Raw genomic sequence first — 109,394 nt, 5'->3', positions numbered from 1 at the left:
CTATACGGAAGTGGGAGGCAAATTTCTATGAAAGAAGATCCAAGGAAGCTTTCCAAATATTTATCCAGGCCTTTCTTTATAATTTGAAAATGTCCAGACATCTCAGCTGCTTTTCTTTCGTTTTGCTCAGAAGACATGCACTCCATAGACATGCACGAAGATGTGGCACCAGACCATACCAAGCAGAATATTAACACGGATAAAATCCAGCTATCTTATTCATATTTGTATTCCTGTTGGTGATGTATTTTGCCCTATTCAATTTCACATGTGTAGGTCTGCATACCCACCACCGCAGGCAGGATGCTGAATACTTCATTCACCACAAGGATCCCTCTCTTGGGCTTTTATAACCGCACCCATATCTCTCCCCAACCTCCCAGCCCCTAAATCCTAGTAACCCATTCATCTGTCTTCCTTTTCTCAAATGTTGTCATTTCAAAACATTATATAAATATATGATACCTAACTTTTGGGGATTGATTTTTTTTTTCTTCCTCGGAGGAACTCTGGAAAGTCATCCAAGTTGTATCAATAATTTGTTCTTTTATTGCTGGGTAGTTTTCCATGGTATGGATATGCCAGTTTAACAATTTACCCATTGAAAGACTTCTGGGCTGTTTCCAGTTTGGGGATATTATGAATAAAGCTGATACAAACATTTATGTAGTTTTTTTGCATGTGTGAACCTAAGTTCTCATTTCTCTGGGATAAATGCCCAAGAGTGCAGTTGTATGGCAACTGCATGTTTAGTTCTGTAAGAAATAGCCAACCTGTTTTCTAGAGTGGCTGTACCATTTTACATTCCCATTAGCAACTGTACCTTGAGTGATCCAGTTTCTCCACATACTTGCCAGTATTTGATGCCGTTACTATTTTGTGTTAGTCATTCTAGTAGGTCTGTGGTGATAACTTATTGTGATTCTAATATGCATGATAGGTAAGGATATAGTACATTTTTTTCATGTGCTTATTTGCTGTCTATCTTTTGGTATTTATGTCTTTTGCCCCGTATCTGTTGAGTTTTGAGAATTCTTTGTATATTCTAGATACCAGTCCTTTGTTGGATATGCGGCCTGTAAATATTGCCTTCCAATCTGTAGCTTGTCTTTTAATTTTCTTCATGTGGGCTTTCACAGAACAGAGGTTTTTGGTTTTGATGAAGTTCAGTTTATCAATCTTTTTTGGATCATGCTTTTATAAGAACTCTTTGCCTACCCCTGGATCCCAAAGATTTTCCCTCTGATTTTCTAAAAGTGTTAAGAGTTTTATGTCATGATTGGACATTATCTTTGTATGATTGAGGTTTTCCCCCAACCTCCTCCTTAGCTTATGGATGTCCAGTTGCTCCAGCACCATTGTTGAAAGGTATCCTTCCTCCACTGAATTGCTTTTGAACCTTTGAAAAATCAGTTGAGCCAACTCAACAACAAATGAAGCAACCTAATTTGAAAATAGGTTAAGGACTGGAATGGATTCCTCCTCTGTAAAAAGATATACAGATGACCAGTAAGCATATGGGGAGGTGCCCAACATCACTTATATTGCATCCCATTAAGGTAATGCAAATCAAAATCACAATAAGATACCACTCCATACTCATTAAGATGATTATCAAAAAATGGAAAATAACAAGTGTTGATCAGGATGTGGAAAAACTGTAACCTACGTATTGCTGGTAGGAATATAAAATGGTACAGGCACTATAGAAAAGTGGCAGTTCCTCAAGAAGTTAAACGTAGGATTACCATATGATCCAGGAATTTTACTTCTGGGTATAGACTCCAAATATGAAAGTAAAATATGAACTTGTAAACCAATGTTCATAGCAGCACTATTCACATAGCTCAGAGGTGGAAACAACTCAAGTGTCTATCAAGAGAAGAATGGATAAACAAAATGTGCTTTATCCACACAGTGGAATTATTATTCGGCCATAAAAAGGAAGGAGATTCTGACCCATGCTACATGCAATATGGATGTACCTTGAAAACATTATGCTAAAGTGAAAATGGCCACACATAAAAGGACAAATATTGTCTAATTTCACTTACATCAGGTACCTAGAAGAGGCGAATTTGTAGAAAGTAGAAGAGAGGTGGTCAGGGGAAGAGGGAAATGGATTAGAGAGTATTAAGTTTCTCTTTGGGATGATGACAAAGTTCTGGAGGCAGATGGTGGTAACTGTTAAGTGTACTTAGTACCACTGAATTGTTAATGTATGTTTTATAATAAAATTTTAAAAATCCGTTGCAGATTTGTGTGGACCTAACTGCTCTTTTTTCTAATCCCTAAATTAGGTTCTTCCCATGGCTCCAACTTTAAATTAGGACTTTTATGTATGCCTATTTACTTTTTAAATTATCATAAGGTCACCAAATAGGTTTTCCCACACTGAAATTATATGCTCTCCCACAAATAAATAAATATAACACAAGCAGTGATCCTACTCTTACTACTATGAGAAAGTTGAATAGAATAAATGATCAGAAGAGTATCTGGGTTTTAACTCTGACATAAGTTACAAACCTCAACTTTCTTCCTAAAATAATAGTACTCTTATTACCATGATAATCAAATCATGAAAGTGCTTTGTAAACTGTGAAATACTCTTTAGGTGTACTATCACATATTTAGCTGTTTTGCCTCACAATGGAAGTAAGCTTTGCTGCAGCTTAAAACTAAGGCTTCATTTGGCTCTACACATTTCAGACCTCTCCACTTAATGGATTTTGTTTTTTTAGGTCCAAAATCTGATTTGGTCATTATACTATAAATGTCTCTCGGGGCTAGTCTTGACAGCAGTCATGCTATTAAGTGATTGACATGTAAACCAGAACACTAAGCCACTAGTTTACATTAGGGAATACCCAGAGTCCCTCCCTTCCTAGAATCAGACACCCACCAAGCCAAAAGAGTCACCAGAAAGATATTGAGCATGGACTTAGAGCAAACAGAGGGAAACTGCCTTGAGATATTTTTGACCTAATATTAAGTCTTATAAAAATATTTCTCATCACAATCAGGAGTCCCTCTCTTCCCCCACCCCCAGTAAAAAATCACTCATTTTCTCTAGGTGCAAGATCCTTCTTGCTGAAAGGTGCTGAATATACCGTCAGTTCTGCCTCTTCAACTCACCATGGACTTGGGCTTTGTTTGTTGCCTATCAGCCTCTCATACACTCCTCCCAGTACATTGTGTTTAGCCTAACACCATTTTGGCTACAATCCTTATTTTATCCGTGGGCCTCTTTCATCTAAGATGTGTTTGTACATATGGTGATCTCACTCATCATACGTTGATTTTTATTAGAAAACTCAACGTTCTGCTAAGATTCACTAGTCCTCAGTGCCAAAGACCTCTCTGGAGAATGAGACCTACCCTGGCTCTCCTCCGAGCCTTCAGCACAATTGACTGTAATAATATATTTTACCCCAAATTTCTCACTCTTAGCTTCTATTATGGTCTTTCAAAAACACTTGGATGAATCACCTGGTCTCAGTAATTATTGGTTTCTCCCTGTTGACTAGGTCCCTAATGCCTCGTGTACTAGTTTTTGATTTACCTCCCTCACAGTAAAGGCTATGACTGTGAGAGAATTTTTTCATCTTTCTTCTCATAAAGGCCAAAGCAAATACTGAGAATTTGCATAAATGAAGAAATCTGAGGACAAAGCAGCTATGGTATATTGGAAAAAAACATGGGACTTGGGACCTGAATGGGGAATGAATATATGTATGTGTGTGGTGGAAGGTGGAAGTGAAGGTAAGAACAAGTATTTCTTGAACAGTTATTACATTATGTACCTGCCTTCCCTTCCATCATGAAGTCTCCCCGTGTGATCAAGGCTCTAGGTTTGTGCTCTGCCACTTTTTCAATTGTACAGCCTTGAGTAAATTATAGATATCCTTGTTGATCAAGTCAGGGTAATACATACCTCAGCATTTCTGTGAAGAACTACATACTCTTAAATACCGTGAAGAGAGTATTTAAGCATTTACTATACAGCAAAGCAGTGTACCAAAGTATTATCATAATGGATCATACATTTCCAACTCATTATAGGAAGATGTGAGAAAAGGGAAAGTTCACTGTGGCCTATAAGAGTTCAGAGAAGCTTTACCAGAAGTAGAATTTGGGGTATGTCTTTACAGCGTGCACTTGACTTGTCTGGGAATGGGGAAAGGGAATATTCAGGAAACCAGTGCAGCATAAGCAAAGGTGTTGGAGGCAGTGGTGAGTACAGGTTTTTGGCATCGCTATACTAGGTCACAGAATAGATCAAAGGCCTATGTTTAAAGTGGTAGCAACAGATGGAAAAAGACTAATCTGAAAGACTCTGTTTATGAAAAACTGGCCAGACTGGGTTAAGTGGTTCAACAGTGATAATAATAGAGGAGGAAGGGAAGACATTTCTAAGAGTCTGAGGCCAGAGCATGACAGAAGGAAATGGAGGGTGTTACTGACAGAGATGGGTGAACCTGGAAGGGGCACCAGTGGGGAAGACAGTAAGTACAGTCATGTGTGGGCTGAGTTTAGTTAACAGGTATGAAAGGCCTCTAGCTGTCACTCTAGCTGAAAGGCAGATGGCATTTCCTCCTCACATTATAAAATTTTAGTCTGTGCCACTTCAGTTTACACTGGGGACAAGAAAAAAACCAAATGCCATTATAAGAAGCTCAGAATACAGGGATCCCTGGGTGGCTCAGCGGTTTCGTGCCTGCCTTTGGCCCAGGGTGCGATCCTGGAGTCCAGGGATCCAGTCCCGCGTCGGGTTCCTGGCATGGAGCCTGCTTCTCCTTCTGCCTGTGTCTCTGCCTCTCTCTATGTCTATCATAAATAAATAAAAATAAATCTTTAAAAAAAGATTGTTGGTGTTAAAAACCAGGTAATCTCTGATAGGTTGTATGTCTAGCCAGGTGGGACATAAATTAAAAAAAAAAAAAAAAAAAAAGAAGCAGCTCAGAATACTAGAGAGGACCTGTTGCTGGGTTCCTCTGAGGGAACTGACCTCCAACCTAGAACCATTTATCACTGCTGAATTCAGGAATAATTTTCTAACTTTTCCCTTGCTTAAAGCAAATTCTTTATTTCAAACAGGATCAAGTATATAATAACTGGCCATTTTATTTGACACAGGAGAGCTTTAAAATCCTTATATTCATTAAGCTTTGTTCTAGCCTAGTAAGTATGTTACAATGGGCTGTCGATTTACATGGAGACAGAGCCTAAATTTCAAGTTCCTGAAACTCTCTGAGTAGCATTTCCTTATCTGTGAGGGAAGAGGCTTGCCCTACCTGACCCATCCTCTCCAAAATCCTGACAGAGAAACTGTACTTTGAAGATTTCGGTTCCAACTCTTACCACCAGATGTCACCATTGCTACTTAGAAAAAGGTAACTTAAAAAAAAAAAAAAAAAAAAAAGAAAAAGGTAACTTGAGAGACAGCAGAATCATGAATAAACAAAAAACCTCTACTTATTCCAATTAATTAAATATTTATTGAACACTTAAATTGCCCAGACCACTAATAACAGGTGCTTTGGATGAAAAAGACTACCATGCCCTCAAAGAGATTAAAGGAGACATGGAAGCAATCATACATCAATGCCCTTAAAACATACAACATAAAGCCAAGAAATCAAATGCTCAGTGAAAAATCAACATACCATCTCCTTAAGGTACAACATCACTTCCAGGAATACTTTCTCTGACTACAACCCTGGGGTTAGGTCCCCCAGCTGGAAGTTACTGGTGCAACCTATGCCTAGTATTCATCATGCTTTTTGTAATCACTTAATGGCAGCCTACCTTGCTAGACTGTCATTTGTGAGGGCAGGGCCCATGCATCCACCCTGTTGTTTTCCCAAGCTTACCACAGTACTAAGGGTAGTAGCAGTCATTTGCTGAATTTACTTATGCATCAGGTGCTATGCTAGACTCCTTATAGTCACCACTGCATTTAATCTTCCCAATGACCCTAGGCCACTGATACTGTGGATCTTACAGATGAGGGACCCATGGCTACCTGGCTAGGAGGTGGCAGAACCATGAACCCAGAACTGATTCAGTAACATGTACTATCACATCAACCTGAGCCACTTTTAAGAACTTCCATTATTTGATGCCAACCTGTTTATCCAGCTAACTTACCACTCTTTTCCTTGGATAAGCAACCCCACCCTTAATTACATAACGCTCACTACCCTTTCAACACTTCACTCCTGTTTGCCCTGTCCTCTGGCATTGGCCAAGATCAACTTCTTTCAAATGATTAGTTTAATAAAATCAATAAGGTACTCATCTATTAGAACAATTTTCTGAAATTTGTTCCCAAATTTGTTCTTCTACAGAAGGTTTATCCTTCATGAAACAATGGTTAGAACTGCCTACCAAGACCTCCTATGAGGGCTATTAGAACCTGAGAAAATAGTTCCTAGTAACAGCTTTTACTTTTAAAGCACTTTTCAGACTCATATAATGACCTATAAACTTTATAGGACTGTAGAAATTACCTAGCTCAAACTTCTCATTTTATAGCTAAGACTGAGAAAACTCTGATTTGATCCAAGGTTTAGTCAGGAGAGTCAAGACCATGCTGTAACCTCTTGCCTAATTGTATTAATGTATGAAAACTGCTGCCACTCTAGCATTAACTTCACAAAGGCCAACATTTCTAGTACCTGTTGGCATCTACCACTTGACTGCCCAGATTCCAGTACCAAACCTGCCACCCTTTCTAGCTCTGAGACCCTGGGTTAGAGATTTACACTGTTTATGCCTCAGTCTCCTCCTCTGCTAAATAAGGATCATAGTTCTTACCTCTTAGGATTGTTAGGAAATCTGACATTATAAATGAAAAGCACTTAGAACAGTGTGTGGCATACAGTAAATACTCAATAAACATTAACCATTGTTCCTACTTGATAAATATTCTTTCACCGTCATTCCTACTAAAAATACAAAACATTCTCTCTTTTCTTGGAACTTAATCCTTGTGTTACACTTTGAGGAATGATTTATTTTTTCCAAACTGAAATAAATACAAGGCAATTGATGTGTTCACTTACTTTACTAACACTACATTTACCATGTTATCACCATGGAATGTAAATTCAGGTTAGACGAGAAAATTTCACGTATAATAAAGCATTCTGGAGTACGCCAAAGTTTGTGTATAAATGTCTGACCGAACCACCTTGCTGATAAATCATTAATCACTTCAAATATAGGTAATTTGTTAACATTTATGATTCTTACAGAGAAAATAAACAAACTTCAAACATTTAAAAAGTATTTTTCATTTACCTTTGCATTAGTACTTAAAATACACATTTCTATTTCAAGATGACATTTAAAAATTCTAATACAACAGCAGCATAAATATAACTGCAATTACAAAAAAAGCTAAACTGGGATCCACAGTTAAGTTATTCTCATGTTTACAAGTATGATTCTGAAATAAATACTACTTCTAAGCAGCTGTTATCGGCTTTTTGGGTTTGGTTTAAATACACATATTTTCAGTTGTGGGGAAGCTTATATTCTTTGCACTGTTCTGAAAGGATTAAGAGCCCTAAAAACTGAAGTACTCAGTCTGCAAAACAGGCAGAAAAAAGTTAAATAGGATTCCTATATGACATCAAAAGCATGTGATATTCTGCAGCAATTGGGAGTACTTCAGAATTGGCAAACTGTCCTCTTTACAACTAATTTTAACAGAAGAGTTTAAGAAGGAGCATATTTTATCACTACATTTAAAAGTGACATGTTTCTTTTGTGCTAATTTGACTCCCGTGAATGACCTAGCTAGTTAATTGGTCACAAGTAATTTGGTTACCAGGCAAATCAAACCTGCAAGAAAAAAAGCCAATATTTAAATTACCATATTATTGTCTGACCCATTCAAATGATTTATTTTCAACATAAACAAAAACTCACTATGAGATACCTAACTAAAAAGCAAGCACCACCAACAAAACCGAGACAGCTTCTCTTCTTCTAAGGTTTAGGCTTTGCCCAGAATTCCTTATACATGGAATAGCCCATACCTAAAGGAAAAAGAAATATTAGTTAAGCATTTAAATATTTCCCACAATATTAAGGAGATTAAAAACAGTTCATAAGACAGTTAAAAGTAGCATCTTACTAACATGCAATATTTACAAGGTGAAGATGACCCAAGGCTGCTTATTCTTGCCTTCTTAAACTATTCAAGTTTCTGAAATTCTTTTTATATGGGTTCCTAACTAGCTCAAGGCTAGTATGACTAGTTCAGACTACTGAAATATTTGTTTTAAAGAACAATCAGTACTTACATTACGACTTTAAAAGGAGTCACTCTTGACTTTATTTGGTATTATTTGATATCACACAGCAACGAAATATAAAGCCAATAAAAGAATGTAATACCTACATTAAAAAAATCTTTTCAGGGGTGCCTGCATAGCTCAGTTGGTTAAACATCTGACTCTTGATTTTGGCTGTCATGATCTCAGGGCTGTGAGATCAAGCCCCATGTTGGGCTCCACACTGAGCATGGAGGCTGCTTAAGATTCTCTCTCCCTCTCTCCCTGTCCCACCCCTTTGGGTTCTTTAAAACCCAAACTCTCCCACTTTCAAAAATTCAGTAAAACAGCAACCAACCATATGTCTCCCAGATAATGAATCTTACTACCAACCCTATTTACATAACTGGACTCCAGTGAAATTATAAACTCTGTAATGAACAGAATTGCCTTTTCTTTCTTTAAAACTAGTAGGATGTATCACAGACTAAAACTATGTCACTATTTGAACTATTTTATTAATGCAATTTTTATGTGAGAATAAATATGTGACATTACAAACTACTTCAAAGTCAGCTAAAAGAATCTACTTTGTTTTATTTACAAAGAAATCTATTAATGGGAATTACAAACTTGAAAGTTTCCTGCAAAAACCTACCAAGAGTCATTGCTCCCACAACAAAGCCTTGGGCTGCCACACGCATGTGGATCAGGTGAACAGACATTTTAGTATTTCCCCTGCTCTTTAATTTATATAATCCATATGCGACGATTGCTGCAAACCCCGCCATTCCTGTAAAACAAATCGTCACATATGTCATATGCATGGGGTCGGAGAACCAAAATGACTTTACAATCAATGTACTTTCTACTATTTTTATGAGGATGTTTTATAAGACTATTAATCAACTAACATACAAATTGAGTCTTTAGTTTTCTCCCTCAAAACCAAAAAACCATAATCGGCAGCAAACAGTAGCAGATTCGGAACGTTAAGATCATCTTCAAAATGTGGGCTGTGGGGCCTGTAGGTGCTTTAAGAGTGCCAAAGGAATGCTTCCTCTAAGTCCTACTTCCTTCCCTGAAGGGAATCAGTTAATATAGCACAGACTGTAATAAACCCTGTGAGTGTAAGCTTTTTTTGAGTCTTTTGAGTCCTTCTAGCAAATCATTGAGACTGAGGGTAGTTGAGATCACACACATTTAATGAAATAAGAGTCAATAAAAGAAGGCTGCACACAGAAATTTGTAAAAAGAGGTATATCTAGCCAATCTCAGATATTTCAAGAATATATGAAGACAATGAAACAAATGCTTTCAGGATGCAGCTGATGAACAAGTTGACCACACTTCCCCTGTATTAAAACTTACAACAGACTCATTAGAATATTAAAGTCAAACTTACCGATGGGAACAAATGGTGCCTCTCTAGCTTTTCGGATAAGTTTAGATCCCTGATCTTCATCATATGAAGAAAGAGAAACATCTGTGCCAGTTGACATTGTGACTGAAGAATCCTCCTGAAAGAGAATTTCCAGGAGGTTCTGCTGTTAGAAACATCTAGAACACTAAATAGCTGGATGTAATTATTTTTTTTTAGATTTTTTATTATTTATTTAAATACACAGAGAGGAGAGAGAGAGAGAGAGGCAGAGACACAGGCAGAGGGAGAAGCAGACTCCATGCAGGGAGCCTGATGTGGGACTTGATCCTGGGTCTCCAGGATCACACCCTGAGGGGCTGAAGGCGGCGCTAAACCGCTGAGCCACCTGGGCTGCCCAGCTGGATGTAATTAAAACATTCTGGTTTCCACATAAAAATCTGGTAGGTTATCCTTGAAGTTTAAAAAGAATTTTTTAGAAACTAAATGTATTTTTAACGCTCAGCTACCTTTAGGAAGAGTTGTATTTATCCCTATTGTTTTGATGTTTATCCCATACAACCAATTCCTATTTGTTTATGTTTAAGTAGGCTTCACACCCAGCATGGACCCCAGTGTGGGGCTTGAACTCACAATCCTGAGATCAAGATCTGAGCTGACATCAAGAGTCATATGCTTAATAGAGTGAGCTACTGGGGGAACCCCAATCAATTCCTTTTTAACACCACATCACTGATAACAGGGAAAGTTTTTTTTTTTTTTAATTGAAATAACTTTTGTCAATTAAAATAGTAACCATTGATTTTCTGGCTATTTTCACCCTAAATTCAACTTAACATCTTCACTCAAACCAAACCAATAAATATTCCTTACTGTCTCTTCAAACCATGCTGAATATCCTAAATGCCTCTAAGTGTAGTTTTTATTGGTTACAACTGAGACTGACTCCAACATGGCATCTGGCTTCCATTCTCACCTCTGATATGGTGCCTAACCTATTACACTAATCTCTATTATTAATGGTGGTTGTTTTGGGGAAAAGATTATAGCCTTTCTAAACAACCAAAACTTCTACTGAGTTCATTATTTACTTCTTCTCTCTCTCTTTTTTTTAAAGATTTTATTTATTCATAGACACAGAGAGAGAGGCAGAGACACAGACAGAGAGAGAAGCAGGCTCCATGCAGGGAGCCTGATGTGGGACTCGATCCCGGGTCTCCAGGATCACACCCCAGGCTGCAGGTGGCGCCAAACTGCTGCGCCACCGGGGCTGCCCTCATTATTTACTTCTTTTAAGGACAAAGCTTTTATATTAAATACTATTGCTAGAAACGCCTCTTTTTAAGTATAATTTATATTCAATTGAACATAATATAGCCTTTTAATTTTTTTTACTTAGGGTTACTATTTTTAACATCACTGCAGAGAAAGAAAGAAAGAAAGAAAGAAAGAAAGAAAGAAAGAAGAAAGAAAGAAAGAAAGAAAGGAAAGAAAGAAAGAAAAAAGAAAAGAAAGAAAGAAAAGAAAGAAAGAAAGAAAGAAAAGAAAGAAAGAAAGAAAAGAAAAGAAAAAAAAGAAAAGAAAAGAAAAGAAAAGAAAAGAAAAGAAAAGAAAAGAAAACGACCCTAAGGGTCTTCTCAATGAATGAATACCTCCTAAATTTCAGCTCTCCTTTCCTTTACATACCCTGTATTCCCTGGGCCTCCCTCTTGAAATTCTCTACCTTCTTTTATATTACTCCTTTAAGCAGTACCAAAAAAAGGCAAGATATTAGCCTGATCATTATATGGATAAGGGGGCCGGAAAAAAAAAAAAAAAGATTCATTTCCATGACCACAGAGACCAAAAAAGGCTCCATTCTCCTTTTACATAGGAAGCTATTTAATAGGTGTCTCATAATAACGAGAAGACAAATTCAGTTTCAACCTTGGTCACAATAAATATGTATATACTTCCTTCTTCACTGAGCTGATTTAAACTGCCTGTAAACGTTACCCACAGATAAAAGGGAGTCAAGCATAGTATGTTAAGTATACAAGTCTGATTAGTGTCAGTTACAATAAACTCAAAAGTCAACTGCCCATCCCACTACCCACATAACATCCTACCTTCACTTCTGGGTTTTTCATGTACATCATGAATCATACTCCCTTCAATAAAAACTCTCATTCAACACTTTGCTATTCCAGGGTTTTAAGTAGAGGTAGGACCCTCAAAGAAAATCCAACTTTAAGGGAGGCATAGTGCTTAGTCTGAAAAGTGAAATCATCCTTCCAAGCCCCCATCCCTATTGGGAAGAATACCACTGATCTGAAAAGGAAACCTTATACCAGGGGAGTTGTACAGCATCACACATCTAAAGTAAGAGGAAACTCTTTTTTTTTTTTTTTTTTTTTAAAGTAAGAGGAAACTCTAACTAGAACTAGCCTTTCTCTTTTTTTAAAAAATATTTATTTATTTATTATTTATGATAGACATAGAGAGAGAGGCAGAGACACAGGAGGAGGGAGAAGCAGGCTCCATGCCGGGAGCCCGACGCGGGACTCGATCCCGGGACTCCAGGATCGCGCCCTGGGCCAAAGGCAGGCGCCAAACCACTGAGCCACCCAGGGATCCCCTCTCTTTTTTAGTACTGATACCTGCTAACTGACTAAAGCCCTACTTGCTGAGCTTTTATCATATATAAGGGTTAGCAAGTTCTAGGTTTAAAACACTATGTATGTGAGGAGTTAGAACAAAAAAACCACTGAAATAATTAATGTGATGTTAAACATTAGATATATTTTTTTAAAGGGACAGGATAGAGTATGATTACTTGCAAGAGCATAACAGAGAATGAGGAACTGAATTCAGAGTGTGGTTCTTTTAGCTAAAGTACGTTTGGGAACTTTCACAAAGAAATATTTAAGACTGGCCCTCAAGAAAGAAGAGATTGGACTAGATGGAGAGATTAAACATTATATTTTAGGCTAGTGTATGCTTATTTGTTGCTTTCAAAACTAACCATTAGTTTCCGAAGGTCATAACAATTTATAACAACTCCTCCTTCCACCTTTCTTGCCAATGAACCCCACAATCAAATCATATTAAATTTCTTAAAAATGGGGGATCCCCGGGTGGCTCAGCCTTCGGCCCAGGGTGTGGTCCTGGAGACCTGGGATAGAGTCCCACATCAAGCTCCTGCATGGAGCCTGCTTCTCTCTCTGCCTCTCTCTGTGTCTGTCATGAATAAATAAATAAAATCTTAAAAAATAATAATAATAAAGTTCTAAAAAAAGGTTCTCTATACTCCAGTGCCTCTGCACAATCTGATTTCTCTGCCTAACACTGTTGCTCCCTTTTCTTCATCTCCTTCAGATATTCTTTTTCCTAGCTAACTCCTCCCATTTTTCAGGTTCTTACCTTAACTGACTTCCACTCGAAGTCTCCCTGGACTTTCTAAGTTTATGATCATTGCTTTGACTATGCAGTCCTATAGGATCCCATGCTTTCCCTAAAAAAAAAAAAAACTCTTATAAAACTTGCTTAACTGTTTCTCTTGCTAGAATCCTTGAAGCAAGCAGGCTATACCTGCCCTGCTTGTATCTATCTCCACTACCTGCCATGATGCTTTGCATGTAGTAAGCATACCACAGAATATTTGAATAAATTTAAAAATAATATATTTCAACAATTAAAATTATTCTCAGTTAATTCATTTAGTAAGATTTAGTGAAAACAGTAACAAGTATGCACATTTGTAGAGTTTAAGTGTTCAGTAAGAAAAATGCCAAACTAGATGTCCCTAAGTGCTTATTTAATTCTAATTCATAAAGGAAGAAATGATAACTTGAGCAGGTCTTGGTTCCTTGCAACCACAAGAGACAAAACTATTATATAACATAATCCACTTTTAAAAACTAGCACCTTTTGTAGATATATGCATTCTTTCTTCCTTTGCTTAATTATTCTTAAACTAAGAAGTTATTTGGGAATTATCTGGATCAGTATAACTGTTCAACAGGTCAACAGAATTTTTTTCCCTCCCTCCTGCAGGAAGGTGGGGATGGCAGTCTCTCTCCTATATATAAAAGAAAATCCACTCATCTCCATTCCTCACCTATGATACAGACTGAAGTTTGTACGGGTAGGATATTTGATCTGGTTTTCTGATCAGAGTAAGAATAAGGGTGTGGGGAAACCATGTGGTCATTATTTGCTTTCAGTGATTAATGATAACCTGTCTCTGATTGAGACCATCTTATAGCACATTTGAAGATAAAATTAATAAAGAGGAATATAAAAAGTCCAACATACACCATAGATTACACTAGACTTCAAGTTTTATTTTTATACCATCTCATGAATTCTAATATACCATATATTCCTAACACTCCTGGCACGTAAGATTTGGTAATTCTCTAATTACCAGCTGAAAGTTTCCCAAGTATTTATGATTTACAGCCAGACCAGTTGAAAATGGCTAACTTTTAAAGTAACAGGATCAATAACTATGAATCATATAATTTGAGAGTAACAACCCAGATGATTAATCCATGCCAACAGCCTAATTTTACAGATGGAAAAAGGGTTTTGAAGGGTTATATGAACTGCTCAACCGGAGAGGGGAGGATTAGAACTCAGATCTCGGGATCCCTGGGTGGCGCAGCGGTTTGGCGCCTGCCTTTGGCCCAGGGCGTGATCCTGGAGACCGGGGATCGAATCCCACATCGGGCTCCCGGTGCATGGAGCCTGCTTCTCCCTCTGCCTGTGTCTCTGTGCCTCTCTCTCTCTGTGACTATCATAAATAAATAAAAATTAAAAAAAAAAAAAAAGAACTCAGATCTCCCCAAACAGTCCAGAGTTCTTTTGACAATATATTGCCAAGCATCAATCTTATAATGCTGGTAAAATATTTGATCTGAGAAATATTAAAATCTATTCCTTAACAGGAATTTTTTTCTGCATTTTTTTTCTTCGAATTGTAAAAAAAAGATGCAAATCATTCCTAAAATTAAATGAAACTTTCTTCTCCAGTGACTTAACTCATCCACCAATTTCAACTGTGCTTTGAATAGATCTTTTTTCACTAGCACCACTTCCAGATTTTCCTTTAATTTTCTCATCCACCCATAGCAATTGACCCAGATCTCTGTCAAAAAGTTGAACAGGTACAAAAAGGGGCACCAACGACCGGGTGATATTCAAAGCCAGTTTGAAAATACTAATTATTCTCTAAACTTAGTAAGATACCACTGCAGACCTTTCCAAACGCATGGGAACCTAGAAATGACATCAGCGAAGATGAGCTGCCCAGCTTGAGGTGCTGTAACAGACTGACTGAAGGATCTTCACACCCTGTCATTTTGGTCACAGGAACAAGGGCTTCAAGCTTTGATTTTCCATCAGTTACCTGTCAGCTGGTTTAAAAGGACTAAAAGGCCTCAGTCTGGAGATTCCGATTCAGAGGGTCTCGGGCAGGGCCCGAGGAATCTGTATTTTATTTAAGAAGCCCCCTTCAACTGACTCTGGGACACAAGGAAGTTAAGAGATTCCCCGATACAGAGTATTCAAATACATGTGTCATGCTGGGGCCTGGTGCCACTTCAATTGTCTGGACTTTTCAATCCAAACCGGTTAAACTCGAAAGCGCCTGGGTACTTCTGGAAGCCTGAGTCGTGAGGTGGCGATGACCCCCGAGCCGGAACTAGCTGCTGCCCACACTCGTGATGAGCGTGAAAAGCGAGTAGCACTGTCGAAATTATTTCAGCTGCTCCCAAATTCTAGACCCGCGCTTTGCTTTCTAACCCTCACCGGCGGGTCTAGCTTTCAGGAAGAAATGTAAATCCCGTCACGGTTGCCCTACACAGGGCCCGAGGCCTTCTTACCTTCCCAGGGTAGGAGGGGGTCGACCAGGGTGGGAGGAACCACGGGGTCGTGGGGAAGTTACAAGGCCGTGCGGTTTCCGCCCTCAGCCTTTCGAGCCTCTTGCCCTCTCTGCTCCTGTGACCTTGTCGGGACTCCACCGCCGGAGCGCTCGGCCCCCCCCGCCCATCCTTCCTCACCCACCGCGCGGGCCCGCTCTCCGGGAGGCTCCCTGCTCCGGGGCTCCCGGTACTTGCCGCGCGACCTGCTGCCCGAGGTCGGCCCCAACCCCGTTCGCGGGTCTTCCCTCTCCTCGGCCACGACTCATCCACGAGCCTTTGCTTCATCCCCTCAGCCGACAGGCCGTTAGGCCTGGTCTCTGGACCGCCCCCACTCCCCCCCCCCCCCCATCCGGCAACTTTCCCTCATCCTCGAGGTCGGGCCGAGACCGCCAAGCCCACCTCGCCCCCCTTCAACTCGGGCATCGCTCCCCTCCTCCCAGTCCCGCGGCCCCCACCACTCCCAAGGCCCTCTCGGCCCAACCAAGCGCGGCCGCACTTCTTCCCGCCTCACCGTCGGGCGTCCTCGGCTCCCAAGGCTCCCTCACGCTTCACTCACCAAAGACGACGCTCGGCCCACACTCCAACCGGCTTCTGGCTCTCACCCACGCCCGCAGTGCAGCCGGCTTCTCCTCGTCCCGCCCACACCCGGCACCAGCCAATCACAGGCCAGCGAGTGGCTGGCGGGGGTCCCGGGGGGTGCGTGCGTGTGCGCGGTGGGTGGGGCGGGTCCGGGATTGACTGGAGCGACGCACGCTGCCGGCTTCTCCTCGTCCCGCCCACACCCGGCACCAGCCAGTCACGGGCCAGCGAGCGGCTGGCGAGGGTCCCTGTGCGTGAGTGCGTGTGCGCGGTGGTGGCTCCGGCTTCCCGGCCCTCGCGTGGTGATGGCGTCACGGTGAGGGTTCATCGGCCGCGGTTCTGCGGCGCCCCTGGCTCCTAGCCCGGCGGAACCTCAGATTTCTCTCGCCCTTTCTCCCTCGTGCAGCGACGGCGAGCACCGTGAACGTTGTGTTCCGAGCGCGGGTGGGGCGGGGCGGGGCGGGCCCTGAGGGGTTTCGGCCGCCGCCAGTCCTAGGGAGGCTCGGGGGAGGGCGTTTCTGCGTTCAGGGGCGGCGGCGGCGGGGCGGCGGAGCGCTGGTTCCGTTCCGCGACCCTGGTGGCTCTGTGCTGCCCCGAAGGTGTGCGGTCGGGCCTCTCGTGGAAACTTCCTTGGCGCTTAACCTGTGGTGGGGGCAGCCATTGGTTGCAAGCAGGGGTCGCTGGAGCGGTGACCTCGCCCAGAATGGGGGAGGTTTCTCTGAGGGAACAAGTGTCAGCGGCCCCTGGTGACGGGGAACTTCCGGGGACAGAGCCTTTAGCTTGTTCGTCTGATAGCGTCTGGCGAATTGGTGCAAAGCATCGACGACTGTGCCATAGGGAACAGGTCTAAGTTAGAATCCCTTAATAGAACCGCGGAATGCGGCTGATTGCCAGTGCTGTGTCACACAGGTAGGAACTGAGTGCCCTGGGCCCCGGATTTTCAAAATCTTCTGTCACATAATTGACTTAAGACACATGTAGGAAACATTCATGCTGTGGCTGATGAATTAAAAACTCCATACCTTTATTATATTTGTGCTTTTCAGCTGCTTGAAGAAGGCACCTATTTTTTCGGTTCATTGCCAGTGATGTTACATGAAGAAAAGCATAACGGATGCAGTAATTGGAGGGCTGCAAAAATAAGGAGGGATAATCAGGGACTTATTTAAGATAATAAGACGACACAAGAGCCTAAGAGACCTGAATAGGAAGGCAAGTCATTAACTCCTGTGATTCTGGAAATACAAAGGCTAACAGCCGCAGTGAGCAGTGGGCGTATTCGTTCCTGAAGGGGGTTTGTATACATCAAAATAATGTTAGATAATTTGATTTCCAGAGAATGAGATTCGAGATCAGGGAAACTTGAGTGTTGTTAGCCCCAGGCTGGCCACCTCGTTGTCATGACGAGGGCTTCTTTCTCAAAGCCCACTAAGATGGGGGTAACGGTGGTGCTGGTTAATGAGGAATGCACGTAGTGTTTAGCGTGATGCCTGCGGTGAAAAGTGTGAACTTTTGCTTTAAAAACTCCTGTGAAGGGATCCCTGGGTGGCGCAGCGGTTTGGCGCCTGCCTTTGGCCCAGGGCGCGATCCCGGAGACCCGGGATCGAATCCCACATCGGGTTCCCGGTGCATGGAGCCTGCTTCTCCCTCTGCCTGTGTCTCTGCCTCTCTCTCTCTGTGTGTGTGTGACTATCATAAAAAAAAAAAAAAAAAAAACTCCTGTGAAAAAAAGAAAAAAAAAAAAACTCCTGTGCTTTATAATTGTGCTTCTGAATTGGCTTTCTGACATCGAAAGGGAATAAAAGGGAAAGGAGAGAAAATGAGTGAAAATATCAGAGAGGGTGACAGAACATGAGAGACACCTAACTCTGGGAAACGAACAAGGGGTAGTGGAAGGGGAGGTAGGCGGGCTGACGGGGTGACTGGGTGACGGGCACTGAGGGGGCACTTGACGGGATGAGCACTGGGTGTTATGCTATATGTTGGCAAATCGAACTCCAGTAAAAAAAAATTCCTGGGCTGTGAATTGTATGGGAGGAAGCAGACACTTCCTTATTTGTGTGAGAAATTATCTCTGTCTAATCGGTATGTAGAAACCAAGTTCTTGGTAAGTGATAAATATCTCAATCAGATAATGTAGGTTTTTTTTTATAGAAATTATTCTGCTGGGATCCCTGGGTGGCGCAGCGGTTTGGCGCCTGCCTTTGGCCCAGGGCGCGATCCTGGAGACCAGGGATCGAATCCCACGTCGGGCTCCCGGAGCATGGAGCCTGCTTCTCCCTCTGCCTGTGTCTCTGCCTCTCTCTCTCTCTCTCTGTGACTATCATAAATAAATAAAAAAAATTAAAAAAAAAAAAAGAAATTATTCTGCTATACTTGATTCCATATTGTGTTATAAGAAAACAACAGTGACTACAAACCATTACATCTTTCATAGCGCAGACATAATTGGTAACAAATGTACATCATGTACATTTCACTCTTACTTTGTCATTTAGAAGTATAATGCAGAAGATGTTAAAACATTATTTGGGTTCTCATGTATTAAATGAACCCACTTGTAGTTTATAAAAGGAAAGAGCACAAGAAGCATCTGCCTGTTTTGCTAATTTCCCCTCTCTTAGCCTTTGTAACTTCTCAGGTTGCACGTAGCAGTCTTCACATGACCTTATCTTCTATGAAAGAAATGGGCTTCTAAACTCAGATGTCTCCTTAGGCTGAGGCCCAGCTTAAAGCTACATTACCTTGTTTTCTGTTGTGTGTGTGTGTTTTTTTTAATATCTTTCTTAAAACTACTTTGTGATCTTTGTGAAATTTTGTCTAAACCAAATGTTAAACCTTTGGAGCAAATTGGTGATATCTGCAGATATTTTTAAAACTAGAGTTCGAAGTCCCCTCCAGCAATTACTGGACATGTATGTTGTGGTGGATACTGCACTGGATTCGGAAGCTAAAGACTTAGTTGCTTCTCTGAGGCGATTTTTAGGTAGAAAGAACAAGTATAGAAAAACGTGGAAGACAGTCTATGATAAGTGCTTTGAATATAGCTTCAGCTAGATCCCATAGTGAGTGAGCAGTTTCAGAGAGGACTTCTTGGGACTGGGGCTTGAGTGAGTGGCCTTTGAAGAATGACTAGCATGTAAATAAATTGAGAGACTATTCCAGAAAGAAGAAACAGTGGGCAGGGGGATAGCAGTAGGCTATGGGATTGTAGCTCTAGTATGGACAGTGAGTGGGGGAAAGGCAAAAACAGAACTGTGACAAAAGCAGACTCAGAATAATGGGAAATAGGTTGAAGCTACTTGGGGGAGGGTTTTTAATACTAATTGAATTTGCACAATATTCTATTAGGTGGCCCTTGAAGGTTTTGGAGCAGGATGTTGACAAGAACAATACATTTGAGGTAGTTTGTAGTGAAGTACAATGGATTAGAAAGTGAATAGCAGTATTACTCAGCCAGAAAATTAAAAACTACTCAGTATGTAGCTCGTATTATTTGTATTGAGTCCATATCCTTGGGTACAGAAGGCTGCTACGTCATCTCTCTACCTCCTTGACAAGGACCGCTGCTTTGAAGCAATAGTCCTTACAAAGCAGTTGCCAAGAAGAACTGTTGAGGCCCAGACCATCATAAAATTCCATGTTAGAGGACTGCCATGCAGGGCTACTCATAATATGCTATAGTTTTGTACCTTTTACATTTTGCAGAGTCATGGAATAGTACTTAAACTGTTTGTTTTAAGCAAAAACAAACTTCCCAGGCACATGAATAGATTGTTTTAAAGTTTTATTTAAAACTAGTCTGCAAGATAGAAGCTTTTAAGCAAGCAAAAGATTCTCCTGTGGCAAAAAAAAAAAAAAAGAAAGAAAGAAAGAAAGAAGGAAAGAAAGAAAGAAAGAAAAGAGAAAAGAAAGAAGAAAAGAAAAAAAGAAAAGAAAAGAAAAAAGAAAAGAAAGAAAAAATTGGGTCCCTCCCTGGACTGCTTATGTAAGTCTGTCAAAGTGTTTTATAAGTAATGTTATTTTCTTCCCCAGAAGAAGCAGCTGTTGATCCTATCAGACTACCATGTTCTTCTTGGGTGTGACAGTTTCTCTTTTTCACAACTTATATTTCAGAACATTAAATTTGAGGTACCTCATCCATCAGTAGTTCTAAAATGCAGTCTCAAAACTCTCCAGTAGGGGGAAAGTCACAGCCACCTTTTAAATCTTATGAGAGGCAGTATAATAGTATTTAAGACTGCAGACTCTGGAGTTTGCTTTACTGCTTACCAGGTCTGTGATATTGAACCAGTTACTTAATCATTCTGTGCCTCAGTTTCTTCATTCGTACAATAATAGGACCTACATAATAGGGCCCTTGGGAAGCTTTAAATGATATGTAAAGCCCCAACATTGCCTATATAGTAAGTGCTATATATATTATTATGACATTTCTGGCTTTGTTTATGTGTGTGTGAATTTCTGTCTGTTCTGCTTAGCTAAGCTATACACACAACTGATAGTTTCACTTGTGTGTATGTGTTTGCATTTTTAATTTTTATTATTATTATTTTTAAAAAGATTATTTATTTATTTATTCATGAGAGACTCAGAGACAGAGCCAGAGGGAGAAGCAGGCTCCATGCAGGGAGCCTGATGCGGGACTCGATCCTGGGACTCCAGGATCACGCCCTGGGTGGAAGGCAGGCGCTAAACTGCTGAGCCACCCAGGGGTCCCCAGTTTGCATTTTTTAAAGTCTTTTGGTTACAAAGGACCTGCTTAAAAATAATAAATATGCTCAAGCCGAACTTTAGCAGAGAAGAAGCAAGGAACTATTAGGCACTTTTCATCTCTTCAGTTGACACTTTCTCTTTTATATGATTGGTTTCGTTCAACTATGTAAAATATTTTTCCCGTTAGTAACCAATATGGCAGTAGGATTTGTGTGTTTACATAGTAATATTTTCTGTAGTGACCAAACATACTATGTTTTAAACATTTTAGTCTTGAATTGGTTTTTCCACTAATGCGCTTAGTATTTGTTATTGATGTTCTAGGCAGCAACATTCTTACCCAGTACCAAGGGAAAAAGTGTGGTGGAGTGGAAAGGGGACTGGTTTGTCTCTCCAGAATTGCTACATGCATGTGGTCAAAAGACATGAATTTGAATGCTGACTTGAATGCTTATTAGTATTATGACTTTAAACAAGTTTTTTAGCCTGTTGGAATCTCAACTTTTTATCAATAAAATGGGAATATTAATAAGTGCCTTGTGGGGTGGCATCATGTGATCTAAATAACCCTAATAAGATACCAAGAACAGTGTTTGGGACATAACAAACACTCAGTACATGTTAGTTCTCTCTAAACTAGCCCCCTTCCTCTTGCTGTCATATTCCTAAGCAGTAACCAGCAATGTAACCTTAAATTTCTTTTCTTCTCTAGACCTCTGAGTTTCCTGAATCCTTTTATTTATCTTAGCTCATCTTCCATTTCCCTGATATCCCCATTAACCCTTTCCACTAAGAACACTGAGAACTTCTCTCCCCTCCCTTTGCCCCCACCTTGGGCTTATCTGCATTCACCTCAGTCATTTCTTCTGGTCTTGGGTACCTTCTTCCCACTAAACACTAATCACTCCTATGCTGGGTTCCATCATTTCTTGCCACCTCAGCTGTCTACTGTTTGCTCTCTCATCTGTAATTTTGCGTATTTTGTCTTGTTACAGCCTTCTCATATCCAATACTCTTCTATTTATAAAAAGTCCCTTCCTAGCTTCTTCATCCTTCCTGCAGTTATTGCTGTATTTTCTCTTACCCTGGCTTAGGAGCAAAAAAATTATATATATATATATATATATATATATATATATATATATATATATATACACACACACACACACACACATATGTATATTATTTCTACATCACTGTTCGCTCAGTTTGCTGGTTTCTCTTCCTGTCACACTACTGAGACTTAGAATAGTGTTGGACATCACTCAGTGGACATAATTCAGTTTATCAGCGCATATATGACTTGACTCCTCATACTTGACACCACGAATCTTCTTGACATCTTTCTTTTGGTTCTTCCAATCTGGCCTTCTTTCTTAGTTCCTATCACTGAATTCACTCCCTCTGTCTCTTAAATGTGGGTGTTTTCCAGGATTCTGTTCTCATGCTTTCCTTCTGACTCTCTTTTCTCCTCTTGGGATGATCTCATGTGCCCTCATAGTTTTTTTTATTCTCATCTGTATACTAATGCTCTCTTGTCCTCTCTCTGCCATACTTCTTGCCTAAAGCTCTAGAACTGTGTGTTGGACTTCTCTACCTCCGTAGTCCATAGATTCCATAATGTGTCCATAATGAATTGAATTAATCATCTGTCTCAGGGCGCCTGCCTTCGGCTCAGGTCATGATCTCGGGATCCGGAATTGAGTCCCACGTCGGGCTCCCTGTGAGGAACCTCCCTCTGCCTGTGCCTCTGCCTCTCTCTCTCAGTCTGTGTCTCTCATATAAATAAATAAATCTTAAAATCAATCTTTAAGAGACTTTAAGTCTCTTAAAATATCTCTCTCCTCTTCTTCCCCCTGCTCTGGACATTCCCCTCCCGATAAGCTTACACTTTCTCCTAAATTCCCTGACTTGGTTGGTGGAACAGCTATCCATCCCATTAACCAAATATGAAACCTGGATAAACCCTTGACACAACTTCTTCCTTTCTCCACATCCAATTAGAGACATCTGAGCAGAGAACTGAATGACAGGCCAGCCTTATGAATTCTGTGGGAAGATCTGAAGCAGAGGTGAGACTACCTTTACTGTCATACTAATGTGCTCTGAACATACTGGCCCAGATTTGCCTGACTCCTGTATGCACTGATGTTAAGAAGATTATTTATATAGGAAAGCTCTTAAACAGATCAAATAAGGAAATACATATGCATCATCTTAGGCTGTTTTCACTGACAATATTTTCAAATAAAAAGTTGTGAGGTTGTCCCTAAAAAATGGATCTTAGATTCATTACAGCTCCTCAAATTCCCTTTTTGTTCTTTATGGGAGGAAGCAGGGAAGATGGCAGGTGGGGTGGGTAGGCACAGAACTCTCCTAACTTAGCCGAAGCTCTCCTGCCTGTTGGCTTTGTTTTGAAGACACTTAGATTTGGGATTAACAACACAATTGTTCCTTCTTAAAAATTTATGTAATTTTATATTCCATATATTTTGTTATTAAATACACCCTTTAGTAGAGAATATTCAGCTTTATGTGTTCTATATCCTGATTAACTAGAAATCTTAAGATTTTATATAACTTATATAACTAAAAAGATTATATTATTTTTGCACAGGTATAGAACTAGGTTATATGAAAGCACAATTGATTACTGGAAGCAAAAGCTTTCTGTTTATCACAGGCAAACAGCTCTTTCCACCAGAAAGGATAAGCATGATCTCCCTCCCCAGCTGCTTCCTGGCACTTAATACAATGTTGAGTACTGTGGTTATATGTGAACATTGGATTGCCAGCACCCTGGCAGCAGACCTTCTGTTACATGGGATCTTTACCTCACCCGCAGTGCTAGCTTAGTGATGTCCTGCACATAGGAGGCCTCTGGGAAATATTGACTGAATGATTCAAGGTTGTCTATCCAGAGGTGAGTACCTGAGCTCAGTGGCACAGACTACGATTCAGCTACTGGGGCTGCAGTAGCCAGATGGAGTCTGTGGGCTCCTGTGCCTTCTTAATTCTCTTGGTCACCCACCCTTTACACTCATCCTATTAAAACCACCCTCCCTTTTCCCCCATTGACTTGGATACTGATTGCCTCTCTGCCTCTCATGCTGTCTCTCTCAACAATGATTTAGGGCTATTTTTATAGTCTGCTAATTCTCTGAGAATGAGGTGCCTCTTCTGGGAAGCACTGCCATCCTCAATGGCACTGCAAATAGGTTTTTGTTGACTGATCTCCAGGCTCTCCAAGTCATTTTGCCCTCACACTGAGTACAAGGCACCATCTGTTTGCCTTGATGGCTTAGTGAATTGAGGGCTCATAAATGTAGCTGATATCTAAAATAGATTCAAATCACAGTGAGGACAGAATAATGGTCTTCTTCACCAGAGATGGATGGACAATTACTTTTATAGCTTTGTAGAAAAACGGATATGCAAATAGACACTTCACCCAAATTGATGGCCTGAATTACTCTCTCTGTGCTGATGCTTTTGCTCAGGGACAGGAACCTGCCACCCTGATTCAGGAGAAAAAGGAAAAGAAACATTATCTGACTGGCCTAAGTTCACTCTGAATCATCAGTAAAGTGTTGGCCATCATAGTCCTTCTGCTACTTTGGTTTATGAGGGTCAGAAGAATTTTTCAAGCATAAAGAATATTAGAATAACCATTAAAAATGTGAGCTAGTCACCTTGGCCTATGCCTACTGTAATACAGTTGATCATAGGGAAATCCCTTGCAGTGAGACAGCTGATTGTGGCCTGTGTACTATGCAGTGATTTGTCTAGAAATTGAGTATGCTGTTAAGTAGTTTAAAAAGATTTATTACCACTTCTGGCTAATTTGTTCTTAAAGTTAGCTGAGATCTGGAATCCTTGTGATCCATGGGTTATAGTGAGTGAGTTGTCTCTGACCTCTCCATTACCTGCAATTATCTCCCACCAAAAGCAATCAGAGCCACACGCAGCTGCCCAAATAGCCCGCTCTACCCTGACACATGCTCAGTGCCTACTGTTCTCTAGGCACACTGCTATGCACCAGACACATTCATGGTTCTGATTATTAAAGCGGCCCTATCACATAAATATTGTTATACCCATTTTACACATGAGGAACCTGAGGATCAACATAATTAAATAACTTGCTTGAGTTTCCACAGAAGCAGAGGCAGGATTTAAACCCAGTCTTATTTATCTCCTGCTCTTTCTGGAATGTTGCATTGCTTTCCAATGCTCTTTTCCCCTGCCTATGCTTATTCTGTTTCATCTTCTGTTTCCTAGTCAGAATCCTTATTGATTGCAAGTGTTTTTTGACATATAAAGTATGCATTTGTGTATATACACACACATATGTACACAAACATGTTTTAATATCTACATGTCTATATAGATAGATATAGATATTTATAGATATATAGATGCAAATGTAAGTAGATATATAGATGTAAATAAATGAGGAAAGATATACACCTCAAATATTAATGGTCATTTTATCTGAGTTGTAGAATAATTTGTGATTTTCATTTTTTCTTTGTATTTTTCTGTATTTCTCAAAATAAATTAATATTGTGATCAGGAAACAGTTTTTTAAATATTTCACATCCTTTCAAGTTCTTATGCCACTGCCTTTGTGAGTAAAATCTTTCCCAATCTCCACACTGATGCTACCTCTTCCTCTTTGAAACACACTACCTTTCCCCAGCACTTTGTATTGTCTTGGGGACATTTCTAGCATTTTTGTGTTCTGTGTAACCTCAGTTCCCCAAGGCCCACAGACTCATAGAGGAAAAGAGTCAGGGAGGCACAGCTAATGATAAAAATGATAATTAACAATAGTTGTTCCAGTCTGCACCCATCATGAAGGCTAAAATCTTGCTGTATCCACCATGTCCCAAACTTTGGTCTCTTCCCATCCCTGTGGTCTTGACCCTCTATCCTCTGTATTGCTATTCCTATGACATGAGTCAGCCATCGTGCTCACTCTGCTGTTGTGTTTGAAACTGTCCCCTCTCCTATCACTTGGTACCAAACTAGGCCCCATTATTCCATCAGGCCTCATACGGGCCAGTCTGTGACTCTAATCTTCATCACTTTACTAAAATGGGGCCACCTCTTCTCACTCAGATTGTACTTTTTAATAGTTATCCCTCTTCCCCTCATTTTATTAATCTCTGATAAAATCTATTGCATGACTCATGACTCATGTCTTCCTACTTCTTAACGTACTACCTTCTCCTGTCCCGTTGCGTGGAAGAACTTGCAATAAAATTAGGCAGGAGACCGAGTAATCTGACCCAGTCCTTCCCTCGGTCTGGGGCCCCAGGCAAAAGGATGCACAACTGCTCTCACTTGTCTGGGAGATCAAAGTGTGATTTCATTCTATAAATTATTCAAGTGTCTCTCTCCTGGGTAGCTTGTTAGCCTTTATCTCACCAGTCATTCCCTTTCCAGGGAGGCCTGTCTGCAGCTCCCAGGACCAGAAGCTCGTGGCCTGCTCTGATAAGCTGTGCTTGGGTAGACAAGCAGAACCAACCATGCTTGGGCTCCCAGTACACTGTGTCGTCGTCTTCTTCTTCTTCCTTCTTCCTTCTTCTTCCTTCTTCTTCCTTCTTCTTCCTTCTTCTCCTTCTTCTCCTCCTTCTCCTCCTCCTCCTCCTTCTTCTTCTTCTTCTTCTACTTCTTCTTCTTCTTTTCTTCTTCTTCTTCTCCCCCCTCCTCCCTCCTTCTTCTTCTTTTTTTTAAAGATTTTATTTATTATTCCTGAGAAACACACATGAGAGAGAGAGGCAGAGACACAGGCAGAGGGAGGAGAAGCAGGCTCCATGCAAGGAGCCCCATGCAGGACTCGGTCCCTGGAATCTGGGATCAGGCCCTGAGCCAAAGGCAGATGCTCAGCCGCTCTGCCACCCAGGCATCCCCACTGTGTCCTCTTCTAAGCCTCTCCATTAGCTTCTAAGACCCTTAGTTTGCATAGGATGGCAAGAGCTCCATTAGCTTTTGTGGAATGAATTACTGAAATCTATTGAATTTTGTGTTTTGCTTTTCTCCCTTATTATCACAGCAAACAATCAAATAAAAGTGATTAGTCCCACTTTGTTCTATACTAAGTATATCACACTAATTCTGATGTTGTTACTTATTTGAGTTTTAGAACTTTGAGATGTAATTCACATACTGTAAAATTTACCCCTTTAAAGTTTACGGTTTTGTGGTTTTTCATATATTCAGAAAGTTGTACAACTATCACCACATCACTGATACCTGATTCCAGAACATTTCATCATGGCAAATACAGGTGACCTTCTCTGTCACTCTCTGTTACCCTCTCTACCCCAGACCCCTCCAGTAACCAGTCTGTTTTCTTTCTCTATAGATTTGCCTGTTCTGGACATTTCATAAAAATGGAATCAGATGACATGTGGAATTTTGTATCTGCTTTCTTTCACTTAGCACAATGATTTCAAGGTTCATACGTGCTGTAGCATGAATAGGTATTTCGTTACTTTTTAATGGCTAAATATTTTACTGCATGGATATTCCACATTTTTGTTTATCCATTCATCAGTTGATGAACATTTGGATTGTTTCTTCTTTTTGGCTATTATGAATAAAGTTGTTGAGAACACTTATGTACATGTTTTTCCTCAGGACATATGATTCCTTTTTTTTTTTTTTTAGAGGTTTTCTTTATTTATTCATGAGAGACACAGAGAGAGAGAGAGGCAGAGACACAGGCAGAGGGAAAAGCAGGCTCCATGCAGGAAGCCCAATGTGGGACTCGATCCCGGCTCTCCAGGACCAGGCCCTGGGCTGAAGGCAGTGCTAACCTGCTGAGCCACCCGGGCTGCCCGAGGACATACGATTTCAATTTGGGGGGCATTTGCCCAGGTGAATCATATGGTATGTTTAACTTTTTAAGGAAATGCCAAATTGTTTTCTAAAGTAGTTGCATCATTTTACGTTCCCAGAAGCAATGCATGAGGGTTCAGTTTCTCTCCATCTGTACCCACATGTTATTGTCCATCTTTTGGTTATAACTATCCCAGTGGTTGTGAAGTGGTATCTCATTGTGGTTTTGATTTGCATTTCCCTGATAGCTAATAATGTTGAGTTTCTTGTCGTGTGTTCATTGGTCATTTGGTATTTTGGTGGGAAAATGTCTATCTAGTTTATTGCATGTTTTCTCATGTGTTAGAGGGTGGGGGAGAAAGAGTAAAATATCCTCCAGATTGATACTGATAATTTGTGCCTTTCCCATACCAGCAAACAACCTATGTAATCTATTTGCCAGTGATAAACAGGGCATGTAATCTGCCCAGTATGCCCAAGGGTATTGGCACAACAGCCCTTGCCTGAGGTAGTATTGGGGGCAGTTTGTCAACAGCTCATAAGTCAGAATATTTTACAGGCAAATGTAATCTTTTTACTATTTCCCAAGTAGTTTGAGGACCTCATTTCCCTGATTTACAGTGGACCCATCCTACTGCATCAGACAGAGACAATTTTTCCTCTAGCAGAAGGACTCTCGCCCCAGCTAACACATCTGCTTCATGATTGCCTGGCACTGTGGGTAGGGAATGAGTGGACACATACCGTACTTAGCTGCATCGGGTTTAGCACATATACCCCAAATATCTTTCCATAGGTCTGCTCCCCACAGGGCTCTATTTAATGTAGTGCAGCTTCCTTTGTGCCATTACAGCATCCATGTTGTCAACCCTTTCCAAACTGCCCAGCTGTCAGTAGCCAGATCGGTGGGCAGGCGTTCATGTGTCAACACAATCCATAACACACAATTCTGCCCACTGACTACTTTGTTTAGTTCCTTCTTCAAACCAAAGTACATTAGAATCTAGTTGGATGGCAGAGGAGTGCCAAATAGGCAGGTTTCCCTAGTAACTACCATCAGTATACCGTGTGTCCTTTGGAGGTAAACCTACCTCTTCCTTTACTTGGGGGAGGGGAGGCATAATGTCAGTAACTTCTGGAAGTTGGGCTAAGTTGACATAAGTGACTGGCACTAATAATGAGTACACAGTTAATAAGGTGATATTGTAAGTGCCCCTGTGTTATAGGTAAGTGTGCCCTTTCTGTAAAGTGCTTACCAACATGTCCTTAATCTATCCTCCTATTGGCAGAGAGGTTTGTATCACAAGCAGGTCAGCAGTCAGTCCTTCCCTGTGTTGAAGTGCAAGATAAGACAGCTAATACTTGTTTCATGATGGGACTATATCTGGTTTCTTTTAAATTTCTTGAGACTTGTTTTATGGTCTAACATGGTCTGTCCTTGAGAATGCTTAATGTGCACTTTAGAAGAATGTGTATTCCATGGTCATTGAGTGAAGTGTTCTACTTATCTGTGTTTTTAGGTATTCACTCTCCACCTGTTAAAATGCTAATCATCCTTTGAGTCCCAGGTCCAAAGGGTCTTGTCAAATCTTCCTTAATACACCTCACCAGTTACAAATGTACAGTTCGCTTATTTGTTTTTTTTTTTTAAATATTTTATTTATTCACTCAGAGAGAGAGGCAGAGACACGGGCAGAGGGAGAAGCAGGCTCCATGCAGGGAGCCCGATATGGTACTTGATCCCGGGTCTCCAGGATCAGGCCCTGGGCCGAAGGCGGCGCCAAACCGCCAAGCCACCCGGGCTGCCCAAGTTTGCTTATTTGAACTTCCATCACCCATAACTGTGGTATATTGGTAGGCAAACACTCATAACAGTATAATAAATTCTATTATTACAAGTCAGTTTTTCTAAACTCTGCTGTTTGGGTTTCTTTTGTGTAGGGACCATGTATTAATTGTATCTCTGTATCCCAGAAACCTTACTTCTAATAGTAACTTGAAAGCATGCCATTGAAAGGATGAAAGAATTTGGTGGCTCTGAACTCCTCTTAAATGCTGAACTCTAGGCTATATACTGTAGAGGCTACAGCAGGAGAGGAAATGCAGTGTGCTCTGCCTCTGGAGAACCTGAATCTTAGTTAAGAAGACAACATATCAAAAAAAAAAAAAAGAAGAAGACAACATATCTATACAAGAAATCTTTAACACAGGATCTGATCAAGTGCCAACATAAGGGCTCTAGAAGTTTGGGCTCGTCCTCTTTGTCTCTATCCATGCATGGGAAAGAGTCTTGTAGAGTTTTGAGGTTGAAACAACCATCAGGACTATTGATGTCCAGCCACCAGTCAGTGTAGGATCCTCTGGCAGCTGGTTATTCAGCTTAAACATTACTCCACTTACACACTCTCACCCACAGGGAGAAGCCCCAACACTCCCCCCCACCCCCCCCCCAGGACTTGATGTGGTTGTTTGCTAACTTTGGGCAGTGAGAGAAAATCAGATTGCTTTTTTAGCTAGATGTATGCATCTTTCAATCTTTGCCATGAAAGAAACTACAAGCCTGAAAGAAAGCGTATAAAGTCAACAGGAAAGGAAAGAGCTCTAGTCAAAAGCTTGAATCTCAATGGGATAGGTCAAAGGATACTGACATGCTGATGTTAGGTAAGGAAAATCAGATCAAGTTCATCCTGAGAGGATCACTTCTGGCGGGCCAATATGAATTATTTTTTGAAGCCTGTTATCGTCCTTAGAGCCCATGTGTATGTGAATGTTCTGGGAAGTTCTGAAGATATGAGATTTGGAGAGGTGAATTCATTCCACATACCAGTTAGACATTTTATTCTATCTAATTCAGGATAAAGACTGATAATTTCTGGGGCTAATCAGATATTCCTGGAGGTTTCTTGTCAAGAATGCAGTATGATAAAGGTTTTCAAGCCAGAATGTAAAACTCTCCCCTAGTAACCTTTGAAAATAGAATTATATTAGGAGATAAAAGTATATTATGAAGTACAATACCCACAGTTTTAGTGGTGCAAGTTAAATAAAACAGGAGGATAAATAAAACTTATATTATGAAGTACAATACCCACAATTTTAGTGGTGCAAGTTAAATAAACCAGGGCTGACCCACAGTTGTATATGATAGTGGGCAAAATGTATGGCATCCTTATCACAGTTATCAAGGTCCCATTGATTGACAGCCAATCAGAACACGTAGAAGGAAGCACTAAACCACTTGGTGTTGGAGGATTAGAGAAGGCACAGAGCAGGTCTTCTGGTGGGTAACATATGGACAGGGTGGAAGAGAAGAGACGAGGTCAGTGAGAGCGCCATAGAGGCTAGAATGTATAAGATATAGTATTTGATCAATGCAAAGTACCCAGAAAGCTGCAAACCTGGGCTTTGGTAGAGGCAAGGCACAGGAAGACTGCTGTCCCTGTGTCCACCTAGGTGTGTCAGGACTCTTACAGCTTTCAAACAAGATTAGCTCACTTGGTGCAAATATATCATCCACATGACTCCTTGTGTTCCAGTCAATAGCCCCTATTGAATTGATGACTAAGGCAATCCATCTATGACTTATCAGAAATTCTCTTCCCAAGGAGGTCAGGGGAGAAAATGGGTGTGGTGGGCCAAGAATGATTGGCCATTCTGGGTGGGCCAGAGTGAGTCACCTTCCCCAGAGCTAATGCCAGAGACAAGGCCAAGGCCTTTTGCCTTTGCTGCTCATTCTCTTCACCTTTTCCCCAAATCCTGACCCTGTCAGCTCTTTGACTTTTCTGATACAGCCCTGGAGCTGAAACAGCTCTAACTTTATAGGTAGGGATCCTGAGACCCAGAGAGGAGAAGGGATTTGCCCTAATTCCTATAGCACATGGATTTCAGAATTCAGAGTAGAGGGCCTCTTGACTAACAACCCCTTACATTCTGTTCGCCACCATGTGTTTTTCCTCTTTGAGTCTTCCCCCCACATTGTGCCAACTGAGAGGCAAAAAGGACACAGACAGGACATGGCAGAAACCTGAAGGGGTTATCCCTCAACTGTAAAGTGCCTCATGGAACAGGAGGAGATGCAGGAAGAGTTTGGTAGCAGAAGCTCATCTTCCATGACCCTATTCTCAAAAGCAAATCTGGTTTCAGGTGGCATTTTCTAAAATGTAAACTGAAAAAAAATACACAAAATACATAAATTAAAAATGTAAACTCTGAACTAACAAACTCTGTAATGCTTTCATCAATCTCTAATAAATTTTTCTGAACAAATATTGGAGTCTATTCAAATTTTTGTTTTCAGTACCCTCCCTTTTTAACTTTTTAAAAAATAGTAATTTTTTATTCAGGTATAATTAACATACAGTGTTATATTAGGTACAGATGTACAATATAGTGATTCAACAATGCTGTACATTTCTCACTGCTCATCATGATTTGTGTGCTCTTAATCCTCTTCACCTGTTTCACCCATCCCCCAAACCCCCTACCCTCTGGTGACCACCCATTCTCTGTATTAAACTTTTTGAAAAGTTTAGTGTGTTATAACAAGGTCCATATTTCTCTCCCCTGATAAATGTCATCTTTCCTGCCTGGATATCCCAAGGCCTCTCTTCCTTCAGTGACCACAAAGCAAACCCTAAAGAGGGGCCTTAGGTTGAATTCAGATCAGAGGAAGCATATAATTTCCATATTAAAGATTTGGAGGTGGGACGCCTGGGAGGCTCAGTGGCTAGCGCTGCCTTCGGCCCAGGGCATGGTCCTGGAGTCCCAGGCTCCGGCTCCCTACACGGAGCCTGCTTCCCTCTCTGCCTATGTCTGCCTCTCTCTCTCTCTGTATCTCTCATGAATAAATAAATAAAATCTTAAAAATAAAAAAAAAAAGAATTGAAGGTGCTGGTCTCACTCTGGCTGATGAACAATCTCCTATTCCCTTTTGCAGTGTGGTCCCCACAAGGGGAAATCTTGCTTTTAAATCTTCTGTACCCCCTTCCCACAACAATTTGGCATAAGTCAATGAGGCATGGAACAACACAGACTCCAAGAGGAGTAGCAGTGTAATGTGGGATGAAACGAGTGCCTGAAAAAAAAAAAAAAAAGAAACGAGTGCCTGCTCGTGAGACCCTTTAATGTCTTCCTTTCATGTCCTCCTCTGGGCCTCTCAGAGCCTTCCACTCCTGAGAATGTTGCATCCAAGTTCCATCTCTGGGCTGGGTTTTGTTTTTGTTTTTGTTTTCATAAAGGACTTTGTTGTTTCAGACAAACGTCATAAACTAAACCTGGCTGTGTATCTGTTTTGACTATGCATCTGGCTTTGTTGTACCTTCAGCTCACAGACTCCTCAAAATCAGGTGTACCTATTTCTCCTTAGGCTAGATAATTGTTCTATGTATGCTCCTCTCTGGGTCAGGAAGGGAAGTCCAACTTCCCCCCCATATCAGTTAATTTTAAACACTCTAGTTCCTCTTACGTATATTTAGGGATTGGTGTACCAGAGATGACCCAAAACTTCCGAGACTGATCCTGGGAGCACAATTTCCTGAAATGGTTAAGGGAGGAAAAGGGAAACTCTCATCATGGCCAGATTGAGTCAGAGATCTGTGAGGAAAAGAGGCTTAAAAAGTAAAAGCCTAAACCCTTATTTGCCACCCAGAAGTTGCAACACCTTATTCAAGATATTGGTAAAATTATTTTCTGGAAAGTTTTGTGTACCTGTACAAAGTGACAGCAAAAGATTAAGCCCTCCTACCTTTAGAGGAGGTGTGCCAGTTATCACTCAATACCTACTTTTTTTTTTTTTTGCAGTTTTATACCTTTATTTGACAATCAGCAGTTCTCATCCACATTAACAGTCTGTAGATTTTTGAAAGTGGTGACAGGTACGTAAATAACCAGCATGTAGAGCTTGTTTGGTGAATCTTCATCCTCATTACATTTTCTGGACAACCGCACACGGATACGGTATGGAACATTGCTTATTCCTTTGGCCCAGACAACTTTGTTGAGCCTGGTGTCAATGTGCACATCTGGAGTTCCCATCTCCTTCATAGCAAATTTCCGGATCTCTCTGAGTGCCCAAGGGGCACACTTCTTGAAACCCACTCCATGGATACGTTTGTGAATGTTGATGGTCACTACCTCGTTGATGGCAGGACGGCCCTTCTCCCCACCACCCTTCTTTGTGGGAGCCATTCTGCCGGGCCCTAGTTGGAAAAGCACTCAATTTCTACTTATTCCAGATCCATCCTTCATTGCTTTGCTTGAGATACTGGGACATTTCTTTGCCAGTAGGCTGAATGTTGAGCTTTACCAATAGGGGGTGCTGGAGGATAAATTTCATCTACATAAACAGGTGGTTTCTTGCCCTCTAGGAACCCTAACATTAGTACTAGTGGTTTCTATCTACTAGTATGCCAACTGTGAGGTGTCCTGCTTGCCAGCCAAGGCCCACAGTTTCCTGCCCATTGGCTTCAGCTGCTGACTGCGTACCAGCTCTATCTCAGGCCATCCAGTGAACTTCTCTGCCATCCAGTGGCTGGTGGATCCAGTCATACCCTCTCCAATGAAGTCTGTGTCTCAGCCTTAGGGAGGGGCTCCCTCGCCTTCCAAGTTGGTTCCTTTGGTTACCCTCCCTCTACCATAGGGTATTTTTGGGAGTTCTCTTTTATTCCCTCCTAAGTAGTTAGTTCCCTATTTATTTATTTATTTATGAGAGACACACACAGAGAGACATAGAGGCAAAGGGAGAAGAAGCAGGCTCAATGAAGGTGCCTGATGCGGGATTCGATGCCAGAACTCCGGGATCACGTCCTGAGCTGAAGGCAGACGCTCAACCGCTGAGCCACCCAGGCATCCCTAGTTCCCCTGTTAATAGTTAATAATTCATTTATATTAAGCTGTTCCTGCTCAGATTACTGTGGTTACTGAATCCTGAATGTCTGTTCATGGGCCTTGATTTTGGAAATGTAATTACGAGTAAACAACAGTACCCTCTTAGGTCAAGTTGTTGATAAATTCAAAATTAACTGAACATGTAAAAATACATGAGTCCTAATAATTCTAGAAACTACCCAAAATGGGTCAGAATGAGTTCTATTCAACCAGAAATCATAACTATGAGTATTATACTTAGAATTGGCATTAAATCATTTTGTGGTTTAATGGTAGTAAAATAAAGCTCTTATAAAATTTTGGAGACTAAGATTTCTGGAATAAGAGAGCAGATTCTCCTTTCCCCTGAGTAGCATCAGCACCTAGACCATTCAAAGAGCAGAAAGCCTCCATTTTTTAAGATTTTAGGACAATTAACTGTTAGATATCTGGTGCCATCATATTGGAAAAAAACCTCACCAGTCATCTATCAGATAAAGGAATTCCATTGCCACACACAAAATGTGCATGAGTGATGCTAGACCAGTACTGTCAAATGGAAATAGACGATGGGCTACTAATGTAATTTAAATTTTTCTAATGGTCACATTTTAAAAAATGAGAGAAACAGGTGAAATTAACTTTAATAATTTATTTAAAATAACCCCAAATATTGAATATATTGCCAAGGTAATAAGCATTATTAAATTATTAATCACTATTAAATTGTTAATAAGATACTGACATTCTTTTATTTGTACCAAGCCTTTGAAATCTGATATGTGTTTTTTTACTGGCAGCACTCGTCAGTATAGACTAGTCACATTTCTAGGATTCAATAACCGCATATGGCTAATGGCCACTCTATTGACAGTGTAGCTCTGGAACACGGTTTGACCATCATGGGATGTCATGGGAGCAACTGTTTGAGACACAGTTTTAAAAAAAAAAAAAAAGAGGAGCACCTGAGTGGCTCAGTTGGTTAAGTGTGGGACTCCTGATTTTGGCTCAGGTTGTGATCTCAAGGTCTTGAGATTAAGCCCCATGTGGGGCTCCTCGCTGATCGCTGATCGCTGAGGCTGCTTAAGATTCTCTCTCTCCCAACCCATCTGTGCTGCACCCCCCATGCACACTCTCTCAAAAAAAAATTAAAAATTAAAAAAAATGGGGATCCCTGGGTGGCGCAGCGGTTTGGCGCCTGCCTTTGGCCCAGGGCACGATCCTGGAGACCCGCGATCGAATCCCACGTCGGGCTCCCGGTGCATGGAGCCTGCTTCTCCCTCTGCCTGTGTCTCTGCCTCTCTCTCTCTCTCTCTCTCTCTCTCTCTCTGTGACTATCATAAATAAATAAAAATTTTAAAAAAAATTTTAAAAAATGGAATTGCATTAAAAATATTGGACTTTATTCTGTAGGTTTATTGATTATATTAATATTGTATTTTAAACCATTCACTTGTATTAGATACACATAAACATAGTGATTATGTGACTTATTCTAGGAATCAAGATTTTCAATGTGAAAGAAAAGGAAGTGCAATTACAGAATTAAGAATTTAAGTTGGAAACACTGTTGAGCACTACTATGGAGCTTGTTATTCAAGCATGTTGCTATGAACCCATTTACTGGTATCATGAAGATTATAGAAACCATTAAAAATAGCAACGAGAAGACTTTTAAAAAAAAAGATTTTATTTATTTGTTCATGAGAGACACACAGAGAGAGGCAGAGGGAGAAGCAATCTCCTCGCAGGGAGCCAGATGTAGGACTCAATCCCAGGACCCTGGGATCATGACCTGAGCTAAAGGCAGATGCTCAACCACTGAGGCACCCAGGCACCCTGAGGACACATTTTTGACTCAACACGAATATTAGTAGAATGAAGCTCTAAGTTCTGACCTTGAGTCAGGGGAAGCCATGTGAAATATCCAAAATTCAATTGGATCTAATTTTAAAGATCTTTAGGAGTTACATAGTTGTTTGACTATGACAGAACACAATTCCATGAGGTCTTCATGTCTTAAAATTAAATGCAAAAGACATTACTATGGAACTTTAAGTTCAAACATCTCTAGATATATCTTAGCTTTTTTATGTAAAAATATTTACATATCTTAATATATGTACATTTATTTATCTTAAGATTTCAAAGCTCAATCAAGTAACCAACTTGACTAGGAGCTACAGACTTTTAGGAAGAAAAACTTGAACCCAGGGAACTGGATTAGGTGATCACTTCTCTATTTATATATTTAGTTATATATTTTCTTTTGTTTTCCTGGAGTATTTTATAGCAAATCTCAGATATCATATGTTTTCATCCAATTATTATCCCCTTGGCAGTATGGAGTCATTAACATAATCATATATAGAGTGTTGCCAATGGGGTCTCAAAATTCTCAGGCCTCCCAGCTCAAGTACCTGCCAATAAATAGCTTCAGTTCACTGGTATTTGCTTTCTTCCCAATTGCTTTCTTTAGGTGGGTAAACATCTTCTAACCTTAGGAAAAAAATCATAGAAATATTATAAAGGAGACACTCATTAGTACTAATATTTTTGTGTGTTAAGAAACTGGCTTTGATATTTGATGTTTTATATATTGTCAGAGGAGGATGGGTTTGGTCTGGTAGAATGACAGTGTTGTAACTGATTTGAAATGTTTGAGCAATACAGATTTTTATTTTAGGATGAAATCTTGGCTAAATTATTATTAAAATTAAAACATCTAAGATACTTTTGGTTTCCTAATATTTATACATCTAGAGTATTGGATTTACAGGTATGAATTCAGAAGGTTTTGTTTATTTAAAGTTAAAGCAGTTATCCAGAAGGTCTTGTTTATTTAAAGTTAAAGCAGTCAAAGCTTGAGATGAAGCAATTCATTATGTAATTACATTTATAAGCACTCTCTTCCAATGCCTAGCCCTTTGTCACTTTCTGATGTAAGAACAACCACACAGTCTACAAAATGGGACCCCAATAAAGGAAAGCTGCATGGACACTAACAGGTTGCTATCCTGTCTTATCTATATATAGCTTCCAACAAGATTGGTGACATATAGTCACCAAATCCCTCCTCCCTTCCCTGCTCATCAGAGCTAGCATCTTAGCACACAATTGGATGAAGGAGCATGACTGAAAACAAATGCTAGGCATTCACCTGAGTTTTGCAATGTATTGGTTTTTCATTCTTTGCACTTCTTTTCTTCTGCCACTGGTAATGCGAGGAAGCACCCTAGAAGCCATGATCCAAGTGTTAGGCACATCCAGTGGGTCTGAGGGCCTTTGCTTATTCTTCTGATAGCCTTGAGGCGACCCCTACCGGAAGGTAGATTCTACTACAGTCAGAAAAACTCCAAAAATGCATTCCTTCCTGGGAAAAAGATGGACTCAAAATTAAACTCAGACTAACGTTCTTCCTTTATGGGACAACTTTTCCAACATATGTATAAGTTACAAACCACACTTCCTTTACACTTACAAAGCTCTGTTGAGATAGAAGCAAAACTATGGCACTAAGCAAAACTATATAAAACTTTTCAACAAGTGGGCTTTATGTGGCCTGAGGCTCTATCAAGGATCAAGCTGAGCTCAAATACTACAATTCTACAATCCACCAGATTTTGGGACTCAGCCCATGTCAGTATTATATCTAGCTGGTATTCCAATAGTGTCACTCCAACCCTGAGGACTTTCTTACTTGTGTATTGCTTCTTTATTGTCAAGTACTCACATCCTGGATTCCTTTGCAGCTCAAGCCACCCTGGACTCCATATAGTACATGTGTTCTGGCAGGATATGAAAAGGATTTTCAAGAAAGAACCCAGATGGAAGGAGTCCTATGACATTCTCTTGACCATCCCCATGACTCTACGGTGCTCTAGACAATCCTTAAGGATACGAGATTGACAAGCCCCAGCTATATCAAAATCAAGAGCAAACAAGGTAAATCTTGTTATAATTGATAGAGACTACCAAAGCCCAAATGGCAGCTTTATCCTAGAAAGGAAAGAGGGTTAGTGTGTAGCATTGATGGACTAAGTAAAGACCACAAAGAAGTTTTGTAGGACATATGAAGATTCCAAATAAATAACCTCAAGTCTAGTGTATGAAATGGAAGACTGCTGGGCTAATATTAGAATTCTTAAGTCCTGGGATGCCTGGGTAGCTCAGCGGTTGAGCATCTGCCTTTGGCTCAAGGTGTGATCCTGGGTCCAGGGATCGAGTCTTGCATCTGGCTCCCTGCTTCTCCCTCTGTCTGTGTCTCTGACTCTCTGTGTCTCTCATAAATAAATAAATAAATAAATAAATAAATAAATAAATAAATAAATAAATCTTAAAAAAAAAAAAAAGAATTCCTAAGTCCTCACCTTGCCTACCACTATAGTGAACTGCTGCATATCAGGAAGGTCCTTCTTTCCTGCCCCTTTCCACCATAGCTCTCTCCATCAAATGTCTTTTGCGGTGGTGACTAATGGTCTCCCAGTACTTGGTACACAAGAGACTTTGGGATTGTTTGTAAAGTTCTTGGCTGCATCTTTGGGATGCAATGTGCTAGATACTAAAAATTCCCCCACCTAAAGACTACCTAAGACATGGATCCTCTCTGACATAATGTGTGTGTGTGTTGGTGAGCTGCTTTGGTATATGAAAAACGCCTCATCTTTAGGAACATTTGGTTTTATATTATTTTCTAGCTGTAATCCTTGGAACTGGGATTTTTTGAAGATGAGAAGCCCAATATAAAACCTATGGGGATTCTAGAACAAGGCTTAATGCAAGTAGGGATGCCATTGGGACTCTACAAACTAAGGAGTTGTCTCTTGCCTCTGTAAAGGAAGAATAAAATAGCTCAGGAATTTTAACTGTGATTCAAAGCAGATAGAAAAAGATACACAAAATTAACAAAGTATTCCGGTTTCTTCACTTTATAAGGGAGGAATAGTGCATCAGTTGGTTCAGGTAGATCCTGGACATTGGAGGACAATTATTAAAAGTTATCAATTCTAAATTAATCATCCTGATTGCAAGATGAACTCTTATGTATTTGCTATGTTACTTAGGGTTTACTTGATACGTTACACTAAACAAGCCTCACTCCCAACTCTTAATTTTTGAAAGGCCAAACACATGAACACCTGAGGAGCAGAGGAACAAAACCAAGACTATGTGAAATTATTTATAGCCTAAAAGGACATATTTATAATCTATTAAATATATACTGTGGATGTACATCTATCAAAGGGAGTATGCAAAAAGGAAAGCAGCTCCCATCATCTCCAGAATCTTATGTCATTTATTCTGAAAGATAAATTATGAATTAGCATAAATCTTTAACACTGACTCCATGCACAGGAAGTATGACCCCCCTATATACCTTAAATGTTTTACTGGATGTAAACTATGACCTCTTTCAAAATGTGCACTATCAGAACCCCCTTTGAAATAGCCTTCTGAAGTTTGCTAATATAGGTCTATCAAGCATAGGCCTAAATGTAAAATCAGAAATTATAAGATTTCTAGAAGAAAACATAAGAGAAAATCTTTGTGACTTTAAGGTAAGCAAAGATTTCTTAGATAAGACACAAAAAGCACAATCTATAAAAGAAAAAAATTCATCAGACTTCACAAAAATTAAGAACTCTGGTCTTCAAAAGATACTGTTAAGATAATGAAAACTAGGAGAAAATATTTACAAATCATATACCTGATAAAGGACTTGTATCCATGATCTATAAAGAGCCCTGAAGGGGCACCTGAGTGGCTCAGTTGGTTAAGCATCTGACTCTTTATCTCAGCTCACATCTAGATCTCAAGGTCATGAGTTCAAGCGCTGTGTTGGGCTCCACCAAGTGTGGAGCCTACTTCATTTTTTTTTTTTTTCAAAGAGCCCTGTGTACCCAAGAATAAGAAGACAAACAGCTCACTTTTTTTTTAATATGAAAAAGGTTTGAAAAGACACTTTACCAAAGATATATGGATGGCAAGTAAACATATGCAAATATGTTTAATATCATTAGTTTTTAAGAAAATGCAAATTAAAACCACAATGAAATACTACTTCACCTTTATTGGAATGACTAAAAGTAAAGACTGACTGTACCAAGTACTTTGGAGGGTATAGAGCAATTGGAACTCTCATGTATTGCTGGTGGAAATTCAAAATGGTACAGCCACTTTTGGAAAACAGATTTCCTGGTTTCTTACACAGTTAAACATATACTTAACCATACAACCCAGCCATTCCATACCTAGTATTTACCAAGTGAAATGAAATCTATATTCATGCAAAAACCTGCACAATATTGTTCATAGAAGCTTTATTTGTAATCATAAGAAAAACTGAAACAAACCTAATGTCCCTCAGCTGTGGAGTGGATAAACATCCATAAGTGCATCCGTATGTGTTGTTAGAGAGAATGTAATTTAGTATAATCACTCTGAAAAACTGTTCGGCAGTGTTTCCCAAGGTCAAATATATACCCCAGCAATTGCACTGCTGGAAATCCAATAAAAATACATAATATGTTTGCCAAAAGGCTTATTACAGGATGTTCATAGCAGTAGTACTTGTAATAACCCAGTGATAAAGACTCTGACTCCATTTTTTGTTTGACCACTGACAGCCTTCAAGCCCCATAACTCCTTTTTTCCTTCCTGCTCCAAGGAACATGCTGCTAATAAGAAAACCCAGGTTTCCTTGGCATGGGTGGTAATCCAAGCCACACAAACTCCAGCCTGTAGAAGAGAGTCTTCATCCTTGACCTGCCTCCGCTCAAACCACTATAAAAATCAGAGCCACTTGCCCCTTCTACTCAAGCCAAACAGACTGGCTTGAGTGTTGGCTGTGCTGTCCCCTGAAAGCCTCCCTATGTGAGTTATAAATTTCTCAGAGCCTCTGGGTGAGGGTATTCTGTTACCAGTCTCCAACTCCGAACCAATTTTGGGTGGGTGAATACCACCCTCCACAGTGCAACCACAAAGCAAAACCCAAAGTAGAAACTATTCAAATGCCCAGTCACCAGATACACATACAAATAAGTTATTGCATAATTACCCAATGGAACTTATAGGACAATGAGAATAAATTAACTACTTATTGTAATCTTATAATGTTTAACAAAAGAAATCAATACAAAAGAATATATTGTTGTATTACTATAATTATAATTTTTAAATTTAAGTGTAGTTGACACAATGTTACATTATTTTCAGGTGTATAACATGTATCGAGAGTTCAACTTCTCTATACATTATGCTATGCTCACCATGAATATAGCTACTTTCTGTCACCATACAATGCTATCATAGTATCATTGACTATATTCCCTATGCTGTACCTCTTGCTTCTGTGACTTATTCCATAAATGGAAGGCTGTATGTACTCCTCCTCTTCACCCATTTTGCCCATCTTCCACTCTCCTACTCTCGGGCAACCATCAGTTCTCTGTATTTATAGGTCTGTCTGATTCTGCTCTTTATTTATTCATTTTTTTCATTTTCTAGATTCTACATATGGGTGAAATCACATGATATTTGTCTTTCTCAGTCTGACTTATTTCACTTAACATAATATCCTCTAGGTCCATCCATGTTGTCACAAATGATAAGATCTCATCCTTCTTTATGGCTACATAATATTCTATTGTGTGTTTGTGTGTGTGTGTGTGAGTATAGTTTTTCAGGTTAATGTTTTCATTTTCTTTGAGTAAATACCTAGTAGTGGAATAACTGGATCATGTGGTATTTCCATTTTAATTTTTAAAAATATTTTTAAAATATTTATTTATTTGAGAGAGAGAACATGAGGTGGGAGGGGTAGAGGGAAAGAAAGAAGAAGCAGATGTCTTGCTGAGCAGGGAGCCACTGCGGAGCTCAATCCCAGGACCCTGAGATTATGATCTAAGCCAAAGGTAGACACTTAATTGACTAAGCCACCCAAGTGCCCCTCTATTTTAATTTTTTGAGTTTTCCATAGTGACTGCACAAATTTAACATTCTCACCAACAGTGCATGAGGGTTCCTTTTTCTCCATATCCTTGTAACACTTGTTATTTCTTGTCTTTTTTATTTTAGCCATTCTGTCTGGTGTGAGATGATATCTCATGTGGTTTTGACTTGCATTTCCCTGATGATAAGTGATGTTGAGCATCTTTTCATGTGTCTATTAGCCATTTGTATGTCTTTTTTGGAAAAATATCTATTCAGTAGGTTGCCTTTTTGCTTTGTTGATAGTTTCCTTTGCTGTGCAAAAGCTTTTGTTTTGCTGTAGTTCCAACAGTTTATTTTTGCTTTTGTTTCCCTTGCCTCAGAAGACATATGTAGAAAAATGTTGCTACAGCCAATGTTAGAGAAATTACTGCCTGTTTTCTCTTCTAGGATTTTTATGGTTTCAGATCTCACTTTTAGGTCTTTAATTCATTTTGAGTTTATTTTGTGAATAGTGTTAGAAAGTGGTCTGGCTTCATTCTTTTGCAAGGAGCGATCCACTTTTCCCAGAACCATTTATTGAAGAGACTGTCTTTCCCCCCATTGTATATTCTTGCCTCCTTTGTCATACTTCAATTGATCATGTAATTGTGGGTTTATTTCTGGACTCTCTATTCTGTTCTATTGAGCTATGTGTCTGTTTTTGTGTCAGTACCATACTGTTTTGATGACTACAGCTTTGCAGTATATCTTGAAAGCTGGAATTGTGATACCTCCAGCTTTGTTCTACTTTCTCAAGATTTCTTAGACTATTTGGGGTCTTTGTGGTTCTGTACAAATTTTAGGTTATTTGTTCTAGTTCTATGAAAAATGCTATTGGTATTTTGATAGGGATCACATTGAATCTGTAGATTGTTTTGTACAGTATGGACTTTTTAATAAATATTAATTCTTCTAATTATGAGCATGGAATATCTTTTCATTTGTGTCATCTTCAATCTCTAAGAATATATTCTTTGTGACTACATTTAAATAAAGTGTAAGAGCAGGCAAAGTTAACCTATGTCAAAAGTCAAGATAGCCACCGCCGTTCTTAGCGTAGTAGGCTATTGGAGAGAAGTGTAAAGTGAGTGCTTTTCTAAATGTCAGGCTCAACTTGGAGAAAAAAAAGGCAGGGCTGGGTGAGGGAATGTTCACAGCTCTGAGTGGAGTTCTCACTCTGCCCTTTGGGCTGAAGAGTTAAGAGTGTGAGCTAGCCCCACCCAGTGGACAAATGTGGATATGCATGTCAATGCTTAAAAGAGGCAGATGACAGGCCTCTCCTGGGCGCCTCATTGGGTCAGCCAATTTCGGGAGTAGGGTAAAGAATCTGGGCTCAGAAATGGGTTAGAGTATGTCAAAAGAATCTGAAGTCAGCCTTTCTGTTCTGTTACAGAAATCTGGGGGACAAGTGACTTCTCTGACAGGAGAGGTAGGAAGCCCAGGGAAAGGTAAACACTATCCCAGCTGAGGGCTCTTCTGTCTTCAGGCTTTGCCCCACTAGGCAGTCTGGGCTGGGTTTGGACATCAGCTTTACTCAGGGTCGAGATGCTAATCCAGCAAAGCAGGTAGTGATCCCCATCCTAGAAATGAGGGAGCTGAGGCCCAGGTAATTTGGCTTGTAAATGGCAGAATTAAGGTTTGAACTCAGGTCTCTTTGGCTCCAAACCCAGCCCTAAGTCATGATTCTCTATGTAGTGACTTAACCTCTTTTGCACCATGGCTCCCTCTGGCAGTCTGGTGAAGGCTATGGGCCCATTCAGAATAATGTTTTAAAAATCATAAAATGAAAACAAGAAAAAAAAATAAAAATAAAAATCATAAAATGAAATATGTAAGTGGATGGTGGAAAAGGGGGAAAAGAAAGAAAAAAATACGTAAAATTAGCAATCCTATTGAAATTGCCAGGAGCTGGGACACCTGGGTGGTGCAGTGGTCAAGCGTCTGCCTTTGACTGGGGTCATGATCCCAGAGTCCTGGGATGGAGTCCCACATCTGGCTCCCCACAGGGAGCCTGCTTCTCCCTCTGCCTGTGTCTCTGCCTTTTGCTGTCTCTCATGAATAAATAAATAAAATCTTTAAAAAAGGAAATTTCCGGGAGCTGCTGATCCTATCAAAATATAGATACCACAGGCAGCCCAGGTGGCTCAGTGGTTTAGCGCTGACTTCAGCCCAGGGCGTGATCCTGGAGACCCAGGATCCAGTCCCACATCGGGCTTCCTGCATGGAGCCTGCTTACCTCTCTGCCTGTGTCTCTGTCTCTGTCTGTCTGTCTCTCTCTCTCTCTGTGTGTGTCTCCCATGAATAAATAAAAATCTTTAATAAAATAAAATAAAATTTAAAAATAATAAAATAAAGAGTATCGTGGTATCTGGGTTTTTTTTAAGATTTTATTTATTTATTCATGAGAGACACACAGAGAGAGAGAGGGGCAGAGACACAGGCAGAGAGAGAAGCAGGCTCCACACAGGGAGCCCGACATGGGACTCGATCCCCCAACTCCAAGATCACGTCCTGAGCCAAAGGCAGACGCTCAACCAGAAGCAAAGATCACAGGGCCCAACAGACACTTACTGATGGCCTGCAGTGCTTCAAACAGGTTGCTGGATGCAGAGACACACAGGAATAAGATGCAGTCTTCTTTTTAAGGAGCCCCAGCCTGGTAGAGGCAGCATCCCCAAGAAGTTTATGATTGACTTCCAAATGAAATAAACAGGCGAGAATTGACTGCTTTGGGGACAAAGGAAGAGCAATCCTATGGGCTGGGCAGTCCAGGAAGTTCTATAAGAGGCAACAGTAGGGCTGGCAGAGGGTAGTACAATGCAGTAGTCAGGCTCACAGGCTCTGTTGTCAGATGGCCTAGGCTCGAGATTTGATTCTGTCACTTCCTAGCTATAGGCAAGTCTATGTGATCTCTCCATACCTCAATGTTCTCATCTGTGAAATGGGGTAAGCCTAATACTTCATAGGGTGGTGTGAAGATTAAGGAGTTTAAGTGCTATTAGCCATGATAATGGTACTGATTATCATTAGATAGATGGACAGACAGAAGGATGAAAGCTTTCTGGGGTTAAGGACAGCTTGAGCTATACAGAAACTAGATTGTTTTCTTGTGAAAAGAGTAGGTTGAGGAGGGCCACTGGCTGAATGATTTAAGGTAGGACATAAAAGACATGTTTTATTTTCATAACTGTGTTTTTTGTTTTATTTTGCACTGGGGAATGGCGTCAAAGCTTTGATTTTACCAATAGTGCTCCATAAGATAGCACTAGTGTGAGTATTTAAGTGTCAAAAAAAATGATGGGTTGGTTTAGAGAGAATATTCATACAATAATACATAGTACGAGTGGTACAGGGATATAACAAAAAATGTGAAAGTGGTAGCAAAAAATATGGAAGTGCTTAGTTTGAATCATTGGATTAGGAAATAGAAATCACTCTCAATTTGAGAGACTCTCCTGACTCAACCCAGCAATCCCTGTAGCACTGAATGGGACATGGGGCTGACGGTAAATACACAATATTTAGGAAAAGCTCAGTAATACTATCCACACCCTTTTATTTCTGGATACACTTGAGGGCAATATTTCATATTGTAGGTTACCACCCAGAAACAGGTTGTGAAATCAACTATTGGGTCATGTCCAGCATTTAGAAAATATGAAACAGAACAGAATAGAAAATGTCAAAGCACATTGTTGGATAGTTAAGGTAATTATTATTTTGTGAAGTTTATGCAGCAGACTGCCAGGTAAAGTGCATTTCCTCCAGTGGGTTATATGCAAAAGCGTCTGCTCAATAGAATAGGCTTAAATTGTAGACCAAGCTCTGCTCCTGCCCTGCTGTCTAGCAGGGTGATCCCCGACCCTCTCACCCACTCAGAGACTTGGAGGCAAATTAATTTTGCTAAGTGGCTAGCTGAGATGTGAAAGGGCTATTTATGTTTGGGGTTCTATTTTAGCCAAAGTGTTCTTGAGCCTATCTGTATGTCCCTCTACTTTGGAGGGATTGAGTTCTCCAGGAGGGAGGACTGGAATCAAGCCAAATAGGCCCCTAGGTTTTTAATGTCACCTTCCTGATCTCAGCCAGATGTTCCTCTTTCTAGATTTTCAGCTCACACCCAGGTCTTCTGCTTCCAAACATCCCATCACATTTCCAGTTACAGCATTTCCTTATCTCCCATGATTTCCTCATTTTGTGGTCACACTTCCCACTCTGATGTGCAATATCTGGGTGGGGTGTGTGTCCATCCTGAAACAGCCTTTGCTGTTGTTCTGCCCCACTTCTTCTAGAATCTGCTGTCCTGTGGAACCAGAAGAGGCAGAGGGTCTGCTATAGATCTCCAGAGGTTCAACCCCTGTATTTGGTTTAGCAGTTTTCTCCCATTGACGCTCCCTAAGGGTAGCCAGGTGGTGATTCGAGGGGACAATCCTTAGATAGAGTATGTGGATAACCATGTTAGCAGCCTCCGAGACAAAGATTTGAATGTAAATTTTAGTTTGATCTCCATGAAATTGCCATTTTTATATTGCCATTAACAATGCCATGTGCTGCAAGTAGTGGTTTATTTAGGAGACTGGGGAAGTGAGGTGGGGGAGGGAAGGTTGCTAATAAAGAGGGTGTTTTGCCTGTTACCCTTTGGGTAGCTGGAGCTTAATCCCATTGGAGAAACTCAGGGTAGTATATAGCATACACCTCAGAGTTATTCCACCTCAGGGGCAAGGGAAGTGGGATAGTTCTGTACCAACTCAGCCCAGTCATTTGTTTAGGAGGCTTGAGGGAATAGGGAGCCACACTGCTGGGCAGGAGCAAAACAGGCTTTGTTAGCCAGAGGAAATCCTCAGGTAAAAAGGGATGGGTATTGCCAGTGGGAACTCAGCAGCGTATACTGAGCAGGTGAGGCCAGAGTATAGGAGGACTGCCACCAGAAGCCATGCCCGTGGACTCTCAAAGTGCCACTAGCTCTTGGCCACATACTCAAGTACACAAGAAAACACAGTTATGTTTTTCTATAACAACTTATTTTCTGTTTTGAGACCCTAGTCCACAAGATATTGAAAAAGAAGTCACTGTGAAGGTCACCTATTTTCCAGAATTGTATCAGTTCTATGAAATTTGGTCAGTGCCAAGGTTCAAGCAAGCCTTTGTGCCACCTGGTCTTTGGTGGCATCTGTCCATGTGAACTTGCACTTAGATGTCATTTCCTACCTTCCTGTTGCTTACCAGTTCACTCTCAGTATGATCTACTGGCACCATCAACCCCAGCAAGGCATCGAATATGTCATATGATTGCTTCTGTACCAGTCCAGGGCACGGGCCTGTGGCTATTTTCATCTTGGACTCACCATTACCATGTTCCTCTGCCTCTGGATCACATTAAACCCAGGACTCTGGCTGGGGGACAGAGTATAGGATCTTTCTAATGTCTAGACTGACTTGCTTCTCTCAGACCTCTCGTCTTTTCCCTCCAGCCTGGGAAATAATGTTTTAGATTGATATAGGATAGAAAGGGAGGCTTAATGTCCTCAAACTCCTATACTTAAAGGAGTACGAAAAATTGGAAGACCTTTTCTGAGGTCTGGCTCTTTGAGTGCAGGAAAATTCAAATTCAATATTTGAATTTTCCTGCACTCAAAGAGCAGGATATATCAATTATATCAGGATATATCAATTATCCTGTTATATATCCAATTATATCAAAGAGCAGATATATCAATATCAATTAACACTTCAGAAATTTCCCACCCCCATTACCAATGCAGTGTGATCACTGCCTCTTCCATACCTGCTCTCTGTACTACTTGTTTCCTTTTATGTTCATTATAGCTGTATAACCAAGTAGAGAACATTGTTGTTTTATGTTATTATTTTTAAAAGATTTTATTTATTTATTTATTTATTTATTTATTTATTTATTTAAGAGAGAGCACAAATGGGGGGAGAGGCAGAGAGTGAGGGAGAAGCAGATTCCCTGCTGAGCAAGGAACCCAACGTGGGGCTTGAACCCAGGACTCCAAGATCACAACCTGAGCTGAGGGCAGATGCTTAACTGACTGAGCCCAGGTGCCCTGCAAAATTGCCATTTTAAACAAGGCAGGGGTTCCTCACCTGAGGGTCCATGGTCTAATTCAAGAAATCCTAAATTTGGTTAGGAAGAAAATTTACATTTTTATTTTCCTTAACCTCTAACCAAATTCAATTCAACATCTCCTTCAATTATAAATGTAGGCATAGTAGTATTAGCAGGACTTCATCACAGGTATCTTGAAACACTGTTTATACTCATCACTGTCAGAGTTCTAAGATCTGCCCCTACTTCTTTTGAAATGTGTTAATATTGAAATGCATATGTTCCTATATCATAAATATGTTTTTAAAGTATTTCAATAATTGTGTTTCAGAACAATTTTTAACATTTTAAGGTAAATTTATCTTAATTATAGACATGAATTTTTTAAAGATTTTATTTATTCACGAGAAACAAATATAGACAGAGGGAGAAGCAGGCTCCCCACAGGGAGCCCAATGTGGGACTCGATCCCTGCACCCAGGATCACACCCTGAGCCAAAGGCATACGCTCAAACACTGAGCCACCCAGGCATCCCTATAGACATGAATTTTAAGAAAAAATTCAGACAGATTATGTCTGAATTTACCCAGTTTCTCCCCATGTAACATCTTGCAAGCTATAGTACAATATCACAACCAGGAAATTGACATTGATACAGTCCCTACTTTATTCGGATCTCACCAGTTGTGTGTGTGTGTGTGTGTGTGTGTGTGTGTGTAGATTTGTGTGACCACGAGAACAGTTCTATCACCACAAAGATCCCTTGTGCTATTCTTTCATAGTCAGACACTTGCCATCCTCTCCCTTCCCTAGTGTCTGGCATTCACTAATCTGTCTCTATCTCTATAACTTTGTCATTTCAAAAATGTTATATAATGGAATTTGTACCTTTTTGTGATATATAAAGTATATAACCTCATATACCTTTTGAGGTATATTAAGTATATAACCTTTTGAAATTGGCTTGTTCTCATTCTGTATAATTCTCTTGAGATCGATTCAAATTGTCATATAGATAAGAATTTGTTCCTTATTGTACCTGAGTAGTGTTCCGTGGTAGGCATGTACCTAATTTATTTAATCATTTTCCCACTGAGGACATTTGGATTGTTTCCAATTCTGAGGTATAATTGGTTTTTAACATATTTAATTTTATGTTTTAAAAAATGTTATTCTGAGAGAAAGTCCAAGGCTTTGCTACGCTACCCAAAGGGTCCATTGGCACAAAAATGTAGTTCTAAAGGAGAAGAGGGCTATGTATCTCCACATTATCCTTCTCTCCATAGGGACTGGGTGGGAATGGGGACGAAGAGGGGGAGGTATTTCAATGATCTATGCCACTGGGTGAAACCTGAAACAGATGGTCTCTGTCATGGCAGTGAATCACTGAGCTGATCTTCACTGTAATGAGGGGAGTACATCCGTGGGAAGGAGAGTCAGTGAATGAGAAGGGGCCACAAGAAAGAGAGGGGCTTAGGCACAGGGCAACTTGAAACCCAACCAAGGCCCCAAACCTAAGGAATATCTGTCACACTCAGAAAAGAGTCATGAGTGATTCTGAGGAGACAGAGGGAGAGAGTCATAGGACTGAGGCTCATACCCGGATCTGCAGGGGAAGGGAGCAGCTGGGGGAAGTGAGCTATGAGTGGGCTGGAGAGGTCAAGGATGCAAAGACTCAGAGCTAGAAGTGACTGTGACAGCACAAGCTGCTGGGCATTTTAACAGGTGCAGCCTTCTGCTAGGTACAAGCCCATTTCATTCCTTTTCAAAGAACCATGTGACCTCAGCTGGCAATAAGCTACACTTGACTTCATCTGTGAGAATGTTACTTTGGTTGGAGGAGTCAGGGCACACACTATGATGACCACTGAACCTCCTATCCCCCAAAGAATAGCCCCCTAACTGGGGCATTTGGGGTAGAATTTGTGCTATTCCCTGCTTTTTTTTTGCCAGCTCTGTGTGACCTGAACAGGAGCCTGGTAGCCAAGTGCCAAGGAATGCCAGTAGCTAAGAAGCCATTCAGGAAGAAGATGCTACAGAAAGATCAGGGGTGAACCAGAGTCTACAGAGTCTCCAGAGTCTGCAGGAGGAGACCATAAGTGGGTCAAAGGTAAACCAGCCACCATTGTGCAACCACTAAAGAACGAATGGGCCTTGGCATTGAGCATCAGTGGCTGCTCACCTCACAAGAAGGGCAACAACCAGACAGTATGTGCCCCTTAATGGATGAACACCAAATGGATGAAGTATCAAAGCTCAATCTGACCAGACCTCCAACTTCTAATTTACAGAAAAACACGAGGGCAGAGAAACGTGTTCAACGCCACCACAATGATGCAATCAGCACAATCCAGACCATGGGGAACCTGACATACAGGACAAACAACCAGTTTCTTCAGTAAATAAGTTTCAAGGAAAAGCAAAAAGATAGAAGTGGAGAAGGAACCTATAAGTTTAAAAAGACAGCATATACATCAGCCATTTACAGTGTATGGACCTTATTTGGATCCTGGACCAAACTGAAAAGGGAAAAAATTATGAGATTAGTGAAAAGATACTCGATGACATTAAAGAATTAGTGTTAACTTTTGACAGTAATTGGAATTCCTTATCTTTTAAAGTCACATATCAAATGTTTACAGATTGCAAAGCATGATGGCTGATGTTTGCTTCAAAATAGTACAGGAAGGGATAAGTGGCTGGGATTGTATGTAAAAAAGATTGGCTACTGGTTGATAGTTGAAGCTGGATGATGGTTGCATGGAAGCTCATTATACTGTTTTAGGGGGACTATTTGAAAAATACCACAATAAACAACTTAGCAAAACTACAAAACTTACCTAGTGAGGAAGGGAGAACACCTAGTTTGAGAAGGAAGATGTGGTCAACCAACTCCCTGATGGTCAGGCTGAGAGTAGAGGAGTTAGGCTGCCTGGACCTGGGACAGTCACTTGAGGAGGGCCTCCTGGATGGACAGATGGGATGAAAAGGTGAAGGAATAGTCAGGCAATCCTTTCTTTCAGTTCTCAACTGTTGATTAGCAATCAGCTTTCCAAGACCTTTGAAAAGGAATGAAATGGATGTGTGCCTAGCAGTTTAGAAGAAAGTAGTACCAGAACTTGGGAAGATGGCAGAGTAGCAAGGAGACTCTGAACTTGCCTTATCCTTCAAATATAGCTGGATCAACATTCAACTATTTTTGAACAACTAGGAGGATGATCGAGGATTAAGGAAACAATCTGCATAGTTGGAGGGAGAGAACATGGCAGAAGCGAGGCTTTTCTTGACAGACAAATCAAAACACGCGTACTTAAAGGTCCAAACACTCCCCACTACAAGCAAGCGGGAACTCTGTAGAGGAAGGTCCAGTGGGAAAGAGCAGCCAAAACGCAAGAGCAGAGTGTATACAGCATACACCAGAAACACTTTTTGAAGTTTTTTTGTTGTTTTTGTTATTACTGCTGCTTTTGCTTTGCTTTGCTTTGCTTTGCTTTGTCTTTCCTCCTTTCTTTTCTGGACATAATGACTAGACAGAGAAATTCACCCCAAAAGAAAGAACAGGAGGTAATACCCACCTCCAGGGATATAATCAATATGCATATTAGTAAAAAGTCTGAACTAGAATTTAAAGCAATGATTATTAAGATACTTGTAGGGCTTGAAAAAAGCATAGAAGACACCACAGAATCCCTTACTGCAGAAATAAAAGAACTAAAATCTAATCAGGACAAAATTAAAAATGCTATTTCTGAGATGCAGTCACAAATAGACACATGAGGTAGAAGAGACAGTCAGTGATATAGAAGATAAAATTATGGAGAATAAGGAAGCTGAGAAAAAAAAAGACAGCTACTGTTCATGAAGGGAGACTTCGAGAACTCAGCGATTCTGTAAAATGAAATAATATCCAGACAATAAGGGTTCCAAGAGATGAAGAGCAGAGAGAGGGACAGAAGGTCTATTTGAACAGACTAAAAACTTCCCTAATCTGGGGAAGGAAACAGGCATTCAAGTCCAGGAGGTTGAGACCCCTCCCCCAACAATAAAAAATAGGTCAACGCTTTGACATATAATAGTGAGACTTGCAAATTCCAAAGATAAAGAGAAAATCCTGAAAGCAGATCAAGACAAGAGGTCCTTAACCTACAAGAGTAGAAACATAAGGCTGACTGCAGACCTATCCACAGAGACCTGACAGGCCAGAAAGGACTGACATGACATATTCAATGTGCTAAATGGGAAAAATATGCAGCCAAGAATACTTTATCCAGCAAGGCTGTCATTCAGAATAGAAGGAAAGATAAATAATTTCCAGGACAAACAAAAAGTAAAGGAATTTGTGAACTCTAAATCAGTCCTACAAGAAATATTGAAGGGGATCCTTTGGGCAAAGAGAGAGCACAAAAGTAACAAAGACAAGAAAATAACAGAGACAATCTACAGGAACAGCAACTTTACAGGTAATACAAAGGCACTAACTTCATATCTTTCAATAATTATTCTGAATGTAAACAGACTAAATGCTCCAGTCAAAAGACATAGGGTGTCAGAGTGGATAAAAAAAAAACAAAAAAACAGAAACAAAAACAAAACCAAGATCTATTGATATGCTGCTTACAAGAGACTCATTTTATACTAAAAAACACCTCCAGATTGAACGTGAGGGGTGGACAACAATTTATCATGTCAATGGGCATCAAAAGAAATCTAGAGTAGCCATCCTTATATTAGACAAATTAGATTTTAAACCAAAGACTAAAAAAAAAAATTAAAAAATAAACCAAATACTATAAGAAGAAATGAAGAAGGACACTATATTATAATAAACAATTATATCCAACAAGAAGCTCTAATAATTGTAAATATTTATTCCCCTAACTTGGGAACAGCCAATTATATAATCCAATTTATAACAAAATTAAAGAAACACATCGAGGGGTGTTGTGTTCAGCTTAGATCATGATCCTGGGGTCCTTGGGGTTCCTGCATGAGGTTCCCTGCTCAGCAGAGTCTACTTCTTCCTCTCCTTTTTATCTTCCTCCTCCCAACCCCTGCTCATGTACTCTCTCTTGCTCTTGCTCTCTCAAATAAATAAATCTTTTTTAAAAATAAAAAACACACATTGATAATAATACAATAATAGCAGGGGACTTTAACACTCCACTCACACCAATGGACAGATCATGTAAGCCAAAGATCAATAAAAAAACGAGGACTTTGAATGACACACTAGATTGGATGGACTTAACAGATACATTCAGAGCATTTCATTTTAAAGCTGCAGAATACACATTCTTCTTGAATGCACATGGAAAATTCTCCAGAAGAGACCACATACTAGGTCAAAAATCAGGTCAAGCAGTATAAAAAAATTGAGATTAGTCCATGCATATTTTCAGACCATGATGCTTTAGAACTTGAAGTCAACTACAAGAAAAACATTTGGAAGGGGATCCCTGGGTGGCTCAACATTTTAGCACTTGTGTTCGGCCCAGGGCGTGATCCTGGAGACCCAGGATCGAGTCCCACGTGGGGCTCCCTGCATGGAGCCTGCTTCTCCCTCTGCTTGTGTCTCTGCTTCTCCCTCTGTGTGTCTCTCATGAGTAAATAAATAAAATCTTTAAAAAAAAAGAAAAAGAAAAACATTTGGAAGGACCACAAACACATGGAGGTTAAAGAGCATCCTACTAAAGAATGAATGGGACAACCAGGAAATAAAAAAATAATTTAAGAAATACATGGAAGCAAATGAAAATGGGAACATGACAGTTTAGAACCTCTGGGATGCAGCAAATGCAGTCCTAAGAGGGAAGTATGTAGCAATACAGGACTTTCTCAAGAAACAAGAAAAGTCTCAAATATACAACCTAATCTTACACCTAAAAGAGCTGGAAAAAGAACAGCAAATAAAGCCTAAATCCAGTAGGAGAAGAGAAATAAGAAATATTAGAACAAAAATCAATGATATAGAAATAGAAAAATAGTAGAGCATATAAATGAAACTGGGAGCTGGCTCTTTGAAAGAATAAGATTGATAAACCTCTAACCAGACTTACCAAAAAGGAAAGAGAAAGGACTCAAATAAATAGAGTCATGAATGAGAGAGGAGAGATCACAACCAACACTGAAGAAATACAATTATAAGAGAATATTGTGAGCAATCATATGCCAACAAATTAGGCAATCTGGAAAAAACGGATGCATCCTTAGAACATATAAACTACCAAAACTGAAATAGGAAGAAATAGAAAACCTGAACAGATCCATAACCTGCCAAAAAATTGAATCAATAATCAAAAATCTCTCAATAAACAACAGTCCAGGGCCAGATGGCTGGAATGGTGGAATTCTACCAAACATTTAAAGAATTAATACCTATCCTTCTGAAACTGCGTCAAAAAATAGAAATGGGAGGAAAACTTCCAAACTCATTCTATGAGGCCAGTATTACCAAACCAGAAAAAGACCCCACTAAAAAATAGGCAGCCCCGGTGGTGCAGCAGTTTAGCACCGCCTGCAGCCCAGGGCGTGATCCCGGAGACCCTGGATTGAGTCCCACGTCGGGCTTTCTGCATGGTGCCTCCTTATGCCTCTGGCTGTGTCTTTGCCTCTCTCTCTATCTCTCTCTCTGAATAAATAAATAAAAATTTTTTAAAAGACCCCACTAAAAAAAGAGAATTACAGATCAATATCACTAATGAACATGGATGCAAAAATTCTCACCAAGATACTAGCTAATAGGATTCAACAGTACATTAAAAGGATTATTCACCACAATGAAGTGGGATTTATTCCTCACTCTAAGGTGATTCAACATGTGTAAATCAATCAGTGTGATATACCACATTAATAAAAGAAAGGACAAGAACTATATGTTCCTCTCAATAAATATAAAACAGCATTTGACAAAATACAGTATACTTTATTGATAAAAACTCTCCACTGAGTAGAGAGAGAGGGAACATACCTCAGTATCATAAAAGCCATATATGAAAAACCCACAGTAAATGTCCTCAACAGAGAAAAACTGAGTGCTTTTCTCCTAAGATTAGGAACACAACAGATTTGTTCACTCTCACCACTGTTGTTCAACATAATACTGGAAGTTTGAGCTTCAGCTATCAGACAACACAAAGAAATAAACGGCATCCAAATTGGCAAAGAAGAACTCAAACTTTCACTCTTCGCAGGCAACATGATACTCTATGTAAGAAACTCAAAAGACTCCAGCAAAAAAATTTCTAGAGCCGTTAGAGGAATTCAGCAAAGTGGTGGTATATAAAATCAATGCATAGAGGTCAGTTGCATTTCTATACACTAACAATGCAGCAGAAGAAAGAGAAATTAAAGAATCGATCCAATTTACAATTGCACCAAAAGCCATGAGATACTAGGAATAAGCTTAACCAAATAAGAGGGAAAGGATTTGTACTCTGAAAACATAGAACCCTTATGATAGAAATTGAGGAAGACACAAAGAAATGGAAAATCATTCCATGCTCATGGATTGGAAGAACAAATGTTAAAATGTCTGTGCTACCCAAAGCAGCCTACACATTCAATGCAATCTCTATCAAAATACCATCAATATTTTTCACAGAGCTGGAACAAACAATCCTAAAATTTGAATGGAACCACAGAAGACCCCGAATAGCCAAAGGAATATTGAAATATAAAACCAGAGTGGAGGCATCACAATTCTGGACTTCAAGCTGTATTATAAAGCTGTAATCACCAAGACAGTATGGTACTGGCATAAAAATAAAAATGAAAATAAAAACAGACACATAGATGAATAGAATAGAATAGAATAGAATAGAATAGAATAGAATAGAGAACCCAGAAATGGATTGACATTTATAGTCAACTAATCTTTGACAAAGCAGGAAAGAATATCCAATGGAAAAAAGACAGTTTCTTCAACAAATGGTGTTGGGAAAATTGGACAGCCACATGCAGAAGAATGAAACTGCACTACTTTCTTTGTTGTTGTTGTTGTTGTTGCTGTTGTTGTTGTTGCTGTTTTGGTTTTTAGTGTATGTGCTGCCGAAGTGAGCACTGTTGTTTTGGTTTTTAAAAAAGATTGATTGATTGATTGATTGATTGATTGTTTGATTCATGAGAGACACAGAGAGGGAAAGGCAGAGATATAGGCAGAGGGAGAAGCAGGATCCCTGCAAGGAGCCTGATGTGGGACTCGATCCTGGACCCCGGGATCACGCCCTGAGCTGAAGGCAGACGCTCAACCGCTGAGCCACCCAGGCATCCCTGGATCACATTCTTATATCATAAACAAAAATAAACTCAAAATGGATGAAAGATCTAAGTGTGAGACAGGAATTTGTCAAAATCTAAGAGTAACAATGCAGGCAACAACCTCTTTGACCCTTGGGCACAGCAACTTCTTTCTAGACACGTCTCCAAAGGCAAGAGAAACTAAAGGAAAAATGAACTATTGGGACTTCATCAGGATAAAGAGCTTTTGCACAGCAAAAGAAACAGTCAACAAAACTAAAAGGCAACCTACAGAATGGGTGAAGATATTCACAAATGACATACCAAATAAAGGGCTAGTATCCAAAATCTATAATGAATTTACCAAACTCAACACCCCCAAAAAAAATCCAATCAAGAAATGGGCAGAAAACATGAATAGACATTTCACCATAGAAGACATACAAATGGCTGACACACACATGAGAAAATACTCAACATCATTCGGCATCAGGGAAATACAAATCAAAACCACAAAGGAATACCATCTCACACCAGTCAGAATGGCTAAAATGAACAACTTAGGAAAAAGCAGATGCTGGGTAAGGATGCGGAGAAAGGGGAACTCTCTTACACTGTTGGGAATGCAAACTAGCGCAACCACTCTGGAAAACAAGTATGGATGTTCCTCAAAAAGTTGAAAATAGAGCTACCTTATGACCCAGCACTTGCACTACTAGGTATTTATCCAAAGGATACAAAAATAGTGATTCAAAAGGACACCTGCACCCCAATGTTTATAGCAGCAATGTCTACAATAGTCAAATATGGGAGGAGTCCAGATGTCTACTGACAGGTGAGTGGATAAAGACAACATGGTACATATGTACAATGGAATATTACTCAGCCATCAAAAAGAATGAAATCTTGGCATTTGCAACGATATGGTTAGAACTAGATGGTATTATGCTAAACTAAATAAGTCAGTAGAGAAAGACAAATACCATATGATTTCATTCATATGTGGAATTTAAGAAACAAAACAGATGAACATAGGGAAAGGGAGGGAAAAATAAGACAAAATCAGAGAGGGAGACAAACCATAAGGGACTCTTTTTTTTTTTAATTTTTTATTCATTTATGATAGTCACAGAGAGAGAGCGAGAGAGAGAAGCAGGCTCCATGCACCGGGAGCCTGATGTGGGATTCGATCCCGGATCTCCAGGATCGCGCCCTGGGCCAAAGGCAGGCGCCAAACCGCTGCGCCACCCAGGGATCCCCCATAAGGGACTCTTAATCATAGGAAACAAACTTAGGGTTGCTGGGGGGAGGGGTCAAGGAGGGGGTAACCGGGTGATGGTCATTAAGAGGGCACTTGAAGCAATGAGCATTGGGTGTTGCATGCAACTGATGAATCACTGAATTCTATCTCTGAAACTAATAATACAGTATATGTTAATTAAATTGAATTTAAGTAAAACATGTAAATAAAGAATCAGAGGAATAGAATTGATGGCAGAGAGCCAACAGCTCAGCCTGTTCATGCCAATCACTTACTTCCAGTCTTAGCTGTAAACACCAATTTCCAAGCCCTATATTGTCTTCTCTACCTGACAGTATGCGCAGCTGCTTCTGTTTGCTTTCCCTGACCTTGGGCTAGTGGCATCATTGCTCCCAGAAGCATAGACAGCAGTCTTCATGTGCAAGTCCCAGAGCCAATAGCAGGGTATCATAACTTCAGGAATATGGGCATCATCGAGTCCAATTCTGTACAGTTGCTCTATAGACAGGGAAACTGTGCCCCAGAGAAACCCCAGGGACTGGAGACTGTGTATAAAAAGCATTAGGACCAGTCTTAGATAAGAGTAGGTACTTCTTGGGAAGGCTTTCTACATAGAAACATGTGTTCCCTCAATAAACTTTTATTGAGTGTCTGCTGTGTGTCAATCACTACCTGGTGTGAGAGATCCTCAGCTGAGTTAGAAATAAATTCTGTCCTGGAATAGCTAACTAGATCTGAGTTGGAGGGGTTGGGGAGTAGGAAGGAGAAAAGAATTAAACAGAATATTCACATACATTGTGGACAAGAGAGCACTGATATGGGAGCCAGAAGACCCTGGTGACTCCTATCAACTTCCAGGCAAGTGACTTGCCCTCTCTGAGCCTTGACAACTGTGTCTACAAAATGGATGTGATAACTTCAGCTTCGCCCAATCCACAGGGAAGACATCTGGAGAACTCTAACGTGTAATATGTGGTTAAAGATATCTTGATAAATGAATAAATACATTGATTTTAAACACATGTTTGTAGGAAGGCAAGGGATTTGTATGTGGTGGAAAGGTTACACACACACCCTCCCTCCCTCAGCTAAAGGCAGCCTCCCCCCAAAGTCCTGAACACAACACACTGGACAGAGGTACAAAAGGGGAGACATGTCTGGGTGGCTGGAAGAGATCAGCTGGTGGGGGCAGCACAGAAAGAGGAAATGGAAGAGGTGAGATGAGCAAAATTTCCTTCCTGTGTTGCAGTCAATGGAGCATGATCGGAAGAAGTTGGTCTGAGATTCTGATGCGACATCTAATCAATGTGAGTAAACATGGGCTTTACCAGAACTTCTAAATTGGAGGGCAAGTTTGCAGTTTAGAAATTCCAACTTTGAGGCTCTAGAGATAGTCCAGACTGACCCTGTCATGGTTTGACCCAGAAGGGGATGAAGTCTGTTCAGGAAGACAGAAATAGAGAGTGAGACAGATTTGGAGGCAGGGCCAAACTGGGGCTTTTCTGTCAGAATGCTAGTTTGTCAAGTGCTGGCTGGGCTGTCAGCACATCACCTGCCCATATCTCTAGCTTGGGCTCCGTGTGAGTAGCACCAGGTACTCTGTGTGCAGATGAACAAAATTGCAGTCTAGTAGGGAGACAGACCATATTTCCCCTACAGACTCAGGAAGCCCAAAGCAGAGCATCAAGGAGACCCACAAAGATGTGGGGAAACTTCTGGGAGGAGATGGGCCTGGATTTGGCTGGTGGAAGACAGGAAGGGTCAGGCTGCCAGCAAAAGTTTCACAGATTCGCAGTTAGTCCTTGGCTGACAATAGAAGCAGTTGTCTTGAAAATGTGGTGTCACTTTTTGCTGTAATAGTAGGTGTGTCCAGTGTGTTAATAATATAAGTGTGTTAGCAGTGTCTGAGAACACTATGTATTTTAAGGTCTCTATTGTGAAACAGCATTGTATCCTATAGGAGAGGACCCCTGCATCCTGGCTGTCTGGCTTCATGGGCTGGGTCCAGACCCTTCCCAGGGTGAATAATCCTTGCACATCTTAAAAAGCAAGATGAGTTCAGAGCCTTCACCCCCAAGCCCACTTCAAGATGGGATGTCCATCTTGTCCTCAAGTAGTTTCTCTTGCTGCAGTGCACTACTGTCTCTGCTTTGGCTGCTTTGGAGGCCGGTGGAGAACAGCTGGTAACTAAACCCCAGGAGGAGAGTGCTTCCTCTGTATCAAAGGATTTGGGCAAGTGCTGCCTCCCTGTCTGCCATCTGCATTTCTCAGCCATTCTCCCTGCAGGTGGGCAGAGAAGAGGGGGTCAAGAAGAAAAAACGCAGGGCATGAAGTGGTCAGCTGGTGCTGCTACTGGGTCAGGATTGGGGTAGGTCTATGGAGGGCAGGATGAATCACAGCAGAGCCTACCTGGCCAGACTCAACTCTTCCTGAAACTCCCTGCCCCTGGAACCATGACTGACTTCCTCTGGCTGGAACCTGTCCACCAGGAGGATCCAGCCTTTGCTGGGAAAATGCCTCAGCGAATTCCCCAGAAACCTGGCCTCTAAGCCTCCACAACCTGCCCTGCACACCAGGGAGTAGGTGTTTGAGGGGGCTGTGGCTGGAAATTCAGCTCAACAGGAAACAGATGGGCTGAGATATTTTGAAAGAGGATGAGACCATTTGAACAGCAAAATCAATGATGATAATAATGGAATAAAATTAATACTCATGGGTCCATACCAATATATGCAAATAAATTGAGAGAAGGACCAACTCTTTTTTATAGTAATTAAGTCCAATTAATAAATGTAAAAAGAATGATGGAAGTTCTGAGAGGTATTTGCTGGGGTAAGAGATTTTTGGCCACCTGAGCTGGAATTTTTGACATGGGCATAAAAACTGGTCTCATTTGGTAAAGCTTCTGGATAAATTACTAGGCAGGAGAGTTTTGCAGGTTTTGGCAAAGCTCCACAAAATAATTATTACTGGCACTGCAAAATGGCAAAACTTGAGATGCAGCCCTACCAGGGTTAGCACTCAGGCAACTGGTTTGAGCAAAAGCACAGTGGTTACTCCCTTTCTGGCTATAAGTATGACTGTGTGGCAGATGAAAATGGATGCAACCTTTCTGTGCACGGGATCTCTAGGCACCCAGTTGCAACTCTGGTCATGCCTAAGGAAAGTACATCTCTGGCAGAAAAGCAAGATGAAGACCCACTGGAAGATCCAGATCTTCATTTGAGATTTGAGGAATGAAACGAAGAATTTATTGTGAAAAATGAGGAACTCTATGAGTCTCTCATGAGTTGCCGCTGGCAGCCTTTGGATACAGTTCACTCTAAAATCCCAGACAAGCCCCCACAGAAGCATGATGTTCATTAAGCTTCCCAACTGCCATATTAATTGCATCCTGTTTTGTTTTAGTTTTTGAAAAAAAATCAGGAATGTACTGGATTCTGTATATAAACACAAATCTCCAGGACTTAAATGTGACTGATGCAATAAAATGAGGTGTAAATAAAGTTTACGAACACGCACACACACACACACACACACAGAAAAGAATGATGGAAATAGAAAATCACCATTTGGCAAATAACACAGTAATAATTGTCAGCATCACCAATGAATTTTGATTTAGTAGGGCAAAAATTGATGAGTATTTGCATAGTCTCAAAGTACCTCCCTACAAGATGCTTATTAATTACAAAGGAATAAATAGTAATTTCACAGTGAAAAACCCAGCAGATACTATCTTACCAGGTGATTAAAGTTAACATTGCCATTATTTAGACATATTGAAATCATGTACCTCTGGTAAAATGCACTGAAAAGGACACAACATCACTTCTATGGTGTTTCTGCCTAAAATACGTAGCCGTATTTTATCTTGAAGAAACATCAAATCAAAATTTAGAGAGGTTCCACAGTCCTCTTCAAAACTATCAAGGTCATGAAAGACAAAGCAAGACTGAGGAATTGCTTCAGAAAAAGCCACATCAACCAAATACAATGTGGAAGTCTGCTTCAGATCTTGGACCAGAAAAAGGACATTAGTCAGACACATGGTGACATTTGAATACTGTCTGTAGAATGGTATGGTGTCAATGTTAATTTCTTGGTTTAGATAATTATACTGTGGTTCTGTGATTAACATTAGGGGAAGCTGGCTGACAGGTGTATAGAAGTTCTGTGTGCGATATTTGCAAGTCTAAAAATTATTTTAAAGTAGAGTTTGAACAAGGGGGGTGGGGGATGAGGAAGGAGCCTGGGTTCCAGAACTTAGCTGTTATAATTCTAACAGGTTGAAAACAAGTCAATCTTAAAAGGTTATCCATTCCCAGGAAGGAATCAGGGCTCTGTAGCTTCTGTTGGGCATCTACCCATTCCTTATCCTCCCTGTTGGTAACCAGCATTGGGCCTGGATTTAAAGACCCACTCACATGGAAGGTCCTCTCCTCCCGTGTTTTGGAGTGAGAACCCATCACAGCTTGACCTCCACTCTAGGTGGCCTATGGACCTCAGGGAAAGGCAAATGTTTAAGTCTGTGTCCACCTCCCTGGGGACATTTAGTTCTCATCATGACTGTCTGAGGAAGGCAGCATCACCACCCCCAATACAGATCTGAACACCAAGGCACAGAGAAGTGAAGCCACCAACTCTAGATCAGACATAGGTACTCAAAGAGCCAGATTCAAGTCTGGCACTGGAGTCTGACTCCAATACCAGTGACTCTGACCATCTGGCATTATTCTGTTACTGCTTAATCCAGGTAGAGACAACAGGCATTTACCAAGCACCCGCCTGGTATCAGGCTGGCAATGGGGTTGGAGGTAGCAGTGGCTGAAAAATTACCACAGAACCACAGGTACTTTCCTGGCAGAGAGGCACCCTCATACTGGCAAGCATATGGCAGGAAGAATGTAACACACACACACACACACACACACACACACACACACACACACACAGTCAGTTTCTGCTCTTGCTTGGCCCTAGGCTCAGGTTGGTGGGTCAAGTATGGTCCTTGCCCTGGGAGTTCTAACCCAGTAGGAGAGCAGACCAATAAACAGGCAAAGATACATGCTGTGATGGGGATGGCAGAGGGAGAAGGATGGGGGAGAGGGAAGATGGTTTGGAAAATCTAGGAGATAAGAATATTGCTGATACTCTGGGGCAGGCAGACGCAGCTGTGCTTTGTGGAAGTCATGGCCAAGGGAGATATGGCCGAGGATGGTGGTAGGATTGTGCTGGAGAGGTGTCTGAGATCAATGCAGCTGGATGGAAGTTGGAGAAAGCTGCCTAGCAAAGGCCTGAAAGTCTGGACTGGAGCTGTTCAACCCCTTAGCCCAGCTGCCTGGGAACTGGCCAGCTGGGGACACGTGTTTCCGGGAGTCTCAGTAGGTTGTCTTTGGGTGGGGGGAGTGCTCCTTAATGAAGGGCAGTCGTTGAGCTTGACTCTGTTCCAGGGAGGGAAATAGGCTGGGTCAGGCGCAAAGGGATGCTTTTTGTTCCAGCCTTAAACAGGGTGTGTGCAGAGCCCTATCCAGAGAGGGAGAAGATTCATACTCTCTCTGCACTTCTCTGAGGAAGAAGGACCCAGGCGCTGCTTCTCTCCTCAGTGAGGCTGGACATCCCCAGGCAAGTGGGTCTGGCTCTGGTAGGTTATGGCCACAGTTGGAGTGGGGTGGGCCCTACCCAAAGGGCTGCAGGGAGAGACTGGATCCGGTGGTTTGGAGAGTGGCCACAGCATGTGGAGAGGGAAGTATGGAACGGTCAGGGTGGAACATTCTCTCTTGGAGTAATTGCCTTAGCAGCCAGGGAGTAGGCACTTTGCTGGCCCTTCCCTCTTGACTCCAGCTCTGGGAATCTGCTTTGTGGATTCTGAAGGTCTCTGATAGTTGGTATCAGACAACTGAGTTGGCTGCATGATCCCATGCATTCCCTTTCCAACCCTGGGCCTCAGGTTCCCCAGCTCAGACAGATGAGATGGTCTTTAAAGCCCCCCTCCCAGGGCTGAGGTTGCACATGTCCACACTCTCTCCTTATGCCCCCTTGTTAACTCCTGCCCAAGTTCTCAGCCCTCTCCTCCTGCCCCAGACAGTCTCAGGATTTCCTCTTGTCCATCTGCAGCTAAGCCAGGTGTTATTTTGGAGCCCGGAAGGGGATTGATAGTTATGTGCCAGGCATTCATTTAATTATTGCAAAACCTCCAGGAAGGAGACATTGTATAGGTAAGGCTCAGGGAGGTTAAGTAATTTGCCCAGGGTGACCCAGCCATTAAGAAGTGGACTAATGCATCCTGTCTATTCTTCCCTGCTGCACCGTGCTTAGTGAGTATGCCACCCTCCCCATGGGCAGTAGACGTGGTGACTGTGTTTCATTTTGAATCAAGCATAATGCTGAAATATAAATGCAAGGAGCCCTAGTAGTAAGATTTCAGACAATAATGAGAGAGACAAAGGAGAAAAAAAGCAAAATTGATTCAGGAAAGACGTGAAAATCATACCTTCTGTAGCAGCAGCTCCTTCAAGAGCTGGGCTCTAAAACCACTTCATTTTTATTAACTGAAATAAGCTTTGGGAGGGGGTTGCCTGGTGAGTTTATCAATGTCACAAACATCCCCATTCCCTGATAAGAGCCAGGAAACATTGAGTAATGTGGGGTCCCAGGGAGCATGGGGAGCCGGCGGGCCTCACATCTCCTAGGGAACAGGAGGAAACTTCAAAGGCAGTCATGCTCTGCAAGGGACCTGACAAGGTCACTTCCAGCCAGGCTCTGTGATTCCACAGAGGGAGGTTTAGTGCAATGAACGAGCTCTGGGCATGAGACCAGGTAAGACATACCAAAACATTCCCAAAGATTATTCCTGGAGGCAATTAGCCCTTTCTATTTTTTTCTTGTATGTCTGCATTTTAAATTGAGCATATATTACTTTTGTAATCAGGAAAAATACATGTTAAAAAGGTAAAGAGAGAAGGAGAGGGTACAATGGTCCAGGGCTCAGAGATTCAGGGCTCTAAGGTCAGCCCTGCCTGACTTGTAGCATGGCTCTGGGCTTCCTGTGAAAACAGAGAGGTAGCACCTAGTGCCTCTAAGAAGGGAGCCAAGAGGATTTGCACGGTCCAGGCAATAAGGGTCTGGGGAAGTAAGTTACTATTGTTTTCATTGTACTCTATACATCACAATGAATCCAAATGCAAGGCTTGCCGTAGTGGACCATGAAGAGGGCAGCTGTCCATTCCGGGAGTCTGAGGTCAGGGCTCCCAGCAGTGGAGCTCCCAGCATACGATTCAGCACTCTGGCTCTGGTGCCCAGCAGCACACTTGCTGAGTGTCCTTGGGCAAGTTACTCCCCCTCTCTGAGCTTCAGTTCCTCATTTGTAAAATGGGAATAATAATAGTGTTTGTCTCACAAGGTTGTTGTGAACAGTGAGTACATTAATACACAGAAAGTTTGGCAGAGGGAGAATACAATTGGCTTATTTTCTTTGAGAGACAGTATAATTTAGTGTTTAAGAGCATGGACTCTAGGAGAGGTGCCTGGGTGACTCAGTCGGTTAAGCATCCGACATTTGGTTTCAGCTCAGGTCATGATCTCAGGGTCCTGAGATCAAACCAAGCCTGGCATTGGGCTCCACACTCAACATGGAGTCTGCTTGAGATTCTCTCCCTCTCCCTCTCCTTCTGCCTTCTGACCCTTTCCCTGTGCTCGCTTGCTCTTTCTCTCATAAATAAAATAAAATAAAATAAAATAAAATAAAATAAAATAAAATAAAATAAAATAAAATAAAATAAATAAAATAAAATAATAAAATAAAATAAAGCATGGACTCTGGGTTTCAATTCCTGGATCTACTGCTACTCATTTGTTGTGTGACCTTGGGCCAGTTCCCTAATCTCTCTGTGCTTTATTGTTTTCAGCTATAAAGTGGGGCTTATAATAGCATTTAATTTCTATAACTTCTATAAGGTAAGTGTGAGGATTAAATAAATCAATACAGGTAAAGGTCCTTGCCCTATCATCCGGCAGGACTCTCAGGGCTCTATGGCAGTAGCTATTAAAATGATTGTACAAGATTTACTCCTCACAAAATTCTTTGCTGGAAGTACTATTTCCTTTATGGGTAAGAAGACAGGCTTGTACAAGTGAAGGGCTCTAGGATGTAAGCCTTGACTTTGTGTTAGGTCTGGCAGGGCCCAATGTTCAAGCTCAAAGGCATCTCAAACCAACCAGTGAAGCAGACACTGCTCTGCCCCAGGTAGGCTGTTGATGAGTTCTCTCCAAGTATACCATTATAAGGCACTAGACTTCTTCCTTCCAGTCCTCCTTGTGTGGCTCCCAGTTCCTTTCCCTGTCTTTCATTCATGTACCATCAGCCCCACAGCTAGTCTCCATTCAGGCACCCTGAGCAACAGCAGCCTGGTCTCCTTTCACTTCTTAATTTCTAGCCCCCATTCTTCACCCTTGTCTTTTAATGAGCTAGCCCAGACTCAGCCTGCATTCAAACCCAGCTCTGCGACTTGCTAGCTGTGTGGCCTTGGGCAAGTTCCTTAGCCTCTCTGTGACTAACTTTCCTCATCTGTAAAATCAAATAGAGTAGCACCCATATCAGGGTGGTATTGCAAGGATGAAATGAATGGATGCTTGCCAAGTTCTCAGAACAGAGCCTCACTCAGCATAAAGTGTATGTAAGTAGTGGGCGTTTGTTGCTGTTGTTGTTGTAATTGTCATATACACAGTAGAGTTTAACATCTGGTGTTTCCTCAAACCCAGGGAGAAGAAAGTAGAGTGATCTCAACACTGTTACTGGGTCACCCAAAGGCAAGTATTCTCCTACCTGTGTCCCAGAGCACTTTCCACAGCCAGACACTGTGGTCAGAGAATGCGTCACTTCATAACTCCTTGCTTCAACTTTTCCAGCCACAGCTAGGCCAGGAATCCAGAATGGTAAAACTAGATTTATAGTCAGAGAGAGCCCATCCCAAGCTGAACCAGGGTGGAGTCCAGGCCTTGAGACTCCATCTCCACCCTAGTCCTCCCAGAGCAGTTAGGGGAGACTCCTGAGGGAGGAATCTGGGGGTGGTCAGAGGGCACATCCTGTAACATTGGTCCAGGGAGGCTGTGCCAGCTGGAGACAGCACTTGAACATGGCTCAGTGGAAGCAGTGGGCTGGACATGCTCCATGGCTACAGGCTCCCAAGGCCACCATTGCAGGGCTGGCCCAGGCTGGGGAAATGACCCACGGAAGGAGGGTCTTGGCTCTGCTGTGTCCAGAGCACCAATGGGAGGAGGCAGCAAACCAGGCAAGGGAAAAGTGAGGCAAGAAAAGACATGAAGAGTGGTTACAGTACTGATTAAGTCCATGGTCACTTGTTGAATGCCCCTCAGATGCCAGCCCTGTGCTAGTGCATTCCAGCCCCTCTCTAGCCGAGGAGGCAAGTAATTCTCAAAAGGTGACTCTGTTCAAGGAGGCAGGTACCAAGGCCGAGGAGTGACCCTCTGTTAGTGCTGGGGTGTGGGGCAGGGGTTATGCCAAGCTAGTGTCCAGGCAGGCTTCTGGGAAGGGATAATTTAGATTTCATTTTACAAGATATGATTTCCAAATTGTAAGGAAGCCAGCCTAATTTTCGTTCATTAGAAGTGATCTCAGATGTTATTCTTGGTTTTACATTTTGAAAGCTAGTATGGCTTTTTGAGGTAACATTTGATCTTGTTTATTTGTTCACTAGTCAGAGCTACAGCATGGGCAGCACACTCGGTATGGCTGTGCCATGGGCATCTGAGAGGGGACCTCATGTGACCCTATCCTCAAGAGCTCTTGGCTGGGGAGGAGGCAGCTACAGGACTGATAAGACAGGTAGAGGAGGAAAGGTGATGAGAGACACAGACAGGGACCTAGTGAAATGGGCAGGGTTAGGTCAGGTTTCGTGGAGTCTTGATCAGGGGTATGCCAGTAAAGGTTTAATAGCCAGCTCTCAGTGATGATGGTGGGGGCACATGCAAGGAGAGGAAGCTCCAATTTGTGGCATTTGCCATGGTATAAATACCCCCACCATGACCAATTTCAAGCTACCAGCTTAACATCCCCCAACGTGGAATTAGTTAATTCCATGGTTGTTTGTTGGATGCCTCCCAGATATTGCATAACTGGCTCTCATAAGCCTGTGGGAGCTGCTCCAGCACATCAAACCTTAACACTGGTTATTAAGGTCAGACGTCCTGCTACCAGAGGCTCATCCTTCAAACTCAGGTTTGGCCATACTGAAAAGGGGAGGGTCACCAATTCTACCTTGTATCGTTGGGACCATTTCCAATCCTGGGTCCATCATTTGCTGATCTGAAGCGGGGACATTTGGATTCCACCCATTCCAAGCCTCAGTTTCCTGATCTAGAAAATGGGAATCATGATAGTACTGCTTCCCAGAACTATGGTGAGGATTAAATGAGAAAAATCACACCTGGGTGTTCAGCCCAAGGCAGGAGCTCAACTAACGTGGCTGCCTTTCTGTCTAGAGGGATACAGCAATATCCTCTCTCTTGTTGCCTCAACTGTGACTTCTCTGAGAGGCCTAGGAAGGTGAACTCTAGATCCTTAGGAGGGGTCATTACTCTGCAGCTAGAGATTCTTGCTGAGTCAAAGCTGGAGCCAAGCCAGGCCAGCAGCCTCAGGAAGTCACAAAGAGGATGATGTTACTGCTCCAGAAACAAACTGTAGTTTGCCTTTGTGCCCTTGGCTTCATTGTAGGGGAAGCTCTGCTCACCTCACCCTTGTTTTCCCTCTTCTTTAAATCCTCCCTCTCTATACAGTTCCCTAGATTCCCCCAAAGTTTCCACTGCATAACTTTGTACTGCTAATTCATACTAGCATGTAAATAACTGATACTCTCATTTATTCCTTTCAAGGTATGGCTGGATAAGCCAAATGAACTTGGGCATAAGGAAAAGTGAACATAAAAAAGAAAAACCTTAGTGAGTCCAGAGGGACAGGTAGGTGAGTGTTTACTAAGACCTGAAGAGCAGGCAGTCAGGAACATGGGGTTCATGGCTCAGTGTGGCCACTGACCACTCACTGTGTGCTTGGCACAAGTTGTTCCCCTTCTTGAGTCTTAGTTTCCCCTGCCTGTCAGCTGAAGGAGGTAGATGCGATGTTCTCTCACTCCTTCAGTCTGAAATTCCGGAGGCACAGAGGGTCACAGGAAGTGTATGGTAACCTATTGCCACTGTAACAAATTCAGTGGCTTAAAACAACACAAATTTATGACCTTCAAGTTCTAGGGGCCAGAAGTCTGAGATGGGTCAGCAGGGCTTGGTTCCTTCTAGAGGCTCAGCACAGACTCTGTTCCTTGCCTCTTCTAGCTTCTAGAGGCTGCTTGAATCCTTTGTCTTGTAACTGAATTGCTCTGACCTCTGTTTCTACCCTGATTCTCCTTCTCTGATTTGGACAGTCTTGCCTCTCTCATATAAAGACCCTTCTGATTACACTGGGCCTGCCTTAGTCACATCTGTAAATCTCTTTTGATATAGAAGGTAACATATTTTTTAATCTTTTTATTTTTTTAAACATTTTATTTATTTATTCATAGAGACACAGAGAGAGAGAGAGGCAGAGACACAGGCAGAGGGAGAAGCAGGCTCCATTCAGGGAGCCTGATGTAGGACTCGATCCCGGGTCTCCGGGATCACGACCTGGGCTGGAGGTGGCGCTAAACCTGTTGAGCCACCAGGGCTGCCCCCACTGAGTCACCAGGGCTGCCCGGTAACATATTTAAAGATTTTTAAAATGTATTTATGAGAGAGAGAGAGAGAGAGAGAGAGGCAGAGACAGAGGCAGATTGTATTTATTTATTTCATGGAAGACACAGGCAGAGGGAGAAGTAGGCTTCCTGCAGGGAGCTCGATGTGGGACTTGATCCCAGGACTCCAGGATCACACCCTGAGCCAAAGGCAGACGCTCAACCGCTAAGCCACCCAGGTGGCCCAGAAGGTAACATATTTATAGGTTTCAGTAGATATCGTTGGGAGGCCATTATTCTGATCATAGGTAGGCTCAATAAAGCCTTTGGGGGGGGGGAGGTGGCATTACTGGTGGAATCTACGGAGGCTAGACCAGCCACTGCAGGCAATATCCTGGGCATTCAAGACCTCCTGAATCCAAATCACACCTTTGTCAGTGGGCTCCTTTTAGTGATTGCTGGATAGGGCAAAACAGAGGACAGGGATGAGATGGGACCAGGGGCAAGGCACTGTTCCTATAGTCTAAAACCTGGGAGTCAGATACAGCTCAACCATGTGATTGTGGAAAAGTGCTCTCTTCATGGAATAAATGGGGCTGATAGTCTCTTCCTGGTTTGCCTTACAGGACGGCCACAGTGGCTGTGAAGGTGCCTGGCCAGTTGTCACATGCACATAGAGGTGCTGCTTGCTGCTGTCATTGTTGTTGGCCTTACTGATGAGAGTGATGGGAGGGGCTGGTGCTTTCAGAGGTCAGTCAGGATGACCTGGAAAGATTCCCAGAGTAAAAGGTCAGGAGACCAGAGGCCCTGAGAGGGAAGGGAACAGTGTTCTGGGTGGAAGGAGCCTTGTAAAGGTGACCTGGGCCAGGCTGGAGCCTGCTGACCCTGACCTCTGGCTTTGATCAAAGCAATTATCAAACTTGGTTGTTTGTTAAAGCAGGGACTTTGAGAAACCAGGTCAGGATCAACGTCAGTAATGCTGGACCAGAAGAGCCGGTGTTTAATTAGTGACAGGTTCTGATTAATAATCCCTAATCAGGCCCAAGTGCAGAAGTGCACTCCCTCCTCCCAACCCCAGTAGCTCATGGACTCCCAACATTAGCCATGTGCTGGGAGCATCCTTACTGCTACCCAGGAAAAGGAGGTGCTCAGAGACAGGAGACCCCAGATGCATAAGAGGGGAATGAAGGACCAGGAAGGGAAAGCACAGGTCAAAGTTCCTGAGGCCAGTCAGGAGCCCAGCCCTAAATAAAGCTGTCCATGCTGAGCTCCTAGATGGGGTTAGGGCATGTGTGTGATTTTCCCCAATATTTGGCAGATGCCATTTAATAGGAGCCCAAGGGTGGTGCAGAGTCTCAATGAATAGGAAGACGCTGGGGTTTCCCTGGGTGACATTCTACCTCAGAGGCATTGTGAGGTCCCAGGGTCATGGATACTAGAAGGGTCACCTGAGGAGCTGAGTCAACATTTCTTTCAGAATTCTACCTGAGGGAAAAAAATTACAAAACTTCTACCAGGAAGGATTGGGGAAAATTTTGCAATATATGTAAGTACAAAAGCGAAATCCTAGGGATGCCTGGGTGGCTCAGCGGTTGAGCGTCTGCCTTTGGCTCAGGGCATGATCCTGGAGTCCGGGGATTGAATCCCACATTGGGCTCCCTACATGGAGCCTGCTTCTCCCTCTGCCTGTGTCTCTGCCTCTTTCTCTCTCTCTCTCTCTGTCTCTCATGAATAAATAAATAAAATCTTAAAAAAAAAAGTGAAATCCTTACCATGTATAATCTCTTTTAAAATGAGTATCCCATCCATTAAAACAACATATTATTCACCGAAGAATACAAACTAGCATTGAACATATTAAAAGTTCAATCTCACTTGAATCAAAGAATAAAAAATAAAACCCAGAGGTGGAAAATGGGCTTGATTTATATTTCTTGGTTTATGAACCACTGTCACCAGCCTATAGGCCCCACTCTGGAGTACTTGCATGATTGCCTCCTTGAGTGACATATTCTTTTTTATCTCCTACTCTCTTCTCCAAAACCCTCTTCTTCACTGGTGAACAGTCTAATGTGTTGAACATGAAGTCTCTCTCCTGGAACATAGAACAGGATTAGCATAATCCTTGGTTCATGACAGATTCTTATCACTGCTTCATGTGAGGCTCTCTCTTAAAAAACATTTTTAATAATACAATTAAAACCTGGAAAACCACTGCCCCAGAGGGAACTAACTTGACCACAGACAGTGACTTGCCCTCATCCCATGCCTCTGGCTTCTGCCAAGGCAGCCACCATCTTAAATGCATCTTAAATGCCTGTCATTCCCCTGCTTTCCCTTTCATCTCTTTGAACTCCTTCAAAGCATTTTTGTTTCATTTGTCTTAATTCTATTAAGCAAGCATCATGTATATATTTTTATAGGACTTAGAAATGTTGGACATATTCAAATAGTAGTAAGGAGGTAGAGATTCCCAGGTGGGGGTGGGGGAGTAAGAAAGGAACCTGAGGATGTCTCTCACGTTTCAGTCCTAGGTGACTAGGTAGTTGGTGGTACCATTCAGTTAGGTAGATGCAAGAGAGAAGTTGCTGGTGGGAAGATGATGGACTCAGTCCTCAACAAAGCAATAATTTAAGCTAGCATTCTATGAGTGCCTACTATGTTCTGGGCACTCTTCATAGAGTGTGAAGTCCTCTAAATGAATGATCACATTTAAGCTTCAGAAGAACCCCATGAAGTAGGTACTACTAGCAGTAGTATCATTTTAAAGATGGAGTAACAGAGGAATGGAAAGTTTTAGTAGGTTCTGAGTCTCTCAGCATGATGGATCACTTTTCTGCTCCAAACCTAGATATCCTGGATAAAAATATTTTTAAAATATTAAATATTTATAAACAAAAATATTGGTGTAAGGCTAAATATTTATAAGTAAAACATTTTTAAAATAACAAAAACAAGGGAAACCCTTAGATGATAGAAGTCAAGAAAATTGAAAGTCAGAGTGGACACACTTGATATTTATGGATAAAACAAGTCCCACTGAAGAGAAGTGCTTGTTAAAAACAAAACATAAGCCACACAAAGAATAATAATTAGGAGGCACACATGAGGAAGAGTGTGGAGACACAATACACAGCTGAATTGGAATTCCCCAAATTATAAAGAAAAATTCTGAAAGACATAATAAGTTCTTTCAAAAGATGAAGGAGAAAATAAAGAGAAGCCATAATGAAAGAAGTGATACTATGAAAACACCTGAGGTTAGCCACCCATCCAGGTGAGAGCTATAAGTGGTAGGCTTAGGGTCCCCACACCTGTGCTCTTCCTTGCTAGCCTACAGGTACTGATGTCGATGTGAAGAGTCTGTTGGGCCTTCCAGAGCAGTAGCAAAAGTGGGTTTGGAGAATGGTAGAGAATGCCTGGTTTCATCTTTTTTCTTTTCCACTGTACTGTGGTCCACAGAGCTCCGGAACTGAGCGTGTCCTCCCAGCATGGCCCCCACTGCCTCCCCTCTGCCGCCGACCACTGAGGTCGCCAGTTCTGAGAACAGCAGCTCCTTCTACGACTATGAGTATTACCTGGACCAGGTAGCCTTCATGCTCTGCAGGAAGGACGAAGTGCTGGCCTTTGGCAGGATCTTCCTGCCAATCTTCTACAGCCTGATCTTTGTGCTGGGTTTGGGCGGGAACCTCCTTCTTCTAGTGGTCTTGCTTCGGTATATACCTCGCAGGCGGATGACTGAAGTCTATCTGCTGAACCTGGCCATCTCCAACCTCCTGTTTGTGGTGACACTGCCTTTCTGGGGCATCTCCATGGCCTGGCATTGGGTCTTTGGGAATTTCTTGTGCAAGATGGTGAGCACCCTCTATACCATCAACTTCTACAGTGGCATCTTCTTCATTAGCTGCATGAGCCTGGACAAATACCTGGAGATCGTCCATGCTCAGCCTCACCACAGGCTGAGAACCCGGGCCAAAAGCCTGCTCCTGGCTGCCATGGTATGGGCTATGGCCCTGGCTGTCTCCATCCCCGACATGGTTTTTGTGCGGACACATGAAAACCCCATGGGTGTGTGGAACTGCTATGCAGATTTTGGGGGTCATGCGACCATCTGGAAGCTCTTCCTCCGTTTCCAGCAGAACTTCCTGGGGTTTCTCCTTCCACTCCTTGTCATGATCTTCTTCTACTCCCGCATTGGCTCTGTGCTGGTCAGGCTGAGGCCCCCAGGTCAGGGCCGGGCTCTAAGGATAGTCGTAGCCCTCGTGGTGGCGTTCTTTGTGCTGTGGTTCCCATACAACCTCACCTTGTTTCTGCACTCACTGCTGGACCTCCAAGTCTTTGGGGAATGCAAGGTTGCCCGACACCTGGACTATGCAATGCAGGTGACAGAGAGCATTGCCTTCCTTCACTGCTGCTTCACCCCCATTCTTTATGCTTTCTCCAGCCGCCACTTCCGCCAGTACCTGAAGGCTTTCCTCGTCACTGTGCTCAGGCGGCACCAGACACCTTGCCCTGCACAGGCCCCGCTGTCCAGCTGTTCTGAGAGTACCAGTCTTACTGCTCAAGAAGAAATGACCAACATGAATAACCTTGGGGAGAGGCAGGCTGAACACTCCCCCAACAAGAATGATATGGGAAAAAATTAAGCCTGAGTGTCCATACCATGGTCTGGTGAGAATGGCTGGGACCTAGTTCACTCAGTTGGGCATCCACCCAAAGTCCTCTCTCCAAAGGCCTCAGAGACCATGTTGCCACACCCCATGGTCAGCTCTCAGTTCTCCACCATAAGCGACATTTGCTTACTCCTGCCTCCTTCTTCCTCTTTCTTTATTGCCTTCTAGGAAACCATACTCTCTTGAGTGAATTGCTAGAGTAGTTTCCCAACTGACCTCTATGCTTGCTGTCATGCACTCCTGTCATCTAATCTACATCCACCAGCCAGAATGATCACATCCCCCTCAGCTGTCACTTCCATCATCCTCAGAGTAGCCCAAGGCTTGCCACCCACCAGTCTGCTCCCTTCCCTGGAGCTCAGCTGGGGAAATATTGTTGCAATATTGTTTAATGTCACAGCATTGATGGTGGCTCCAAGGGTCTGGCCAGTGGGAGGGGCTGGAAGTGCCCCACATGGGGAACTTTCCAGGAGCATGAGAGATAGCAGGTGGGAGGCAGAGTGAACACATGTTCCTAGCAGTTTGAGAGGATCATCTTCTCTCTGCTTCCCATGCTCTCTCTGGAGCCTTCAGGGGTCCCTGGGGTCTATGCAAAGCCCAAGGTCTTTGTCCAGACTCCAAGGTCTTTCACAAGTACCATACACCAGCTTACTCTTATACTCCTTCATTACTTTTCATTTCCTGGACACCAGGAACCCCTTGTTTCTTGCACCTTCCCACCTTTATGTTTTGCACTTGCCACTCTCTTGTGTAACAGGGATCATTTTTCAGCCAGCTGTCCCTTCATCCTTTTTTTTATAACAAAATTCTACTTGCTCTGGGAAGCCACTCCTTGGTCACTCTGCCCTCTGCATTGGATAGAAGTTGAGTAGAGCACAGGACTTGAGCCAATTACAGCCTTACCTTTCCCTGGCAGTGATTCATTTAGGATGGGCACAGGACCCAGGAAGAGCTTGTGAAATGTGGCAATTAAAACATGCTAGAGCAGAGGCATGAGACTAAAGCCAAGAAGATGTGTGGTCTGGGGTCCTCCTTCATCAACTTGAACTTCAGAGGGTGAGGTAATAGCACAGTAAGTGAGCAGACCCTGAGGGTCTGTTCAAGCCCCAGAATCTAGGCATGGCTGAAGATCATCCCAGTCCTGGACTTGACGGTTACATGAACCAATATATTCCTTTAAAGTTTAGGTGGTAATGCTTTGTAACTTGTAATCTAAGGATTCCTGGCTGATATGCCCTGCCTGGGTGCTTTCCTCTTCATGTCCCCTGTGGTTAACGTCTGCCCTGCCCACTGAAGGTGGTGATTTGTTTGAGGATGTGGTGGATAGGGTTCTATTTTAGGGCTTCTGAAATCTGCCTCATAAGGGACTTAAGTTCTGCCCATAGAGCAGCCCGACTGAACCAACAGGGTCTTAGGTACCCAGGGTCTCTGACTTTGTATCCATGATGCACAGATGGAATGGCATGAGGTATGCCAGCCAAGGGACACACCTGGTAAGGCTCGTCCCCAGCACTGGTGCGTGTGTGTGTGTGTAGTCTGTGTACATGTGTCTGTTTTGCTCTGTGGGCTGTGCATAGGACATATGGTTATGTATGTAGGTCTGACATGAACATGTCACTGTGTCCACATGGGTCTTGGCATGTGCCCATGGGTTTTCTGTGTGTTCCTATGTGTCTTTCTGTAGCTGTGTAAGTGTGGGAATGTGCTGTCTGCAAACAGCAGGTATATAAGAAGGGCCCCAAAGCATATGCCCAAGGGAGAGGAGAAGGGCTGCCACAGGTCACCCATTGATCCCTCTCACTGTCCTAGTTGCCGTTTACTGCAGATGCCATATTGAGGGCTCTCACTTCTATCACAGAAGGGACTGATCAGGAAGTGAATTCGGAGGTGGGCTCTCACAGCCCAGGCCAGGCCAGGGCTGCCTTCATCCTGACCTTACTTCCCCAGCCTGGACGTTGGTTTCTCCTGCTGCTCTCCATCTGCCCAAATGCCTGGCTCCCTGGCTGCACTGCTCAGACCTTTCCAAGAAAGCTCCCAGGATTCTCTTGTTCCTCATATCCTGAGGCAAGATGGACTTTTCTCCTGGCTGACCCCGGGAGAAGGACAGGCATGGCTCTGCCTGGGAGCAGGGCTGCCCGCTCTCTACCCTGTGAAGTATGGTTTGAGTGTTTACAGCTGTTACTACCTATGAAAAAAGAAAAGCCAAACCAAACCAAAACAAAAACCTCTTTTCTTTCCCAGGTGCCTGCAATTACACCATTGGCATGTCATCCCTGATCTTGCTTTGTTATTAGCTATCCTCAGAGAATACACATAGTGGGCTTTTCTTTGAGAGAGAAAAAAAAATTGGTACAGAAATGAGGATTTGGGGATCAGAACTGCTGTGTCAGAACATGTAGTGACTAGTTGTATCCTTGGGGGTTTCAGATTTCCTACTGCCTCAAGGCCCCTGGAAGGTAAGAAAGGTTGGCTCTTGTAGAGAGTGTGTCCTGTCCCCATGCAGAGGGCATAGGACTACAGGTGACATGGGCCCCACCCTTGCCCACAGGTGGGCATTGGCTTCTGTGTGCACACTCTAACCCTGAGTGGTCATGTCTTCCTGGGAGGCCCGTTGTTATGGTGGATATCCATGACTGTGGGATGGTATACTTGTATTCACCTCAACCGGACCCACTGAAGGTTCCCTTGGTCCCGGGCATACCCTCAAACATGAGGTTCTTGGGAAATCTACATGAAGTCACTCTCGGTTGAGACTTCTTGGTCTTGACTCAATGGATTTGGGCCCTCAGGTTAGGCCCCTGGCCCAGATTTCTTTGACCATGGGGAAAATGAGAGGATGCAGCACCTAGGTCTGCGCAGGGCCCAGGAGTATGTCAAGGCCCTGTATCTTTGCCCTGAACCCAATACCTGCTCTGGCACAGGGCCTGGCTATGTGGAGAGGTCATTGGTAAGCTCCCCATGGTGGCTCCTAGCCTCTCAGTCCCCTTCTTCCTCTTCTGGACTCCCCATGTGAGTTTTCTTTTGCTCCTGGCCCCTTGTAGAATATGGTGGGATATCCTGGCTCCAGCATCATTTTGGAGTAAATAGATTCACAGAAGGCAGGCTCTGGCCCAGAGTCACATAGCAAGTGGAGACAGACACCTATCTCTAGTCCCGTGTTTGAGCTGCTCTAACGACCTGTTATCCTGGAAAAACTCTGAGCAGAACAACCAGCCTCAAAATAATAGAAGAGGATAGTAATAGGTGAGGGATAGGTGAGTAAGAGAGAAGCCCCACTGGGCATCCTCGCAGGGGTTCTATGCTGCTTGGCCTCCCTATGCCCACTCCCACAGCCATTGCCCCTCCTGTCTGGGCCATGCCATCAGCCAACTGGGCTCTGGCAACAACACCCTCTCACTCACCCCCAGCCCTGGAAAGTATGCCTGGCAATGAGATTGTCTCCATTTCATATGCCAGAAAGCTGAGTGAGGCCAGGGAGGGGAAGGAAATGATTTGAGGACAAGAAGTAAAGTGGCCGAGACGGAGTCAATTTTCTGTCATTTAATCTCTGTTTGGGGAATTGGGGGTCAGAGATGAAGTAATAAGATACCAAGTCCTATGAGCTCCAGTCTGGGGGAGGGGGAAAGATAAAGAGAGCAGGACATAGAAAGCAATGACACATAACAGATGTGCTATGACACAAACTATGCTAGGGTAGCCTCAGGGGATGGAGTCCATTTCTGGCCAGAGGATGGAAGGGGTGAGATCCAGGAAAACTTCCAGGAGAAGCCAGCCCCGGGGTTGGCTGTAGAAGCAAGCAACTGTACTTTATAGATCGTAAATTGCACTGGATTGAAAATTTAAGGACCGATGGTGGCAAAATTTAAATGTTAGGTGTGGAAGGATGGGGGGCCCGAAAAGTGAAAGAGTGACAATCAGAGTTGAAAGGTTTGGAGAAAGGTCAGGGTAAAGAGAGGACCCGGCAGGCCTGGTGTGGGGAGATGCGGGGTGCTGAGCTTTAAGAAAGGCAGTGGGGGTGGGGAAAACGTGACAGTTTCAAAGGCACCACCAGGGCTTGAAGGAACAGACTGGGGCCTGACTACAAATGGGTGAGAGCAGGGAAGGAAGTGAGGGTGTCTCCTCCATATCTGTCTTGGGGGATAGTGCAGGTGGTGGTGTCCTGAGCAGAGACAGGCAGAGAAATCCAGAGAAGGGGGTGGTTTAGGGCAGAGGTGAGGAACAGATGCTGAGTTCTGCATGAGCCAAACTGAGTCAGAGGGGCTGTGGGACCCCGGTTGGGAGGCTGAGGGTCTGCATTGTAGGAACGGGTTCCAAGCTCAGCAGTGGTTGCAGAAACCAGAGGAGTAGTTGACGTGGGGTGGGCGCTTGGAGGGGAGACCAGGGCATTGAGGAGGGGCCTTGGATAACTCCTATGTGAAAGGCAACATGTCTCTAGACCTGCTCTATCCAGTTCGGGAGCCACTAGCCCCAGACGGCTGTTGAGCACTTAGAATACACCTGGTCTGAAGTGAGAAAGGCTGCTAGGGGAAAAAGTACACACCAGAATTTGCAGGCAACACAGAAAAGAGAACTGTAAAAATATTTCACAACTATTCTTATATTGATGACATACTGAAATGCTAATCTTTTAGATATATTGGTCTAAGTTAAATATATTATAAACATGAACTTCGCCTGTTTCCTTTTATTTTTTAAAAAAATGGGTCAGCTAGAAAATTAAAAATTACACACGTGGATTGCCTTGTGTTCCTTTGGATGGACTTGAATTCCACAGGATGTGGAATAAGCATAGAGGAAAACAATAAAGTGAGGTAGGAGAGTGGAGGGTAACATTTGCAAGACACTGTGTTACTCACAATAACCAGTTTCCGTACTGCAGGACTTGTCAAGATACGCATTATTTCCCAAACTAAGTTTCCCACAGATACTTTCCCTTCCTCTGTCTGCACTTTGCATGAGAGGAAGGTTCTGCAGAACCCACTCTGAGAGATGGTGTTTTCAGGAGAGACGGATAAGCCTACCAGGTAGCAAGAGGAAAGCCAGAGAGCAAGGAAGGCAACCAGGACAGAGGTAGGAGATACCAGAGAACCCGAGGGAAGGGTGGGGCTTCAGAGGGGCGAGAGGAGGTAGAGACCCCCAGGGGAGGTCTTGAGGCCAGGCTTGCAGCCACCATGGCAGAGCTCAGCTGGTAGGTCGCAGGCGGTAGCGGAAGCGCACCTCGTGGCTGGGCTGTGTGGTGCCAAAGCCCCATCGCTGGGGATCCACAGGTGGCACAGGTGTGTTGGGGTCCACCAGCTCCAGGTCAAAGTATGTGACCATGAGCAGGACAAAGAGCTTCATCTCATTGGTGGCCAAGAACCTCCCAGGGCAGATGGAGACACCTGAGCCCCACGGCATGGTATAGTGGTGGATCTTCTTGCCTGCCTTGTAGAAGTCCACTTTTCGGCTACCATTGGGGTTGAGGAAACGATCATACTTGAAGGTGGTGGGTTCCGGGTGGATGTCAGGATCCATGTGCACTGAAAGATAGGGGAAGAGGGCCACGATATCTCCACTTCGAAGCAGGTACTCCTGTCCACTGGCCATCTTCAGGATATGGTCATTGTGCACCACCCTGAGGAGGGTGGGTGCAGCCCCCAGCCGCAGAGTCTCCTCCATCACACTGTCCAGCACTGGCGTGTGGTGCAGGGTGCTGACCTTGAAGTCAAAGGACTGCCTGGCCTTCAGCCTGGCCTCCCCTAGGACTTGGGTGGCCTCCTCTCTCACAGCCTGCAAGGCTTCCGGGTGCTTTAGGAGGAACAAGAGGGCCCAGAAGGAGGTCGGGCCCGTGTTCCCCTGGGAGGCCCAGAGCATCATGAAGTTGAACTTGTCTTGCATGGCCGGGGCTACTCCCCGCTCCCTCAGATACTGAAGCATGTAGGATATCCAGCGGCTTATGCCATTCTTTTCCAAGTTGCGCTTCACAGAGAGTGCCTTGTGGAAGAGACGCTGGAGCCGGCCCACTTCTCGCCACTCCCGGGGCCCCAGCAAGGAATACACAAATCTGGGGAACAAGCGGTCAAACTTACGGAACTGAACAAATAATTCCTCTGCCTGTCTCAGGTCCTGCTCCTGGTCCTTGGTATAGCCGAATAAGCTCAGGTAGCCAGCCTTGAACAAGACATTGTAGCAGAAGTGGAAGAGGCCGTCTTCATGCCAGCAGCTAGAATCCAGACTCTGGCCTGTGGGTCCTAGCATAACCAAGGACAGGCTGTCTAGCATGGTTTTGTTGAGATCCTCCAAGCCATCCCCCATGAGGTATTTGGTGCTGGCAGAGTGTATCATCCGGTAGTCTCCCTGCCCCGAGTGGTATCCAAATACCTTTAGCACCAGTTTTTCTGCATACTTCACAAAGTCTAGTTTTCTCTGTGCATCCTTGAGGATGGGGCCAAAGGACAGGGGGTCCATGACAAAGGTGAAGTACTGGCCTCCGAGCTGCACTGTGAACACATCTCCATGCTTGGCCCACATGTGCTTCAGGAATTCAAACATATTCTTCCGGAAAGCCATGGCATGGCCCAGCCAGGGGATGGAGCCCTTATCCAGAGGGGGCTCCTGGGGCCTGCGTTGCCGGAGCACCCCAAGCAAATACAGGCACCCCGTAGTGACCACCAGCAGGGCTCCCAGCACCAGACCCCAGAACACCATGGCTGTGCTCTTCCAGGTTGAGCTCTGGACACACTGCTCTCTGTGTGTCAGAGAGTTTCTGAGAGGCTTTGGACAAGTTGGGGATGAAAAGGTCTGTCCACCTGAACCTTGCCCTGTGGCTGGAAGTTGTATTACGTAACCCTGTTGAGACAGTACCTGGGAGCAAAATGTTCTCTTAGATATAGCACTTGCTGCAACCTGGTCATGTGGGAGGAGTGGGTGGTACCAGAAGGAAGCCCAGAAAGAAGCCTCTAGCTATGGGCACAGTCCCCTCACCAGCTTTATGCTTTGCTCTGATCTTTTCAGACTCAGCTCCAGCATGAAGTCTACAAAGCTTTCTTTGATCCCACTCTACCCCCATGATTTATTAACCATTCACACCCTTATTTTCTCATGCATTCATTTATTTATTAATTTACTAGCTTATTCAGCAGAAATGCACCAGTCACGTATTAAGTTTCATCTCTCTCCCTTCCTCATCTTTAAACGACTCATAGACCCTCCCAGACAGATGACTCTTTGAGCAGATTTTCAGACTTCAGTCCCTGAGCCTGGGGCTTGGGGCCCTCCCAATGGCCTGGTGGGCTTGCACAAGTTCTCCTGCAAGAAGGATCGATTCGGAATCTTGCAAATACGAAATGTCAGAGATGATAAGGACTTCAAACCAATTGCTCTATTTCGTAATAAGGATGTAAGTTCAGAATGCAGTGGGAGACTTTCTCTTACAGCTGTCCTGGCTTCAATGAGGTGAGCTGACCATTTACTGGGGACCTTCTGTGAGGTGTCAGGCCAGCTCCCTTCCAGCAGGCCCAAGAAACAGAAGGCTGTGCTATTTACTCTAAGACCATTGTTGCAATATGGTGAGGTTCAGACTCAATTCAACCAGTTCTGATAACCCCAAGGTTACTCTTTAACTTCCTAAGTGGCCCACAAACAGGGACTTTGTTTCCTCAGATTTCCACATGCTCTCTTGAGTGAATTCCCTCTGCCTTGAGTGCAGCTCCCTTCTGCAGGTAGCTGGAAGTGTGCACACTCTGTCTCCAGTAAGTCCTCTCTGGTTGCTTAGAGCAAACACAGCAAGTACTCAGCATCAACTCTCCCCAGCCTTAGAATCTGCGGTCAGAAATTGTGGGCAATTTCCATGAGCTGAATTTTGTTCCCCAACTGTTAATGGATTGCAGCACCATCTTACATTCATTCTCACTTATATTTATTCATTCCCTCCTTCCTTGGAACAGCCCCAACTATCCATTCAACAGATATTTACTGGGCACTTACTGCCAGAATTTCTGCTATCACCAACCTTGAATGAGATAGACACGGTGGTCCCTGTCCTCTTGGATTTTATGGTCTAAGGAAGAGGAAAATATATTAAATCCCTGCCCATAAAGACTCCTAACTCTGGGAAATGAACTAGGAGTGGTGGAAGGGGAGGAGGGCGGGGGGGGGGGGGGTGTCAATGGGTGACGGGTACTGAGGGGGACACTTGACGGGATGAGCACTGGGTGTTATTCTGTATGTTGGTAAATTGAACACCAATAAAAAATCAATTTATTAAAAACAACAACAACAACAACAAAATAAATCCCTGCCCAAAGAAGTATATAATCACAACCGTGTAAGCGGGAGCGGGAAGTGGGGTGGGGAGTCAGGAAGGCCACACTGATTAGGTGGTCAGTAGGTGGAGGCCTGGAAGAAGACAGAGCCAGGTCAACGCGCGCTGTGTATATCTATCGGGGGCGCTTGACCTGGAGGTCGGGGAGCGTGTGGGATGTGCTACTCAAGGCATGTGGCGGCGGTTCCAAGGAATGGGGTGCACGTGCACTCTGAGGCCTGTGTGCCTGGAGGGCTCAGAGGAGGAGGAAGTTTTCAGCACAGCTCAGCCTCTTGCAGGCTCAGCGCGAACTCGAGCTTTGACCCATCCGCTGCAGAGAACTCCGGCCACGCCAGCTGGGCCAGTCCACCTGGAGCCACAGAGGGGCGGCCCGATGCAGGGGCAGTCCTTACTGGCTCTTGGGGCGGGGCTAGCTTGCTCCAGGGAAGTCGGCCTGTGCGGCTGCCCAGCCAACCCTCCCGAGGGGCCGGGGGCCAGCGACCCCGAGCGAGCCCCGGGAGAGCCGGAGCACGCCGCAGCTCCGCAGTAGGGGGGCGCAGAGCCGCGCAGCGGGGCTGAGGTTTGGAAGGACCAACGAGACGCTCGGACGGCCTCCGGGCGTGCTAGAGCGTGCGCGGGCTCCAGGGTTGGAAGGGCGGTGACGCACTTCCGCCCCCGCGGCCTCCGCGAAGGCGTCTCGGGGCAGGTGCTGCGGGCGGTCCTCGGTGCCGAGGCGCCCTCTGTCCGCCGGTCGGCTGGGCTTCGCGCCGAGGTGCAGTGTGTCAGTGGGTCTGTGAGGGCTGGGGCTGGGGCTGGGGCTGGCGCTGGGGCTGGGGAGGGCTGCCTCCTTCACTGCCACTCCGCTGCTGCCAGTGAGCGCTGAGCCCAGTAGCCACCACGCCCCGTGTTCCTGAAAGTTCGCACCTCCTAGGCCTAGCAGGAGCACTGTTTCGGCTGTCCTTAAACAGTTTTTGTGCCCCTTCCTTGCAGGCTTCATGTGCACAGTCCATAGTGGGCAACGCTGGTGGGCCTTGCTTTGGGTCCTCTAGACGGCCCAGGCAGGTGTCTGGTCCCGTCTGGTGTCTTCTCATTATATATATGGCTCAGAATTTTGAGCAGCTGCCCATCGTTTGGAGGGTTCCGTTTAGCTGCTGTGGTTTCTATATCGAGGCTCTCCTTTGGGGTTCTGTAGTCTAGGTGTACCGGCCATCCCCTGCATCTTGTTTGCGCATTGTCCTAATGCTGGATGCCATTGACGGCTGCCTTAGGTGCCTGCCACCTCCTGTCCACTGCCTCACCCCCCACAAGTCAACAAGAGGATTGTCAAAATGGAGATGCAGGGGAGAAATTGCTTCTTTCTGCCTTTAGAGCAAATAATTTTCTCATCTAATTTAGGGCTGGACTTATCTATGGCTTCTTTTCCTTCCTAGTTTTTCAAGGTTCTATCTCCATGGCAACCGGGTTCTTGACAGCCTAGCCCCAGGTTAATTCTTTTACTCCTAGTCTACATCACATATACCAGGTGACACTGAAGTCAGTATTGAAGTTAAAGGGCAAACCTGAATTCTTGTTTCAACTTTGTCACCAATTCGTGACATGACCCAGGACATTTCAGTTTACCTCTCTGGGCCTTAATAATCTGCTGTATTATTCCTGCTGTTCAGGAAGCTAAACTTGTACTTGCCAGCAATGAGATGCCATTATAAAGGTACGTGGGCTGTGCATTTGAGGACGTACAGTGGGCGAGGATGGAGGGATAGGATGGAATTGGATTGATTGACCTTGAGCACCTATCCTGTTCATGGCTCTGTGCTGGTCATCCTCATTGTCACTATAATCATCACTATTCTTATTATGAGAATTTACCATAAGCCAAGTCTTATGCTAAATGCTTTGTATGTATTATTAAGCAATCTAATCCTCGTATCAATCTGTGGAGGATCCCCAAGACCACTCTCACATTCAAAGATTCCCTAGAAGAACTAATGAGATGCAGTTTATGGTTGTACTCATGGCTAAGATTTATTACAATGGTGTACTAAGGATATATAGCCAGATCATAAGGGAAAAAGACACACATGGAGTATGAAAGACTCTGCATGCAAGTTTCCTAACACTTCCTCTTCAAAGAAGAAATCACAAGAGGAATTAGAAAACACTCTGCAATGGATGAAAATTAAAGTCAACATATCAAAACTTATGGTATATAGTGAAAGCAGTGTTCAGACGAAAATTATAGCTGTAAATGCTTTCATTAAAAAAGAATCTCGGGACGCCTGGGTGGCTCAGCAGTTTAGTGCCTGCCTTTGGCCCAGGGCGTGATCCTGGAGTCCCGGGATCAAGTCCCACATTGGGCTCCCTGCAGGGGGCCTGCTTCTTCTGCCTGTGTCTCTGCTTCTCTATATGTGTCTCTCATGAATAAACAAATAAAATATTAAAAAAAAAAGAATCTCAAAAGCCTAGGTTTACACCTTAAGGAATTAGAAAACAAGAACAAGCCAAACCCAACACTAGCAGAAGGAAGGAAAGTGTAAAGATTAGAGCAGAGATAAATGAAATAGAGAATAGAAAAAAATCAGTGAAAGCAAAATTGGTTTTTTGAAAAATTCAACAAAATTGACAAAACTTTAGCTAGATTGACTAGGAAAAAAGGAAAGAAGATGCAAATAAAGTCAGAAATGGAAATGGAAACATAACTATTGACCTTATAGAGATACAAAGGATTATAAAAGAACACTTTGAATAATTGTATGTCAACACTGTCAATAATTGTACATCAAATTAGATAACCTAGAAATGGACAAATGCCATGAAATATAAATTACCTAAACTGATTCAAGAAGAAATAGAAAATCTCAACAGACATATAATAAGTAAAGAGATTAAATCACTAATTAAGAACCTCCCAGCAAAGAGAAGTCCTAAACCAGATGGCTTCACTGGTGAATTCTACCAAATATTTATTATTTGGTTTATTTTTTTTAGTAATCTCTATCCCCAATGTGGGGCTCAAACCCACAGCCCCAAGATCAAGAGTCAATCTACTATCAGTAGTACCATAATACCAAAGTTAGATAAGAACATCACCTGAAAGAAAATTTCAGGCCAGTATCCCTTATGAATATAGATGCAAAAATACTCAACAAAATGTTAGCAAGTCAAATCCAATAACATATTAAAAGGATAATACACCATATCCAAGTGGGGTGTATATCAGAAATATAAGGGTAACTGGACACAGAATATAATAATAGAATGAAAAAAAACCTACATGATCATCTCAATCGATGCAGAAAATGCATTTGACAAAATTGAACATCCTTTCATAATAAAGACCTTTAGAAAACTGAAATAGAGAGTTCCTTAATATGACAAAGGGTATTTATGAAAAGCCTATAGCTAATATACTCAATGGTGAAAGACTGGAGAGTTTCCCTTTAAAATCAGAAGGTCTGGGACAAGGATGCCCACTTTCACTGCTACTATTCAACAGTGTACTGGAAGTTCTAGCCAGAGCTATTAGATAAGAAAAAAATGAAAAGATCCAAATTGGAAAGGGAGAGATAACTATCTCTATTTGCAAATGACATGATCCTATATAGATAAAATCCAAAAGGTTCCACAAGAGAACTACTAGCGTTAATAAATTCAGCAGAATTGCAGGGTACAAGTTCAACATAAAAATTAGCTGTGTTTCTATACACTAGCAGTGAACAATTCAAAAAAGGAAATTAAGAACACAATCCCATTTACAATAGCATCTAAAAGAATTAAATACTGAGGGGAAAAACATCTAGCCAAGTTGGTGAAAGACTTGCAGGTTGAAAATACAATACACTGCTGAAAGAAATTAGGCTTATACAAATGGAAAGAGATTCCATATTCATGGGTAGGAAGGATTGTTAAGAGGATAACCAAAGTTATCCTCAGCTACCCAAAGTGATCTATAGATTCAACAAAATCCTTATTAACAGGCTAACAGCTTTTTTCACAGTATTGGAAAAGCTGATCCTCAAATTCATATGGAATTGCATGGAGCCCCAAAGAGGCAAAACAATCTTGAAAAAGAATAAATTGGGGAGGGGGCCACTCAAACCTACAGTAAATAAATCATGGTAGTAGCATAAGGACAGACATAGACCAAAGGAATAGAATAGAGTCCAGAAATAACGCTCACTTATATGGTCAATTGATTTTCAATAAGGTTGTCAAGACCAAGAGGGAAAGGAAGCCATTGCAAAAAGTGGCGGTGGGAAAACTGAATATCACATTCAAAAGAATTATCTTATACTACATATAAAAATTAGAGTGTATCGAAAACTTAAGATCTAAAACTATGAAACTCTTTGAAGAAAACATTCAAGAAAATCTTTATGACACTGGATTTGGCAACAATTTTGTGTATATGACATCAAAATCACAAGCAACAAAAGAAAAATAGGTAGATTGGATTTTCTTAAAATTAGCTGTACAAACGCCTAACAGGATAAACCCAAAGAAATTCAAGTCCAGACACAGTGTAAACAAACTTCAAATATCTAACGACAAGGAAAATGTTTTGAAAGCAACTAGAGAGAAACAGCGTATCACCTATAGAGAAACAACTGAAATGATCATGGATTTCTTATCAGAAACCAAGGTATTATGCTGAGTGAAATAAGTCAATTGGAGAAGGACAAACATTATATGGTCTCATTCATTTGGGGAATATAAAAAATAGTGAAAGGGAATAAAGGGGAAAGGAGTGAAAATATCAGTGAGGGTGACAAAACATGAGAGACTCCTAACTCTGGGAAACGAACAAGGGGTAGTGGAAGGGGATGTGGGCGGGGTGACGGGGTGACTGGGTGACGGGCACTGAGGGGGGCACCTGATGGTTTGAGTATTGGGTGTTATATGTTGGCAAATCGAACTTCAATAAAAAAAAAATATACAAAAAAAAAAAGAAACCATGAAAGTCATTTGCAAGTGGCACAAAGTTTATCAAGTGATGGGAAAAAAAGGAACTACCAATTCAAGAATCCTATGCCAATAAAAATATCCTTTAGAAATGAAAGTAAAATCAGTATGTTATTAAATGAAGGAAAATTAAGGGCAATTGTCATTAGCACACCTATTCTAAAGTGATGGCTGAAGGAAGTTCTACAAACAAAAAAGAAATAGTAAAAGCAGGATTCTTGGAACATCAATACAGAAATAAGTGTATATGACAAATGTGACAGTTAAGTAGCAAAGGAAACTGGAGTGCATAAGTAGGGGAACTAGGCCTGGTGAATCCTAGCAAATAGACTGCGTTGATATCCTACCTTTATATGGAGAATGCTGCTAGGCATGGACTACAATGGACACCTTTTCAGGATATGGCACTACCATCTTCCACACAGCATATGTCAACAATACTACTTAAGAATTCTTAGATGACCTACGTTACATATTTAGCTTTCCCTAAGACGCACAATAAGATAATAGTGCGATTTTTATAGCTGAAAGTACCAACAGTGGACAGTTAGCTGGGACATTAGCTGGACCTTTTGTGACCTGTATCATTCCCCAAGAAGGAAGTGCTATTAAGAGAGAGAGTGAACTCTTAAAAACTGGAAAAGATCATTGGACAACCAAGCCTAAGCTCTTAGTGGTGTACAAATTAAGATAATTCACTTGGGCTCCAAATGTGATAATTACCTTAAAGTGTACCTCTCATTTAAGTTATAATGTCTAATTATGAGGTTCAGGAGTGGGAGAAGACCCTAACTGGCTGCAGGAAACCCAAACCGTATAATTAACCCTTATCACTCTATTTTTTCCCTTCTATACCTATCTCTGGAAAACTGGACTACTAGAATTTGCAAGTAGGAAAAAAGAGCTGAGGGCTAGGAGACTGAAACTCATCCCAGCCATGCTTGCTGGATTTGGGAAATTATAAATAATGAGTATAATGATCATGAATTATGAGGTTGAAAACTAAGGCGGTCTTGGCATGGCTCACATGTCAGAGGGTAGGAGATATTCTAAGATGTTCTAAATTATAGAAGAGAGGAGCTTCTGAACTAACCAGGGGTGAGTCTAAGCATATGGTGTGGGTTAGACATGGAGAGGACTGGATATAAGGTGAGACACTAGCTGTGGAAGGAGAGGAACAATCCGGATAGTCCTTGGTAAGGATTAGACCCTGGGAAGTCAGGGGCAGAGGGAGGGACTTCTTAGCTTTTGTCTATAGTATATCTGAGCAACAATCCAGGCTTCCCTTACCACCCTCAATTTTACAACTGGCCAATAAATAATCTCAATTTAAAAACTCTTGGAATCCTTCCAACAGCCACTGACTCCAGAAAGAAACAGTCTCTGCAAGAAACAACAGAATAAGATTAACTTCCTGGACATTGAAATTATTCCCTTTAGCCTCATCTTGTTATTGTTGGACTCCTTGTACATTTTTCATAGCCCACTGATTGTTTTAAATTCTCTAGCATGATTGATAATGGACAATTGTACTGCCCTGGATTTTTTGCTGTCCAGTTTATGTGGGTTATGTGCCATTGCCAGTACCTCTTGCCTCACTTGGACTACTGACATAATTAGCTAGATTGGCTCTGGATGAGGAGCCTGACTATGGTTCAATCTGCAGTGGGTCTGGTTATACTATTGTATGTCACTATCATGGGCACTTTTGTCTGATTTTGCCTAAGATACAAGGAATGTATTTGACCCAAGCCCCTGTCAATACAACCAATTAGAGTATCTGATGACCTATGTGGTGGCTCATATTCCTGAGAATTTTTATGTGTAAAAAGTTGGGAGGTCTAGTTATAGGGGAATGGCTCCACAATGGTGCCCTCATAGGTTTACACATATATAAGCCATGCAGTCAAAATCTTGAACTACAGCTACTCTGACTCATGGCAGATCAACCTGTGATCCTTCTATAACATGAGAGGATGAGAGGAGCTTTAGAGACCTTCAAGCTTATCTCCCACTCCCTTCCCTCTCTCTTGTGGGAGGCAGTCATTAGACCATTTCTCATTGCCTCTCAGATTCTGAAGAGGTAGGAGGGTTTCTGGGTATAACTGCAGAGTGTAACACTGTTTAACTGTAGTCTAAAATCAGCTCCTCACCAAGGATGTTACAGCGACTGAACCCCCTTTTGTTTTGATGTCCTTGTTTTTGGTGCCTGGAACAAGGATCTGGGGACTGACATATTTGACATATGTCAAATATTTGACATATTTGGATACTCTTCCTTTTGCTGTTTACTTAAGTAAAACATTGTATAAATCTAAAAGTGGCTTATTGTACTTTACTGGTCAAGTCAGTTAGGATATGGCCTTGACCTTGTCTGCTGCTATGTGTTTAACAGGAAGAACAATGGAAAGAGTAAAACTATGTGGATGAAAATAGACTCTCTCTCTCCTCTTTAGTTTTGAACCAGAACACTGATCCGAACCACAAGAGACCTTCCTTCTGGTGGAGCATGACTTAATAATCAGGTTCTGAGAGGTCCTTGTTATGAGCTCAAACTCCCATAATTATTTTGCACTGAGTCCAGTTTTCTCTATCTTGTCACTAAAAATCATGGGAGCATTTGTTGTGTGCCCATCCTTCTTAATGACCTTTCCCAGGGTAAGACTCACTGCTGCCTACTCAATGCTCACAGACTATTAACTAGTGTCCATTTATGAACTTCTCCAGTATCCTCTTAAAAACAAACAAGCAAACAAATCAGGGAGCTCATCTGAGGTCTCCTTTGTTCTGTGATTTTTCACGGGTATGATATCTGTAAGCTCTCAGTCCCTGGGTTTCTAAAAGGAATCTGGGCCTCTGGGCTGGAATTTCATTGAAGCAGACATCTTCCTACTTTGTTCACCCCAAAAGACTATATATACAAATGGAAAATGGCCAGACCATATAGAAAAATAGAACTCTGATCCACAGTCTGCAGCAACCAATCTAGGGTCCAGAAAGCCAACCCATTATCTGCAGTAACCAGTCTAGGAGGTCAAACTACTATCCGTAGCAACCAGTCCAGGAAGCCAAAATAAACCCTGTAGCAATCAGCCCCAAATAGCCAGAATTTGCTTAATATACTCCCCCAACCACTCACAGAAGATGCTTTGCTTCTAGTTAGCTCCCCCATGCCAACAATCTCCAATCAGAGCACACCTGAAGTCTCTTTCCCTGCCCCTCCTTTTTTAACTATAAAGCTTTATACTTCTGTACCTGATTTAGAGTCTATACCAAATGCAAGTGATGGTGGTTGAACGCCTTTGCTTATAGTAAGCTCTGAATGAATAGCCTTTCTTGTTCTTATTTTGGTGGTCTTCTTCTATTTCTACAATTTTGCTTAAAGGTTTAACTTCTCAACATGCTATGTGATGTTAGGTAAGCCATTTCCTCTCTCTGGGCCTTACTTTCTTCCACTGAAATACTGGTTCACAGGGAGCCTGGTTGGCTCAGTCGGTTAAGCGTCTGCCTTGGGTTCAGGTCATGATCCTGGGGCCCTGGCATCGAGCCCCACCTCAGGCTCTCCACTCAGCGAGGAGCCTACTTCTCCTTCTCGCTTTGCCTCTTGCCCTCCCTGCTTGTGCGTGAGCTTGTTTTCTCTCTGTCAAATAAATAAAAGGGGGAAAAAAGGTTCAACCTTTATTCATTCCTTTATTCAACAAGTATTCCTTGGCACTTAAAGAAACGGCCATAAGAGGTGCTAGGTGTTGGGTGGATATTAGAAGCACCACAATGATGAAGGCCCTTAGCTGCTGTCTGGGAAGGTGGAACCCAGTAAGGGGATGGAGATCTAGGAGCAGGCATGTCAGAAGTCCGTGCTCTTCCGCATCGGCATCCATCCATCCATCCCACCAGTGCAGTGCGGCAGAGGAGGGTGGCCAGGGGGAGAGGGGGGCTGGGAAGGGATTCCCTGGGAGTCTTCTCCCCAGCGGCCCGCTCGCCCGCATCCCGCAGCGGCGCCCGAGGCAGTGGGTGTCTGTGCGGGAGCGGGACGCGCCCTTCGCTCCCGGTTTCTTTTCCCGTCCAGAAAGGAGGACCACAGAGACGTGGCGCCCTCCGCCGTCCTAGAGAAGCCGGAGTGGCCGGAGTGCAGCCGCCTGCGCCTCTCCCGCGCGGGGCCGAGGGGGGCCGGCGTGGGGCTGGCGGGGCCCCTGGGGCAGACCCCCCCGGCCCGGAGCGCCCCTGCCCGACCCGGGCGGCCCCCGGGCGGGCCTGGCGCGCACTCGCCTCCCGGGGGGCGGCCCGGGCCACGGCGGCCGCGGCCCTGGCGAGCGGGGCCCCCTGCGGCCCTGCGCTCGAGCTGCAGCCGGGACAGCCCGCGCCGGCCCGGGCGCGCCCGGTGAGTGCGGGGCCGGCGCCGCCGAGCTGGCTCGGCTCTGCCCCGGGCTCTAGGCCCGCAGGAGGGGCGGCGGGGCCCGGGCGGCGGCCGGGGAGCCGGGGTGCAGCCCCGAGTGCAGGGGCCGGAGGAGCGGGCAGGCAGCAGAATGAGTTCGACACCCCCCAGACCTGCGCCGGCAGGGGAAGCGCACGTGCAGCTGCGCAGGCAGGAGCCAAGCGCGGGCGCAGAGGTGTTCACAGAGCCCTGTGCGCCGCGACGAACGTCCAGCTTTTCCAGGTCACTGGTTTTTGCAGAGCTGGTTATGTCCGAGGTGGGTCTTGAGATGAATCAGACTTTGCCGGCGCAGGAGGGAGGCGCTGGATCTCCAGGCAGGGGGAGCTGCAGGTGCAAGGACACCCATTGGGGCAAGGCAAGGGTTTGGGTTTCTAACAGGATGGTGACAGGATAGGGGATGAGGGTGGTGGTACAAGAGATGATTCTTGGCAGGTAAGCTGGGTCTCTGAATAGTGAATGGAATCGTCTGCGGTGCAGAGGATTTGGACGTTTTGAGGTGCAAGTCAAGCCAAAGTCTTTGAGCCCCTGGGGTGCTGGGTAAGTCGCTGTGGGGACATTGTAGGGCAAGGACTGATTAGTGGCTGGGAAGTAGAAGTCTTGTTGGCTCTACATTAGCACTGTTTGTGTTTCTTAAGGAAAAAGGAAAGAGAAAGGGCAGAAGCTTGGGCTCCCAGAGGTACAGGAAAAGCGGACATTAAGACTGGGAAGCTGGGAAGAAAGAGTAGGGTGGGGCATCTCAGAGAGTGTGTGGGAGTGGCAGAGTGCAGGGAGTAAAGTCAGAGTTTGGATCTGCCCTTTGGAGTCCGGCCTCCAGGGCAGCCTGAGTGTACTGAGGTGCCCTTAGCTTCCCCTGTGGCTGGTGACAGTGAGGAGGAGGGAGAGAAGGGAAAGAATCTCACACAGGGACAGCAGGGGTGGCAAGAGTGAGGACCGAAGGCAGCGTGGCACAGTAAAGAAGAGCCAGAGGAGGCAGACAGCCCTGGATTCTGTCTCCGTTCTGTAACTTTGGGAGCAGTAAATCTCTGAACCTCAATTTCTTCTTCTATAAAATGAATCTAATGCCCTCCTCAGAGGCTGTGAGGCATACACCAAGTAATATATGTCAAGTGCTTGTCCTGGACTCGATAGATGATAGTTGAACTTGTTATCAAGGGTTGGTGACCTCAGACAGAGGGCCCACTGCGGGGAAAGGATGGCTCCTGGAGCAAGGATAGTTGTTTTGGGCATAAGGATAAAGAGGGAAAACTTGTAGAGACTCATGAAAAAGATGAGAGGATGTTGGGAAGTTAAGATGAAGAGCCATGAGAAATCGATGGCTGATCCTCTATATCTTTGGAAGTGCGGGGTACAAATCTGCTGAGGGTTCTCTTAGACATTCAGAATCCAGAAACTCAACTGGCACGCCCTCCAGTACCTCTTAGTGCCTGGTCTGCCCCTTACTCCAGGCCTGGGTCTGGGATTGTCCTAGGGCATTTAAACACATGTTGTTTCAGGAGTCAGTGACCTTCGAGGATGTGGCCATCTACTTCTCTGAGAACGAATGGACCGGCCTGGCCCCTGCTCAGAGGGTCCTGTACAGGGACGTGATGCTGGAGAATTATGGGGCTGTGGCTGCCCTGGGTAAGGGTCTTTCCTTTTGGACTCTGCTTCTGCCCTTCAGAGTTTCCTGGTTCCTTCTTCCTCAGAAGCTCAGGAGTCTTTGATAACCCTCATCTGAGTGGGAACCTCAGGCCCTTGGATTCAAATGACTCAGCCTCAGTGGTTGCTGGGAAGTGGGAAGTCCAGGTATAAATAAATTCAGGCCTTGAAACAGACTTTATTGCCTCAGGGTGAGAGCTGCCTAACTCCTGACCCCTGTGCCATGGGTAGAGAAGGAAGAGAGCAGATTCTTGGTGCCTCACCAAGCTCTCAGTTTCCCACTTTCTCCCTATGGGAGACCCAGCCCAATACCGAGCCTCCTTATGCAGCTGTCTAAACTTGAGAGCTCCAAGGGAGGAAGAGAATAAGAAAGCTCAATCTCAATGAGTGGAATCATCTATTCGCTCACTGAAATTGTCATTGAGCACCTCTTACTCCTATTCCTGACCTTTGTAAGTCTCCTGGCCCCACTCCCCTGGGTCTCCTGTTCCTTCACCTGGACTTCCTTTTCTTGCTCTCCCTAGTTCATTCCCTTCTTTCCACCCCACCCCTAAAGACAAAGCCTGGGAAGAGCTCTGGGATCGCTCTATGTCACCCCACTCACTTGCCTGTCCCATTTCCTTCCCCTTAAGCAGCATTTCCATTTCCCAAACCGGCTCTGATTTCCCAGCTGGAGCGAGGGGAAGCACCCTGGTGCAAGGCTCCTCAGGGAGCTCTGGATGGAGAGGGCCCGAGGGGCATCTCCTCAGGTGAGTGAGGACACATGCCGGTCATCTGGCCAGTTCCCTTGTCTTGGTCTTTAAAATGTAATAGGTATATGTTCTCTTAACCTAGTGCTGTAGACATCAGTGGGATTCCTTTTTTTTTTTTTTTTTCCTGTGTTCCCATGATTTTCCATCTTCTTGAGTCTGTTATTCACTCTGGCTCTTCTTCATTCACCTATTTTGTCTCTTCCCCATTTCTACTGTTCTTATCTGTACTCCCTGACTTTTCTGTTTACACACTTAGGTGGCCTTTCTGCATTCCCAGCCTGCTTATAGTCCTCCAGATTCTGACTGCCCTTTGGGGTATCTCAGCCATCTTTATCATTAGTAATCAAGAAGTCTCAATAACCCTGAATCATATAGTTCCAGTTCAGGGATTTCTGGCATTCCTTTGCCCAATACAAGGCTTTCCTGTTCCTAATTTCCTAGGGGCAACTATGTCCCCTGTGGCCCCCCTGACCCCATTCTATCTTCTTCCTACAGGAACTCTCCTGTAGGCACAGTGGAACTTGAGCTGTGCCTCCAACTTCCCCATTCTCACAGTTCCTTGCTGTGTCTGGCAGTCTTTTCATATTAGGATATTCTCGATTACAAGTAACAACCCAGTTCAAACTAGCTGAAACAAAAAAAGAATTTACTGTTTCCTGGAAGTTGAAAGTTCAGAGGTAGAGTTGCAGGTACAGTTTGATCAGAGTTTCAGTCTTTGCTTTTTTCTATTTCTTTGTATGTTGGCTTTGTCTACAGTCTGGCTCCTCCTGTGGTGGTAAGATGATTAGTAGTTGTAACCAAGGCTCTGCTTCTTTATACCTCGGGAGAAAAATATGGGATGCCTTCCTCAGGCCTTTGTAATGTACCGTCTTAAGTCTGATGCCAACTCTAAACCAATGACTATGGCCAGGGAAATTGTGTGCACTGATTGTCTTGGCTTGGACTGCCAACTTCTGACACTGTCTCTCATGGAGTAAGTGGGATAGTTTAACCTGCTTGGCTTAGACTAGTGAGGGCTGCATTAGGAACTGGAGTTGAAATCACTCCCCTCCAAAGGGCATGGCTACTCCATAATGGTCGGGTGGTGGGGTGGGGTTGGTGGTCGTGGTAGATGGATATAGGGAGACAACTACAACGTCCTCTGCATTCTCTCAGGATCTCAGTGCTTATTCTCCCACCAACCAAGGGAACTTCCCATCTTTGCTCTAGGCAGAAAGCCAACAGCTAAATTATTCCTTGAGTAAAATCCTAATGGCCTGACCTGCAGCAAACTTTCTTTTCAAAGTCCATTTTGTCTTAAGAGAATATCAGGGGACACAGTCCTTGACTTCAGCAGTATAAAAGGTTGTCTTTTGGAGGGTGAGGAATTGGTACATTTCTCAGGAGGCTTTGGATGGGAGTTACAAGGAGGCCAGACTTAACTAAGCCTGAAGAAGAGTTTATCAGAGTGGATTTTGCAATTAGAGGTCTGTCATTAGAATAAGAAGTGACTTCTGGAAGTGGCTGAGTGAGGCTGTGAGTCCATTTCTAATGGATGCCATAGACCCACCATTGAGCCTCTGTAGAAAGAGAAGGCAATAGCTAAGGTGGATAGACAGGAAGGAAGCTGAGAGACTGTGGTTCCCCAACATAGCCTCAGGAACAACTCTGTGCAGTTCCATCCCATCCTGACTCTCTTCCATATGAACTGGCTTTTGCCTCCTAGATGAAGTGAAGAAGAGACCTTAGTCTCCCCTGTTTCTTCTTGATATTTAAAATGAATGAAACATTTTCACATTTTGAGGAACTGATGGAATTGCAACTTCCCTGTACATCTGTTTTCTGTCCTCTATATTGTTATCCTCCTCAAATGTCAGGTCGCCTATGTACCAATCTGTCCACCCACCTTCATTCTCTCTTAGCGCTTCCATCTCTGCTCCTTTCCTAACGGGCCCCACTCCTCCGACTGAGCCACCTTTATTTATATCTTGACCCTGGCAGGATATCCATTTCTAAAGCCTGCTGGGATCTCCCATTTTAAGCAGGTGGAAGAACCATTGAACCTGAAACTTCAAGGAGAGGGTCCAAGCCTAACCTGTACTGGTAAGTGAGGGAAATGAACACTTTCTTCTCAGGCACATGTTTTCCTCTGTCTTTCTGTTGTAAAATATTAAGATTCCATTTTAGCATTTATGTTCTAAATAAACGACTCTCTAAAAATCCCCAAGTCAACCATTTAATGTAGAGGAAAGTTAAACCCCAAGCTTCCAGCTTTCATTTGAACATCACTGATTAATTAAATTCAAATGGGTCTTGGGTCTTAGGCTGTAACTGAACAGATGACCTACTGGCTGCTATGGCCAACCAATATTTTAAAAGTAAGTGCTGCATTTTATTCATTCTGTTAGTTTTTAGGAATCAGAAAGCAAGGACTATATGGCCCCTATCTTGCAAGGGCTCACAGTCTAATAGGACATTATACATAAATGTATAATTACAGCAAAGTGTGATGCTATGACAGAGATGTGAATAAAGCACTGTGGGAACAAAGAGCAGGCAGTCTTTGCCCAACTGTATCTGAAGTAGTTTGGGGAAGCACTTTTCATGGCGGACCTGGTGACTGGATTGAATGAGAAGACATTTCCATTTAGCATTGACAAGTATGAGGAAGATTCTCCTTGTTGCTTTCCACTGCGTGTGATAAGTTTAGGTTCCCCAGGTTTGCCTCAAAGGATTCGTTATTTCTGAACAGGTCCTTTGCCCTGAATCCTGGCCTGTTCTTCTCATGTTATAACCAGGACTACCTAGAAGAAGTTCTGACTTGTGTCCCTGAGGTTCAATTCAACTGTTTTGGGAGAGCTCCCCTTATGCTTGGCCTGGTGCTTGGGAATCATAGCCCTCAGGGACTCTGTCGAGTTTTTGCCTTTCTGTGGTATACCTTTTGGTTGCTTTCTGTGTGCTAGCCCTGTTGTGCCATTTCCCGCTAGGACAGGGCCACTGAGACACGAGGGGTGACACTTGGAGTGAAATGGACACACTAGTACCACTTGGTGACCTTACTCGCTCTATCATGGGTGATGATGACATTTGCAGCTTTGATTTGTTCTTTCAGAGGGTGTGTTGAAGAGTGAGAAAGAAGATTTTATTCTGAAGGAGGGAAGTTTTGAGGAGGCAAAGGATCACATGGTGCTATCAAGTGGACCCCGGTGGTGTGGCTCCCAGGAATTCTGGTTTGGAAAAACCTGTGAGGAGGAAAAAAGCAGGTTAGGGAGGTGGTCTGACTACTCCAATGGGAGAAGTTTGGAGAACACCGCAAATGATATTATAGAAGTGATTGTCAAAGATGAGATGGTCTCTGGCGAAGATAGTTCAGAGAATACTGGTGTTAATATCCCCCTTGGTATACATCAGAAAATTTTCAGTGAGCAGGTATTCTATATATGTGAAGAATGCGGCAAGTGTTTTGATAAAAATGAAGACTTTGACCAACATCAGAGAATTCATAATGGAGAGAAGGTCTATGGATGTAAGGAATGTGGGAAGACTTTCAGTTTTAGATCACATTGCATTGCACATCAGAGAATTCACACAGGGGTGAAACCATACGTGTGTCAAGAATGTGCTAAAGCCTTCGTTTGGAAGTCAAACCTGATTCGGCACCAGAGAATACATACTGGAGAGAAACCCTTTGAATGTAAGGAATGTGGGAAGGGCTTTAGTCAGAACACAAGCCTTACACAGCACCAGCGAATCCACACTGGAGAAAAACCATATACATGTAAGGAATGTGGGAAAAGCTTTACTCGGAACCCAGCCCTACTTCGACATCAGAGAATCCACACTGGGGAGAAGCCTTATGAATGCAAGGACTGTGGGAAAGGCTTTATGTGGAACTCCGATCTTGCTCAGCACCAGAGGGTCCACACAGGGGAGAAGCCTCATGAATGTACTGACTGTGGGAAAAGCTTCATCTGTAAGGCACACCTTATCCGACATCAGAGAATCCATACTGGGGAAAGGCCGTATAAATGTAATGACTGTGGGAAGGCCTTCAGTCAGAATTCTGTTTTGATTAAGCACCAGCGGCGCCATGCTAGAGAGAAACCTTGTAATTGTCAGATATCTCACCTTCTTGAACATTAGAGAATGCATAACGGTGATATTTGTTTATAATTCTTATGCTATAGGAACCCCAGAGACAAAACAAGGTGATCGTCCACTTTGTTATAACTTTAATAGCCAGTATTATCTTGTCCTCTCTGAACAGGTACCCTGTACTCTAGTAAGACTGGTCTCCCTGTTCAACCATGTTCATGCTAGGCAACTTTTAGTTGAGTATCTACCCTGTCAGGTACTATGCTAACCACACATACAGTCTTTAGTTTTTCTTACTCCTATTAAGGTAGGTACTCATACTCATTTTACAAATGAGAGATCTGAGGTTGAAAGAAGTTATAAAACTAATTCAAGGTCACTCAGCTAACATGTTATAGAATTGAGATTCAAGTAGGTCTATCTGACTCCGGAGTCTGCTGTTCTCTATTTGTGCACATTTCTACTTCTTCTCAAATTTATTTGCTCAACTTTCCCTAGGCTAAAAATTTCCTTCCTCATCTAAGACCCAGCTCCTTCAAATGAACAGACCTTCCTCTTCTACTTGTAATCAGTACTGTCCAAATTGGTATTTAACTATGTGCTGTCTTATATTTTTCTAATGTCTATGTGTGTTAGTCCAGCTAAATGGTTCTTGAAGATCAATACTGTATTTTAAGTTTTTCAAATTTGGAAACCTATTTATTTCTGAGTAGGTATAATGTGCTTATGGTAAAAAAAAAAAAAAGTTGAAATAGTTTAAAAAGGTGTTCAGTGAAAAGTGTATCTCCTTGTCACTCTTGTCTCCTAATCTACCTCCTCAGAGACAGCCACTATTACTGGTTGTGTCTTCCTGGATATATTCTTTCTATGTGTAAGTACTTATTAATACTGCTTTCATAAGTCTACCTTATTGAAAGCCATATTTGATGTAGATATCAATGCGGTTACATTGCCAACCCCAGAATTTCTCTTCCTCAGAAGTCATGGTCCACCTTGAGGTCACCAAGGTAACTTAAGAAAGTAGCAGAGGGTAGTCTGGAGGTGCAGTCTTGGGAGACCTGATTTCCCCTTGTGTTATAAGATAGTACTCTGGGACTGGGAAAATGTAAACCAAGTGGGAGATTTTTTTTGTTTTCTTGGGTTTGTTTTCCCATAAAATTTTGTATAGCTACAATACCTCTCATTCCACTATCCCAAATCCCTTTCCAGTCTCTTCTCATCATGATAGCCCACATTCCAGAGTAAGCTGTATTATTAGAGAATGGTGCTGACCATCTTCAAGGGTTAGAGAAACAGAGGCCCTATTCAGAGAAGAATGCTGGCCAAAACAGATGAAACATACATTCTAGACTTCACCTTGAAAGCTATTTTTCAGCTTCCAGTTTGCCTCTCTGCTAATTAGGCATTCTACTTTAGAAGCTCCCAGCCAGATAATATAATTGCTGACTAAGGAGCAAGGAAGAGAAGCCAGAGGCTGGCTTGGATTAAACCACATACATATCTCTAGGGCCCCTGATTGCTGAAGCCTAAAGCCAGGTAATAAGGAGAACTTGGCTTAGCATACTCCAGTTAGGGTAACCTCTCGTAAAACCTCTCTATTTTGTACTAAATAGAACCAAGAAATGGAAATGAGTGATGTGAAGGGTATTTGGGGGAAGTTTATTAAGCAAATATCACTGAGCACCTGCTTGTATGCAAAGCACTATGCGAGGTGCTGAATAAACAATAGTCAGAACTGCTTCCTGCCTTTCTAGAATATTAATCTAGTGAGAGAGATTATGAAGGAATGAATGGTACAGAGAGGGAATGATGGAGAGGGAGCATATTTATATAAATAGGGAAGGTCTATCCTAAGAGGTAACATTAAAGCTAAATCTCAGAATGAGAAGAAGGCACATGTATCAATAATAGGGGAAGAACAGCAGCAGAGGGAACAGCTCTGCAGACTGATGTGTGAAGGGTTTGGCATGTTTAAGAAACCAAAAGGTTTTGGGTATAACAATGATCAAGGGTACTGAAAGGCACAAGTTAGGTTTGTAGACATAGGTGGACCAGATCATTTAATTCCATCCTAAATGAAAGCTATTAAAGGGTATTCAGTGGAGGAATGACATGATTGATTGACATTTCACAATGATTGCTGCCTGCTAAGTAGACAATGGTTTGTAAAGGGAGGAAAGTGAAAGGAGAGATGACATTCGAGACTGCTAGCAGTCCAGGTTGGAGATGATAATGGCTTGGAGTGGGTGGTAGTAGTAGAGATGGAGAGGAAATGTATTTAAGATATAGTTTAGAAATCAAATCATTGACCTGCTAACAGTGGATATAGGAGTAACAGGAATTAGGGACAGCTTTTAGTTTGTGGTCTGAGCAGCTGAATTAGAGAGCAGACCAGTTACTGGAATGGATAATACTGGAATGGAAATAGGTTTGGGGAAGGAGAAATCTAGAACTCTGTTTTGAATTAACATTTGAGGTATGTGTGAGATATACAAGTAGACATTTCAAGTGATGGTTGTATATATGGGCTAGAGCTCTGGGTTAGTTATAGCTAGAGCTTTGCACCTGGGAGTCATCAAATGAACAGAAGGTATTTAAAGCCATGGAAGAAATGAATGAAATCACCTGGAGCTGCACTATCCAATACAGTCCACTGGTCATTTGTAGGTATTTAAATTAAATTTAAAATTTAGGTTCTTCTACTGACCAGATTTTAAGTGCACAATAACTATATGTGGCAGTTGGCTACCGTATTGGATATTGTAGACATAGAACATTTTCATCATTTCAGGAAGTTCTTTCAGACAGTACTGGCTCCAGAGGGTATAGCAAAACACGAGGACCCAAGATAGAGTCCTATGAAACACCAATTTAGTATTTAGAGAGTTGGACAGGAGGAAGGCCAGGAAGAGATACGAAGTGCAGTCAATATTACGAGTGGACACATGACACAGGCACAGTTGAAATAGGGTTGAATGAACTAAGCTACAGGAGGTGATCATTAAAATCCTAAATATTAATAAGTCCCCAGGATGCAGATGATATGTATGTTAGGTGATGTCACTATCTTAAAATGGGAGAGAGATAATGAACAGGAAGAAGAATATAGGAATGGAACTATGAAACAGTTTGGACTTACAGAGGAGCATCATGGAAGTTGACCAACCCTAGGAACTCTCTCCCTCAAAGATGAAAATGTTTGTAGGTGAAGAATGACAAGACAAATTTTAAGAGTATCACAATGAAAGAATTATCAAAACATAGCAGAATATACATATTTCAGAGAGATTAAGAAATAGCATGTAGAAATGGATGGCCCCTACCAAGAGAATTCCTAACTGTCTTCCTTACCAGAGGCCTAGAGACAGGTACTTGAAAGCCCATATCAAAGACCATAGTCTGTGATGAAGGAATTGTAAAATGGAAGACCTTCCAATTTGTAATGACGCTTTCCACACATCTCAAAGTCAGAAGAGGAATGAAATTAATACTTCCTAAATTTTGGAGAAATATAAAAGAAAAATTAGAAACTTAATTTCTAATTTACAATTAGCAATATAAATAAATTGCAATTAGCAATATATTAAAATCAAAGTTGATTGTGGTAAAATTTTGTCTTCAAAATTTTCAGAAGTAGGATTAGAAAGTGAGGAAATATAAAAATAGTGTATAGAGTTATTCATATTGTGAAAATCAGCTGACCTGCCCAGAATCTCTTGGGGGAATGAATAATGAAATCCCTCAGAGGTACCTACAGAGTTGTCTTAGAAGCAATTCAGTTGCAAAACAGTGTCTGCAATTCTGAGCATGTCTTTGTCATGGCCAAGTCAGGGTTCTGTATTACTCATCTCTTATTTGATTCCCAGCATCCATTCTTCTCTCTGCAGACAAAACCCATATATTCTTAGGGAAAGTATCTTTTCTCAGCCACCTGACTTGGCTTCAGTCCCAACTCCATAAGCCCATGTCCATCACCTTGTCCTATTTGGTCACAGAGCCAATGAGCTATGAGGAGATATTTACTGGGTCTTCTGAAAGAGAGAGGCTTTTCTTTGACAACAGCCAAAGGAGGCATTCTCCGTCCTCCATATGATATCTAGGAAGATATGAGACCTGGAACTAAGGTAACACTTTTTTTCTGTTAAAAGGGAAGGTGAGGGGGAGTCTAGAGCTTCCTGGTGTTAGCCTGTGGGGCCTGAGGATGAAGCCAATACCAAAGAAGATAGTGGCAATGCAGACAAAAACTGGGTCCCTGGTGACATTGAGCCATTAGCCCAAGCCTTACCTGAAATAGACTTACCTCTGGACTTTTCAGTTATGTGAGCCAATACATATCCTTTATTAAACTAGTTAGATTTGGGCTTTCTGTCATCTGTAACTTAGTCATATTGATACAGGCTTGTATTTGAAAGCCTGGCCTCTTATACAGCACCTTAATGTTACATTTTCTCCTGTTTAGTAGTCACATGAGCTGCTTATTTGTATCTCATCTCAGTTGCTTGGAGCTTGAGTGGCTAAATAGCCACCTCTCATGCCTTAAACTTAATTTCATGAATAACACCAGACTTAATTGTCATGTCTTAGCATTCCTTCCAAATGTGGATATAATACTCTCGGTTCCAGATTCTCTAGTAGATAACTTCCTATCTCTAATGTATTTTCTAGACCTGCCCCCTGTGAATTTGAGGTTTGCCATGTCACCTATATTTTAAGGTGGATTCTTGTGAAATAACAAGATATTTTTCATATTCACTAAGGCTTTGTTTTAGTGAACAGTGTTCCAATACTATTAAGAGGTACAGAGTCCCCTAGAGCATGTTCTCTGAAGGTGAAAGTCATTTCTCTGCTGAGTAATTGAGAAATGAGCAAAAAGATATTTCCTTTCCCTAGCAAAAAGAGAAAACAAAAAGAACTGGCTTTGAACCCCGCCCCCCAAGAATAGAACTATATTTCTGGTGTAAGTGATACAGGTGTTGGAGATAAGCCACTGTATTTTTCAGTCTCCACCCCCAATTACAGGCTGGACTAGTATGCTTAGTATGAAAGAAGCATGAGACCCATTCTGATCTCTAGTATATTGGACCCACTAAAGCTGATAAAAAGTTATTCACTTATTTTCAAGTATATAACAAAATCTTATTTGTTGATAATATAAAGAGAAATGAGAAAGAATTGGTGTGAGAAAAGAAGCCAAAATGTAAATTTGTCTGACAATCAACTGTTGTCCCAGGTGGTGTCCTGTACTATAGATTATTCTTCCCTTCAGATGTGTTTCCTGCCCACCAAAAGCACCCTATGGAGAGACTGACATAGGCTTTTGACTCTGCCCCATTCTCTTTGAGAACATAGTAATTCTGAATGCATGGAATCTAACCACCAGGCCCCAAGGTTATTTTATTTTCCTGGGAGACTCAAAGGATACTCATGCCAAAGGGGCTAAGTTCCTCTGATGTATCTGTCCTAGAGGTGGCAAATCAGATTCCCTGATGTTCCTTTGAAAAATGCAAACCTTTATGAAGAGGAAACTAGAGAAGGGAGGGAGAGTAGAATATGCTGGAAACTGGTAGCAAAAAACATAAAAGATTTAAAAACCCCAGGATGTATACAGTGTAAATATTCTGAAAAGGTAACAGATACACCTGAGGAAAGCCACTCATGATGGCATTAATAAAGAAACTGAAAATCAGCTGAAAGCGTACATAAGACATAGGGACAATCTATTCATTCCTTTCAGCTTCCTTGGCTTTATTTCATATAATTACCATCTCAGAGTTTTGTGATAGCTATTGTCTTTTCAATCCTCTAAGATCAAGAAAATGTTCTTAAAATGAAAACCTATTATATCACTCTCTTTCTATAAGTCCTTTAATTATTTTTCTGTTGCTTAAAAAGCAAAGCCCAAGTTCCTTTGGTGAATAATCAAAATTGTATTACTGGTTTGTTTTAATTGATGGTTTTACTGTATCCCCCATCAATCTCCAACTTAGATCTCAACTACAGCCATAATTTTTAACCATGTTTTGCTTTTTCAAGGAATGAGGAATATATCTGTGTAGGTCAGAGGTTCTCAGCTGGAGGTGATTGTGCTCCCCTTCGCCTAGACAATTTGGCAATTAGAGAAATTTTTTGTTGTCACAGTTGGGGATTGGGCTGCTCCTGGCGTCTGCCGGTAGAAGCAGGCATGCTACTAAATATACTGTAATGCACAAGGCATTCCACCACAACAAAGATTATCTGACACCAAATGCCAATAGTGCTGCCTTTAGGAAAATCTTGTACAGGCCAACCTCATCTGGAGGTTTGTTAATCATTTCTTTGATCCTTTAAAAACCTGTTCAACATAAAGAGAATACCAGAATAGAAACACAGATTTATTAAGAGGAAGACTTTTTGCCTACAGTGGGTGATCAAGTCAGTTGCAAAATTAGCTGTGCTCTGCCAGCCTGCAAAGCCAATTTTCTCCCCTAGGTCAAAGAGTGCAGGAGCTAGAAATGAGTATATTCAAAAGGTGCCAGGAACACCCTCTGCTTGACAGGGGTAAGACTGCTCTTGTTCTAAGCACAGGCAACTGAAATAGGATGGAAAGGTATAGACTCTGCCTCTCCTCAAGTTCTTCATGTTTCTCTGGAGCCAATGTTTAAAATATAATTGCTTTAGTGGAGATCTAGGAGTATGGAACAAAATCCTAGTTCTGTGGCTTAAAGACTAAAACTACAAGGTTAGGAGGCCCAATTCAGGATCTTAAGAATATCTCTGGTAGAACTGAATAACTGATAGATGCCCTTTCCTTCCCTGCAACTGATAATGTAGTGGACTTGATTGGTTTCTGCTCTGGCCTCCATCCTCCCCTTTCTTCTTTTTTAATAAAGGCACTCACATTTCACAGCCATATAGGATAGTTTAACTATACTACTGGCTAACAGGATGGAATCTGACTGGCTTAAATCATTTGGAATAATGCCATTTCCTTTGCTACATTTAATGGTTGTGACTTGGGTTGATCCAAACAGAGTGGAGCTCAGGACTTTTGAAAATAGCTTCAGAGGGAGATGCCCTCTCTTGGATTTAAATTGAGAAGCATATAGCCATGGCCACGACCACCCTATATAGTGTCTGTGCAAACTGCAAAGAAAGTATTCCTGTGGACAGTTGAAGTATTTTTTTCATTTATAGTTTGTGTTTTTGTGTGTATCATTTAAGAAATCTTTGCCATACCCAAGGTAATTAACATTTTCTCCTGTTTTCTTTCACATGTTTTATAGTTTTAACTCTTACATTTAACTCTATAATACATTTCAAGGCAATTTTTTGTATGGGAATGGGCTAAGATTATTTTTTGGATATAACTATTCAATTTTTCTGGAACCATTTGTTGGACAGATTATTTTTCCCATTGAACTGCACGGTCACAATCCTATATATGAATCTATCACCAGACTCACTGATTTGTCTATCTTGATGCCAATACAATATCATCTTCATTACTATTATCTTTATAACTGTTGAAATCCGGCAGTGTAAGTCTTCCAATTTTCCCCCTAAGGTTATTTTGGTTTTTTATCATTCCTTTGCATTTCCATATACCTGTTAGAAGAAATTTGACAATTTCAACAAAAACATCCGCAGGGATTTTGGTTGAATCTGTAAATCAAATAGGCAGTATTTTGGATTTTGATCCATGAACACGGTATATCTATGTATTTTAATTTTGTAGTTTTTCTGTACAGTTGTGGTACATCTTTTGCCAAATTTATCTCTAAATATATATTTAGAAGCCATTGTAAGTAATATTTAACTTTCAATCTCCTCTTTGCAGAATATAGAAATAAAATAGAGTTTTAAATATTGATCAGAACCCTGAAATATTGGGCTAACTGCCGAGGCAAACCCATCAGCCCCATTAAAATTCCCGTCATGACCATGAATTTTCTAGGTGCAGAAGGAAATTGGTTGGGAAGGAACTGGACCTGATTCCGGCTGGGGATGCGCACAGCATGTGGGCCCCACTGCTCATTGGTCTAGGTGGGCCCCGCGCCTCCACACAGTATCCAACAGAATGAATAGCTCTACCTCTAATTCTTGTTTTAGACATCTGCCGCCTCTCTGGGGAAGCCAGTTAGAGAAGCACCCCTGTCTGGGTGTCTGGGAACCTAGAATCAGAACTGGGAGACAGGAAGATGGGAGGAGCAGACAGTACCTGCTCTTTTCCTCCGGTTAGTCTCCCAGGGTCTGAAGGAGGAACCACCTAGGTGTGGGTCTCCAAGGTTCCTAAGAGAGAACCGGAGGGAGGTTAGAATCGGGCTGGTCATGGTGACAATGCATTTCTGGCACAGCATGTTTTTCTTTTAGGGGGAGGGGTTTTGTTTGTTTTGGTTTTTTTTAAAGATTGCATTCATTTATTCATGAGAGACACACACAGTGAGACAGAGACATACACAGAAGGAGAAGCAGGCTCCCTGCCTGGACTCCATCCCAGGACCCGAGCCAAAGGCAGACGCTCAACCACTGAGCCACCCAGGTGCCCTTGTTTTGTTTTTTAAGTGTGAGGGTACCGTTTGAATATTGACTCTTGCTGACCACAACTTACGTCGAGAGAAAATCTGCAGGCCTGGAGCGGAGTCCAAGGTGAGCAGTCCGGTTGGCCCTGGAAGGATGGGAAGGACTCTGTACAGAGCCCGACTTTGATAGTCGCTTTGGTCGTGACTAGAGGAGGTATTGCGAGACCTGGAGTGCTGGCCAGACTTGCACCCCCCACTTCCAGCTTTTCCACCACATTTGTCTATTTTCCTGTAAGGCGTTAGGACAGGGGGCGGTTCGGACAGCCCCATAAGGATATCACCATCCCCCTTCTAGGCTAATCCAGCCGCGGTGGTTATGCTTGTCCTCTCCCTCCGTGCTTGCATCTGGGCTCTAGAAACACCCATCTCTCTTAGAATGCCCAACCCCAGGACCCCGTTCATTTTCAGGTGGACCTAGAAAATTGTAAACACTTAACTCCATTGGTATGGCTTTTAGCCCACACCAAAAGCTTGTAACTGTCCATGGAGCAGCCAAAGGGTCTAGTACATTGCAGTTTGGGAGTTTTACTCTAAGATGGAACTTGCTTCTAAACTATTGGGATGACAGTAAGGAATTCTTATTTTTAACATCTGTCTGTTAACCCTGTTCATTGCATCCTCTTTTACCTTGTGTCATAACATTAAAGTTCTGAGGGTTCAGACCTAACTGGGGTTTACAATCAGCCTCTGTTCATGAAGTAACTTGGGTTGCAACAGATTTATCTGATAATATCAATGCTTGAGATTTTTAAAAAGATTTTATTTATTTTTTATTTATTTATTTATTTATTTATTTATTTATTTATTTATTTATGAGAGAGATAGAGAGAGGCAGAGATGTAGGCAGAGGGAGAAGCAGGCTCTTCACAGGGAGCCTGATGTGGGACTCGAGCCCTGGACCCAGGATCATGCCCTGAGCCAAAGGCAGCCACTCAACCGCTGAGCCACCCAGGTGGTGGCTTGAAATGCTTGAAATTATTTTGAAATTATTTTATGGCTGACATCAGATTCTAGAAAATGTTCTGGGTTATTTAGGGAAACTTTAAGTCTACTATATTTCAGATAACTCACATAGGGCTTTAATATTTTTGAAGCCTATGTTTTTCAACAACCATTTACTTGATCTGACCTTTTTGAAGGTTTCTTGTTGGAAGTCCCAATCTCCATGAAATACCTCCTATATTGGACAAGAAGGTACAAAAATCCAATAACACCTTGATTTAAGAGAAACAGAACACCCATGTCCAAGGAATACCCTAATTACTCAATTTGCAGGGAATTACTACTTGTGTTAATATTGGATAGAATACCTTTCATATTAGCTCTGCATGTGAGGATGTAACATTGCCTTTTCTCTTATGTCCTTCAATTCATAATTTTAACTACTCTGTTCTTATTATAGTCTTTATACTCACAGAGGTGTAGTGTTTAGCATCATCTGACAGCCTTTCCCATGACCTACATGCCTGGCTTCCTTGACCTTCCTGAAGGGCTTTAGCATCAGAATGCCATGGACTTGGGAAAACAGAACTGAGATTAGGTTGTGGGATTTGTCTTGTCTGTTTCATGTATGATGTGTGAGCAGGAGAACTGGGTATGGTGATAGCAACCATCTTGCCTCAAACCAAACCAGTTAAAGTGTAAAGATTTACCAGTACATGTAGTTTTGGTATGTATGGAATCTCTGATCTAACCAGTGGTACCTGCTGGATTGCAGGTATTGTCTTTAATGGGCATACCTTGCAGAACCAACCCACTGTTTTCCAATGATGAACTAAGTAGCTGACAGAGTGGGGTTTGGAAATCAATTATGAATATAATACTGTAATACTTGGGATATGCCTTGTAACTTGGTATGTAATTGTAACATGGCTGCTATTCAATTTTTTTTCAACTTACCTTCTTCCCACCCTTGCCAGAGCTATACAATTAATGAAGCGTCTTAAAAATAATCTATATATCTTAGATAAAACAGTATTAGGGAGTCTTAAAATCTTATTGGTAAATTATCTCCAAGTCTTGTTTCGGTTTACTTCATTCGAATTATTGGCTTTTATTGCTGAAAAGGAATTTTGAAGTTGCCTAATCCAACTGTCTTATTTCTATACAGCAGAAAAGCAGAGGTTGGGCAGGACTTTTTCAAGGTCTTCCAGTGTTTGTGTGCATATATAGTAAACATTTCCCAATCT

At 42.6% G+C, this 109,394-nt stretch overlaps 4 protein-coding genes across 27 annotated transcripts; 2 read left to right on the top strand and 2 right to left on the bottom strand.

The window, feature by feature from the left end:
- Positions 1 to 7,053: 7,053 nt before the first annotated feature.
- On the bottom strand, positions 7,054 to 17,288 carry HIGD1A (HIG1 hypoxia inducible domain family member 1A). 9 transcript variants are annotated; one of them, XR_012015084.1, is made up of 6 exons: positions 16,087 to 16,198; positions 13,072 to 13,162; positions 9,694 to 9,808; positions 8,947 to 9,081; positions 7,952 to 8,051; positions 7,054 to 7,854 (listed from the first exon to the last, which is right to left on the bottom strand). XR_012015084.1 is itself a non-coding variant. In XM_072793180.1 (5 exons), the coding sequence occupies exons 3-5, from the start codon at positions 9,788 to 9,790 to the stop codon at positions 8,002 to 8,004; spliced, it is 282 nt and encodes a 93-aa protein (XP_072649281.1). In that variant the 5' UTR covers positions 9,791 to 9,808; positions 13,072 to 13,162; positions 16,132 to 16,202; the 3' UTR covers positions 7,054 to 8,001. The 9 variants fall into 9 exon arrangements, 5 of the variants coding, with proteins under 5 accessions (XP_072649281.1, XP_072649280.1, XP_072649279.1 ...); XR_012015083.1 differs by lacking the exon at positions 13,072 to 13,162 and having other exon boundaries at positions 16,132 to 16,285; XR_012015082.1 differs by lacking the exon at positions 13,072 to 13,162 and having other exon boundaries at positions 16,087 to 16,238.
- ACKR2 (atypical chemokine receptor 2) lies at positions 16,342 to 79,179 on the top strand. Of its 8 annotated transcripts, none has more exons than XM_072793170.1 (8): positions 16,346 to 16,470; positions 33,519 to 33,592; positions 38,336 to 38,528; positions 59,368 to 59,425; positions 63,620 to 63,762; positions 66,879 to 66,926; positions 69,009 to 69,092; positions 73,301 to 79,179. In XM_072793170.1, the coding sequence occupies exon 8, from the start codon at positions 73,330 to 73,332 to the stop codon at positions 74,482 to 74,484; it is 1,155 nt and encodes a 384-aa protein (XP_072649271.1). In that variant the 5' UTR covers positions 16,346 to 16,470; positions 33,519 to 33,592; positions 38,336 to 38,528; positions 59,368 to 59,425; positions 63,620 to 63,762; positions 66,879 to 66,926; positions 69,009 to 69,092; positions 73,301 to 73,329; the 3' UTR covers positions 74,485 to 79,179. The 8 variants fall into 8 exon arrangements, with proteins under 8 accessions (XP_072649269.1, XP_072649271.1, XP_072649272.1 ...); XM_072793171.1 differs by having other exon boundaries at positions 69,009 to 69,096; XM_072793167.1 differs by lacking the exon at positions 69,009 to 69,092.
- CYP8B1 (cytochrome P450 family 8 subfamily B member 1) lies at positions 78,037 to 81,319 on the bottom strand. The gene has a single exon (XM_072793166.1). It carries the CDS (start codon positions 81,196 to 81,198, stop codon positions 79,693 to 79,695), a length of 1,506 nt encoding a protein of 501 aa, XP_072649267.1. The 5' UTR covers positions 81,199 to 81,319; the 3' UTR covers positions 78,037 to 79,692.
- Positions 81,320 to 83,546: 2,227 nt separating this feature from the next.
- On the top strand, positions 83,547 to 99,410 carry ZNF662 (zinc finger protein 662). Of its 9 annotated transcripts, none has more exons than XM_072793139.1 (6): positions 92,115 to 92,129; positions 92,616 to 92,720; positions 93,677 to 93,803; positions 94,454 to 94,570; positions 96,554 to 96,655; positions 97,665 to 99,410. In XM_072793139.1, exons 3-6 carry the CDS (start codon positions 93,770 to 93,772, stop codon positions 98,693 to 98,695), a joined length of 1,284 nt encoding a protein of 427 aa, XP_072649240.1. In that variant the 5' UTR covers positions 92,115 to 92,129; positions 92,616 to 92,720; positions 93,677 to 93,769; the 3' UTR covers positions 98,696 to 99,410. The 9 variants fall into 9 exon arrangements, with proteins under 9 accessions (XP_072649243.1, XP_072649242.1, XP_072649244.1 ...); XM_072793138.1 differs by lacking the exon at positions 92,115 to 92,129 and adding an exon at positions 92,314 to 92,439; XM_072793142.1 differs by lacking the exons at positions 92,115 to 92,129; positions 92,616 to 92,720 and adding an exon at positions 83,547 to 83,564.
- The last annotated feature ends 9,984 nt before the right edge of the window (positions 99,411 to 109,394 follow it).

Source organism: Canis lupus, chromosome 22 (assembly GCF_048164855.1).
Source record: "Canis lupus baileyi chromosome 22, mCanLup2.hap1, whole genome shotgun sequence".
Taxonomy (NCBI): Eukaryota; Metazoa; Chordata; class Mammalia; order Carnivora; family Canidae; genus Canis; species Canis lupus.
The sequence above is the reverse complement of the archived record's forward strand: the minus strand, read 5'-3'. Positions and strand labels throughout refer to the sequence as shown.

Bases quoted from the DNA above. Each gene is read 5' to 3' on its own strand.
- CYP8B1 (XM_072793166.1), bottom strand. From the start codon at position 81,198: ATGGTGTTCTGGGGTCTGGTGCTGGGAGCCCTGCTGGTGGTCACTACG.
- ZNF662 (XM_072793135.1), top strand. From the start codon at position 92,275: ATGAGTTCGACACCCCCCAGACCTGCGCCGGCAGGGGAAGCGCACGTG. The intron at 93,804-94,453 runs GTAAGGGTCTTT...CTTCCCCTTAAG, and splicing joins TGGGGCTGTGGCTGCCCTGG to CAGCATTTCCATTTCCCAAA. The intron at 94,571-96,553 runs GTGAGTGAGGAC...TGACCCTGGCAG, and splicing joins CCCGAGGGGCATCTCCTCAG to GATATCCATTTCTAAAGCCT.
- HIGD1A (XM_072793178.1), bottom strand. From the start codon at position 9,790: ATGTCAACTGGCACAGATGTTTCTCTTTCTTCATATGATGAAGATCAG. The intron at 9,082-9,693 runs GTAAGTTTGACT...TTTGTTTTACAG, and splicing joins GGCACCATTTGTTCCCATCG to GAATGGCGGGGTTTGCAGCA. The intron at 8,052-8,946 runs GTAGGTTTTTGC...TTTTTCCTTTAG, and splicing joins TGTGGGAGCAATGACTCTTG to GTATGGGCTATTCCATGTAT.
- ACKR2 (XM_072793168.1), top strand. From the start codon at position 73,330: ATGGCCCCCACTGCCTCCCCTCTGCCGCCGACCACTGAGGTCGCCAGT.